This window comes from Liolophura sinensis, chromosome 13 (assembly GCF_032854445.1).
Source record: "Liolophura sinensis isolate JHLJ2023 chromosome 13, CUHK_Ljap_v2, whole genome shotgun sequence".
Lineage (NCBI taxonomy): Eukaryota > Metazoa > Mollusca > Polyplacophora > Chitonida > Chitonidae > Liolophura > Liolophura sinensis.
Window position 1 is genome coordinate 19825800 of NC_088307.1, and position 144179 is coordinate 19969978.

Here is a 144179-nt window from a genome sequence, read left to right on the forward strand (position 1 = left end):
AGCTTGCTTTGCTGGCCATGCGACTAACTTCATTTATTGCCATACACAATTTTTTATTTTCTGACGTATATATGACAATAATCAGAGTGGTATATAACTAGAGTGTTATAACGGATCTTATTAGCTATCGGTACCTGACAAACTGAAATTATGAAATTGTGTTTTATTACTTAGTCCTTCTTGTTTGCATTGGAACAGTAAATACTGTAGATTTTAAATTTGGCAACATTAAAAAAAAAATGAAATACACCAAATAAATTCAAATTCTGGCCGAACGAAAGTGTTGGATGAGTGTTTTAAAGATTGTTATACATCTTTATTTTTGAGAGAGCATTTCAAAACGGCTCTTTCATTCTTAACCTTTATGTCACTAAGAAATAAAAGAAAATCGTATACCATTAACTAAGTTTCATAACCAAATATTTATTTCACTGACATCATGATGGCTGACATGCTCAACTCTCGTCAAACAAAACCTTGAAGATGCGCTTGCAGTTTGTCAGGAGCCTTCACTCTGGCAGTGGCCTGAAAATAACAAAGTGACAATTAAAATTAAAATATGTTTAATTGTTTGTTTTGGACTCAGTTCTACTTTCAACATTAGAACTGCAATTATTTAACAACAGTGTTAAATCTTGTACCGGAGAGATCTCGGTGCCAAAATATGTATAGTGCTACCCCACAGTAAGACCATGCCAAAGACACTCCGTTCACACCTCACTACACCAGTAAGTAGTTGGCCTAGCTAAGTTGCTAAGTGCCTAGCAATAGAAATATCGATTTAAGTTCTCAGGTATGACTTGACTTGGGATTCAGCCCCAGGCCCAGGGATCACAAAGCGATCTTAGGCTTAAGTCAAAGTTTGAATCATTAAATTTGGTATTTTCCTTTCTGTTATTTTGTCTGAAATTTGTTTTACAATAGCTTACCCAGAAATTACGTTGTTAAGAAATATTTTGACATTGTTACATAAGAAATAACAATTTTAAAGTGATGTGAAATTTTGACTTAAGTGTAAGATTGCTTTGTGATGCCGGGGCCACGTGTCTTGCTTGTAAAGTACCACTTCTTACATTGCGCTCATATTTATCAAGCAAATCAATACTTTAGTGATAAATTTCAAGTGCTTAAAAAGACAAATTAACAACAGGAAGAATTCAAACTGTGGTGGGTACATTATTCTGCCAGCAGTAAAGAATCGGTGTACAAATATTAGACTTCCTAAAGCAAAGCATTTTAACTGTAGCCATGTTTCAGTATTTCACTTACAATAAGTCTTAAGATGCTTGATAAATATGGGTTCTGTAGTATTTAGCTCATCCATCCTTCAGGATTTGTTTCTTTAAAGGTTATTTTCCTTTATACTGGCAGGAATGATTTTCTTTGGATTAAGCTTTTTCTGCTGAGCTAATAAAATTATCACAGTTATGAAATACATGAGAAATTTCATACCTCATCAAACCTGTTTTCCAGAAGTGCTGCTAAAACTCTGGTAACATTTAGTACACATCCATGGACCTAGAAAGAATGAAAAAAAAAATCTAACCATTGTTCATTTATAAGGGAATAACACATTGCAGCCTATTCACGTGCCTGACTTCCATAATGGTAGGAGATAGTCCCCCACTAACCTAATTTTCACACCCTGTGATCGTTCAACAACAGCAGGAAATAATCCTTATTCCTTCTCTATTCAACCTATTAAATCTTCACACCCAGTAATTGTTCACACCCAGTGATTGTTTACACCCAGTGATTGTTTACACCCAGTGATTGTTTACACGAAGTGATTGTTTACACCCAGTGATTGTTCAACAACAGCAGGAAATAATCCTTATTCCTTCTCTATTCAACCTATTAAATCTTCACACCCAGTAATTGTTCACACCCAGTGATTGTTCACACCCATTGATTGTTTACGCCCAGTGGTTGTTCACACCCAGTGATTGTTCAAACCCAATAGGTGGTACTTCTTGGTATTATATTTATTTTTTGTTTGGAGTTTAACTCTCCTGTCATGTATTTTTCTGGATCTTTACTGCCTGTTTATATATAGACAACGAAAACCATATCTGTACCATCATTCAGTCATTCAACTAAAGAATTCATGCTCTTCCACTACCAAAGTTATTTTGAAAGTTATCAACAGTTTTAACAATTCTAACACTCAGATAAATAAACCAGAGCCACATTGAGCTCACAACTTCAAAATCCAAGGCCAGTGCCAGTGAGCCATGGCGTTCTCAGCAAACTGTTGTCTTTCCAGTTTTGTGTGAGGAATTTCTGGCCAACCTTAAGCTGCGGATTTATTTATATCTTTGATTGGAGTTTCACGTCTTGCTTAAAAATATTCCACTTAAACAATATGGGCGAGTATTATGGTGGCAGGAAACCGAGTATAGCCTGGGGAAAACCACGCCCATCTGCTGGTTTCAACTTCAAAGTGAATACATGTAGGCCTACACAAAACAACACAGGCATGTCATACAATCCTCACCATGTCTTAACTCAACCTTTTCCCTTCACCTTTCAGGTCATTTTGGTTTGGTATATTCTTTCTCCAAACCTTTCATAATGCTACTTAACCAGTTACAATTGGTTGACATCAAATTACTTCATCAAGGGGTGTAAAAGAGAACCAGCAACTTTCACACTTCATTTGAACCTTGTGATCAGAGACATCAAATCAAGATTCCATTTTGTTCTCACCATAGCCATATGTGTGGGGCCTCCTGATTGGTCCACGGTGTGGATGTTGAGTCTACGGCTGGTGAAGTCACCAAGAACAGACACATGGCCTATCTGCACAGTGAAAAACAGTAGAGAAAATAGCTGTATTTATATTGATCCAGGTGTACAAGTTATATGTACAAAAACTTTTCATACATTTCATTAGTCACAAAGTTTCTTTAAAGTTCTTGTATCTATGCTTGTATGCTTTTTTCAAGGTCATATGTCAACAATATTTCAGCCATATGATGATGATGAGTCATTTGGTGTGTGGTTATATACTGTTATGTTGTTGTGGTAAGTCATGTCCATTCCACCAAAGTGCGGCCGCCACTGAAGTATCATGCTGAAGACACCACGCATGACACCACATCCACTTACATTATACTGACACCTGGTCAACCGGTCTTGTTTGTTTTCTTTAATTTCTCAGCTCTGCACGTCAAGTTAAAAATTTCTTTTGGACACGTACTGATGAACAAAAGTGCTGTAATTTTTTCTAAAATTCAATTAATGGACTTTATGATAGCCAGGTGGGGGAGGGGAGGCACTCCCTTTTTCAGAGGATCTGATCAAACCCTAATAAAAATGGCCGAAGCTAAAAAACTTCAGCAAAATGGCAGGGAGTTGGATTTGAACTCTGACGTGCATGTAACACTAACCTGTATATACTGTTGGAAAGGCTCTGACCACATCTGTACTTCACTTCTGTACGCTTCTCCCAGATGCAGTTCTGAGGCTGGAATCCGAACTAGCCTGTCGAGAAACACATTTCAAACTGACAACATCAAGACAATTAAATGTAATTAATTCTTCTCTCTTTTTTGCATATGCAGTTTAACAGCTGCTGATGAGTGTTTCATTCTTTTCATATATATGTAAATTTGCATGTATGCTGCAAGTCACTGACAGTGTTGAACATCTGCTATAATTCTGCAACACTACCATTCATTAACTGTAATCCTTCACCTGTTGTACAATTATTGTAATCGTCTGACTCAGCTCTACATTTACCTATTTTTGTCAACACTGCTGTATGTACATTCACTGTATCAATTCAGTATTGTTGTACATTTCCTTAACTTGCCAATCATTTTTTTTTACATTTATTTAATTTGTCATTGATGTTGTACATATATTTAAATTGCCACTAATGTACATTTATTGTAATTCTTCTACAATGTTCATATTTACTATAACTTTTCAACACTGCTGTATATTTACAATAATTCAATAATGTATCCTTCACTAGCTATTGCATTTCTGGAATTCTTCTATCTTTGATTTGACTTTACCGTTTACAGCACTAAATAACATCCCATTTCATCTCACCTCACAGGTAACTGTAGTTCACTGCACATTTCCATGGCAACCTTCTCTAACTGACCTCTGGCCTCCTCACAATCGCCAATCGCCTGGCAACCCATGAAAGCGTGTGCCTAGGGTAATAAAATGAGAAACTAACTTGTCATAATGAAGCACGGAACTATAAGAAGGCAGAAGACCCAGCAATGATTTATTTATTTATTTATTTGATTGTTGTTTTACGCCGCACTCAAGAATATTTCTCTTATACCAGGGTGTCCAGCATTATGGTGAGTGGAACCCGGGCAGAACTCGAGGAAAACCCACATCCATCTGCAGGTTGCTGGCAGACCCTCCTACGTTTGACATTTGTCACAATGCAGAGAATGTCATCTAAACTGATGATTACGCAGTCAGATATGCTACGAAAACTGTACTTTAAAGCCATTTTTACACCTCAAGAAGAAAGTTGATAAGCCTTTTCCTAGCTTTATGAGTTTGGTTGCATAATATACCATGTTTTAAGAAATAAAAACCAAGTGTTTTACGAATCCTTTAACAGGGATGAGACAGACACTAGGATGAAAGAGAGGAAGTTATACAGCACAACCATAAGTTTGTCATTTTTAGCATTTCTGAATTAAATTCTGAACATTTTTCTGATGCATGTTTTGTGTAAATAAAGATGAATTCCTCCAAAAAGAGGACAGATCTCATGCCTGTTTAAGTGGTATCTGTTCCTATTCCAGCATATCTCAGTTTAAAGAATGGAACCCACAACACTGGCACAGCAATCTTTCATGATTGTTAGTGTTCTAGATTACCTGTATGGTCTGGGTAGCTCTGTACAACCCTGTCTGATAGTTAATACCTGAGGATAAAACCACGTAGAAATGTAATCTACTTGTGTAAGATAACAGTTTGTTTTATTTCACTCTATGCCATGTCCAAGAGTTCATTACTTAGTTCAAGGGAATTTGTAACGTAATGTTTACCAGCAAGACAAACCTGGAGCAGAGTTTATTTATTCATTTGATTGGTGTTTTACCCCGTACTCAAGAATATTTCAATTATACAATGTTTTGGCGAAGCATTCCAGGAGAGCAAGCTGCTAAAGTGAAATTGATTTTTTTCCATTGTTACACTGAAGTATGTTATGATTTTCAATAAACATCTAGAGACATGTTTACATGGGTTGAAATTTACCCTATCAAAAATTTTTGTATTTAATTTAGAAAACATTCAGTACTTTTGACCCCACAAATAATCTCTGATATGTTTTTTTTCTCGAAGAAGAATGCTTCTTATTTCATGAAATGTTTTGCTACAAGTGTAAGAGGAAAATTAATAAGATGTTCAAAATGGCATAAGAATTTAAGCAGGGCCTTAAATTTAGTCCAGAGAAAAAAGCCAATTTAATGACTTTTGATAGTGGAATTAAAATATAAACCTTTCAATACACACCTGGTCCCATAATACACACCTCGTGCCACAATACACACCAGGTTCCACAATACACACCTGGTCCCACAATACACACCTGGTCTCACAATACACACCACATTCCACAATACACACCACAATACACACCTGGTCCCGCAATACACACCTGGTCCCGCAATACACACCTGGTCGCACAATACACACCTGGTCCCACAATACACACCAGGTCCCACAATACACACCAGGTTCCACAATACACACCTGGTCCCGCAACACACAACTGGTCCTGCAATACACACCTGGTCCCATAATACACACCTGGTCCCACAATACACAACTTGTCCTGCAATACACGCCTGGTCCCACAATACACACCTGGTCCCACAATACACAACTGGTCCCACAATACACACCTGGTCCCACAATACACATCTGGTCCCACAATAACAACTACTATAATTAGTATTTTTTTTTGCTTCAGTTGAACTTACAAAATAACATGTTTTACTGCTCTGACTTACCTTTTGGGGAATAACTTCGACCAATGGAAAAATAGCGCAGTGGTAGAGATGAAGAGTCTGTGAATGTTTTAGTTAGGAAAGCTGGAATATCAGAAAGTTAACACAGATGTATACAAATACAGACTCTCCATGTAGTATGGGTGTACATTAGTGGTACTACCTCGTTAAAGCATCATAATTCTAAAGACACCAGATATGACACCAAATTACTCACAAGAACCGACACCTGACCAACACCCAAACTTTCACCAAACATTGCAAAAACGACACCCTATCAGAAATGACATACCAATTCACCAGACACGTTCACATGACGTTCCAATTTGAAACCGGCCATTATATCTGAATAGATACAAGATATGATTCTCCCAGACACCAGATATATCTCCAAAAACAGACACCAGATATATCTCCAAAACAGACACCAGATATATCTCCCAAAATAGACACCAGATATATCCCCCAAAACAGACACCAGATATATCTCCAAAAACAGACACCAGATCTATCTCCCAAAACAGACACCAGATATATCTCCAAAAACAGACACCACATATATCTCCAAAAACAGACACCAGAAATGCGACGTAATCGAGATACCAGAAATGAGATCTTGGGTCAACACCAGACACTACCAGACATGACTCGACAGCTCGTCAAAGTTCAAAATATTATCAAAATGTCCTGTTGATTGGCAAAGAAATTTGGATGCTTAATAATGAAATAGACTCGCAATTTTATAACATTTACAATTCCAATAGATCCTGTAAAATTAACCTCCTCCTTTCTGAGGACGGTGGTGTGCTACCTGTCAGCTTTACCTGAGAATGATGAGGGTGATACACCCTCCAGGTGATAACTGTTTGCAATCTTAGGGTGTTGCTTCTCATCCTTGGGGTGGTAGGACAGTGTGTACACCTGGAAAATACAGTGTGAGAACTGTTAGCAATCTTAGGGTGTGGTTTCTCATCCTTGGGGTGGTAGGACAGTGTGTATACCTGGAAAAAGCAGGGTGAGAACAGTTAACAATCTTAGGATGTGGCTTCTCATCTTGGGGTGGTAGGACAGTGTGTATACCTGGAAAAAGCAGGGTGAGAACAGTTCACAATCTTAGAATGTGTGGCTTCTCATCCTTGGGGTGGTAGGCCATCGTGTATACCTGGAAAATGCAGTTTGAGAACTGTCAGCAATCTTAGGGTGTGGCTTCTTATCCTTGGGGTGGTAGGACAGTGTGTATACCTGGAAAATGCATGTATTGTTAATACAGGGCCTCTGGAAAGAGCAAATTATTTAATTTGACAGACCTATCGTCTTCATCCGAGCAGTAGTCAGGAGAAAGCAGCTGTCTGCTGCACATTAAGCGACGAATGATATAATACTAAAATCTTTACAAATAGCCTAAATGGGAGATTGATATATATACAGTATAAGTCCATATACTGTAAAATACTTATTATCCACTGGACTTTGTGTCATTCATTCTCTGTCAAGCAACACGATTAGTTCTGCATTGTGTTTGGTTTTGTCATTGCATTGTTGTACACACTTCACAGTTTGTTAGAAGCTCACTCATTGGTCCACAGGAGAGACACAGCCAATGGAATAACGTGTATCATAGTGACATTCATTGGAAGCCAGCAGGGGCCTCCATGGCTCAGTGGGTTAGCGCGCTAGCGCAGCGTAATGACCCAGGAGCCTCTCACTAATGCGGTCGCTGTGAGTTCAAGTCCAGCTCATGCTGGCTTCCTCTCCGGCCATAAGTGGGAAGGTCTTCCAGCAACCTGCGGATGGTCGTGGGTTTCCCCCGGGCTGTGCCTGGTTTCCACCCACCATAATGCTGGCTGCCGTCGTATAAGTGAAATATTCTTGAGTACGGCGTAAAACACCAATCAAATAAATAAATAAATTTCTTTCACCATACCGACATACCAAAGATACCGAAGCCTAATTTTCCCTCCCTGCTGTTTAAATTTAGCTGGCTTGCCAGGCTTTCTTGTCGCAACTCCTTTCAGCCTATACTCCTATACTACTGTCTATAGTACATGATTCAATATTGTAACTATTTTTCGCTGTAAATTTTTGACTGCGAAATCTGACAAAATTAAGTACGTCACAATAACTATAATTTATTCATGTCAAAAATAATAGAAGTGACAGACTAAGCGTAAGTAGTAAAAGTGAAAATGCTCCCACCTCCTCTGCACTGTGAACATCAGCTCCACTTGCTTCCTGAAACAGTAAGAATTGAAACTTGTCAAAATATGTTAATGGCTACAGAAATCAATTAATACAGAATCTAGATGTGATACTGAAGGTCCACAAAACACTTAACATAGATGGAATTAGAAATTTTACTTTCAACTCCTAAACAGCAAGCATTACGATCTTTGAGCATCAGCAAACATTGAATACACCAGGCCAGATCGATGCATTAAAAATGGGACATGTTTGCATGCGTTGAACGCGCAGCGTTTGTGAAAACTTTTCCCGTGTATTGATGCGATTCCCGTTCTTGGAAATCATTGGACAATCAGTCGCAAACGCAATCGCATGCCCATGGAAACACAGCTTCATAAAGGCTTGACTCGACCTAGGACTGAACCCCGGCTCTATTATGAGGCAGATGCTCTATCCACTACGCCATCATGTTTGTAACCATGATGTATTCAACCAGATGTTGTTCTGAAATGTTGTATAAAGCTGAAAGATGTGCTACTGTAATTTTTCAACCTATTTGCATGTTGGCAAGGAGTTTAATCAAACATATTCTTAAGGCCTTACTCTGTGCAGGCTTACATTAAGATTATACTTTATGTGAAGCTCTGAAATTGGCCAAACCAACAAATGTAGTTTTGTCTCCAAAATCTAACTATAAACGTGTATAAATTGCACTGAAAGTTGATCTTTCATACGTGAAAAGGTTGAGAAATTAGGGTGCTTACCATGACGGCCGTTCTGAACATCTCTGGACAGGAGAGCTGAACAAAACCCCTGTCATGGAGATTCTGTGTGACATAAGACTGCACGGCCTGTTCTAACGATGCTAACTCCCCCAGGAGGTAATACGCAGTGGGACCCACATTGCTGTAACAGGAATCCTGGATGTCACACGGTCTGTGTGGAGGTGAGTGGGCGGGTGAGATTGTGGGTGGAAGGTGAGTGGGTAAGCGGGGTTCGGTGGGTGGGGTGAGTTACAAGATTTCCTTGTATATTCCATTTACACATAAATGTATATAACATGGCAGTCAGTTATATGAATGGAAGAAACCTGAGTGTTGGGAGAAAACCACAGGCCTTCGGTATGTTAGTCAATAACTTTCCCACTTGGGACATACAACAAGCTTTTAAATTAAGAGAAATTGAATGAATGAATGAATGAATAAATGTCAAGAGAAATTGAGGACAAAGTACTGGAACTAGCCTTGAACTTGTTCACGACGGCAAAATCTCACTTAAAAACGATACCAACATACCTGAATTTAATGAGACCATGTTTTTTCCCCAATTTTACATGGCTTGTGCTTTGACAATCATTTTCTGAAATAGAAAATAAAATGCATCAGAACAATTCTTTTATTTCCTGACATGATAACAGCACAACATGTACATGATCGTGATATTATAAAATGTATTGTATTTGGTTATGTGTAGTAAAAACAAACATTTCTTTTATTTTTTTTTTTTAAGACAAGATACAAAATTATGGATAGATAGGTGGATGATGCTGACACAACTGACAAAATTTATTTATTTATTTATTTGACTGGTGTTTTACGCCGTACTGAAGAACATTTCACTTACACGATGGCGGCCAGCATTATGGTGGGAGGAAACCAGGCAAAGCCTGGAGGAAACTCATGACCATCCGCAAGTTGCTGGTAGTCCTTCCCACTTACGCCCAACTGACAATATAAGCGTTCAAATGCGCAAGATAACGTTAAGAAAGGACTTATATGTTGCTTCACTGAGACACCTTACTAAAGACAAATAAGCTGCCCCGCCCGAGCCATTATACTGATACGGGTCAACCAGTCATTGCACTATCCCCTTCATGCTGAACGGCAAGCGACATTTCTTGTAATAATGGCTGTGCAACATTCAGACATGCATGAGAAAATTCATGTAGGGATGACGGTGTCATCATTTTGGCTAGAATGGTGGCCTAAAGGCTTGACAGAGTAGCCTCTTTGGTCTGATTTTAATGTTTTTTCTCCTACAGAGACTTTGCACATAAAGTTTTAGTCTCAGAGGAAACATTTTTGTAGCATTTTTCAGCAAGTTGTGGCAAACTTCTATTCCAGAGTTCTCAAAAATGAGCATCTCCTCTACAGGTCCAACGTAAAAACAGACAAAATTTTGAAATTTTGAACTTAAATATGACCCTAATTGTTCATTTTTTCTTTCCTGTGGACACATTTTTTTTTCTTTGCAAGATCTCCTTTCTTACCGAATGATGTTTCTTTTACAACATGTGGAGTATCACCCATGGGCTGCAACATCAAAAGAGAAAATATTACCGTTACTGTGGCATTACCGAGCCAAGATGAGGCTCTTACAGCTTTACCCTTAACCATATCATTAAATCTTAACTTAGATTTGGTAGCAAGAGCTCTCCTGTGCGAGACACATGAATGCAAAACTTCAGCTCGATTTATCAAGTATTGAAGTTGTGAATAATTAATATGCACACTGAGCTTTAGTGGTGTGATCATTGTGCTTTATTCCTGTGTGCATGTAATACCTCGGCACAATACATGTAGCACTGTTTGAGTGAGTGAGTGAGTGAGTGAGTGAGTGCTTGGGGTTTAAGGTCTTACTTAACAATTTTTCAGTCATATGACGACGAAAGAATCCTTAGAGTGCATGTAATGTGCCTCCTTGTTGCAGGACGGATTTCCACCACTCTTTTATCTAGTGCTGCCTCACTGAGATGCCTTACGGAAGGCAAGTCAGCCTTCCCACCTGAGCCACTGATACGGGTCAACCAGTCATTGCACTATCCACTTCATGCTGCACGCCAAGTAAAGAAGTTACAACTTCCTCTTTAAGGTCTTAGGTGTGACTCAACCCAGGATCGACCCTGGATCTACCGCTCCCGAAGCGGACGCTCTACCAACTGTGCTATCGGGGCCGGTGTAAATCACAGTAATTCATATGTTCACAGCTTATCAATTCTATGACATCCCTCTTGTTTACTGTGTTCCACATGTATACAAAACCAAAGCTCAATATATATAGTTTCTTTTGAGACAATCCCCCTAACATTTACTTTAACATTTCTTTCACTGTTACTGGTCACTGACATTGATGCATGAGTGGTAACGTAAGCTATGCATATACTTTGCACAGGCGGGTTAAAAATCAGGTTCTCATACAATACTGAAATTTTATCTTCATTTACATCTTTGTTTATGTATAAATTATTTCACAAAAACTGTAAAATCTCACTGAAAGTTCCCAGATATAAACGCAAAAAAAAAAAAAAAAAAAAAAATGTAGCCCTTTTCTGTTTACTCTGTTCAGGTTTGAACCGTAACCATGCAAACGTTGCCCAAATCGTTCTAATGTGTTAACAAGTGAATGACTGACTGATGGGCTACTTTAAGTCTCTTATTGCTTTTTCAAAGTCACAAAAACATAACAAACATAAAAAAAAAGAAAAAATCAAAAATGATGTTCTTGGTAAAATGGAGAATTCTGACAACGGCTTTGTGGTGACATAAATCACTGTATTTCACCTAAAAATGGACTCTCAGAAGATTATAAAGGCCTTAAAATGATAGTTTTGATGCTAACACTAAAAGTTTTTCTGGTGAGAAATTAAAATCAAACATCACAAAAAATACTTTATTAGGTGGAATAGTTAACCAGAATCAAACAAAATGCATCCCTTGAAATATGCTAAACTTTGAGTGAAGTGTAGTAAAACTTAACAGTTGCTATAGGCATTTAAGGGGGGATAACTCTTGCTAGAAACACACAATACCGTGTCTGGATGCAACTGGTTGGGTAGTCTCAAGGCTGTCAACATTACCCGCTCTTCTAACTCCAAGTACTGAGGCTGTGAAAACAAAAACATTTACACTGATTCATTGTAGTTGACTTGTTTTGGGGATATTTACACAAATTTAAACAGGCTATATCGGTGAATTTGGGAAAAATCCACACATTGCATTCACCTAGAAAAAATGAAGTGTCAGTATTTACCAAGTTTAGCTCAAATTTTTGCCTTTTAGTAAATATTTGACAATACCTGCTTATGATCCTAAAATTATAAGTCAATCCACTTCATAAATATAATTTACTTATACTGTACATATTTAATTAGATTGTATTCATGTATAAAACAACATTCTGCTGGTGGACTGAGCATCCCTGTGGCCTGGTCCCTTCACATTGTTTCAATGTTACTGTATGTTAAATGTGATGCATTTTGAGTAATTCTTCAATAGCAACATCTAATAAATTGCAAGTAACATCAGTACATTTTATATTTGCCCATTTCTGCTTCAGCCATGGTGCTATTTTACATCAACAGACAGAATAAAACCCTGGCTTGTATTTCACTGGTTTCGTGCGCGTATTTGCCAGCTATCACACTGTTGTCGCTGCTCTGGTTTTACTCTTTATGCAGTAAGACTTTAGTTATACTGCTAGGTACCTGTCAGGAGTTTGCTCCTGTCACTCTGGTTTTACTCTTTGTGCAGTAAGACTGTAGTCATATTGTCAGGTACCTGTCAGGAGTTTGCTCCTATCACTCTGGTTTTACTCTCACTGCAGTAAGACTGTAGTTATATTCTCAGGTGCCTGTCAATATTTTGCTCCTGTCACTCTGGTTTTACTCTTTATGCAGTAAGACTGTAGTTATATTGTCAGGTACCTGTCAGTATTTTGCTCCTATCACTCTGGTTTTACTCTTTGTGCAGTAAGACTGTGGTTATATTGTCAGGTACCTCTCAATATTTTGCTCCTGTCACTCTGGTTTTACTCTTTATGCAGTAAGACTGTAGTTATATTGTCAGGTACCTGTCAATAGTTTTCCTCAGGATTCCTCTGGTTTCCTCCACCGATAAACCTGACCCACTGCCACATAAGGGAAAAATTCTTGAGCATGACATCAAGCACTACTCATTCAATCCATCAATCAACTGCTTAGAGCCACCAAATCATGATGTTCCACTGCAACACGAAACCCTGTCTTTCACCTCAAATTTGCATGTGAAAAGCTCTTTATGAAGAAACATGAAGACTTTAACATGAAACTTTTCATGCCAATACTTAAGTTGTTTTTAAGACATTAATCAAGCTTCATATGAGCACAGCGTAAAACACCAATCAAAAAAATAAATCAATTAATCAACCGTCACCAAAAAAAAAAAAAATCTTAAGTGGTCCTATAAGGTGGATGAATCAATCAGAATCAAACAAAACGTGTCACTTGAAAAATACTGAACTTAAATTACAGAGGTTTAACTGTACTGATTGAATCATGAACTTTTATGTGACAGTGTGTTAATTTCTGTTGCACTTAACAGACCAGAGATATTCACTTGATGACTCACTAAACTGACTGAAGCAGAGGGCGCACATAATCATTACAAGGGGGACAACTCCAGTCCAAAAATATATGTGATTTAGCAAGGTTTAGCAACACCCGTTGCCAGATCGCAAATTGCTGAACCTCAGGTGATGTGGTGTGATCAGTCTTCTCTCTTGGTTGTGCCCACTTACCATAAGAGCTTTCAGAGTCTCTCTCACTTCTTTTCCCCTGGATATCAACACTTCTTTTGATCGCTGAACATCGTCTGATTTAACCTTCAAAAAATACACATGGGACCAGTCAATCAGTAATAACCCAAAACTTTTGCCTTTCAAATCTCAAAAGGTTTGAAAATCCGTTTAGGGTCCAAATCAATTTTCAGGTGCGACAACATTATCAGTGGGTTGTTTCTGGGACTAACATGGCAGATATCTGTTATGCTAGTCCCTGAACTTCAACAATTAAATTTTAATAACATTTGATTTTTTCTTTTCAATTTGAAATGTTAAATATCCCTCCTCCCCCTATGCCTTAGAAGAAGATACCAATAACCAAATTTTCACCAACAATATTAATTGAATAAAATGGCTGATTTTATATTTATGTATGTTTATAGTTATCCGTTGTATAAAAACCACACATCAAATGCTACGATGACGATGAATAAGCACCCAACCTGTGCCTTGACAAGTGTTTTCATCATCCCAGCTATTGAATCTCTTTGTTCTTCCAGAGTTGTCTTCCTTGAATCCAGCATCTTCAGTTGTTTGAAGTCCTCTACCTTCAGTCATGATACAACAAAGCTTGAACAATACTTGCATTTTTAAGAAATTCAATTTGAGCGACACCAATTTTATTTTGCGTTTTAAAGGCGAGCCAACACTATAAATCCAAAATATGGAATGCAAATTAAACTTAAAATCCACGTTTTCATTTTTTTTTTTCACATTTTATGAAGTTTTTCAAGACTTTCTGATCAAGTGAAGGTATGTCCTCAACAGGACAAATTGCTGCTATGGTCCAAGCATTCCATGAATCAGATGATTTTCAATTTTATTTTTATACAGTCCTCCAACATTAAAAAAAGATTTGTCTTACCCCTAAAACAACTATTCATACTGCTTTGGCCCAAAAGATGAAGAAAAAACTATGCCTTATGATTTGTTAGTTTACGGTTTGTTGTTAGAAAATGGCCACAATAGGGAAGGTTGAGTAAATCATACACAACATTTGTCTGACAAATTGCGAGTAAAACCATTTACATTACCCAAATGACAAGACGACATGATCATTGACTGACTGATTGGTGTTTACAAATAACCAAGCACTGAAGGACCAACTGATACAGTGTATATCAGCAACCTCAAAGGTTGGTCCCATTGGCCAGTGGCTTTTCATGGTTAATTCAGACTGCTGAATTAGAATCACATACCAGTTTTTGCAAGTCGATGGTGTTGCCACGACGATGTATGTTATCTCTCAGGACGTCAAACTCGTGGATTAAGCGTTTTTCAAGGTCAAGGTCAACTTGAACAGGAGAGGTGTGTTGTGCGACTGCATTACTGATGAACAGCGCAGAGCTCTGTGTCCGGGTGCTCCGGAGACGAACTGTCCATAAGCGATGAACTTGACAGCATTTTACCAGAACTATCTTCCTAAGTTTGGCGTCCAGTGCTTTCTGCAGGGGTTTAAAGGCAGCCATATTGCACTATTTCTAAAGTTTGAACAAACTAGTTAGATCTCTTGGGCCCTGGGATCTGTTCAGTAGGCCAGCAAATTACAATGAGCCATCTGGAAACAGTTCATTTAATAAAGTTTTGAAAGATCCAGTCAACATGGTCAAACATTGTTACTGTTTTTAACACTGTGGGCATATTGGATCAGTGTCCTGTGTCATAGTCATCAATTTTGATGTTCCTACAACAATAAATGTCACAAAGATAAATGTCACAACAATAAATGTCACAAAGATAAATGTCACAAAGATAATAATATGATGATGGGAATATTTAAACCAGGATGAAATAAAACTCTCTGCCATAGGAAGTTTCCAAAATATAGAGGAGCAGAAAAAGTTTCGAATTATATCACAGCAAAGGGGCAATGGACTTTTTGGGGGGGGGGGGGGAAGATGGGGTGTGGGGTAAGGGCGTGGTGAAGAGGATTTGACCCACAAGGTAAATGTCAGAATGTTAAATAAGGAAGCAGGTGATTTAGCTCGCTGAATTTGGGTGAGGGTCCATGGACTGCAGTTGGCCTTGATAGTTGATCTCTTCTATCCATAAATAATGAACTGATATTTGACTCTCACAATTATCTGATCGGCAAATTTATATCAACATTTATAATTTAATTTAACTAATTCTGGTACGCCAAAAATCTAGGCTAGGCAGTTGTACATTGATGATTTTAGCGCTGTAATTGTTTGTCATGTATGCCCGCTTTCTTACTTGCCAAAACGCTATCACGTGGACAAAACGGCACAATTAACTTTACAACTCCCCTGGTCTGTTGTAATCTTTGGGGAGATACCGGTCGGCCTAAAAGCCTACCAGAACCACAGAAACAGGAAGCGCTGACACGAAGCCTTGCTGCACTGTGTGCATGTTATTATTGTTATAAATCTTGATATCCGCTTAAATGCTGACATTGCATTTATCACCGTCACACAAGATGAAATTACCAATCAGCTATCACTTCATGTTGAAGTTGAACATTTCCCCGGCACTTGACATTTCTCCCACGTGCTTTTTAGATGTTTAGGGTGTCTAAAAATTGCGGACCTAAACAAATATACGGTTAGGACATTCAAGCCAGTTAATTAGTTCTCTCGCACAAAATCCCGTATTCCTCTATTTCGGCATGTTTCTTTTCCCCAGATTCGAGTTTTAATGGTTTATAGAGCAGAACATTTAATTTTTTGTCATCAATTAATTAGGTCACTAAATAAACCTCCCATCCGAAAGCCAAAGTCCATTGCAATCTGAGAAGAGTATACATTTTTTTTCCTTTTCATGAAATAAACAAATGCCTTTTAAAGACGATTGTTTTAGTTTAGTGTTTGGAATCAAACACAAATTTAGTCTAATGGTGATTTATTCCCACCATCAGCCAATGCCAAAAAGCAAAAAGACAGGAAAAAACAGGTGTCATTTAATAATGCACTGCGTCTAGGAATAAGCCCTTCGTGTCTTGTATTTTCATACCTCCAAACACTAAAGAGTAGTAGGTTTGCATTTTCCATGTGCTTTCAATGTCATCATTCATAATTTAGTTTTTGGCAGGAATTATTTGAGGTTTTCAAACAATTTGCAGTCATATTCTTCTTTGACACTGCCGCCTAATAACGCGCCATCCCGCTACGGTGATAAGCATCGATTTTATACAGGATTTTGTTGATCACTGATCTTCTGTTATTCATTTTTGCGGTAGCCTAGTTGCAGGTTTCCACCCGCAGTGGCTCACCGGCAATCACAAGTGTTACTTTAGTTATAGCATGGTGTATTTGACTTATCTACGGTTCAACAGTCCAGATATCTGAACTTCGTGTAGTTGACAAATAATCGATTCAGTGAGCTCCAAAGCCTACAATGTGTCAAATTTTGCCAAAAGAGAGCTTTTTGACTGCTGCAGTTAACAGGTTAAGCAGGTAAGTTCGACAATTGGAGCACAAAGGAGGCAAGCACCATGACTGAAGCTGAAAACTGATTTAACAATGTTTTAATGTACTGAGCTGGTCAGCTTCACCCATTCCTCAGATAAGACTGACGGTGTTGGAAGCAAAGAAAAATGCTTCATTAGAGAAATTTTCGGAAATATATTGTAACAAGCGCTGACCTGGTATATTTATTTGTCTACAATGAGATCAAACCTATCTGAGTATTTCTGCACCTTTGTTTTGTAGGTTCCGGTCAATACATAAAGTAAATACTCTGAATATTTTGTGTTCGGCCTAACCGCGTAATCTCCTGTAAAGTCACATGACCTGTGCTTGCCATCATCCTTGACCTTTTTATACTCAGGGGAAGCCTAATTTTGCACACAGAACTAACCGAGGGATGAAAATGTTAATGACCGAGGTTGTAGAGTTGTACTGCTGACAGATCTATTTTTTTAACGGAGTCGTTTCATCTACAGGTTATCTTGTTCGCTATTTTCTTCAAAATTGTCTGCATTATCCGCAAAAGCATTCTCACGTGAGAATGTATATATAGTCTTGATGCGTACCTTAGTATGATTCATTTATTTGTTTGATGGGTGTTTTACACCGTACTCAAGAATATTTCACTTCTACGACGGCGGCCAGCATGATGGTGGGAGGAAAGTGGGCACAGCCCGGGGGAAACCCACGGCCATCTGCAGGTTGCTGACACTTCCCACTTATGACCGGAGAGGAAGCCTGCATGAGCTGGACTTGAACTCACAGCAACCGCAGAATATGTATGAGCCACTTCGTAAGCGACCTACTTGTTTATAGCCCAACAGCTGATCACCTATGTCACAGGAATCCCTAAGCCATGTGACAGTGAGAACTTAATTCTGCTTTAGTTCCATCTGATTTCTGCCAGGTTTAGGTGTGGCTCTGTACTGGGTGGTACATTAGTGCATCATTATATCAGTGAAATGATACACCTGCAGCTGAGAGGAAGCCACATGATGTATCTGTGAATTGTTGAAATATGTGATGTTTTGGAATGTACATTCCCTGACAACACAGCTCATATATTAGAATTGTAACTCATGCTAAACACATCAGTTGTATTTATATGATTAATTATATGAATATAATTATGTATATATAATTGTATAGATATAATTATATAGATTTAATTATAGGAATATTATTATATAAATATAATTATATAAATTAATATCATGAACACATGTTCAATTAGCTAAGTGATGCAACTTGTCCCATGTGAAATTTGCACAAGTATTTATCTTGTTGACTTAATACACCTGATATGCCTTTTTGTTATCTGAACTTTTCATTTTCTCTTACAGGTGCCTGACATTGCCAGAAATGTAGACCTGGCACAGAATCTTTCCTTTGCTACAATCTTTGCCTGCATTCGTGGGCTCCACATTTCTTTTAAATCCAACACAAGATACCAACTGCTCACAAATCATGGATCATTTAAAAGGAATAAATCTACCGTCGATCTCAAGGCTTCGCACATTCAGCACTCCCACTAGGCTGACAGTGATGGGTGTGTCTGTCGGGATTGGGCTTATTGCCCTGTTGGCTGTGCTCTTCAGGAGGAGGCGTGGCCCACGCCCAATCGAAAAAAAGACGGGGAGTTTCCGAGAACGACAAACGTACAAAACACCCTTGGCCCTTAGTCCAAATGGAGGTAAGAGAGTATCTATTGTAGGAGACCAGTTGATTTCACTCTTGATGTATTGGTACTGTTTCAGGTTGGGGCATGTTTTTCAAGCTTGTGCTGTACCCTCACTGAGTTTGGGGAACTATTTATTTATTGTCTTGTATTTATTTGATTGGTGTTTTACACTGTACTCAACAATATTTCACTTGTAAGACCAGCATTATGGTTACAGGGATCTGGGCAGAACTCGGGTGGAAACACACGACCATCTGCAATGTTTAGTGACAATAAGCAGTGTCAGTTGAAAAAATGGTAACACCAGATGGTTTCCTCCGCTAATTGAAAATGAGATGTTCACCAGCATGGCATTTAACGCATATCAACTGAATAAACAGAATGCAAAGTTGCTTTAAATATATCATAAATTTTTTTTTTCCATCAAAACTATCTTATCACTTTAGACTTTTTGCATTTTATGTGGAATTTTCATGAGGAATTTTTTTCTGAAATTCTGTCTTCATATAACTGGTGGGGGCCTCCGTGGCTTAGGTTGGTTAGCGCTCTAGCGCATCGTAATGACCCAGGAGCCTCTCACCAATACGGTCGCTGTGAGTTCAAGTCCAGCTCATGCTGGCTTCCTCTCCGGTCGTAAGTGGGAAGGTCTTGCAGCAACCTGCGGATGGTCGTGGGTTTTCCCCGGGCTCTACCCGGTTTCCTCCCACCATAATGCTGGCCGCCGTCGTGTAAGTGAAATGTTCTTGAGTACGGCATAAAACACCAATCAAATATATAAATAAAATAAATAAATCATATAACTGGCTGCAGATTAAGTGAATTCAGCCTTGTATTGCCAGCTGGAGCAGTAAAACATTGCAAAGTACTGTTACTCCAGTGAAACAAAGAATGGAAAAGCTTATTTCTTTATCGAATGAATGAATGAATGAATATGACTTAAAAAAGATACAGTAAAAGGAACTCGTATAGAAAGATAAAGATGATGATAACAAAGATGTTTCTATGCCAAATGAAAAAAGTTATGTCCCGGAATTTTTGTCAAAAGAATTTCTTTGGGGGTATTTTTATACCCATTAATTACCCCTCTATATTATGCATATTTTCCGTCAACGGCCAGATTTTTCCGAAATTATGTCATCGTTGATCTTGCTTAGGACTTGGTGAGCACCCCCGAAGTGCTTCTAGTCCAGTGAACCGTGTCGCTATAGTGTGGACAAGGTGACATGAGCAAAGATACTGCATGGCTTCTCCGTGTCAGTTTAGCGCCCCCTCTGCACCCCTACACCCACCTCCATTTGGTGTGTTTCCCACACCCCAACTCCCATTCAGCCAGACCCATTCTGTCTGTCCCCCTCAAAGTTCTTTTTAAACAGGGGTCATCATTGACATCACCGTTGCAAGTTTATTAATTTCTGGACTGAATGCTGGAGCCTTAAGAAAACTGTACTTTGAAGCTATTTTACCCCCAAATGCAAAAGTTGAAAACTTTTGTTTGTACTGTAATGTTATCACACATGATAATCTGCACATTAAGACATAAAACCAAAGGATTTCATGTATCCTTATGGTCACATAGATATATGACATGTTTCAGATCTGCCTCGATTGAGTAGGAGACCGGGAAGCCCTGGACGTTTAAGTAGGGCAGCGTTAAGACAACGGTCAATGAGTCGCACTCCGTCCATGTCCAGCGTGAGTCAAGCTTCGACAATTTCCACACTGACACAGCCAGTAGACACCTCCAGCATGCCTCCTCCTCAACTCTGTGAACTAGGTAAGTCTACTGTAAAAGAGCAATAGAATTGACGTCAGATTTCAAACAATTGTTCATTGTATTTAAACCTGTTGATAATCCCATCCACATTTTGGAATTTCTTTATTTCTTTAGGTGAAATTTGAAGATGACCCCTTAGACCCAATATGATTTGAATTTTTGTCACGATTGATGTGTTTTTAGTTTTAATTAAATTTAATTTATTAATTTAATTAAAACCTGAGCTGAAGTATATATTAAACAGACATGATGTAGTGTGTGACAAGTGAAACATCAGTAGGGGTGAGGGGGTCCTATGTGGCTGAGGTAGTTACCGTGCATGTGCGGCACAATGACCCAGGAGCCTCTAACCAATGCGGTTTCTGTAAGTTCAAGTGTGGCCATACGTGGGAAGGTCAGTCAGCAACCTGCAGATTGTCGTGGGTTTCCCGTAGGCTATGCCCGGTCTCCTCCCCCCAACAATGTTGGCCGCTGTTGTATAAGTGAAATATTCTTGAGTATGACGTAAAACACAAATCAAATAAATAAATGAACATCAGTGAAAAAGTTTTAAATGAACAGACAGCTTTAACAACTAGCTTGATGTCATTTTGCTGATTGAAAGTTTCCATGAACTCTTATTAGAGTACACTGTAGGCCAGCAAATTAATCACTCTGGTTACTAGAATATTTTTAATTTCATTTTCTTTTTTTTTTTTTAGTTTTTGCATTCCATCTTATGCTGTTTAATAGTATATAATTCTGTGCTTGACCAATTTGTAAAACCAGTTGATAAAATTCCATGTCTGATTTTGGTGCAGGCTTGGAAACATTTCATCAGGCTATAACATATTGGGAAGATGCATTGACCAAAATGAGCTACCTGGATGATGAAAACCATCTTGCTATTCCTGTAAGTTTGAAACAAAATAGGGAAATCTTACATGCCTAAAGTAAGGTATTTCATTTAAAGGAGAAGAAAACATAACAACATGACACTATAGACTGAAAAGAGCACATTTTTTTCTATCTGGTGGTGTCTGCTGCATAATTTTGTGATTTTTCTTCGCCATACACGTAAAGCCTAAAAATGGCAAAGCTGGCATAAATCGCTGAGTTCATCGCATCCTCCATCTTTAACACCCTGTAATTTATGCTGGGGGTGAGTTGCCTCCCAGCCAATGGGAGTCGTTAAAACTGCTGGCTTGTTGGTGTAAACTCGGAACCTACGTCCAACATTACGGTTTCCTGATCGTCAAGCGGAAAATGAACTGTACTGTTCCGTACCTTCTGAGAAAGAAGAGTTCTACTGGAAATGTGCGAACTGCACTTTGGCGGTTTCCGACGGCAATTCTCCTCGTAACACAGAAGACTTCAGGACTAGTTCTTCGGCAAAATGGAGTCGCCCACAGCGGATGTTGGCGCTGACTTTATTTATAACTTATCAACTTGAGGTACATATTAGAATTTTTTTATGCCATGCACCTGCGAGGTAATGCATACTCTTTTACTCTTTTGGCATTTGATTGATATTAGATTTTCTTCTCATTGAAAGTTTGGTGTGAAAAAATGCACTTTCAGAAGAACATAAAGGCCTTAAAATAATACTTTGAAACGATCTCTTAGATTTTTCTGATGAGAAGTGGATCAAACTTCACAAAAATACATTTTATATTTATCTATTTATTTATGAATGCATTTGAAAATGTTTCTTCTCCTTTGCACAGGATGCTGACACAAGTTCTCTTCAGCATCAGATAGAATATCTGCTGGATGCATCGTATCGAATACAGGATGAATATGAGCGCAGATGTTGTCGTCATGCCGACCAGTTGGCCCTAGATACGGCAATGACTGCCATAACTGAAATGGACGGACTTTATGATCGTTCTCACATGGATGCAGAGTCTATGAGTGATCAGGAGTCATTTGTGTCTGCGAGAGACGTAAGTTGTTTATGTCTGCGAGGGACGTAAGTCGTTTGTGTCTGCGAGAGACGTAAGTCATTTGTGTCTGCGAGAGATGTAAGTTGTTTGTGTCTGTGAGGGATGTAAGTCGTCTGTGTCTGCGAGACACGTAAATCGTTTGTGTCTTTGAGAGATGTAACTTAGTAGTGTCTATGATAAAAGTAAGTTTTAGTGTGTGTGCTGGAGGCGTAAGTTATTTTCGTGTGTCAGAGACATAAAGTTGTTTGGGTGTACCAAAGACGTAAGTATGCTTGTAACATGGACAGAAGCTGTCGTGAGATTTAGTATCTCTTCTGAATATCTTGTTAACAGTTGGCGGACCTGTCAGATCTAGAGAGTCACAGAGAACTGTTTCAGCATCTGGCGCTGTACGAGGCAGGACTCATGGAGCTCAAACACGGGAACATACCTTGCAGGACTCTGAGGTTAGGATATTACAGACCTGTTTACTCTTAAGAATGTAGCGTAATTCTTACGATTTTTTATCATAAATTACGCCCCTACATCATCGCAGAAATAATTACAAATATTGCACTTTTTGTCTAATGGTTTGTAAGTAAAAATTGGTCTTGGTCTCCTGATTTTATTTTCATTGGCTTTCCAAAAGACCTTGGGAGTATATAGACACCTTAGCTATCTGATAGTCAGCAATAAGTTGTTGTGCTCAAAAACTACTAATTTTTGTCTCAGATTTCTAATTTTTGTTACTTTGATTACTCCAAGTAGAAGTTTGAGGTAATCAGGTCTGATATTATGGAGTCTTTGCTGGCAATCAAGTGTCACTGAAATATGAGACTGATTCCACAAAACCAGCCCTGGCTTCACAAATCCATGAGAAAGTAACAATAAAACGAAGAATATGATCTTAAAGGAAAGAAAGATATGACAAGATAGTGCATAAAGAAAGATATGCAGAGATAGTGCATAAAGAAAGATATGCCGAGATAGTGCATAAAGAAAGACATGCCGAGATAGTGAAATAAAAGATATGTTTATATCCCCTCTATTTAATGTATATTTTCTGTCATTGGTGGGAAGTTGGAAAACATTTGGAGTGAGTGAGTGAGTGCTTGGGGTTTAACGTCGTACTCAACAATTTTTCAGTCATATGACAACGAAGGAATCCTTAGGATGCATGTACGTGTAATATGCCTCCTTGTTGCAGGACAGATTTCCACCGCTCTTCTATTTAGTGCTGCTTCACTGAGACGACTCACCAAAGGCAAGTAAGCCGCCCCGCCCGAGCCATTATACTGATACGGGTCAACCAGTCGTTGCACTATCCCCTTCATGCTGAACGCCAAGCGTGGAAGTTACAACTTCCTCTTTTGAAGTCTTAGGTGTGACTTTATCAAGGATTGATCCTGGATCCACCAGTCCTGAGGAAACATTTGGAAGTGACTTTCTCAATCAACATGCAACTAATAGGAAACCAGCTTAGTGCTCCCCTTTTACAGTTCTTCCTCAAGTTGTGTTGACAACTATCACCATTAATTTCACTACTCCAGGCTACTTATTTTTTTATCATTTTTTTTGGCATATCTTCCTTCATGTTCCTTAAAACTGTGCTCCTTGTTTTATTGTACCTTGTCATGTATCTGCGGTGGAAATCCGTCCTGCAACAAGGAGGTACATTACATGCTCTTTAAGGACTCCTGCATTGTTGTATGACTGAAAAATTGTCAAGTACGACATTAAACCTCAAGCACTCACTCACTCTCGTGTATCCTTTAACTTAACAAATTGTCAAATTTTGTTTTTAATACCAAAATATCAGTACTTCACCCAGGGCACTCCTGTTTCCTCCGCCCATTAAATTAGTCCCCATTGTATAAGTGAATAAACGTAAAACACCAATCAAATATATAAAATAAATAAATATAAGTGAAAAATCTTGCAATTCAGATAAATAAATAATTCTGGGTCTTCCTCTTCAAATACACTATAGGGACAAAAGTTACAAACTCAAAGTTTTAAGAGGCGTGTTATTGTCCAAGCGGAATATTAGTTTCCTCAGCACTACACACTGGTAAAAATAAATAAATAAATAAATAAATAAATGTATGTCTGATCTCATTTTTCAGGCCAGATATGGCTGACTGCCTGTCAGACACCGAGTTTTTAGCCAAATTACATTGTATTCGGTTAGCCTTGGAAGTGAGTATGTACATGTATGTAATTGTGGTCAATACCTCTATTCGCTGTGAGTTCAAGTCCAGGTCATGCTGGTTTCCTCTCCGACCGCACGTGGAAAGGCCTGCCAGCAACCTGCGGGCTTTGCCTGGTTTCCTCCCACCATAATGCTGGCAGTTGTCATATAAGTAAATATTCTTAAGTACCACATAAAACACCAATCAAATAAATAAATAAATCATTATCTTTGGAGATTTAAGGTCTTCGAATTTGAGGCATCACTCCTGAGACAAAGTCTAAATGTGACAGTTAGACAGCACTTGACAAAATCCAATATCTGTGGAGAAATGAATTTAGGTATGCTAATGACACTCTTGCTCGTGTGCAAGGGGTGTGATAATGAAACACCTATTCAAAAACAAAGATTTAGGCCTGAGATTGGCTGTTGTCATATGTGCATGTAGGAGTGTCTGCCAGCAACCTGCAAATGGTCATGAATTGCCTCCAGGTTCTGTCTGATTTACGCAGTACGGCATTAAACATCCCTCAGATAAATAAATAAATATTGTCTGTCTATCAGTCCATAAGTCTGTCTATCCATCCATAAATCTGTCTATCCATCCATGAGTCTGTCTATCCATCCATGAGTCTGTCTATCCAGCCATAAGTCTGTCTATCCAGCCATGAGTCTGTCTATCCATCCATGAGTCTGCCTATCCATCCATAAGTCTTTCCATCTGTCCGTAAACTTTTTGACGTTGCCACTTTATGTACAGAACTGCTTCACTTGTGGTTTTAAATTTTATTCAATTTTTGTTTCTAACACCAGAGCCAAAACCTATTAAAAAGGAGTTACATGTACGCTGATTTAAATTTTACACATTTCGGCCACTTTTTGTGATGAATAGGTTCATTATATCAGAACTGTATTTGAAGAGCTACTTCATTTAAACACTTTGAAAGAGAATGATTCTTTGCATGTCAATCATGAAGACCAAGCCTTATGGAATTGCCTTTTATTAACCCTGAAGTGTGTATTCAAGGATTTGACAATCTTATTTTATGAAAGAAAAAATGATTAGTATAAAATAATGTAATGTTTGTCTTTGTCCGAAAAGATTTTATAATTTTGAAAATAATGAAGGTACTGGTGATCGGACAAAAAGCAAAACAAAGTCTTGCAATATTGTTTTTAATCTGCAGGCCAGGCATCCAAAGAGGAGCCACAAAATCAGTTTGTTCTGTTAAAGCTCCTGCATGCCCATCTTACATGTAGTACTTGATACGCTACTGGTTATCCCCATTGTTGCCAGTTTACATTATCACTTCATCATTGCTTTTTTTCTCTGTCTTCTACGATAAGTTTTTCCCGTGCATTTTTCCAACATTACGTTTACCTGTACTGCTATTGCATTGCATTTGAACTCCACCTGCATAGAATTTCATCTACATGCCGTCACATTTGCAGAGCTCTTGCTGGCTAAGTTTTCTAATGGGTTCTCCCAGAGAGCCAATTTCTTGAGATTGGTTTTAATACTCCACCTGATTTCCTCCACCTATAATCCTGGTTTCCTCTGAAAATACACCTATTTTTCTCTTGAAAGTAAACCTGATTTCCTCTGTTTGTAAACTTGGGTTCTTCTGCCCATAAACATGGTTTCTTCTACCCATGAACCTGGTCCTCTCTAACAGTAAACTTGGTTTCCTCTGACTGTAAACTTGGTTTCTGCTGCCCACAAACATGGTTTCTTCTACCCATGAACCTGGTCCTCTCTAACAGTAAACTTGTTTTCTGCTGCCCATAAACATGGTTTCTTCTACCCATGAACCTGGTCCTCTCTACCAGTAAACTTGGTTTCCTCTGACTGTAAACTTGGTTTCTTCTGCTTATACCCTTGTTCTTCTAATTTTAAGGACATATGTAAGTAGTGCTGAAAGCAAAGAATTACATTTCTCTCTCAGTTTTTTGGGAATGTAAAGATATGAATATGTTGGTTGTTAGAAGTTTGATGTCCTAACCATGTGAAAAAAAGGAACTCAATGTTCCTGCTACAGTTACATGTACATGTATATAGGTTAAAACGAACAGACCAGGTGTCCCAAAAATTAGAAGAATTAGGGTAAGTATGGTTTCCTCTGGCCATAAACTTGACTGTCACTATAGAAATGAAATATTCGAATGCATACATGTAGAAGAACAATCCAGTGTAAAGTGTGTAAGCATTTTGAGTTCTGTCATTTTCAGATGTTACTCAAAGATGGAACTGTCAGAGAGCTTTTCAGTGACATGGGCAGAGATCTGATATCTGATTTGCTCGTTAAAGGCAACAGGGTGAGTGACAGGCTTTATTCTTACTATTTTGTGATAAGGGCATTATTAAAAAAAATTAAAAACAATGATTTTTTGGCCAATAATAAATTTTATTTGCTTGGGTTTGGTTTAGCTTTTTGTAAAACCTTCAAGTTTTTAAAAACAGGCAGAAAAAAGATATACAGTGTTTTACATGTAGAACACATTTCTCTCAGCAAATGAATGAAATGAACGTAAATTCAGAAATCTGTTTGCCTTTGTAGGATCCAGATGAGTTCAGGGTGGCGTACGATGCCATGATGGATTACGTCAACAACCATGAGAACTGGGAAGAGATGGAGGAGGAGCTTAGAGGTCGTGGGGTCAGTACAATAAGGGACCATCTTCAGTTTACACTGCATTTTCATTGATAGGCCTGCTTTGGCGCTTCTTCCAACATGTACATGCACCATGTTTTTAGTGATTGGGACAGATTTTCAAAAATCAAATTAGATTATGATGAGAGTTTGATATTTGTCAAGAATTCACTGATAAATTTGAAGGCAAATGTTCTTCATTATTGCATTAAACACTAATTGTTTTTTTAGCACCTTCCTCAAGCAGTGAACAATTCTGCAAGATTTTCTGGCATATATCTGTTGAGACATTTTTTTTTTTTTTTGAGACTGCAAAAATCAAACCTGTTACTGTATTACTTAATCATTTAATTAATCAACCTGTTCTTGAGTTTGTCTTTTTGATTATGCTGTTTTATCTACCACAGGTGAAATGTTTGTCATTTTACGATGTAGCCTTGGATTTTATCTTGATGGATGCGTTTGATGATTTGGAAACTCCTCCGTCATCTGTGTTAGCAGTTGTACAGAATAGGTGGCTATCTAATGGTTTTAAAGAAACTGTGAGTACATTTAACAAGACAGTTGATGTTTAAGTAAAGAGACACTGTTCAAATCCAACCGTGGACAGGGAAGGGGCCTCCTTGGCTCAGTTGGTTAGCGGGCTAGCGCAGCGTAATGACCCAGGAGTCTCTCACCAATGCGGTCGCTATGAGTTCAAGTACAGCTCATGCTGGCTTCCTCTCCGGCCGTAAGTGGGAAGGTCTGCCAGCAACCTGCGGGTGGTCGTGGGTTTCCCCCACGCTCTGCCCGGTTTCCACTCACCATAATGCTGACCGCCGTCGTATAAGTGAAATATTCTTGAGTGCGGCGTAAAACACCAATCAAATAAATAAATAAATTGGACAGGGAATTTGTATATGAATGTGCCATCATATAAGTGAAAAATTCTTGAATCTAGTGTTAAGCAGCAAGCAAATAAGTAAATCAACAAATAACGATACATATGGGGTCCTATAAAGTTTGTATGGGAATCTGGCCTTTCGTCGTGTGGTTAATTCAATTTTTGTATTGTTTCAAACAACTTTGTCAACAATTTAAACACAGTTTAGGAACCTAGACCCCTAAGCTCCTGTTCAGATTACATAGTTGTGTTGGACTTTAGCATATTTTGCCTTTGTCTCTGTCATACCATTAGACCAGGAAACTATGTCTAAGGCATTATTCCACAGGTTGTACCCAAAAATCTCAGTTTTTGATATCATAATTATAAGAATTTTGGTGATTTCTGTTATTTCTCCAATCTTCATTGATTAATTATACATGTGTCTGAATGTTGCTGCTGTTTTGTCCCCCAGGCTTTATCCACGGCAGTGTGGTCTGTGTTAAAAGCCAAGCGGAGACTACTCCGGGTAGGTGTTGATATCCCATCTTCCGTGTCCATGTTAAAGGAGAAGAAAACATAAAAAATGGTGCCAAAATCACAAAGAGAGTAAAAACTTATTTGCAGATATGGTCTTTAATATTTTTTGTGATTTTTCTTTTCAGGAGAAAAGGGTATTTGAAAAATATTTGAAAAAAAAAAATGTTGAAAACCGCTTTTACAACTAACTTTTCACACTCATTTGTCCGAACTTGATATAATTTATGTTTTCTCCACCTTAAAGTTTTAAACCCTGTCTAGCTGCTAAACAACCGACTCAGAAATATCAACATTTTTGTGCAGTCTTTCTTAGATTGTTTTTGTAGTTCTGTTATCACAATGTGGTTATTTTACAGGGTCCGATTGTTCAAAAGTGTATTAGACATTTTAAGTAAGACTTGAATCTTAAGGTCTCCACTCCTGCTCAGCTGTACGTGGGATCTTCTGCCGGCAACCTGCGGGTGATCATGGGTTCCCCCAGGCACTGCCCTCTTTCCTCCCATCATAATGCTGGTCGCTGTTGTATAAGGCAAATATTCTTGAGTATGGTGTAAAAGACCAGTCAAATAAATAAAAAAAAATATGTAAATCTTAATATCTCTGAAAAAAAAAAACTAATGAGACTAACGATTATAGGGCTAGTGACAAGGTCATGAGGCACGTACAAGTAACGCTACGTACACGTAATTACCATGGCGACATAATACCTGCAGTCCTGGTTGCCATGGAAGTTAAGTGCACTTAACGTTTTTGTGCACTTTGTGAAATGGTGTCAAGAATCACACTTAGCTAAGTAAGCCTTTGACTACAATAACAAAGTATTCATTGTATTATAAAGATACAACATGCACTTAGCTAAGGGCTACTTAACACAAAGTATGTTGCCCAGGCTGTGGCTTACTTACCCATATATAATCAGTCTAAGATACTTTGATTCTGCCTTATTCATGTATTATGTCTTTGTGCGCGTATCCACTAATATTTTATATCCGTGCGCAAGCGCCAGAACACTTTTGGTTCGCTGGACATTCCATATCAGATGTAACATTAGATTATCAAGGTCACGCACTCTCTGCGCCAGAAAAATCTTCATTTACAGGTGTGTGATTGGTGTTTGTAAGTTTTGTTTTTTGTTTGCCTATTTTCCAGTTTCCCAATGGATTTATTTCCCATTTCTACGTCATCTCAGAACATGTGTCACCAGTTTTAGCTTGGGGATTCCTTGGCCCAGAATGTGAGCTGAAAGACATCTGTTTCTTTTTCAAGGTGAGTTTATGGTCAGCATGGATAGTGATTGCAAACTCGGCCTCATATCAAAAATATGGAGCGAGAGGTCTAACCTTGAATTTCTAGGATACTTGAGAAGCGGGTTCAAACCCAGCTTGGACAGAGAATTTGTGAATTACGACCCTTTCACAGCTGGTTGGTCCTCAGTGTCAATAAACGATCGCCATTTGTACAGTTGAATGTTTATTCCACCAGTATGCTTTGGGAAGGTCTGTCAGCAACTTGCGGATGGTTGTGGGTTTCCTCCGGGGTTAGCCCGGTTTCCTCCCACCATAATGCTGGCCACCGTCGTAATAAATCAAATATCAATAATCAAATAAATAAATAAACCAATATGGTGTGCATTATGTCTAAATGACAAGAGGGAAAGTTCGTCAGTAACTTGCCAAAGGTCAATGGTTTATCCTGGACATCCTGTCTTCCCCTACCCATGAAAGCGGACTGTCATTGTACAAGGGAAAACACATCTTGAGTATGGCATTAAACCAAGATCACATAAATGAAAAACTAAATTGTAGCAAAAATGCTGACAATCTTAATAAGAGTGTATAACTTTGATTTGAGATTGACACAGTCTTCATCCTTTGTGAGTTTTAAAGTTATCTATGTCCATTTAACTATGCCATCTTGCAGAGCCATAAAGCTTAAACATTATAGATCACGGCATGTTTTTATGTACAAACATCAGTTTTCTTTCTGACGAGGCCTGTGTTATAGTTTCAACCAAGGGAGATAATCTACTGTAGGTTTTTAGGTGCAGTTTTGCATAGTGGGTTGGCCGGTCAAATTGTTGCAGAGCCATTCTGGTGCACACACACTTTAGGCTAAACTTGCTAATATGTGACATGGGTACATAGTATGTACTAACGGTTATTATATAAAGATATGTTAAGCTTCTTGGGCAATTCAAAGGCCACGCAGTACAGTTCAGTGTAAAAACAAACTGTTCAGTCATTTCCGTACAAATTCCTGGTGTGACGTCATATTACCCCATTAAACGCTACTATGACTTCACCATACTCCAGTTGACGTCTCCTGCTCAGAAGACCACATCATCTGTTAATGGGCTTTAGTGTAGATTACCTCACTCCAGGAAAAATGACGTCATTCCAGGAAAAATGATGTTGTTCCAGGAAAAATGATGTTGTTCCAGGAAAAATGACGTCATTCCAGGAAAAATGATGTTGTTCCAGGAAAAATGACATCATTCCAGGAAAAATGACGTCATTCCAGGAAAAATGTTGTTGTTCCAGGATAATGATATCACTCAAGGAATGTGTACGGAAATGGCCGAAAATTTTGTTTTGGTAAGCACTCTGTATTAGTCGGATTATTTGAAGATCTGAGAAAATTCATACATAATACATGTATATGAATGAACGCATGTTGTGCTGGACAGGACACCTTTCTTCTTCCATTCATCAATAAAAGAATCTTGGCTCAAATGGCTCTTTAAATTCATGCACGAGATTTACCAGAAAATGTACCACTACTTGCCTGCATTTGGTTTTTATGTCATACGTAAACATCGTTTTCATTATTGAATTTCAGGATCTGGTCCTCAGCTTTATCCGAGACATTTTCAGTTTTGAGAAATGTCGCTACACGACGCTAGAGGAATTATCTGCTGATATCCTGCGAGTGGCTAAGGAGAAGAATTTACTGGGCACAGAAAAACTGTCATCATGAATATTGTTAATATGTTAGGATTTTAAAATTTAATTTGTCTAAAGTTATGATATTATAATAATAATAATAGCCCATAATATTAATGATAATATTTATTATTATGATAATTCAGCATTGTACATGAAGAGATGTTGTATCAGTTGACAGTGTTCATTGTATTAAAATGTTGACATTTGATACATGTAGCCTGTTGTTAGCCATGTTGACTGGTGCAAAATGTCAACGGGGCTAACGATGGGTGGCCCTTATATTCATGCTGTATTTAAAGGGATACAGAATCAGTTCTGATTAGCTGCTGTGAGAGACAGGCCAGTCCAGGCTTACTGTAGCCTGAGCAGAAGTTTAGTTATGACAGATTTATTCAAACCAAGATTTATTTATTGACCAAGGCTACAAGCACCCAGCAAACCCTATCTCCATTCTCGGCCAACCAGCGTTGATTTTGTATCCCGTTAAGGGTATGAAATGACTGTTATGATGCTCATGAATATGTACAGTGAACAAATAGCATGAGCATATGGAATGATATTGACTTGAGGTTCTAGAGGGACCTCTGTCACTGATGTTAAATATGACAATGCCACTTAATATTCTTACCCCAAAATCTGTATAAAAAAATTTGTCTGCATTTTACCCAGAATTGTATTCAGGGGCCAAACAGTGGCGCATAACATATGCATAATAATTGGTTGTCCCAAACTTGTCCCGGAAATCCATAGTTAGTTTTTGTTTAACAAGTATGGTATGAAAGAGAGAAGTTGAAATGTGAAATATGTATATCCCAGATTGTTCCTTTAGCTAAAATTTAACATCATATTGTTAGTGTCTTTTCGATGTCTGGGAGGGAATGTAGGTTTTCATGTCGTCTGTTTTGTCAATCTGTCCTGAAACAGTTTTCCAGACTATTTTTTTGTTTTCATAAACATTGTTCATGGTATTTAATTGAAACTTAATATGTGACTTCAGATCAAGTTCCATTTTCAAGTTATTTCGTCCATATTCCTAAAAAAAAATTGACCGATTTTATCCATACATGTACGTGTATATTTGGATGAGACAAACCTGTAATATTTACATGTATTTCAAGAATGTGTGGTGTTACAACTTGTCTTGATTTGTTAGTACAAGTATCTTGATTTTTTATTACAAGTAAGTATCTTTATTTTTTATTACAAGCATCTTCATTTTTTATTACAGGTGTCTGGATTTTTTATTACAGTACCATGTCTGACTTTTCTTTTTGCCCCAAACAAGACATCATCATCTGACTAAAAAATTGTTCAGCACAATGTTACATCGCAAGCATTCGTTCATTCATTCTAAACAAAGCAAACATCTGTTCAGTAGAAATGATTTTCCCCAACCTATATTATGCTAGAATCTTAAGTTTGTAAATTTAAAGACTACTTATGGTTCAGTAAATAACATTGTTTTATTGTTGTTATTTGATGTTCATTGGAGATCACTTTAGTCCCACAAAAATATGGCAAAGCCTACACATTCAGCTCTGACTGAAACCATGTGTTACACGTGGGAAAGTTTGTTACTGATTTGCAAAAGTTCATGGTTTTATCCAGGCACTCCATGTGAGAAATTCTGGATTTCATCATTAAACAATAATCAGTAAATAAATAAATAAATAAATAAATAAAGATGTAAAGTGAATTTAATGTACAGGCTTTACAGCTAGCCTTATATACAAGACAAATATTTGTAAAAATCTATGAAAATTTGGCATCACATCACATTGCAATTGTTTCCATTTTTTGTGAGTTAATTTTGGTTTCATTTAAGGTATAAAGGTAATGTTTGACTAGAATCATGATACATGTAGTAAAAATTATAATTCAGTTGAAATACATAACTTCTTTGTAAACTCTTGTAGTCTTTCAGTCTTAAGGGCTCACAATTCCAGGGAGTTATTTGCTCAGGTTCGGTTTTGCAAAAATGAATTTGAATAGATTTCATAAAGGCTTGTGTGGCGATAAATTTATTTGATAATTTTAATTAATGTTATGATTTTAATCCATTGTTTTTTAGAGAGACTGTTTTCTTGTACACAAACAGGTAACTGACTATTGTTATATCAAACATGCAAGATTTTCCACCTGGTAATTAGTGTATTTTTTAAAGCAGGAGTATTGAAAGTATAAGTATTGATGAAAACGAAATTGTGATTTTATTTTATAGAACCTATCTTGGCATTTTTAAAAATTTTTTTGAAAATCCAAATTTTCAAGTGTATTTCTGTATGTGTGTATGTTTTTTTTATGTCCCTTCTTAATTCTATTCAGGAAAGCACTTTCATAATGTCCAGAATAGGGGAGGGTTGAGTTTTAAACTCTTTCTGTGTTACAGGTAAAAGCAATCCTACTGTATCGTGTGATTTATAAAAAATGTCAACCAGCTTTAAAAGTGCCGATGTCTTGTCCCATTGTGTTCCAGAGGTACAAGTGACACACTTAGTCGCCACGATATGGCTGAAATATTGCCGATGTGGCGGTTAAGATAATCATTCATTCTTTCATTTAGAAACCACTCAAAGTTCACCTGTGTTCAGCTCCAGAATTTTCTCTATCATTCATGTCTAAATGACTTTTTTGGAAGCTTTTATAGTAGCCAGTGTTATAGTAAATGTGATCAAAAACAGTTTCCTAACATTTTTGACAGGTCAGGACTTGTTTTTTTTTTTGTACATTTAGTGATAAAAGCTTGCGAATTAGAAACTTCCCTAGTCTTTATCCCATTGGTTAGTAATTTCAGGAGTATCAGTGTTTTAGGTTGTTACATCTACAACTCAAACCACCCGTGACTCAAAGGACTTCAATTTAAGCGGGGCCTCCGTGGCTCAGTAGGTTAAAGCGCTAGCGCAGCGTAATGACCCAGGAGTCTCTCACCAATGCGGTCCGCTGTGAGTTCAAGTCCAGCTCATGCTGGCTTCCTCTCCGGCCGTACGTGAGAAGGTCTTCCAGCAACCTGCGGATGGTCGTGGGTTTCCCCCGGGCTCTGCCTGGTTTCCACCCACCATAATGCTGGCCACCGTCGTATAAGTGAAATATTCTTGAGTACGGCGTAAAAACACCAATCAAAAAAAAAAAAAAAAAACAAATCAATCAATTTAAGCCGTCAGAAGCACAATGTGTCAAGAGCACAAATGACTAGACTTTTGGAACTGTGGTGAATAACCTAACATTTCAAATGACCAAAAATTTCACCCGTGATGATTCTTGCCTATTCTTATACCACTTAGAAAGTTGCCTTGAGATATGTCTGGAAAGTAGGGTGATATCCTTCAGAAAAAATGTAAGTTTCATCTTGTATAACATTTATTTGCTTTCTTGAGGCAAAATTTTAGGTTGTTCACAGTAAATGCTGTGAGCTGTACCTGACCTTGTATGCCTAAAAGTTAAGCTTAATTACCAGTGATTATCATCATAATATTTTTATTTCCTTTGTTTCCAGCATAATATGGCTAAATGGGTTTTTTTTGTTTTTTTTTTCAGAATGCCAGTGAGCACTTATTATATTTCTGTATATGTTTATTTATGCAGTATACCCATGTAGATCTGTGTATATTTCTGTGTGGAATGCCAGTGTGTATGACAGACATCTATTTTATGTGTGATGTGAATGATCAAAAACAGATGTACTTGATTGTAGAGCAAGACACATTGTCAATACAGTTTCTGTATGCAAGACTCTGAATTCCTGTAGTTTGTCCTCTGTCCTGTAAGGATCATATGTTGTTGTTTGAAAGAAAAAGACAATGAAAAATATAGCTTTGGCAATTACGGAATAACCCCATGTTGTTTCTTTCTGGTATCGAAGCTGGAAATGTGATTTAAAAAAGGAAAGAAAAAAGAGCCATCATGTACACAAAAAATTTAGCCAACTGCTGTATTTACTATCTTTTGTATGATTGTAAATGTTGTTAATAGTTCTTTTGTATATTGATTTACCGTACTAGAAAGACTTCACGCCATTCTATAGTCTAGCACAGTAATACACCAGAGAAAGATAAGACAACACGTCTTCATCGTTGAAGGCCCCAAGCCGCACTGCTTTATTCAGAGAAGACCGCATGGCATGTACATCAGTATGCAAAGTGATACCTCACTGATACGTCACAAGACGTGATATATTACACTCCTCCCTTTTTAGATACGAAGTAACCTTGAGAACATTAACAAAGTTTCAATTAACTTTTAACTTCTTTAAACCTTGTAACATTTTGTTTCTTACAACAATGTTTCATTTTACTTAGATACATTTTATGACACCAACATTAAAACAATGTCACAAGTTTGCTCTAAAAAAAACAGTCAACAACCAAGACATAAAATCTGAGTACATATGTATCTAGAACTTTAGAACAGCTGCAGCACTGAATACATATTACAAATCAAGTCTTCGTGGAGGTCTACTTACTCTACCAGACCTTCGAGGAATAAACACAGGAGAATCACATGACACAGTGTCATCAGGTTTACAATCTTGATCAAAAACTTTCGGTGTACATTTAGTAGATTCAGGTAAAGCTACTGCTTCCTTTATTGGACTTGGCACATTAGTTTGTACACTCGGATCATTTACATGTGGATTTCTGACAATGCTTGGATTATTTGGTGCAACACATGTATCCTTCCCTAGTAATACGTCATTTGGATTTTGATCAGATTTAACATTTACAGAGTCATCACAAATAAGATGATCAGCATGAACATAGCGTTTGTTATTACCTGGAACTCGCACAATATAAGTGTGAGGACCTTTAATTGCAACAATGGTACCGGGGATCCATTTTACCTTTCCTCCCCTGATATTTCTTACCCGTACATGCTGATACAAATCAAATTTACGTACAGTGGGATTCAAACCATCGTGATGAAATTTGCCAGCTGTCTGTTTTCTTTCTACCTTTCTTTGTAAGTTAGGCTTTAACAAAGACAACCTAGTTCGCGGCGTTCGCTTCAGAAACAACTCAGCTGGCGTAATACCAGTCGTAGTGTGAGGAGTATTTCTGTAACATGACAGAACATGGGCTATTCTACTTTGAATACTCTCAGACTTTTCACACTTTTTGAACATTCTCTTAAAGCTCTGAACATTTTTCTCAGCTAACCCATTACTTGCAGGATGGTAAGGGGGACACAAAGTATGATCAATATCATTACATTTCAAAAAATCAGAAAACAAATCAGCAATGAACTGGGGTCCATTGTCTGAAACAATTTGTTGCGGTAAACCATACCTTGCGAACAAAGACCGAAGAACAGTAATAGTAGCACTTGCTGTGGTACTTGACATTGGAAAACATTCTAACCACTTAGAATAACTGTCGACTACAATAAAAAATTGCTGACCATCGATTTCAGCAAAATCAACATGAATTCTCTGCCATGGCTCTGTAGCCCAAGGCCACAATAACAAAGGTACAGACTTAGGCACTTTTTGTGATTCTACACAACTCGGACATGTTCTGACTAAGTCTTCTATATCTTGATCTAATCCAGGCCACCAGACGAAAGATCTAGCCAAAGCTTTCATCCTACACATGCCGGGATGACCATCATGTAATTCATTTAACAACACTTCTTGAAGTTTAGTTGGTACAACTACTCTCCTACCCCATAATATACAACCATCATCAATTGACAATTCATCTCGTTTTGACCAATAGGGTTGCAAAGTCATATCAGTACAATAATTTGGCCAACCTGAAGATGTAAAATCTAACACTTTACATAATGTAGCATCTTTACATGAAAAATCAGCTATCTGTTTAGCTGTCACAGGTAGATCGCTTAATACTGTACTACAAATATACATTTCATCAGGATCTGCAGTGTGAGAATCATCCACTGGTAATCTACTTAACATATCTGCATTTGCATTATTTTCTGAAGATCTGTATACAATATCATACGAATATCCACTAAGCAACAATGCCCAGCGCTGCATCCTAGCTGCTGCTAATGCAGGAATACCAGATTTGGAACCAAAAATTCTTGTTAGGGGTTGATGATCAGTTACAAGGGTAAATTTCCTACCAAACAAGTACAAATGGAATTTCTTAATTCCATACACAATTGCCAATGCTTCTTTCTCTATTTGTGCATAGTTCTTCTCTGCACAACTTAATGTACGTGATGCATAAGCTACAGGTCTTTCTGAACCATCATTCAACTTATGGCTTAACACAGCTCCTAATCCATAAGGACTTGCATCTACACTTAATACTAAACGCATCTTAGGATTATAGTGCATAAGCACGCTATCACCTGTTAAAACAGTCTTAGCATATTGAAAAGAAGTTTCACACTCTTTAGTCCATTTCCACATTACTGACTTGTTAAGTAACGAATACAAAGCATGTAATTTTGATGACAGATTTGGTACAAATTTACCATAGTAATTCAACATTCCAAGAAATGACTTAAGTTCTGACACATTCTGTGGTCTAGGTGCATTTCTAATTGCATCTGTCTTGCTTTGCAATGGTTTTATACCCTCAGCACACAGCTTATGACCCAAAAATGTCACACTTTCTTTGAAAAATTCACATTTTTCTCCATTTAACTTGACATTGTGTTTCCTCAATCTAGAAAATACTTTCTCTAACACAACAAAATGCTCTTTCTCAGTTTCAGTTGCTACAAATATATCATCCATGTAACATAGCACGTGATCAATATTTGACAATATTTTATCCATAGTAGCCTGAAAAATGGAAGGCGCTGTTTTGACACCAAAACATAACCGTTTAGTTGCTAACAATCCTTTGTGAGTATTTAACACAAGCAACTTAGCAGATTCATCATCTAAATAAAGCTGATTAAATGCACTAGTCAAATCTAGTTTTGAAAACACTTTTGGCTGTGAACCATACTGGGATATCTTAGCAAACAGATCTTGAGTATTTGGTAATTTATATCCATCATCTTTAATCAATTCATTAACTGCTTTATAATCACCACACACTCTAATAGACTTATTAGGTTTCACAACATGGACTGTCGGTGAAGCCCATTCACAACTGTCAACTGGATACAAAATCTCTGATTCAATCAATCGGTCATATTCTTTTTCAACATCTCCAAGCAAAGAATATGGTACAGGTCTAGCCTTCTGATATACTGGTTTAACATTATCTTTCAATGCCAATGATGCTTTAAAACCTTTAATACCATTACCTTCATACGTAAACAGTACACTGTTCTGTCGTAACAGCTCATTGAAACAATCAGAAAAATCATCAGACTGCGGTACATGTTTAGGTAACTTCTTTGTTAGACCAACTTCATTTACAGTGAAAATACTTTGCCAATCCAATTTGATATGTTTTAACCAATCTCTACCCAATAAACATGGTTTCTGACCTTTTACAACAATCAAGTCAAGTTCTACAAGTGGGTTTTCCTCGTACTTTACAGGCACTCTAATTTCTCCCAAAATAGGTACAGGTTCATTTGTATAACTACGCAATGTGATGTTTACATTTCTGAGCGGGAACATTGTTAAACAACTTTTATACAATGTTTCAGATACAGTCGAGCGTGAGGCTCCTGTATCAAGCTCCATTTGTATGTTAGAATGTCCTACAGTAATATCTACTTTAATAGGTTTCATGCTTTGAGTTTGATTTACATTATAATTACCGTAGAGTCCAAATTCATCATGATCAAATTCAGAATTACTGTCTCTTGACTCTTCAGCATCATTTGAAATGTCCACGTATTTCGCTGAATTTCTTGATTTGAACTTACTTTGTGAATGTCCACGACCGCCTCTTGTACCTCTGCTGCCGGTATTTCCACCACTGTTAGAATTTGTGTTATCACTTTTCGGACACATGGCCTTGATATGTCCTCGCTGTCTACACCCATAACACTCAGCATCTCTCAGTCGACATTCTCCAGTACTATGGTTTCTCCCACCACAGCATTTGCAGCCATCGCCGGATGTACTACGGTGTGCTTGGTCACGACCGCGTCCTCTGCCTCGACGTCCGCCTCTCCTCCCGGGGAACAGTCGGTTCATCTCCGCCGTGCCGTCGTTCATGCTCTCTCGATTAGCGGCATTCGCTAATTCGTCCGCTAGGCATTTCCTTCTTGCTTCGTCAAATGTAAGATTTCGCACAGATAGTAGATGTGTCTGAGTACGTGACATCTTCTGATTCAGTCCCGAAACTAGCTTGTCTCGTAAGGCATCGCCTAGAAAATTGCCGTAATCACAAGTAGAAGCCAATTTCTTCAGACGGACAATAAAGTCTGCCACTGATTCCTTGTCACCTTGTTTCGACACTCTGTCAAACCGAAATCTTTCTGCCATTACATTTGGAGTGGGCGCATAATGTTCTTTCAAGAGGTCCTTCAGTTCCTGATACGTTTTCGTTCTAGGGGCGTCTGGACTACACAAGTTTTTGAGAAGTTTGTATGCTTCTGGACCGATGAGCGATAGGAATAAATTTGCCTTCCTCTCGTTTTCGATGGCGTTCGCTGCCATAAAAGCGTCGCATCTGTCCGTGTAATCTTCAAAAAGTTCAACACTCTCATCAAAAACTCCTAGATTCCCGAAAACTGCCATTTTCCCTTATACGTAGGTACGTTTCGTCTCGTCGCCAGTTTTGTATATTGATTTACCGTACTAGAAAGACTTCACGCCATTCTATAGTCTAGCACAGTAATACACCAGAGAAAGATAAGACAACACGTCTTCATCGTTGAAGGCCCCAAGCCGCACTGCTTTATTCAGAGAAGACCGCGTGGCATGTACATCAGTATGCAAAGTGATACGTCACTGATACGTCACAAGACGTGATATATTACAAGTTCCAAAACATTAGACCTGAAATATGCTTATTCCTCTGATCTCCTTGGGGCTGCCATTAGTATAGTGATAAAAAACGCAAGTCTGACCACTTGCGTGACTATGTGCAAAGTGTAACATTCAGTCGCTGTGATACACAAGTGCGGGTGCTGTGCAGACAGGGAATTTGTAGATTCCCGCGCAACCACTGCTTCCATTTGACCTTGGTGACAATATTAGCGTTCACCGATGCACGTGTGACTGTTCATGCAGTCTTGTTAAAGCTTGCTGAACACCACCGATATGCTGGGCATAGCCTGTATGAACGTCATGCGTTGGCTAGTTTGTCAGTGACTTGTCAAAGCTCCATGCTTTATGGCAAGCTCTCCAGTGTCATCCACCTATTTAGTGATGGTTATCTTGAAGTGAAAAATTCTTAAATGTGGTCTTTTGTATCAATGAACGGAATTATTAAAATAAACATCACTGTAAACAATAAATAAACCCAGGCCTCAATACCTAATAATTTTTATGAGCTTTATAGTGCAAATGAGTTTAGTGACGGTTTTTACTGTGTTTCAAAACCTGTGCTCAAAATTTATTCTCTGTGTTGTGTTACCAAGATTCATCCTAAACCTATACCAACGTACGTATGGCGTCGGCCAAATGAAGGATTTTTTCTTTTTTGAACTATATTGAACGGTTACATTACCTCCCTTAGCGTAACTCTCCTATGGGAGAAGGCGGGAAAAGTAAGGTTTGACAGATGTCAGTGACTTCATTCCACGTCGGCTGCTTGTCATCAAAATTTATCCTCAAATTATTCAAAATAATGGCGTGATCTAAGCGATTCCTTTTCAAAAGGCGACATTCGGAGAACTAAATGACAGGAGATGGGACAACAAACTAGTTCAATTTCGACTGTTCCGACGGAACATACCCAAGATGACGGAGTGACATGGTGGTGCAAATTTTTGGCTCGCGGCATCGCTGTTGTTGCAGGGCTGGGTAAGAAAAACATTGAACTTTTGGGAGGCAAAACTATACATTTTGAGGTCTTTGTATTGAGGTTTGTACCTGTGTATATTTTTTTCCTAGACCATAGTGTTAAGGGGCGACATATTATGATAATCATTGTATGTCCTATCTATATAGGTATATAAGTATTGAAATTTAGCTTTAATATAGCAGCAAGATCCTGACACTGATCAGTCAGGTATAGGCGTAATTGACGGTGCAGGTTTGTGGCCTTTAAAACCTTTTCTTGGAAAATTCCTTTTTTCTGTTGTAATCGCATGGAATCGAAATAAAACAAAGTGTTGAAGTTCTTTCATCTATACTATTTTAAAGGTGGCAGCTTTCCAGTACTTACATTAGTAGCAGCATGTGAAAAGTTAGCTTTAGTTGGTAGAGTACTGGACTTGATCTGTGGAGATCCAAGTTCAAATCTCAGTGTGAGCTATACAGTAAATTCACAGACCATTACAACTATAACTGCAGACAATTTTCATAATTCAAAACTGGAGTCCAACATCAACATGTCTTATTTTATAATTCCCATGCTAATCTCCAGATTGAGTTCATGGGCACCACTCCATGATGCATTGAGTCCAAAGAAATAAGACTGACTGGATGGTCATTATGAGGAGGTCTTTGGTTAAATATCTGAACAATTGTAGATAATGAAAATTGAGGCCCGCATGTGGATTTAAGAAAATAAACAGATTCTCAGGCCCATGTAATGAGGTTTAGCAAAAGACTGAAGGAATAGGGTAACCATAGCTTTATTTTGAATTCTATATATTTACTAAATAGAAGAGAAACTCAGAATTTATTTTTCTGAAGCCAAACTTCTGTACACTGAATTATATCAACACCAGTGTGTCAGAAAGACTCATAGCATTGATAATGATACTGATATTCAAAGATTGTGTGTGTCTGAACTGAAATAGTGAGATTCCTGACTATGACATTGTGTATTACACCAATAAAATTGAAACTGGGGGTCCTTATTTAAAAGAAACATATCCATAAGACATAAATCATAGAACACCAGTTTTGTGCTGAAAATGATCAAATCAGTGGTTTGCTTTCATTTCAGTGAAATATTAATAGAGAAGTAAGCTTTGCATAGAGGTAGACTAATACTACACTATTTTAATCTTCACATTAAGTTATTGGGTCCTTATTTTTCCTGGTCTTGTATTTTCAGTTGCTATGTGCCTGGGAATATTTGTCTGTATGACGTTTCATCCTGAGTGCCTGATAGCAGGTATATGGCAGATGTAAGTATTTATATGATAAACAAAACCAGAAGTCCATTACCAAGCAGTATGCATTTCCTATAGCTAGTCTCCATGGCAATTTACACTTTTTTTCCATCTCTTAACACATTATGTGATGTATCTGCACATTCACAGTATTTTTTTTCTCTCTATTTTGCATCTAACATTTGAGAAATGGCTGATGCATGGTGGGATCCAAACTAGGTTGTGTTGAAAGACTTTAAAAAAAAGAGTTGCTTGGAAACATAAAAATAGTCAATGGGTTTATAGCTACATACCAGCAATGATTATTGAAATCATAGCTATTAAGTACGGAGTTTCAGTTTTAGTGTGTGGCCAATTCTTGTAGCAGCCTTTTACAATTAGATTTCCCATGATTCAGTTCCCAAGAGGTTGATATATTACGCCGCCAGGTGACACAAGCTTCTGCAGACGACGTAAGGTGTGTGTACTGTGCCATGGAAACTACCTACAGGGAAGTTGCATACTTCTAGGTAATGACAATGTGTCAAGGCTTAACATACTTAGTCATATTTTACTTGGGCAGCACTTGTATGCCTTCCCCCAGCTATTTGTGCATGTACTATCTAGTGTGCTATGTCTTTTGCTTCTGTTGTAATGCTCTAAGTGCCCCATATCCTAAACATTTGCTGGCGAATACATATTTTTAGAGGTAAATGAAAATCACAGAATATTACCTTTATGATTGTGGATTTGAGAAATATGTACATGTATGAAGAAATTTGAAAATACAGTCTCCATGCTTTGGAGGTGAGTGAGTGAGTGCTTCGTATTTAACGTCGTACTTAACAATTTTTCAGTTATATGACAACATAGGAGTCCTTAGAGTGCATGTAATGTGCCTCCTTATTGCAGGACAGATTTCTGTTGCTCTTTTATCTAGTGTTGCGTCACTAAGAAGACTAACCGAAGACAAGTAAGCCTCTCCATCCGAGCCATTGTACTGATACGGGTCAACCAGTCATTGCACTATCCCCTTATTGCTAAATGCCAAGCGAGGAAGCTACAGCTTCCTCTTTTAAAGTCTTAGGTGTGACTCGACCCAGGATTGACCCTGGATCGTCCATCTCCAAAGTGGATGCTCTGTCAGCTGAGGGGGGGGGGGGCCTCCATGGCTCAGTTGGTTACCCTGCTAGTGCAGCCTAATGACCCAGAGGCCTCTTACCAATGTGGTTGCTGTGAATTCAAGTCCAGCTCAAGTGGGAAGGTTTGCCAGCAACTTGCAGATGGTCGTGGGTTTCCCCCCGGGCTCTTCCCAGTTTCCTCCCATCATAATGCTGGCTGCTGTCGTATGAGTGAAATATTCTTAAGTACGGCATAAACATCAATGAAATAAATAAATAAATAAATCTATCAGCTGAGCTATTGGGGCAGGTGGCAGAAGTTTGTACCATCATTATAATACTGTATTTCACTTAAAAGTTTGACCGGTAGAGCGTCCGCTTCAGGACCGGTAGATCCAGGATCAATCCTTGATCGAGTCACACCTAAGACTTTAAAAGAGGAAGTTGTAACTTCCTCGCTTGGCGTTCAGCATGAAGAGGATAGTGCAATGACTGGTTGACCCGTATCAGTATAATGGCTCGGGCGGGGCGGCTTGCTTGCCTTCGGTAAGTCGTCTCAGTGAGGCAGCACTAAATAAAAGAGCGGTGGAAATCCGTCCTGCAACAAGGAGGCACATTACACGTACATGCACCCTAATGATTCCTTCGTCGTCATATGACTGAAAAATTGTTGAGAACGACGTTAAACCCCAAGCACTCACTCACTCACTCACTTAAAAGTTTAGTTTGTAATACATTGATTCATCCATCTTTAGAGTTTTTTGTGAAGTTTGATTCATGACTTGCCATCAAAAGTACCATTTTTAAGCCTTTATGTGCTTCTGAAAGTGCATTGTTACATACAAAACTTAAGATGAAATACAGTGATTATCATATAAGGCTTCATAGGGTTAGCCAGATGCCCGTCCACCCGTCAAAGCGGATGGGTAAAACAGAAAACTGGTGCTATTGGGAGACCCTGTTTTCAGGGCTTATAACATGGGAGAGATAGGACAAAAATGAATTCTGGACACCTTGCTATAACAAAATGGCTCCAGAAAGGTATGTGTGAACACCCTCTTTTACATTTCTGGCTACACGAGTAATTATTACACCTGATTTTCTGTGTTTCAGTCTGGCAGGTTTTTTCTTGGTGCTGTTTGAGGCTCCTTGTTGCTGTGTTTTTCTGGATTTTATCAAACAAGTGGAGGACTTTTCTAAAAGAAGACCATACTGGCAAAAAGGATTGGCCTATTTGCTGTGAGTATAGAGGAGGACTTCTTCATTCTTTGCAAGGTATAAAAAGTTCCCATAAAAAAAGTTTTCACTGTCACGTAAACAAAATAATTTTGGGAATGGAATAGGATTTATATATATGTTCCTCTGAACATTCGCACCTGCTGAATTACTTTCACATTGAGTGATCCCTGGCTGGGAAAGCCCTGTCTTTCTAAACAGGAATTTCCATGCAGTGGTGACCTACTTACATGAACATGCGATTTACTGTCCTTAAACACTTGGGAAAAGTTTAATTTTCTGCACTGTCTGCATGCCATTATCAAAGGCAAACTGTGTATAATAATTGTTAAATGCGTCGTCTTCTTGTGTTGTCTGCTTCGTGATTTTTTTGCATGACTATATTCCATTCCGTGGTGCATACACCTGTCATTTCAGGCCAGATTTACTGTTCAAACCATCTGCACATTTAGTGTTATCGCCATTTTACCTCGGTATTAACTACAGGAGAAAAGCTTCCAGTAGTGTGTTGTTTAAATGTCAGGAAAGTCCATAACTCCATAATCCATAATGAAGACTTTGGGTAAAAAGTCTAACTTACCTGGCTGTTCAACGAACCATAGTGCTAGTAAAACCGTGTGTACCCTACTCCTGGATGCTGGTACAGCAGCTTACTGGTCACAAAAATTTTGCAAGAATCAAAAATCCAGTACTTCTCCATTGGAGAGCGATGCATTTTTTTCACAAAATTTCACACACAGTGTGCACCATGACACTTGCACATGCACAACTGTTGAGATTTTCCCTGATGCATCCTTCTCAAACTGCATATTCCACTTGAATTTCTGTCAGATTTTCGATAGCCATTAATTTTCATGATGAACTTTCCTATGCAGAGACTTCAGAAGTTATGAAAGACTTTCTGTCATCTGTGCCGGTTTGCAACTTTCTAATTTTGTACATGTTTTGTAAGTTACATGTACATGTCAGTTTTTTTTGGGGGGTGGGGGGGGCACATTCAAGCCTGGACTATTCTTTATTTCAAAGTATACCAGGGGGCCTCCGTGGCTCAGTTGGTTAGCGTGCTAGCACAGCGTAATGACCCAGGAGTCTCTCACCAATGCGGTCGCTGTGAGTTCAAGTCCAGCTCATGCTGGCTTCCTCTCCGTCCATAAGTGGGAAGGTCTTCCAGCAACCTGCGGACGGTTGTGGGTTGCCCCGGGCTCTGCCTGGTTTCCTCCCACCATAATCGTTGTCGTATAAGTGAAATATTCTTGAGTACGGCGTAAAACATCAATCAAATAAATAAATAAATAAATAAATCAAAGTATACCACTTCACACGAATGGTCAATCCCAATGCAGATGAAGTTTAGATTTCTTGTTTTTAAAAAACTGACCACATGTTGAAAGAAAAACTTTTTAAAAGCACAGTTACACATACAGTGTTTTATAAATTACATTTTCATCATTTTACACTTTGCGTTTGTTATTTTTGTCTCTTTCTGTTTTTTTTTTCCTTATAAACTGCAGATGTGAACTATTGAAATCCACTATAGCAGACACTGTGCAAAGCAATAGAGTAAGAGGTACCTACCTGGATTAAATGTCGCAAAATATCTTTTGTAGCAGGTATATATTTCGCTTTCGGCAGTTGCGTTGCTCCGTCCATACTGCAACACAACCTCAGAGAACACAAGCAATACAATGATGCAGATCAGCACAGTGTACTGATATCTCTATTTATCTACTGGCCTACTGGAAAACTTTCTGGCCATATGTGGAAAGGTCTTCCAGCAACCTGCGGATGGTCGGGGTTTTCCCCCGGGCTCTAGCTGCCTGGTTTAAACTCCCCATGATACTGTCTGCTGTCATATAAGTGGAATATTCTTGAGTGCAGCATAAAATTCCAATCAATCAATCAGATAAATAAATCAAATGCTTTACTTAAGGAAGATGCGATATATACACACGGGGACCTACTATACACGTTCCCTTCTAGAAAAGCCTGCATGAACATCAGTGGGTGACATAAGTTCAGCAGGACAATACCCGAACTTACAGAACATGCATAAACGCTAGTAGGATCAAGTTCAATAGAATACACAAAGCTTGTTAGAAGAATAAAATTGAAGGAATTACTAAATAAATAAATGATTATGAACTGTTGAATGTATTATTGCCCCTGTGTTTCAGAATGGCTGTATTACCAATGGCCCTGTGTCTGGAGACCAGTACCCTGGTGGGGAGTGGTCTCATATTTGCCTCGGGTACTGTCTACGGTCTAATGGCGTTGGGCAAAAAGTAGGTACCGTAAGGCAACACCAAATTACGTTTTTGTTTTATGTGCAGAGTGAATCTTGTTTTAGTGTCAGAGGAGGGTATGAAAAGTGTAAATAAATGGAAATAAGAAAGTATCTGAAACATTAAGATTAGACAGAATATGAAGATGAATTTTCAGTTTTATTTTCATTCCCTTTTTGGATTTTTTAGTGTTGACATGCTCTTACAAAATAAAACATTTCTTGGTTCAAATCCATTCTCATTGAAATTCTTCTTATAATTTAGGATGAGAAAGGTTATATTCTGTAATGGGCCTAAAAATTTCCAGAAAAAAAAACAGTTTTAGAGGCAAATGGATGCCAAAATGTTGTTTCTGGTGCTGAAAGTAACATTTTACCGGTCTGAGTAGGATATCATCCTACCTTACAAACAAACCTGAAAACATCTAGCTAAGGTCAATAGGACGTTCATAGTCAGGCAAAATGAGCGGCTTATTCATGGGCGAAATTTGAGGTCTTTTTAATACAGTAATCAACAATTTATTTGACAACTCTTGTTTTTCTGCTTCTAGGGCTGATAGAGAGGAGATGCTTGTAAAAGCCAGAGGAGAAGACATCGAAATGAATGCTGGACTTGTAGCCAATGAAGATATAACAGGCACGCATTAGCTATGACTACTCACTCTTGTGTTCACACTTTCCGGTTTAATCGAACATCAGATTTTTTCCAGTATTACGGAATGTGTTTCTTAGAGTAATGTCCCTTTAGACTGTCCCACTTTCCAGTATGATAACCCCATACTGTTGAACTTCAGATTATTTCCAGTAGTACAGAATGTGTTTTTTTTTTAGTTATGTCCCTTAAGACTTTCCCACTTTCCGGTATGATAACCCCATACCATTGAATCTCAGATTATTTCCACTATTACAGAATGTGTTTTTTTGAGTTATGTCCCTTGAGACTTTCCCACTTTCCAGTATGATAACCCCATACTATTGAACCTCAGATTATTTCCACTATTACATTGTGTCTTTTTTTGAGTTATGTCCCTTGAGACCTTCCCACTTTCCGGTATGATAACCCCATACCATTGAACCTCAGATTATTTCCACTATTACAGAATGTGTTTTTTTGAGTTATGTCCCTTGAGACTTTCCCACTTTCTGGTATGATAACCCCATACCATTGAACCTCAGATTATTTCCACTATTACAGAATGTGTTTTTTTGAGTTATGTCCCTTGAGACTTTCCCACTTTCTGGTATGATAACCCCATACCATTGAACCTCAGATTATTTCCACTATTACAGAATGTGTTTTTTTTTAGTTATGTCCCTTGAGACACCTACTTTATAATAGTCTGGTGTCAACAGGGACAAGATGTATTGGAAACTCATAGAACAGAGGGACAGCCTGACATTTCGCACTACCTATTCACTATTGTGCTACATGGAAAGAGACAACTTATACATTTTAGGGGTAACATGTTTCTAAAACATGGATCGTGGTATCAGCCCTTTGTGGAATGAAGCCTATATCAGGTATTGTGTTAGCCAGTATATTCTACAATTATTCACATTAATAGTGATTTAAGTCAGTGAGCTGAAGGGGCTGATCTTGATCAAAATATGACCAATGTTCCTGTAGTATATGACGTATAGTATAAATGTCTTCTAGCATAGCCGTTCACTAATGTATGTATGCTTATTTTATTATATCGTATGTAAGTGTTTCAGCCATATGATGACGAGGGGTCATTTGGTGTGTGTACCGGTTTTCTTGTGGCTGGGCGAGTCCTTGCTGTCAAAAGTGCTGCTGCCACTGAAATATCGCGCCATGGACACCAGATATGACACCATACCCAGTCACATTGTACTGACACCTGGCCAACCAGTATTTTTTTTTCGTCACTTCAACCCTTGACTGATAAGGTCAGAGGTTCATATCTTCTCTGTCACTGCTTTGACTGCAGCTTCAAGTGAGGACATTTTTACACGTACATATTCTACTTACTTTGCCACACTCATCCGTCATACAAGTGAAAAACCCTTCAAAATGGTATAAAGCATAGATCAAATGAATATGTAACAGGGCCTAAAACAAAGACAGTTTGGCTCCCCTTACAGACTCCTAAAGTACAACATTTACCCTAATAAAGCCCAAATTAGGGGGAAATGTGGAGGATACATTTAATTAGCCTGAATGCTTTTAAAAATTCCTTACAGTCATGTCAACTGAAAAACTTATATGCAGTTATACTGGCACTACGGATGGTTGCGGGTTTCCCTGGGTTCTGGTTTCCTCCCACCATAATGCTGGCCTCCATTGTTTAAATGAAATATTTTTGAGTATGGCATAAAACTCCAATCAGATAAATAAATTTAAAAATATTTTAGCCAAATTTGCCTGCAAAAAGGATTCCAATATTAAAAAAGCTGTACTTGGGCCAGCTGTAAGTAGTTCTCCTGATCTCACATATACGTGTAACATTTACATTCTTAATTGGCCTTGGATGTTATAAAATGCATAAGTTTTGTGACATATAACATGCAGTGTTTGAAGACAAGTGATTTGCCCAAATGCTCGGCCTGGCCATTGGAAATTCCATCCAAAATGGGTAGCAATGTTTTGGTCAACAAACCTACACTGATGCTTAATTGTGATCGAGACTCTTGTTTGTTTTTTGTTTTTTTCCTTTTTTTTTTCAACATGTACCATTTTTAGCCTTGTGATTTTATGCAGATGACTTCAGTTTGTGATCATTTTATAAATGTGGCTTGAACGTGTTTATATACTCACAATGCACATGGAGTCAAAATTAAATGTATACATATATACTTATGACTTACTACATTATCAGATTTAACTGTAACCATTAACCTCATGTACTAAACTGTTTAGTCAGATGTTAGTCATTTACTCACTTTACATATAAATGCTAATTGTAATGTTAATATATGATATATTATATACTACTAAATATACTATATTATATAGTGTGTAATTTCAAAGTTTAGGTTATTTCAAGTGAAACATTTTGCTTGATTTTTTGTTCATTCATGCACTTTATAGGCGCACTTAAAAATTTTTTTTTTTTTTGTGAAGTTTGAATAATTTCTTATCAGAACAGCTTAAGTACGTGTTGGCATCAAAGATATAATATTGAGGCTTTTATGTTTCTTCTTAATGTGCAATGTTCTGTACCAAAGTTCAGGTGAAATACAGTTCAACGAATTGTCATAAACAGGTTTGGACACTGTTTACATATTTAATACGTACTGTAATTCTTCAACCTTTTGGCATGTTTGCAAGGTGTTTATTTAAGCATATCTTGAAGGCATTATTTTGTGTACACTTATAAAATTATACTTGTTGTGAAGCTCTGAAATTGGCCAATCCAACCAATGTAGATTTGTCTTCAAAATCAAATTAAAAGGGTGAAGGACCATTGAAAGTGTTTTTCTCTGACAATCATTTTAATGGGACCAAAATGTTTTTTTTTTATATATATTTTTTTTTTCAATGAATGTTGATGTTTCAAATGTGTTAATTATTTCTTCTTAAGTATGTCCGTGTAGATAGGCTAAAACAGACTTCATGTGTTGTAAACTCAAGTTTGCATGACATTAATATTGAAATAACAATTTGCCTTTTTTGGGGGGATTTTGCTGCTCTAAAAGATGAACCGTAAAAGGTTTTTACTTTTCAAAATAATATAACAAAGTCCATTGAATGTGAGTATGATAGTGAAAAATTTTGCAGTTCACCCTCAATTTTCATATCATTGTGGTATATTGGCAATTTGTCTATATTCCTGTCATGCGTTTATCGTCCAAGAGCTCTTGCCCTATGTGGTCTCTGTCTCTGACAGCATTATATGTATGCATGCTTAAATTAATGATAAACATATATACGCATATTTATTTTTAAAAAACTGTTTATTTTTATCTTCAATTTCCCAACTTTTACCAGCATACTCATCAGATGTACTTGCCAAATGCTGAATTTCACATCTTTTTAATTTATGTCGAAATGTTGCTGATTAAACATGTATACTCTGTTATGTGGTTTGTACATGAGTATTTAAAGTAAAAGAAAGCTAATAATATGAAGTAAGGTTCATCATACAGACAACTGGAATCTATGTGTAAAAATACTTCCATGTAGTTGTTTAGATTTTTTTAAGAGTGTTCAAAGGCATTGAAAGATTTGAATTCTATGGTGGGGGCTTTTGTAAGGCATGCTGATGGTATTTAAGAACTCCAACATCACATCACCTTTTTTCCTGATGTTCAACAGAAGGAAAGAATTTTGGGGGCCATTAATTATTTCAGAGCTCCTAAACTATGATAGTATGGTCCATAAAGCCCACCTTAGAATTCAAAGGTTTAAACAGCTTTAACTCTCTTCACAAAAATCTTCAAAAAAATAAATGACATTATATTTATGCATAGTTTTAGATGTATGTCACCTTTGTAATGAAAGGTACATGTAGGCCTAATTACATGCCTTCTCAATTTCTGCATTATACATAGTGATATTTAGTTAAGTCACGCAAGAGTATACATGTAGTGAACTGATAGTCATGTTTGTTTTGAAAATTCATGTTTGTCTGCCAATCTTCTGTTCATCAAACTCTACATTTTCTTTCATTGTTTTATTGACGCATGTATTTATATCATAACTATTACCTTGCACTGCTATGTGAGACTTGATGTGCACAGCCATTAGGGGCAGACAGCGAGGAGAAAAATAAATGGAAATGAAAAGATGGTCAAAATTTTACATGTGTGATGTATAGTTCAAGGAGTAGAAATTGTAATACTGATATGTGAGAAAGCAGATCAAACGTGGCCCGTAATTGACTTAAAATTTTACCCATGACAAAGTTGCACATTTTCCCTGATCCTCAGAGCTCTGTAGATCTTTAAGAAAGGTGATTTGGGTTTCTTGGGGAAGGTTGGGGGATGTCTTGTTGTAAAAATGTACCAGTAAGTTTCAGCACAAAATATTAATTCATGACATTTATCTCTGAAAATACTCTTTTCTTGCCAAAATATTGGGTCATTTGTGTACTCTACAGATTTTCATTGGAATGGTCAGCGAAGTATTGTTTTGATTTTACAGTGCTGTGACGTAGATTTGTGTGCGAATAGTCACATTGATACCCACTTCACGCTAATTGCTAACAGATAGGAGATTATGTTATTAGCTTTTGGCTATGGTAGAATTGGAGAGCACATGGGATTTATTACTATTGTGTTACTTATCTCTTCTTCATTTTTTTATTTTCAAACTAACATCTTCTACATTCTCATCCTATTAATGTACACTGCTTGAAGATGTACTTGAGGCGAAGACTTTCTTTTGGAGACCTGTGTTGTCCATTCATGCATGGAAAATATCATCAAAGTGAAGATGAAATATATTTTTATTGCAACTCGAAAGTAACCTGTGTCTGGAGTAACTAGAGAACTGGAATATTGAGCTGTTAATTGCAACAAGCCCATGAATATACTGTGTATAGATTGCCCTGTCAGTAAATCTGTCAAATTTGTGACACTCTTATCCTTATCTTAACATGGGTCATTCATTTTAATGTAGTTTGGCTTGTTGAGTGCAAAACTACGAAGACTTTCTTCAGAATGCTTCATTAGCTTTTGCGATGATTTTTGTTTGTTATGCATGCGAGCATTTAATATTGGACTGAGTAGTTCTCCATTTAGCATGCGGCGTATACCACTGCAGAATTTTTCAAGCTTGTTTTCATGTCCCATTTAAATCACGCGATCATAACAAAGCCATACCTAAGAGCATGAAGAATGACAGAAAACTCAAATACATCATAACAATACTTGACAGCATAATTGCATAGCTTTAGTTTAGTATGTGGACCGTCCATGTTGTATCGATCAAATCTAGTTTGAGAATTAGAAGGCATTTGAAGTACTGATTTTGAGAGTTTTTAATTCATCTCAGAATGATGTTTTAAGAGTTATTGTTAAAATAGGGTGATATCCTGAAAAATGCACCAAAAATAATACCATATTTTATGGCCTTTATTTGTGTCTAAAATGCGCTTTGTTGGGGGGAGAATATTGAGGGCAAATACAGTATCTTAAATTGTAGACACAGACCTATAGTTGTACAAGCTATAGTGTATTGGTTAGCCCAGTGACATATGAAACTGTGACATCTAGCCTTGAGTATAAATACGTTTAGTATTGGCCTTTCAGAGCTATTCAATCGATATATCTTTGTGTGTACCTTAAGGTAAAACACATTTAGGCCCTACATGTGTACATGTTCTATCACTGGGTATGGAAGGATAGCCTGCCTTCTTGTCCAAAGACAATCTGCATGTATAGATATATATATTAATTAATCTAACAAAGGAACTAGCTGGCCAAGGTGTCTGAGGTGAAGTGGTTTCCTCTGGGCTCTGATCGGTTTCCTGGCTGGTTTCCTTCTCTCATGTATTCACATGTGAAAGATTGTCTGGTGCACATACATGAATATGTACGTCATCATTTGGCGTGGAGCTTGGCTAAAATCATTCCTTCCAAAGAGTTTCATACACTTTTGCATGTGACGTCAAGTCTGCAAATTTATGGTGCTGGCAAGGTAGTGCTTTCATTGGGCTAAAAGTAGCAGGCATGGACGTTTCATAATACTCACCGAATGTATGCGGAGACTGTGTTAGACAGAAGGATGCACATACTCTAGCTGGGAGAGTGTTATAGCATTACTGATAACACAAAATGTATATGTATTATAAAGTTAGTGAACAGATGACTTACGAACATGTTAGATGTCTAACAAAAACATTTCATGGTCCATTGGACATAGTGTAAGACTCCTGCAGAAACCATGAAATTCTTTGGTGAGAGATCCAACTTAGCTGCGAATGTAAGGCATTGTTATTTGATAAGCAGTTAGAGGTTGCTGGAAAATGTATAAACTAGGTTTAGTTCCATACACTTAATTACCTGCATATATTGCTACTAATAAAGTTTGTGGGAAGGGGCGTCCTGGCCGAGGTGGTTAGTGTGTCAGCGTTGTGCAATAACACAGGTATCTCTCACCAATGCCGTCGTTGTGTAAGTGAAATATTCTAGAGTACGACGTAAAACACCATTAAATGAATAAATATAAGTAAAGTTTGTGGGACAATGGATGTTTATTTACGGTTAGTTCACAGGTATATGAGGCATGTGTTGTAGAAACTTAATTGCCAGGTTAAAAGATCCAGCAATTGGCTTTGAATGCAAGGCATTGTTATTTGGTAAGCAATTTGAGGCTGCTTGAAAATGTTTAAACTAGGTTTAGTTTCAGACTCTTGGTTACCTGCAGATATTGATGTTGGTAAAGTTTGTGGGGCTGTGGATGTTTATTAACCGTTAGTTCACAAGTATATGAAGCATTGTATATTGTAGAAACATGCCAAAAGCACATGTATTTCCTCTGTTATAGGGGTAACTTCTTGCAGTGTCAAATAAAACCAACAATTTTTTAGATAATTTGACATATAATATTGTCATTCATGTATATTGATCTAACAGGCATTGATCTGTTTAGGTATAGGGTAATTTAAAATATACCTGTATGTTCTTAAATTTGTTCTTGTTTTTCTTTTTTCTTTGGGCAAGGGGGAAAGTTACTGGGATCATTTATTTTTTAGTTTAAAATTATAAAATTGACTTTAGTCCTGTTAGTTTTTTTTAGCATAAAGTGTAAGTGTTGGGAAGACCATGACTTATCCATTTAGTTTTTGTAGTGTTAATTGTAAATCCTGGACTTGGATCCATTCAGGATAACATTATTATAGTGTATTAAAGTGATGTTACAATTGATCAGTACTGCTGTGAGTTAACATGTCAGCATTTTATTGTGCACAGTTTTACTACACATACATGTACGTGTGCGCTGATTCTTGGCCAGTCACAGTGTTGAATAAACTGCCGTGTTATTTTTCAAAATCTCTGGTCATATTTGTGTTTCAAATAATGATGTAGGTGTTTAAATAATGCCACCTTATAAATCGTGATTGGCGAAGATTTCATTTCAGGTCATTGTGAATTCAGTAGAATTTGATTTTTGTTTGATTCTTGCTTAACACACTCAAGACTTTTTCACTTAAATAGTTAATGTCAGTCAGTTTTATGGGTGGATGAAACAGGTGTTGCTGAGCAATTTAAATAACACGTATTGACCTTCGGAAAGCTACTGATCATTAAAGATAAACCCCACCATATTGGTGAAAGACAGCTTTGCCATCAGTGAAGGTTTGACTGCATGCTCAACGGCCATCAAATTCATTGTCACCAAGGCCCCGCAAAGGTTGTGAGCAGGGGAATATTACGAACAAATTCCCTGTCCAAGATTGGGTTTGAACCTGTACCTCATGTCCTAGTGACTGAAAGACAAGGCAGCACCTTATTTAACTACCGAGCCATAGCCCACTCCTGACTGCAATTGATGAACCTCAATCTTCGGTGTTGTGTATCTGAAATGGAAGGCACCCAGGCCCATGGGACACTGTTCACCAGATGTGTAGAACAGAAATGATCCGATGCAGTATCATCAGTGTGCATATCTGAACAAATGAGGCACACTAGGCTTGGGTTCAATTCCACCTTTGAACAGGAAGATATTTTTTTGAATCCCCACTCTCACAGTTGGTGACTTTTGTAACAGTATTTATTTATTTTCTTAGGCTTGACAAGTGCTTGGTTCCTCCCTCCATAATGCTTGTCACCGTTGTATTAGTGAAATATTCATTAGTAAAGCACTGACCAAATAAATAAATTTATCTGACATGGTGTTTATGGTTCCTATTGCTCATGAAATAGAGTGTCTGATTCAGTCTCACAGTTGGTGACTTTTGTAACAGTATTTATTTATTTTCTTATGCTTGACAAGTGCTTGGTTCCTCCCTCCATAATGCTTGTCACCGTTGTATTAGTGAAATATTCATTAGTAAAGCACTGACCAAATAAATAAATTTATCTGACATGGTGTTTATGGTTCCTATTGCTCATGAAATAGAGTGTCTGATTCAGTCCATCACTTGACAAACCTGAAGTAATGCCAAATCAGCAGGAGCTGAATTTAAACCTTCAACCTCATGATCTCAATTGAGATTTAACACGTCTATGAAAAGAATAATCCCACTGCAACCATTTGTTACAATACAAAGCGTGCAGCAAAGAATTCAGAACAACAGCTTAGGGTAGAGTTAGACTTGTTTTATACAAAGGCATACATTTAGATTGTCAGCAACTTGCCATATTACATATGAAACAGTATGAACAAGACAAAGGAGTCGTGAAATTGACACATTTAAAAGCAAACATTAATGACAAAAGACCTGAGTGTGAAGCATAATCTTTGAGAATAGTGGATTAGTAATATACAACAAATACAAGTGATGTGGTTGGAAATCAAAACTGACAGCTATTCTTTCAAAAAAATACAATCTACAGCAGGAACATATTTGTACTTTGTACTTTGATGATCACATTTCTGCAGAAAAGAACAGCAGGAATACAACTGCATGTTAAAGAATTCCATAAGTTAGCTATTATAAACTTAAAATTCAAGTCAAAAACATCATTTGTCAACTGAACATTACATTTACATATGTACATGTAGAAATGTATAAAGTATCCCGATCTGTATCACTTGTAAGGTGTTGTACTGGTAGAGGAATGGAACAGTATTAAGTACAGAATGACCTTATTAACAGTATCACAGGTATCCTACATGTATCACATACATGAAAGTGTATCACACATATAAACATGGCAATGTACCACATGCATGACTGTATCACATAAATGTATATGTACCTGATCATGAAACTGTACCAACACAAGATTAATTTTAAATTAAACATTGTGGGGACCACATACAAGAGAAAAAACAACAACTGAGTGGAGGTATCTTGCTTCGTAAACAACACACATGCAGTGGCCTTGGTAATGAAGATAAAATGTAAGTCCTTCATTTTGGTGTGCTTCTCCAGCAACTGTCTGCAATTCATAAATAACATAAATAACACAAATAACAAACTCTCAACTCACATGTCTTCAGCATTTACCTACAAGCACAATAAGCTACCAATACATTTTTCTATCAGCCAATTCTGAATCTATAAATTGTGGAATATTTAATACATTAAAGTGCCCACAGGCCTTTCCATATACCTACCAAAAATCAGTCAAGCAGAACCCAGAATACCAACTGCAGTAATACCAGGTGTTGCATTTTAAACATGTTCATATCAATGTAATACATGTATATGTCAATACAATAAAACAGTTATCTTAGTGCAATATATATTTACATATATATGCTTAATTCCATTTACCTGTATACAAGCGTATAAAAAAATAAACCATCTTCATTCTTCAACTGGTTATGTACGATAAATTTTTACAAAAAGCATCTTTGGATGAAATTTATCCCGGCAATAATTTTTTCCTTTATTACATGTACCTCGCACAAACCGACAGCTTTCTGATAATCATAACGTAGGCAAACAAAAAATTCTTATTGCAAAGAAAAGACTGGTTTCCCAATCCATGATTAATGGCTCACAGCAATTTCAAGAATACAGCTGTTTAAATGTACTTCATACTATTGCTTTTTGGTCATTTGAATATTATAATGAGACGAATGTATAAATACCCCGTTCACATCATCCTTGTATAAACATGAGGAAAGTTTCAGGAATTATTCTACGTATAATATAACAATGTGTTCCCGACATAATATTGTGATATTAATGGCACGGCTGATTCCGTAACAAAAAAATAAATGCTTATAAATGTTTAAACAAAATAAAACTACTTTAGTCGTTGTAAGATATAAAATGGATGGAATACATGAAGTATCACAAAATACTAATGTTACATAAGTTTACAACGGCAACAAAATCACACCTATCACCATGATATCATCATATAATAGATACCGTATCTCCATCCACATTTCTGTTGATATCTTGAAGGTATATCACTAGAAACATTCAAATGCGTCGCTGCTGTTTTGTGTGGTGATATTTGTGTTGATTGTACTGTCCATGCTCACAGTAACACCGAACACATCCCCGTGTCACCACAGTTGTGTGTAGTGATATTTGCGTTGACTGTACTGTCATGCTGATATCCTGAAGGTATAACATCAAACACATCCCCATGTCACCACAGTTGTGTGTAGTGATATTTGTGTTGACTGTACTGTCTATCCTGATATCCTGAAGATATAACATCAAACACATCCCCCTGCGTCACCACAGTTTTGTGTGGTGATATTTGTGTTGACTGTACTGTCTTTGCTGATATCCTGAAGGCATAAACCAAACACATCCACCTGTGTCACCACAGTTTTGTGTGGTGATATTTGTGTTGACTGTACTGTCTTTGCTGATATCCTGAAGGCATAACACCGAACACATCCCCCTGCATCACCACAGTTTTGTGTGATGATATTTGTGTTGACTGTACTGTCTATGTTGATATCCTGAAGGTATAATACCAAACACTGTCCATGTTGTATTTGATGTCAAATTTCTGGCTAAACTGTCTGCTTTTGACATGGCACTGGTTGGCTCTTTACAGGTTGCTTGGTGAGTGTTCACACTTGGAAGACTGAAATCATATAACAAAGAAGAAGAAAAACCTTAGGTTTTTCTAATTCAAAGTCAGAAGAACTTGACAAAATTCACATAACAACCGAGGGAATGCATACACTTTATTGAAGTTATACAATCAAGACATCCCGGAGATTCTACAATGATAGCAAAAGTTGGGTATAGAAATAGTTTCTAGAGATGGGGGATGTGGGGGGTGGGGGGGTGGGGGTGGGGGGGGGGGGATCATGGGTTAATGTTAAGTATATTTAAATGATGACCCATGTGAGTATTATAAAAAGTTACGTAAATGTTGTAAAGATAAATAATGTGGACTTATTGCCTATGAATTTAATACAGTGAGCGTATTTTCATAGGTAATATAGGTTGCAAAAAGGACAAACATGACAAACAGGATCTGTGAATGACATTAAATTAACAGAATGTTTTCTTTTGTAAGAGTTTGAACTCAAAATGTACACATACACTAAGGCTGCACACACAATAATCTGTTAGGTAGACCATAGCAATTTGAATCTTCACACTCCTGGTGTGCAGTGTACTATAAATTGTACATACCTTGGGACTGTTGCATTTGGTGCCAGTTTCAAGTGCCCTCCTCTCGTCATGTAGTCATGGTGATTGACAGGTGTCACTTCCCGACGTAGTAACGGGGGAGTGGTTTCTGAGAATACAAGAACAGTATGGTACGAAAGTGAACGAGGAGTGAATGAATGAATGAATGAATGGGGTTCAACACAACGACTGAATAATAAGCTGAGGTAGAGAATTCTTAACTATGTATATCACAGTACGGAAAGCTTGGCATACACATGCGCTTAATACGCAACTCAAATCAACTCAACTGGTCTTTTGAAGCTAGTCCCAGTGGCTGATAGTCATACAGCTTTATTAGTCACATGGTTATCCTGATGCCTCACTCAATGAGGATTATTGACACCATATGTTTACATATACTATCACTGAGTAACATTGTAACGAATTTATCCTGCACCAATCAATTCAGTGCAGAAGACTGACGTATAGGTTAATCTCTTCAGCGATGTGACGATGGTATTCACAACCCAACAAAGGGAGATAACCTACTCAGCTGACACATTTGACGTTATCTGCAGGATTCAAGAATATATCTCTACCCCACATGACCGCTGTTGTCCAGTAAAAAGCAGAGTATTTTGTCCTGGCATATATGTAAAAGACTGGACAGCCACTCCAGTTGAATCATGTCATTAATTAACATACAGAAGCACCTAAGACTCGATGCAGCAGTCGGGTTGAGTACAGCTGGGTCTTAAGCTCCTGTGTATACCGAGCTTTAGATTACTAAGTTACCAAAGAAGTCTTGGGGAAAAGTCTTCCCATCCTCAGTTTGTCACAATCAACAGATCTGCACACTGATAATCCTATTATGCTGACTGGCACCAAGAAAGTATAGTAAATGTCCTCAACTTTCACCCAAGAAGTATAAATAAATAAATATCAATAAATACCCACTAGAGGTACGGCAAAAGAATTCTATCCAGTCATGCCAGTAGGATATGATCTGAAACTTCAAAACACCTTCCCCAGATCAACAAAAGTTAACTTTCCAAATTATTTCAGGCAAAATGAGTGACTTAGTCATACACCAAATTTTAGGTTATGTACCAAGATTATTAGATAGTAAAGCCTTATCAGGCTTAACCCAAAATGGAATCATGCTTGCAGATATAATAAAAAGTGAACGTGCTAAAAAAGTTGGACCATATCTTGTTTATCAGATCTTGTTTATGAGATCTTGTATATGAGATCTTGTATATGAGATCTTGTTTATGAGATCTTGTTTTTCAGATCTTGTTTATAAGATATTGTTTATGAGATCTTGTTTTTCAGATCTTGTTTATGAGATCTTGTTTATGAGATCTTGTTTTTCAGATCTTGTTTATGAGATCTTGTTTATGAGATCTTGTTTATGAGATCTTGTTTTTCAGATCTTGTTTATGAGATCTTGTTTATGAGATCTTGTTTTTCAGATCTTGTTTATGAGATCTTGTTTATGAGATCTTGTTTTTCAGATCTTGATATTCTTAAACCTGAATGTACAAGTTTACCCTAATTCTTCTAAAATTTGGGACAGATATTAGTAGTGTTGAAAATAGAATATAACATTTCTTTACCAGCCTTTTGGTAAAGTAAAGATATGAGTATGTTGTTCATTAGATGGTTTTGCCATGTAAGAAAAAGGAAACTCAATATTCCTGTTAGAATTACATATCTACTGGCTAAAATAGGTGACCAGGTGTCCCAAATTTTAAAAGATTTTAGTTTATTTATTCGATTTTTGTTTCCACACACATTCAGCAATTTTCCCCTGACACAATGGCAGCCAGGTTTATAAATTGTAGATGGAGGAAAATGGGATTGACTCATTTCATATCTCAAATAAAATGAACTATACCATGTTCATATTGTAATCAAAGAAATTATTATCACCTTGAAGATCATACCTCGTTTTGTCATTCCAATATTTCCATTCACATCTGGGGCTGCAATGACTGCATTATTTGAGATCATAACATCCCTCTGTCTCTGCTGTGTGGCACTATTTTGTCTGGACCGGTTTGCACTGTTTTGCCGAGGAGGAGGAGTTGCACTACTTCTGCCATGTCGGCTATACCGACTGACCCCTGCAGTCATGCCTGACTGACTACCAGGTCGTCGTGTCAAACCGTTCAGATTTAGATGTAAAGATCTGTGAAATACAACATGGTCGAATACTTCATGAAAATGCTGTAGCTCAATTCTTTTTGTGTATAAATCAATTATACCAAACTCTCTAGAGTTCTGCTGCAGCTTTAAGTCAGGAGATTTGTCACATACCTGGTGGGGGGACATGGAGGGGGGCCGTGGGGGCGACGGGAGGGGGGACGTGGAGGGAGGAGGAGGGGCCCTCCACTGATAAACCTGTAGACTTGGCTGTTGTGTTTAAAGTAAAACATACTTGAGTAAGGGCGAGATATCTCCACAAAATAAATTTATTCATTTATTTATTTGACTGGTGTTTTACGTGCTACTCAAGAATATTTTACTTATATGACGGCAGCCAGCATTATGGTGGGAGGAAACCGGGTAGAAACCCGTAGAAACCCACGACCATACGTAGATTGCTGAAACAAAATAAATAAAATACAGCCTGCACAAATTATATGTTTCGATAGACTTCTTCAATATCAGGGGTGTGAATAAACATTTTCTTTGGTAATCCACAGTATTTCTTGCAAATCTGAACCAAGCTAACTATAACATTATATATGATAGCTTTCTATACGTCTTCTCACATGTATCCGGCTACACAAAGCAGAGATGCTCCCTTGAAACTGAATTTACATAGCCTCTAGATGAACATGTTTAATGTTCTTCATTCATTTCGACCCATGCCTAACTGTAATTCAAATCTTTGAATAGGTATGTACAAAAGGACAAGTTTGGACAAAGCTGAAGATTCTGATATTACTAAATTAAAATTAAGCAACTGTTATAACAATTACAAAAAGGTAAGAGATCATTTCCTTACTCAAGTGGAGGTGTTTTCCTGCATAGGTCAGATTGGACGTGTGTCTTTGTTTCTACCTCCATGGGTAATGGTCTCACACAGACATCTTTCAAAGCAGACTTCTGTATAAAAAAAAAAAATAAAAAAAATATAAAATTTCAAGTTTTACAGGAAGTGTTTCTCACCCACATTTACATTCTTCATCATTCACATTTTCACCAATGGTATATCGTCTCCAAAATCAAATTTAAAAGTTGCATAAATTTACAACAAAAAATTTATGTTTAAACAACAAACCTCTTGTTCTATTTTGATAGTGGCTGAACTCTGTCTCCTGCCAGAGGGCGGTCGTGTGGAGGGCGGGTGGTACGTCCGTCTGCCGAAGCGGTCAATCTGATCATGGCCTCCTCTACTGTGAACATCTGAAATATGAAGAAATAACTGACTAACTCACTGACTGATTTACTGATTGTTTCAAATCAATGCAGCTACGATATGAAATTCTGGCCGTAAAATTTGCTCAGGTACATGTACATTTTCTGGTTCAAGAGAATATTTCAACACAATTCAACAATTTTTAGTTCGATGTCATTTATTTATTTATTTACCCATTCATTTATTTATTTGCTTGGAGTTTTATGGTGTACTCAAGAATAAGTATTTCACTGATACGACATCGGGCCAGCATTATGGTGGGAGGACACCGGACAGAGCCCAGGGGAAACCCATGACCATCCGCAGGATGCTGACAGCTATCAGTGTCATCATTACCCGATTCATCCTTCCCCAACCTAACATCTATCCTCAAAGCTCAAATATGTCAGCGCAAATCTGTGCAATATAAATCTTAAAGTAAGAAATGTAGAATTTAATTTCCTTCAACCCAAACGGGGTTTGAAGGTGTGTTTGGATAACACTGCTGTATTAACTGACCAAGGGGATACAGAAAACTGATGATTTTCCAAATTATTTCCCACCTGAAGAAGGAAATATTGCCTCAATTACATTTTGTGGGGTTGTCATGGTTGTGTTGCCCATTATGTTCATGTAAGCCTACATATCCGTCATATATGTCAAAACTAGAAGAGATTCCCTCGCTGTGAAAACAAGACGCACTATCCTAGCACGTGTCATTTTATAGCACAGTAATGCTTCTGACGGGAGAATTCTTAAGCGACTGCGCTCTCCCTAGCAGTCTAGAATTTTAAATGTAGTCCCACTGCCTAGAGAATATCTCAGCTTTTGAAATAGTGGCCAGTTAATCAGTGGAGAGAATGTAACAAGGGTCTAGGTACTGGACTAACATGTACAAACCTGGTCTCCTGTAAGGGAAAACGGGGGGTCTGCCTGCAGAACCTGTCCTCCCACCACGACCCAGCATGTCTGCCAACAGATATGATACATTTATTTACAACCAGGAGCCGCAAGGTCATTCCAATGTTAAAAGAAAATACAATACATCTATGCCTGTATCAAAAAACAATTCTGCATACATTAACACTAAAGTTCACAATCCAAAACAATTGCATGTCACAAAGTATCAAGATAAACTGTGTGAAATCCAAAATATTGGAAATACACTAAAACAGCCACAGGTAAATGAACAACGATTGAAGGTATTGGGAAATGAAAAACAATGGAAGGTATATGGAAATGAAAAACAATGGAAGGTATAGGGAACTAACAACAATGGAAGGTAGAGAGAAATGAACTACAATGGAAGGTATAAGGAAATGACCAATAGTGGAAGGTATAGGGAAATGAACAACAATGCAGAGTATATGGAAATGTACAGCAATGGAAGGTATATGGAAATGAACAACAATGGAAGGTATAGGGAGATGAACAACAATGGAAGGTACATGGAAATGAACACCAATGAACGTGGGGGAAATGAAGAACAACTGAAGATATTCTCCGAGTTTTGCCTTATGATATCCAGAAAAAAATCAGCTTAGCTCTAATTTAAATTGTGACCATCGACAAAATGCAGTTCTGTATTAATTTCCATGTTATTGAGACACTATTTTTAACGCTGTGTGTATACGGGCATAGGTTTGGCCATGTTATCCATTGGAAGCGCCTTTAAGACACCCTATTCTATGATATTAGAACATTGGAGGCGTCATAGAGAAAATATAAGTCTGATTCGCTAATGTCAGAGTCTGGCAAACATCTATATCATGTATGTGATAGGAGGAAATTACACTGGGGAAAGCACTGCTTTTGCCAGGTACATATACTTCTGACCATGGCCAGGCTTGCAAAAACAAGATTTAAACCTGCAACTTAAATATCCAAGACATACATGTAGTAGACTTTTGACAGAAATGCACTTTAATAAAGCATATTTATAAGTTACAAAATAATCCAAATAAATGAGGATCTTTTACTTAAATTAAAGTCACTGCCATTTCTACTTTCTCTTCTACTTTCTACACGGTGATGACAAGACCATTGGAGCTAATTTTCTTTCCAGTTTTAATTTAAACTGAAACACTAATGAATCACAGGTGATTCTGCTGGTTCAGTGGACACTTTCAGTGTATTCTAATGAGGAAGTCTTTAAAGTCACCTGTTCTCTCTTTGAAGAAGCCATCAAAGACTACAAAATTGTTGACTTGTGGAACAACAACCTTAAGTCCATAGTGCTTCTGTAAAAACCCAGTGAACATGGCAGAGGGCCTGTCTATAGCCAAATGTTGGGCTTTCACTGACTCACTCTGCAAACAAAAGATATATACATTCAAATCAGAGATCTCAATGCCTTCTTAAACTGGAGATATATTGTAGGTATTTTAACCTCCAAAATGATAAAATTTTATTCGACTTGTATTTATTTATTTATTTATTTATTGATGGTTAACAGCATATTCACATGTATGTTGGATTTCAGTTTTATGAGTCTTTTATAAGTAACCAAAGTGCTCAGGGTTTTTATTTATTGATTTATTCATTTATTTATTTATTTCAATGATTGTTGCTTAACGCCATACTTAAGGAATTTTCACTAAGTGGCCAGTTTTATGGGTGAAGGAAACTAAGGCGCCTCGGTTAAACCAAAGACCTTTAGCAATTAAGTTACTGTGGGACTATGATACTTCATGAGTGACGTACATAGGTGGGTTTCAACACAAGTTAAAGCAAAGATAACCAAATAAAGAGCAACTGTCATTCAGAAATCTACAAATTCCCTGTCTAAGGCTGGGTTTGAACCTGCACCTTTTGTGTCCAAGCTACTGAAATGCAAGGACACTTAATCACTATGCCAATGTGTTTCAAACTGTAAGTATTACCTGAAGCATATGCTGAAACAATCGTCTGCCACACCCCCTTCTCTGCCGGGACTCATGAACGTAAAAGTCGAGGACGCACAGCGGGTTCATCTCGTGCTGCACACCGTTGTTATCATACACGAATAACTTCTTACGACCAACTTTTATAAACCCAATCACCACACCAGAGCTACTGAACAACAGGAAAAGCAAACCAACACTATTAGTAAACATTTTGAACATCATTTCATTTATTTTTGTTTCATGTAAACAGTTACTAGTTTGTAAGACCTTTGTGATGCAAGAAAGTGTTTAGACTGATTACTTTATAGCCTATCAGTATAACCTTAAATACTTCAACCTTTTCAACCGCCTCTGCAACCAATGTTTTAAAACATTGTCAAATAACTATGGGGTGTAGAAAAATAATTTGTACAGTTTTAGGTGGCTTGCATCTTTATTGACACAAACAAATCATTTTTGGTGTCATTTACATAATAACTGTAGGCAAGAATACCACTGAAAAAAGTGCTTCAGAGGTTGAAAAGGTTGAAGAATTACAGTATATATTTATATATCTTTTTCATGTGACTGCAGTATGGCGTCACTTCCTGTACACCGGCATTTCAGGTACAAACCACTCTTCTCTTGCAATTCAGGAGTAATCAGTTTGGTAGTTCTAATTTTCTGACTATAAAGATCGTCAATGAAGATGCCGCCTTCATAAAAATGCAAATTATTTCTCTTTACCCCATAGTTCTCTCAAAATATTTCGAAATATTGGCTACGAAGGCTGAACAATTAGGGTACTACCTCTATATGCGCATGAACTACTTACGTCACACGCATCATACACATAGGTGTACATGTAGAAACTCTTACTCACTCTAAACAGAGCCAATTCTGACCAGAACTGTGGCATGCCATTATCATGCTTATCCCACATGCCATTATCATGCTTATCCCACATGCAATATCTGCTATAAGTTTTAGTCAGAAAATTCAGTTTGCCAACAAAACCTCATGTCAGGGCAGGAAAGAATGGCAGACTTTACAGCTTTGGCCAAATTTACTTCAGGTAGGAAATACACCTGTTGTGTGCATCTCACAGAAGCCTGAAAGAATATCATAACTAATCTACAGATCCATACAACTTCATCTGTGAAAGGCTGTAATGATGAAGTGCTGAAAATCTACATGACAGTGATAATCATGACAATATGGGTCAAGTTTGGCAAATCTTGTGTATTTATCTTTTGCTTAGAGCTGTTCGTCTTACAACTAACAAGCTATGATGATGTAGATAATTGTTTATATCATACCCATTTTTATCCGGGTCCTTCATGATATACAAGTGATGATCTGACAACTCCAGTTTTCTGCCTGATGTTATTGGTCCATGTAATCCTTGAGCCTGCAACATCATTTTATTTATTTCAGTTATTTATTTTATTTATTTCATTGGTGTTTTAGGCCGCACTCAAGAATATTTCACTTATATGATGGTAGCCAGCATTATGGTAGGAGGAAACACCGGGTGCCCGAGGGAAACCCACAGCCATCTGCAGGTTGCTGAAAGACCTTCCCACTTATGGTCGGAGAGGAAGCCAGCATGAGCTGGATTTGAACTCACAGCAACCACATTGGTGAGAGGCTGCTGGGTATTCATTTATGTATTTATTTCCATGGTGATGTGTTTTAGGTTGTGCTCAAGAAGTTTTTACTGATAACATGTGGGTGTGTCACTAGCATTCAAAGTTGCTTTTCACATACACGGCAATGGTTTATAAAGCAAGAGAAAAATCTACAAAAGGAGCTTCAACAGACATGAATTAAACAGATAGATAATTTAGGGATGTATTTCAAATCGTTGGTGAAACTATCATTTCTTCATAATATAACAGTATAAAAATTCTAATTTTAATACCCCCCCCCCCCCCCCACCCCCGCTCCTACCCCACACACAATACTTCACTTACTCACCTTGGCAGAAGCCTCTCCCATCCTATCAAGCACTTTCATCATAAGGCTGCGATGTTCTTTAAATCTTTGAAAAGAAAAACACAAACCGCTGCATTTACTTGGGCCTGACAGACATACAGGGAGATCAAATGTAGAGTGTTTTCACATTAACAGAACAATAGTTTAATTTTAAGACATATTTTGAGCAATATTAACATGAACTGGCTAAACAGCTTTTCTCCAAAAGTAGGTCATGGAAGCCTCCATGGCAGAGGTGGTTAGAAAGCCAGTGCGGCACAATGACCCAGGAGCCTCTCATCAATGCAGTCACTCTGAATTAAAGCCCAGCTCAAGCTGGCTTCCTCTCTGGCCATACGTGAGCAACCTGCGGATGGTTGTGGGTTTCTCCCCGGGCTCTGCCTGGTTTCCTCCCATCATAACGCTGGTCGTCTTCGTATAAGTGAAATATTCTTTAGTATGGAGTAAAACACAAATCAAAAATAAATAAAAAAATAAATAAAAGTAGGTCATTCTCTTCACAATTTCACAATTCTTGCAAAACATTTGTGTAATAACCATCTATAGGCACATTTTAGGAACAGCAATTGTCATGGAAATTTTGAGCTGCACACTATAAAAGATTTTGGGCAAAAACTGCCAATTATTTGTATTAATGACCAGTTTTTTTGTTTGTTTTTAGTTTATTTTATATTTTTGCTTGTTATCGTGCTCACCCTGCCTCCTTCACCTTTTGCCATTCAGAACTGCACATAGTAGTTCGGACATAGACTTAAATGAGATGGTCATTCCTACTATTTCTGCATCACCATTTTCCAGCACATTAGTATATTTTAAGGCAGAAAATAAACTTTGATGGCCATTCATGATTTTGTTGAGGTCAACTATCTGCTTCAATAGCAGTTTTGAAAGATGACAGGCACATTTATAGTTAATTTTAAAGAATCAATTTCTGTCATGTGGTAGCAATGAAGAATCTTCTTCTCACAATGAAAATTCCAGACTGCATACACTTTTTTAAGGAGTAGTAAACCGATACAATCGCAAACAGCAGTCATCTGCCATGGTTTGACGTATGTCTCAGATGCTCTGTACACAAAGAACTTTTGGTCCAGTACACATTTGCAAGGTGAAGCACATCGCTAAAATGACATACATTACACGCAGAAATGGAGAGGGACTACAGACAAACACGTCATATTGCGGACAACAACAGTACGTGGAGGACAGTAGGCCTACACTGAGAGCTGAGGAGTGCAGGGTAAGTCAGTGTTTCTTCATATACATAGCTCTAGCTCCAGGTAGCTACTTCAACTCATCTCTTTATACTGGGCCGGCGGAGTATCATAGCCACAGGGGCAACCAATGATAAACCAATTACGCCGATTCATGCCATGTCCGATAAGTCCTCTCTATCAACTTTGGCTCTTATGTCTTAGCTTGCTGGCACACACAATATCCCCAGTATATTCCATTCGGTAATGTCATACCAGCCCTATATTCACGACACAGTAAACCATTTCTACACAAGGCAGCCATTAGGGTCGTCTTTTCAGGTTTAACTCACATGCGCCGTCCAGAAACGATAACTTTTTCAAGATCCATAACTGTGGTGAAGGCAAAATGGCTGCTGATGACTGTGAGGTGAGTTTGGGTCTCGTGTGTCCTTACCAAATGGAATATACGTGAGATATTGTGTGTGCACTTGAGCTGAGCGGTAAGAGCCAAAGTTGACACCATTTGTGGACTGTAGCCATTCTTTAGAGAGGACGTATCAGACATGGCGTTAATTAGTGTATGATTTACCACTGGTTGTCCCTGTGGCTTCGATATTCCGTCAGCCCAGTATAAAGAGAGGAGTTGAAGTAGCCATCTGGGGCTAACATATCCCCCCATACGATAGAGCTGTGAAGGCATACTTACAGGTCAGCCGATCGATTAAACGGCATCACTCTATGGTCGACTTTGCTTACGACATCGCCAAAAAGCATATTGATGTTAAAATCAAACTCCATGGTAAAAATATTTTCTTTAACTAAATCAATAAATAAAGTTTTATGTTAAACTGTTACTGTCAAGTAGTTTGATTCGCCATGTTGTTGTATTTCTGCCAAGGAACGAGAATCCCGCACTAAATAGAAGTAAAATATATATAAATGGGTAAAAAAAAAATAGCGTGTTAATTTAATGTGGTGTAGAATTAATTTCTTTTAAAATTTGTAAGAGTGATATTTTATGTAGTTTCGTCCACTCAGATATTTTCCCATTTTTAACCCGCAGCAACAAAGATGGCCGCGTCCATGAAATGTCAAACTCTTTGAAATGTCAAATATTTTAATCGTGCAGTTTATGTTTTAAAATCCACGCGTACGAGTCTGCAAATATGCCACGAGGGAAGCCATTTAGTACTAAACAAAAAAAGAAGCAGCTCCAGGAAAGACGTGAGCGAAAACGCCAAGAGAATGGAGGTACATGTAGATGGGCTGATATTGGAGGCGAGATTTGGATTTTTTTTTTTTCTACAGGCCTCATACTCTTAGCAAACAGTTTCACGTGAACATGTATTCACCAGTAGTGGAAATTGAGTTGACGTTGCTGTCAGGTAGTGAAATGACGTCAATTCGTTGAAGAACTAGCTTTTCACAATAACCGAAATTGAAGTTGACGTCAGCTGGTAGATCTCCAGTTCTACGTCAGTTCATTGAAGAATCTGTTTTTCACAACGAACATCTGAGAAGCAGGTCACTCAACCAACAATTGCATCAACTGTTTCTTTACAACAATCTTTAATCTCTAACTTGCTAACACTAGCATTCAGCTAGGGCAAGGGAGTGATAATGAAAGATTTCAAAACTTGAGGATAACTGAAAATAACTAACACAGGGCAGACAACAAGATTGGGTGTTCATATTCAGACTGAGTGCTGATAAGTGTAGAATTGAATAGAGAAAAGGGGGCCTCCGTGGCTCAGTTGGTTAGCGGGTTAGCGCAGTGTAATGGCCCAGGAATCTCTCACCAATGCGGTCGCTGTGAGTTCAAGTCCAGTTCATGCTGGCTTCCTCTCCGGCCATACATGGGAAGGCCTGTCAGCAGCCTGTGGATGGTCATGGGTTTCCCCCGGGCTCTGCCCGGTTTCCACCCACCATAATGCTGGCTGCCGTTGTATAAGTGAAATATTCTTGAGTACGGCATAAAACATCAATCAAATAAATAAATCAAATAACAGAGAAAAGGTGAAGTTAGGAACATATCATTATAAGTGAAGTCTGTGCCATCTGGAAACTGGGTGTTCTGCTTCAAAATTCTGACTTTTATCTTTGCACTGGGGATACAATATTCATTTATTTATTTGTTTGGTATTTTACGCTGTACTGAAGACTACTTCGTTTATACAACAGTTACCAGCATTATGGTGGGAGGAAACTAGACAGAGCCTGCCATGACCATCCGTAGGTTGCTGATAGGGATGCAATATATGAGAGATAGGATTAGGAAGTGCCTTGATATTGTGTTCTAGGCTATAATTGTGAATTGCACAGTTTGCATTGATATTTTAAACGTAATATAAATATTTGTGAAATAAAAGAAATGAAGTTACAGGTATGAGCTGGTGTAATTTGTCGGTCTCTGACGGATCTCTGACAGCACCTGACTAATGTTCATGTTCACTGAAAGACTACGATTCAAAGTACCTTAAATCAGCCTTAAATATCTTAATATCATAATATGTAGACTTTAGCAATGAAGGACCAAGTGATAAATATTGTTTTCTCAGAAATTGGACGAATATTTCTTCCACTGCTTGAATTGTTGATACAGCAGGCCAACTGTATCATTTACAAGAAACTCCATCCACCCTGTTTCAATAGCCTAGCTGCAGATGCACGGCCAGGGTGTACCTGGTTCAGGTCGTAGCCTCCAAAGGGGTTGTGCTGGTGATTACAATAGATTCAACAAGATTCATGCTCATTTCTGAAACAAATGGAAATATATCTAATCACCACAGAGGCTGATCTAGACATTTGACTGTTGCTGGATTTTGTGCTTCAGTTTTGTAGTGGTGGCTTGTAAGATGAAAGGAGTGCTGACCTAGTTATTGTGGACGTCAGAGAAAGCACCTGTATTGGAACATGGCATTTCTATAATTTCACTATATTTTATGAAAGAAACCAGGGGAAGAAAAACACCCATTGTATGCGGGAAAGAGAAAGGCAAAAAACTTAAATTCTTTGGTTGTAATAAATTCAGAATGATACAAACCTGGCCCTTAACACTATGTGAAATGTAACTAAATCATTGTAAACAGTCTCAAAATGATGTATTATGCCATAGTTCTGTGTTATCATGTGTCACTTCATGGAGTGAATGGATAAAGGCTACGTCACAGCTTAGGCAGCGAAATCTGATAGCAATGTGTTTGATTGGATAAAATTCTCAAGGTGCCTTGCTCAACTCACACCAGCCATTTGTGCAGTATTGTCATTTTGTTCTGCATGTAATCTCATGACAATAATAAAGTATGGTACTTTTTAGAAAGCTTGATTATCCTGCTTACAATTGAAAAATGTTTTAGCCAGATACAAGTGAGGTCATCCTTAAAAATTTATTTATTTTATTGGTGATTTACACCATGTATCTACATATTTGACTTACATGACAGTGGCCAGCATTATGGTGAGAGGAAACCAGGGCCATCTGCAGGTTGCTGGAAGATCTTCCCTCTTATGACCAGAGAGAAGGCCAGTGTGAGCTGGACTTGAACTCTGAATAACTGCATTGTTAACTTTAAAACCCTGCAATTTCTAAAACATTGAGTAAATTTTTTGATGTTGTGTTATTAAACCGTGTGAAAGTAATAAAGCTATTAGTCTCCAATTCATGAATTAGTCTGCAGTTGAGAGTATTTAAACATTTTTCTAAATGACTTTTTTTTTTCTCGTTTTCTTCAGAACACTTTGGCTGTCAATCATCTGATGATGATGCTGATGTGGAATCAGAGGCGGGACCTGATATTAGAGTTGACAAACTCAACCACCAACCAGAGCTCTCGTTGGACCCAGCATATCTAGATCTCAATAGGTTAGTTTTGAGATATAATCACAATTTAGCATATGTGTACATGTAATAAGTTTAAATACTTTAAATTGCACTTAAATGCTTAGGTAGTCTAATGGTTTTTGGTGGTCTGATGGCCTTTGATGGTCTAATGATGTTGGTGGTCTGATGGTCTTTGGTGGTCTGGTGGCCTTTGCTGGTCTAATGGGCTTTGGTGTCTAATGGTCTCTGGTGGTCTGATGGTCTTTGGTGGTCTAATGGCCTTTGGTGGTCTTATGATCTTTGGTGGTCTGATGGTCTTTGGTGTCTAATGGGCTTTGGTGGTCTAATGGGCTTTGGTGTCTAATGGTCTTTGGTGGTCTGATGGCCTTTGGTGTCTAATGCCCTTTGGTGTCTAATGGCCTTTGGTGGTCTGATGGTCTTTGGTGGTCTGATGGCCTTTGGTGGTCTTATGATCTTTGGTGATCTGATGGTCTTTGGTGTCTAATGGGCTTTGGTGGTCTAATGGGCTTTGGTGTCTAATGGTCTTTGGTGGTCTGATGGTCTTTGGTGTCTAATGGCCTTTGATGTCTAATGGCCTTTGGTGGTCCAGTGGGCTTTGGTGTCTGATGGTCTTTGGTGGTCTGATGGCCTTTCTAATGACTCATTGTCGTGCTGTGAGTGAAAAATTGTTAAGTACAACATAAAATCTCACGCATATAAATACGTATTTAAATTGCACTTTACCTGGCAAACTTATTTTTTTTGTTGTTTGTTTTTTTTTTCTACCATGATCTGCTAGTTTGTTGCACCCATGTAATGTGATCAACACTGTATACATGCATGAATAGCATTGTTCTTGAGTACAACCTAAAAGCCGAGTCAATAAGTTGGTGATAAATGGACTAAATCTTATATAGAATTATTTGAACCCCAAAATTCTCCAAAAACCATGAAATTAATTATACTGGTAACTAAGTAACTGTATTAAGAAGTTGAAAAGATCCATGAAACATGTACTTTGGACTTGGTTTTGGATACACGCTAATGTGTATAAGTCAGCCTTTTCACTCTCCATCATATTGGGTAAAAATGACTTTTTTTTCAAGCAATCAGTGTGAGAATTTATGTGCGATATAGAGGCCCACTAAATTTATCCTCGCATCTGACATCACTTTTGAAAAATCTAGAGTGCTCCTTGAAAATATGGATAAACAGGCATTCTAATCATAAGGCTGCACATGTATAGCCTCGAACTGTAACCTGTCGTAAGTGGGAAGGTCTGCCAGCAACCTGCGGATGGTCGTGGGTTTCGTCGGTTTCCTCCCACCATAACGCTGGTCGCCGTTGTATAAGTGAAATATTCTTGAGTACGGCATAAAACACCAATCAAATAAATAAATACACTAAAAAACTCAAACTGTAAAACAGCTTCATTTCTGTATTTATTGCATAAAAATATTGAAGATCACAGTTGTATGTCTGGAATCAAGTATAAAACATGCTACTTTACTACAAACTGTCTATTCAAGGTTTAGTGATTATGATAACATTTTTAATGAACAGTCGGTGATTTAAATGCACATGTTTATGACTTTGTTTCAGGTACCGATTACATTTCTATCAAGAGAGCAATGATGAAATTCACAAGAGAAAGGAACTGTCCAGGCAACCTTACCAAATGGTTGAAGAGGTAAGATATCACAGGTAGACCTGGAAATAGTATACGCTGGGATGAACAAGAATTTGATCTGAAATTGAGGTCAGGCAATCATTATTTCCAGACAAGATTAATTTTTTTTTTTTTTTAATTTATAGACAAACATAAACTACTAGAAGTGATAAATATTTAGCTCTATGTTCACCTGACTCGATCAATTGTTTTTATTCTATAGACAAACATGAACTAACGGAACTGATGCATATAAAATGTTGTCCACTCTTTTTTTAGCAAGATTCAGAATGCTGCTTATCACAAAGCCATTTGTTTCATTCAACACATCAGTCAGGCACACGGTTTGCGCATATACCTGCATTTCACATCCAAGCTTGTGGACATTGTCATTCTTGTCTGTTTCCATGGTTTCTAATTCCTGTGTAAAAGCATGTTAAATACAAATGTTGGCATTGTCAGTAATGATGGACTGCTTTATGGCATGACGTCTTCTGCCGTCCTGGTAATGATGGACTGCATTATGGCATGACATCTTCTGTCCCCCTAGTAATGATGGACTGCATTATGACATGACATCTTCTGCCCTCCTAGTAATGATGGACTGCATTATGACATGACGTCTTCTGCCCCACTAGTAATGATGGACTGCATTATGGCATGACGTCTTCTGCCCCACTAGTAATGATGGACTGCATTATGGCATGACGTCTTCTGCCCCCCTAGTAATGATGGACTGCATTATGACATGACGTCTTCTGCCCCCCTAGTAATGATGGACTGCATTATGACATGACGTCTTCTGCCCTCCTAGTAATGATGGACTGCATTATGACATAACGTCTTCTGCCCCCCTAGTAATGATGGACTGCATTATGGCATGATGTCTTCTGTCCCCCTGGTAATGATGGACTGCATTATGGCATGACGTCTTCTGCCCCCCTAGTAATGATGGACTGCATTATGACATGACGTCTTCTGCCCTCCTTACCGGCCCGGATAGCGCAGTTGGTAGAGCGTCCGCTTCGGGACCGGTAGATCCAGGATCAATCCTTGATCGAGCCACACCTAAGACTTTAAAAGAGGAAGTTGTCACTTCCTCGCTTGGCGTTCAGCATGAAGGGGATAGTGCAACGACTGGTTGACCCGTATCAGTATAATGGCTCGGGCGGGGCGGCTTACTTGCCTTCGGTAAGTCGTCTCAGTGAAGCAGCACTAGATAAAAGAGCGGTGGAAATCCGTCCTGCTACAAGGAGGCACATTACACGTACATGCACCCTAAGGATTCCTTCGTCGTCATATGACTGAAAAATTGTTGAGTACGACGTTAAACCCCAAGCACTCACTCACTCACTCTGCCCTCCTAGTAATGATGGACTGCATTATGACATGACGTCTTCTGCCCCACTAGTCCATCATTACTAGGGGGGCAGAAGACGTCTTCTGCCCTTCTAGTAATGATGGACTGCATTATGACATGATGTCTTCTACCCCCCTAGTAATGATGGACTGCATTATGACATGACGTCTTCTGCCCCACTTGTAATGATGGACTGCATTATGGCATGACGTCTTCTGCCCCCCTAGTAATGATGGACTGCATTATGGCATGACGTCTTCTGCCCTCCTAGTAATGATGGACTGCATTATGACATGACGTCTTCTGGCGCCCTAGTAATGATGGACTGCATTATGGCATGACGTCTTCTGCCCTTCTAGTAATGATGGACTGCATTATGGCATGACGTCTTCTGCCCCCTAGTAATGATGGACTGCATTATGGCAAGACGTCTTCTGCCCTTCTAGTAATGATGGACTGCATTATGGCATGACGTCTTCTGCCCCCTAGTAATGATGGACTGCATTATGGCATGACGTCTTCTGCCCCACTAGTAATGATGGACTGCATTATGGCAAGACGTCTTCTGCCCCCCTAGTAATGATGGACTGCATTATGACATGACGTCTTCTGCCCCACTAGTAATGATGGACTGCATTATGGCATGACGTCTTCTGCCCTTCTAGTAATGATGGACTGCATTATGGCATGACGTCTTCTGCCCCCTAGTAATGATGGACTGCATTATGGCAAGACGTCTTCTGCCCCCCTAGTAATGATGGACTGCATTATGGCATGACGTCTTCTGCCCTTCTAGTAATGATGGACTGCATTATGACATGATGTCTCCTGCCCCCCTGGTAATGATGGACTGCATTATGACATGACGTCATCTGCCCCCCTAGTAATGATGGACTGCATTATGGCATGACGTCTTCTGCCCTCCTAGTAATGATGGACTGCATTATGGCATGACGTCTTCTGCCCTTCTAGTAATGATGGACTGCATGACATCTTCTGCCCTCCTATGACGTCCTCTGCCCCCCTAGTAATGATGGACTGCATTATGGCAAGACGTCTTCTGCCCCCCTAGTAATGATGGACTGCATTATGACATGACGTCTTCTGCCCTTCTAGTAATGATGGACTGCATTATGACATGACGTCTTCTTTCCCCCCTGGTAATGATGGACTGCATTATGGCATGACGTCTTCTGCCCTTCTTATAATGATGGACTGCATTATGACATGACGTCTTTTGCCCCACTAGTAATGATGGACTGCATTATGACATGACGTCTTCTGCCGCCCTAGTAATGATGGACTGAATTATGACATGACGTCTTCTTTCCCTCCTAGTAATGATGGACTACATTATGGCATGATGTCTTCTGCCCCCTAGTAATGATGGACTGCATTATGGCATGATGTCTTCTGACCCCTAGTAATGATGGACAGCATTATGGCATGATGTCTTCTGACCCCTAGTAATGATGGACTGCATTATGGCATGACGTCTTCTGCCCCACTTGTAATGATGGACTGCTTTATGGCATGACATCTTCTGCCCCCCTAGTAATGATGGACTGCATTATGGCATGACATCTTCTGTCCCCCTAGTAATGATGGACTGCATTATGGCATGACGTCTTCTGCCCCACTAGTAATGATGGACTGCATTATGGCATGACGTCTTCTGCCCCCGTAGTAATGATGGACTGCATTATGGCATGACGTCTTCTGCCCCCCAGTAATGATGGACTGCATTATGACATGATGTCTCCTGCCCCCCTAGTAATGATGGACTGCATTATGGCATGACATCTTCTGTCCTCCTAGTAATGATGGACTGCATTATGGCATGATGTCTTCTGCCCCCTAGTAATGATGGACTGCATTATGGCATGATGTCTTCTGCCCCCGTAGTAATGATGGACTGCATTATGGCATGACGTCTTCTGCCCCCCTATTAATGATGGACTGCATTATGGCATGATGTCTTCTGCCCCCCTAGTAATGATGGACTGCATTATGGCATGATGTCTTCTGACTCCTAGTAATGATGGACTGCATTATGGCATGACATCTTCTGTCCCCCTAGTAATGATGGACTGCATTATGGCATGACGTCTTCTGCCCCCCTAGTAATGATGGACTGCATTATGGCATGACGTCTTCTGCCCCCGTAGTAATGATGGACTGCATTATGGCATGATGTCTTCTGCCCCACTAGTAATGATGGACTGCATTATGGCAAGACGTCTTCTGCCCCACTAGTAATGATGGACTGCATTATGGCATGACACCTTCTGCCTTCCCAGTGTTCTTGAGTGTGCTGCAAAAACTTAAAGCTGGGGACACACTACGCAAATGTTTTTTGTTTTTAAGGGCAAACTTAATCGCCCACGAAATACACTGGTGATTCGCAGCCTAAACGCAGACACACTAGGCAGATTTTTCCGTTGATAGTGGTCAGTAGGTTAATAAGTGGTGTGACCTAGTAAACCATGTGGTACAAACAAAAGGTCACAGATCAGCACAGTTCCGTGTTGGTCAGCTTAATCATCTTGTTTGCAGAAATTACACTATGAGCTCAAAGTGAAATCTCTAGCATTTTTCTTCTCTAGTACATGAGATGTTTCACACAAGCGAATTTTAGAGTGGTCAAGATGGCCTTCAAAATACTCCATTGCCAGCAAGCACATAGGTGGATTTTCAGAAATTCACAAAATACACCTGTAAGAAGGAAAAAATTTGTCTAGGGTATCCCAGGCCTTACACATCAGATGAAACACCATTGCAAACTGAACGTCTAAAACTGCCTTTACGTTTTGTTTTTTTTTTTACATTATTTCACTGAGCGAAATTCATTCAAAAGTTTTTACTATATACTTACGAATATTAGAATATTGAACTTGGCATAATGCTGCAATGCTGTCGTTATACTATCGTGCCATAATTATGTATGGTTATTTAATAACTGTTACCACCAAATAAGACTTTTAAACCTCTAAATTATTGAATAAAGAGAACTGCTGAGCAATGTTATCAGAGTTGTCCCCCCTGTCTTGTTCCAGACAGCACTGGAGATGGACATTGAGTGTATCTATCAGACAGGTTCTGTACTGGACATGCCTAAACGACCCCCATGGGACTACAACCAGAAAAAGGCACAGGTAGAGGCCAGAGAGGAACGCTTTTTCAAGGTATGCATTGTATTGTTTTCAAAGACTTCAACATCAACACAGGAGTGGTAGATCCAGGGTCAATCCTGGGTCGAGACACACCTAAGACCTGAAAAGAAGAAGTTGTAACTCCCTCGCTTGGTGTTCAGTATGAATGGGATAGTGCAAGGACTGGTTGACCCGTATCAGTATAATGGCTCGGGCAGGGAGCCTTACTTGCTTTCGGTAAGGCATCTCAGTGAAGCAGCACTAGATAAAAGAGTGGTGGAAGTCCGCCCTGCAACAAAGAGGCACATCACATGCACTCTAGGATGCCTTCGTCGTCATAGGACTGAAAAATTGTTAAGTACGACGTTAAACCCAAAGCACTCACTTACTCACTCAAAATCAATGAAAAACACAGGGAAGATTTGCTACATAAATTTCCTTGGCCAACATATCAGTTTTCCTTTAGTACCCATTATCCAGAAAGGTTCACAGGTACATGTGTAATGTGTACATGCAATTCTGATCATTTACTTAATTATACACGTGTATTTATTTGATTGGTGTTTTATGCTGTACACTGGGGTCCCGAGTGGTTTAGCATGCTATCACAGCACAGTGACCCAGGCGCCTCTCACCCATGATGATGAAGTGAGTTCATGTCCAGCACATGTTGGCGACCTCTCTGGACATAAGTGGGAAGGTCTGTCAGCAACCTGCGGATGGTCGTGGGCTTCCCCTGGGCTCTGCCCTGTTTCCTCCCACCTTATGTTAGCCGTCGTTGTATAAGTAAAGTATTCTTGAGTACGGTGTGAAATACCAATCAAATAAATAAATAGATAAAACTGCAAAGCTGATATAGTATCACTGACCTTTGACCTATAATGTGAATATAGGATTATCATGTATAAGATGCAGATATCCGGCTTTAAAGAGTTATGTTTTCAACATGTGTAGGAATACCTGAAGCGGATCTACGATGACTATGACCTCAGTGACCTAAGCTATTTTGAGCTGAACCTGGAGACCTGGCGTCAACTGTGGCGTGTTTTGGAAATGTCAGACATTTTGCTCATCATCACAGACATCAGATATCCCGTGAGTTCTGACCTCTTTGACCTTGAGAGCAAGGTCAGATTTTAAAAGGGTAATATTTTGGCTGTGGAACAAGTTTTTCTCTTTGAATGAAAAATAAATTGCAATGTGAGAAAACTGTACAGTTAAATTTAGTGAAATGGGGCACTTTTAGATTCAGCATTCACAAAACTGTGCACACAGCGTGTGAACTGTTGTTGTTATTCATCGTCCTGTGCAGAAAGGCTGTGGGTTAACTGTGTTCGGGTGAAATTTTTGTGGAAGATTTATCTGGAGATCTTTTCTTCAGTGTTTGTTTTGGTGTAGTTAAATCAAAGTTTTAGATACGATTTTCATTAAAAGCAAAATATGAGGAACTTAATGAAGTGAAAGGGATGTATGGGACATGGGACATTCTCTTGACTTGGCCAAGACAAAACTCCATGTTGCTGACTTTTTGTGAGATCCTGCAACTGTAGGGAATTTTTTTTCCTTCTGATGAACTCAATGCAACATGATACAGTGGAATGCATAGGTGTACTTCGTCGTTTTGTTTTTATGTAAATTGTTAGCTCATATATAGTTCTGCCTTAGCTTAATAATTTAGGATGAAAGAAAATTCCTGAAATATGTGTTAGTTTTAAAAATCTACCTTGCATCTTCAGGCTTTACATTTCCCTCCTGCACTCTACAACTATGTGACTAAAGAACTGAAGAAGAAGGTCATTCTGACCCTAAACAAAATCGACCTTGTTCCACCAGCTGTTGTTGTTGCATGGAAACACTATTTCCATGAGCATTACCCAGACCTGGAGATTGTCTGCTTTACCTCATTCCCAAGGGACTTCAAAGACTCCCATGATGCTCAGAGCAAGAGACAGGAGGATCCCAGTAGAGGTAGGACAGAGAAAAAAAGTCTCCAATTTTAGAAGGAAAAGAAAAAGAGAATTTTTTTGTAATTGTACAGATTTTTTAGAACAAAAAGTGGAAATACGGAATGCTTTTCGTTTTGTTTTCTTTTTCTTAAAAGTTTGAAATATGGATAGTCAAATCCATGTGTGAAAACCATTATCTTCGATCCGGGAGCAATTTTTTTTTTATTATGCTCCACGCCGCCCACCCCCCTCCACCACCAACTCCCACCCCCCACGCCTGTATTTTCATCAGAATCAAATTAGTGGTTTCAACATAACATTGAACAGGCCTTCAGGGATATCCTACACAAATTTGGAACATAGCTTTATGTTGTGGTATACTACGTTTCCAATTGATATGGTTTCATTAAAATCAAACTAGTGGTATTTACAGCAGTATAATAACACCAAATAATGAGCAGGGTCCAAAGTCAAACTTTTTTGTCACTAAAGGTAAAAGAAGTCTTTCTTGATAAGGTGTTACTTGTCAAATGTATTTGGTAACTTGTTCATTTTAATGTACCAATCACTGTGTGTTCAGAAGGCAAAGATGACAAGCGTTTCTTTCAGGAACTTCATTATTTCACGAATGCTCAGTTCCCGCAACTTTCGTCATTGTTAGTTTTTTCTGAATTACTGTTTGCGAAACTTTGTTATACTCCCATGTTGTACATAGGTAGTATAGGTAATCAGAAATTAGTGCCGAACATTTCTGATAGTTCACTTGGCAGAGTACAACTTATTTGCCTTATTTAGCAATAAAAGAGATCTAACTTGAAACTCCTCTCTTCGTTTGTGTTAGAGATGTTTCATTTCAGCATAACATCCCATAAGTCTTCCTGCATATACTGCCGGTGGAATGAAGTATGTTAACGCACCTGATCACTTCCTGTTCTGTGTTGACAGTGGTTCACAAACGGCGTCAACTTGGCCGCATGGCTGCTGTGGGCCAGAAGGAACTGTTAGAAACATGTGAGAAGATAACCCAAGGCAGGGGTGAGTACATTACAGAAGAGTGTCTAGTCAGATGAGATTCAGGTCCAAGCTGTGTAGTCCAGCAGAAGAAGCTGTTAGAATCATGTGAGGCGTTAACCCAAGGTAGGGGTGAGTACAACAGTACATTAAGTGTCCAGTCTGATGAGATTCCAGTCCAAGCTGTTTAGTCTAGCTGAAGGAGCTGTTAGAAACATGCGAGAAGATAACCCAAGGCCAGGGTGAGTACATGAAAGTGTACAGTCTGATGTGATCCAGGTCCAAGCTGTGCAGTCTAGCAGAGGGAGCTCTTTGAAACATGCGAGAAGGTAACTCAAGGCAGGGGTGAGTACATGAGTACTTGAAAGCATCACGTTTGATGAGATTCAGGTCCAAGCTGTGTAGCTGAAAAGAAGTGAGCATCATATGAAACATTCTGATTGAACAAAATAAAAGGGTGGATTTTCAACTCTATTTTCATTCCATTGTGTTTTTTTTGTTAATGTCAGCTCGCCCGTAAGACACTAAAATAAAGTGTCATCTTATAATTGCAAACAAATCTCAAAACGCCTTTTTAAGATCATAGAACTTTCAGAATTAGGCAGTATTTACATAGTCATTGTTGAAATTATAGGTGATACACGGTAAATAAAACTACAAAATTGTCATGTGTTGTAGTGGATTTATCGGGCTGGCAGGACAAGGTACGACTGATGCTGGAGGGGGTGGAGACAGGTCAGGACACGGTGGTGATGGATGGCTTTACAGAGGAGGCCAGGGATAATCCTGTACCCCCAGGGCTGTATAAGGATGGTGTTCTCACTATAGGATGTGTGGGTAAGTAACATCATGCTTGTGTCAGCATGCCCTAAGCTGTACGATGTCAGCCAACATTATGGTTGAAGGAACTGAGCAGAGCCTGAGGGAAACCCCAAGGCCATTAGCAGGTTGCTGGGAGACCTTTCCACGCTCGACCGGAGAGGGAGCTAGCATGAGCTGAACTTGAACTCACACCAGTCGCATTGGTGGGTGGTTCCTGGTTTATTATGCTGCTTTAGCACACCAACCACTTGGCCACAGAGGGACCCCTCTGCTGTTTGTGTGAAAAACTTATTTTCAGAGGTACCATTCACCTAAAGTTTGGCCTTTTCCCTTTCAGAAGAACATTAAAACCTTAAAATCAGTCTTTTGATGAAACTCTTACAAGGAATAAGCTGACTTCACAACAAAATCAGCAGAAATACGGTAGCCTGTCAGGAAGTGCAATAATAATGACTTTGACAGGTAGGTAGTTCAGAGAACTCATACTCATGTGATGACAAGATAAAGTAAATGTTGCAGCACATCTTTTATAAAACTCATGCAGTTTTCTCCCTTTCTTTTGTAGGATATCCTAATGTAGGAAAATCATCACTTCTGAATGGTCTAGTGGGAAAGAAAGTAAGTTTCCTCTCACAAGGTATCTGAGAAACTTATACACTTTACATGTATTTCACCAGATGTTTGGCCTGAAAAAAGGCAATTTCAGAAGCTGATAAATGTAGTATAAAGATTTGCAGCATAGAAAGTAAAACCAGAGCAGTTGCGACGGTGAGATTCGTGTAGTCAGCACATGGGCACATGTAACCGGTGACCTGGCTGTAACACAATGCTTATGATGCCCTTTTTTTAAGTTTGGCATTCTCCCCCACAGGTTGTGAGTGTGTCCAAAACTCCAGGCCACACCAAACACTTCCAGACCATCTTCCTGACCCCTACAGTCAAACTGTGTGACTGTCCAGGCCTCGTGTTCCCGTCTCTGGTGCAGAAACCTCTACAGGTAGCTCTCCGTTTGTGTTCTATCAGTGGTATAGTCTGTGCCTTTCTGTGGTTTGTCTGTACTGGCTTATGGTAAATCACTTAAAATTTCTTCCATGAATTGCCCATTTCGCCTGAGTCTCAAAGCTCTATTGATTTTGGAAAGTAGAATGATATTCTAGTGATGAAATTAAGATTCAGCACCAAGAGGGTTATTTTTAGACATTTATTTGCCTTTAAAAATGAACCTTTTAGGGAGAAACTTAAAGGTCATTTACTGTAATTCAGTTTAAACATAGTTTTTCTTTTGAAGTCCATGGTGTTTTTGCCTCTCTTCAAACTGCTGCACATTCCACTCACAAATATTCATGCATATCCTATCAGGACTTTAAGCCGTGGCGGTAACTGCCCTCTGTGTGGAGAGTGAAACCAAAAGTAGTAATGGCGGCATGCTTCATCTGCAGGAAGAGCAGCTGCGGGTGATCGTGGCTTTCCTTGGGGTCAGATGGTTTCCTCCTGCCATAATGCTGGCAGCCATTGTATAAGTGAAATATTCTTGAGTACGGTGTAAAACACCAATCAAATAAACAAAATACATAAAACAAATATGAAGATGTATGCATAAATCTGCTATCAGCAACACCCTTGTATCAGCAGTTGTTTCCCTTGTCCACGGGATACACCTTGTCATGTTTGAATGGGAAAATGTTTGCTGGGTGTGGCTGTTTCAAATTTGTGTGGGGATAGGTCATTTGCAGAAAGCAATCAAAAACGCTCATAGGGCCATGTAGTATGTGTTACATGAAGTGCATGAAGCCAATATGGCGCACACATTTATCCTGTCTAGAGGTGAAAATTTGATTGTCGAGTGCATGAACATTAGTTAATTAATACAGCTACAAGTTTTTCTAGGAACTTCGGTTTCTTCTGTGAATACTCTGAGAATTGAAATATTCTTATGAAGGTCAGCATTAACCACCGTTCATTTAAATCCAATCTACATGTATATACCAAGCTCATTTTTTGTTCATTTACCCTACTGGCACCTCACAAGTTGTCTCCCTTCATGAGTTGTCTCCCTTCATGAGTTGTCTCCCATTTTCAGATTGTAGCAGGTATCTACCCTATTGCTCAAGTGCGAGAGCCTTACACAGCTGTGGGGTTTATCGCTGAGCGGCTCAACCTGCCAAGCCTATTACACCTTACCCACCCAGAGGCCAATGGCGGTGGATCTGAAGAGGCGGGGGAGCTAAAATGGAGCGCATTCCTCATCTGCCACGGTATGTGTTACATATTGGGGCCGGGTCATACCAAAAACTTTAAAAATGGTACTTATTGCTTCCTTGCCTTGGCACTCAGCACTGAGAGGCTAGGGTAAGGAGGCGTGACTGGTTGACATGGTTGGCACAGTGTCAGCATAATGTGATGGTGTGGGGTGTCATGTCTGGGGTCTTCGGCTTGATACTTTAGTGGCGAGAGCACTTTGGAGGGATGGACTAACCCTGCTGCAAGAAGACACAGTACATGTACACAAACTTAATGACCCATCATTGCCATATGACTGAAAAATTGTTAGAGAGACTGTTAAATATGACATAAACATAGTCGGCCTCATAAAAAAAATATTCCTTATTTCCAAATTGCTTCTTGGTTTCAAGGCAAATATTTAGAAAAATATGTGTGAAAAAAAACAGAATGAATCTGCTATGTTGTAGTGTATAGGCATAAATTGCTATGCGTTTATGTTTCTCCTCAGCATTACCCATTCTGCGCATGTGGACTGATATTCACTGAAAACAGCTGTCTACCCTAAATGTACAGGGTATCTTTTATTTCCACATAACTCTGCCTACTACATCACTAATAGCAAAACAGTATCATAAGCTTTTCCTGATTGTTGAACTCTGGTAATGTAAGGAAAGTGTTTTGAGATTTGTTGGGAAGGAGGATGATATTTTTCTGGAAAAGTGCAAGTTTCAGCACCAAAAATGAAATTTTATAATGTATATTTGCCTCCAAAATTTGCTCGTTATTCTGCATATTTTTTGGTTATTTACAGTATGTTTTTTTTTTGTCATTTTTTCACTGTTCCAGCCTGGGCTGAGAAGCGAGGGTTTATGACGGCCAAGGCAGCACGCCCTGACGTGTACAGGGCTGCTAATAACATCCTGAGGATGACACTGGAAGGGGTGCTGTGTCTCTACTTCAGACCCCCGGGCTACACAGCCAAGAAAGGTGAGGAGTAGTGTAATATGTGGCTTGTGATCTTAAAAATCAGAAAAAATATGGCTCTTGATTTCCTTGAGAATCAAGCAAGTTGAGAGTTTGATTTATTTATTCATTTGTTTGATTGTTTGGGAGTTTGATTTATTTATTCATTTGTTTGATTGTTTGGGAGTTTGATTTATTTATCCATTTGTTTGAGTGTTGTGTAACACTGTACTCAAATATTTGCTACTTACACAATGAATGGTGATTAGTTTTATGGGTGAAGGAAGCAGCAGTGCCCATTGCAAACCGCAGACCTTTGGTAAGTTATTGATGATCTGTCCCACATTTGACACACAGATATGCACACATGTGGTTACTAATGGTTAGTCAAACATTGTCGACCCTCTTATTATGTCGACCCTGAACCAAAAAATTCTCTGTCTAGGGCTGGATTTGAACCCACACTTTGTGTCCTGTACAGATTAAATTTATTTATTTATTTGATTGGTGTTTTACACTGTACTCAAGAATATTTCACTTATACGACGACCGCCAGCATTATGTTGGGTGGAAACCGGGCACAGCCCGGGGGAAACCCACGACCATCCGCAGGCTGCTGACAGACCTTCCCACTTACGGCCGGAGAGGAAGGCAGCATGAGCTGGACTTGAACTCACAGCGACCGCATTGGTGAGAGGCTCCTGGGTCATTAGGCTGCGCTAGCGCGCTAACCGACTGAGCCAAGGAGGCCCCTGTAGAGATTAAAAGACAACTGCTTCTGCCTTAACCCACTCCCAAAAGAGATCTTGACTGGTATAAATTAGTTTTACACTGCTGCAGTATAAGTGTAAAATGAGGGTGTGGCTTTAAACAGCAATTCCAGTAGTCTGTTTTACAGCAGAGAAGACCAGTTTATTTGAGTACAACACATAGCCTAACAGTTCACTTAAGGTTTTTTCACCTGAAGTTTTGGCCTGTAAAAATATTCTTCCAGAAGCCTTGAAATGATAATTTGATTAATCAAAGTTCATTAAAAACTCTTAACATGCAAGTGGCCCAATAAGGTGAATGACTCAGTGAGAATGAAGGAAAGAGTGTCGCTTAGGTGAAACTCCAGATGAAATAAAGTATGTGTAATTCTTCTTTACTTGTGCAATTCTTCTTTACTTGTGCAACTCTTCTTTATTTGTGCAATTCTTCTTTACTTGTGCAAGTCTTCTTTACTTGTGCTATTCTGATAGGGGCTATGCTGCGCTCTCAGGACAATTTGAATTTAAGGTATAAAATGACGTTTCTTGTTTACAGTCTCTCTCTGTGCTAATCTTTGCCATTGACAAACAATACAATGTTGCAGATTACTGGCAGTCCAGTCCTGAGACAGACGCTTTGTCCAAACTACAGGAACACCATTACTGTCAGAGGAAGGTGGTGGAGACTTCAGACGACCAGCTGGCCAGCAGTGAGGACGAAGTTGAGGATAGCATGGAGGGGATGTCGCCGTGCGACAAGTCTAAGGCTTTTATATTCAAGGCACATAAAAGGGAGGGTCACAAGAGTGGGGGTATAGCCATGAGAAATGTTTTCGAATTGCTTAGCGATGATTGAAGGGTTTGCTGGAAATTGTTGGAAAGTAGTTTTGAAAGCATGATGAAAACAGTTAGTTCTTGAGTTTATACCTGTATACATGTATCTGAGAGGTCAGCACTGTGTCTCGTTTTTGGAGGGTAAAGAATGAAGCATTTTTTGAAATGTTTTCTACTGTTTTTGAATGTTTTTGATATCGTTTTTTGAATGTTTTGCATTTCATGTTATAATGTTCTGCATTTCGTTTTTGAAGGTTAAGGGCTGAAGCATTTTGGAAATTGATGCCCACGATTATTTGTGAATGATGTCCTGTGACTGTTGATAGGAAACCAGGGTAGGCATTTGGAAATGTTTAGTGACAAACAAGTGTGTTGACCACTAGTCTACTGCTACTTGGGTCAGTACTCTTAGAAGCATATTTACCTGGTGAATAAACTGGTCTTTTCTGTTGTAATGCAAATTCCTGGAAAATCATGGGATTTTGTTCTCAATTTTCCAAGCCCAGAAAGTTGTGGACTTTCCTGTATATTCCTAACGTTTTGTCAGCCGTCATAAAAAATGTCACTTGTTAAATTCAGTTAGACAATAACAACTTGACAGTAGTAAGTAGAAGTCAGTGGTGTCACTTATCTCACCTGAACTAGCCGTGGAGTCATAAAAGTTCTACACGAACATGAAGTTTCTCATCATTCCATTTAGTTTCCAAATTATACTGTGTTCAGGTGTGCTGGTATTTATAGACCACAGATTCCAAACTAGCAGAAGATTGTTAGGATGTCATTGTGGCAGTGAGTTTGCGGCTGGTGTTTTGACTGACAAATTTATGAAATTAAAGATGGACTTGGGTGATTTGGAATGGGGGCGGGGGTCTAAAACATCATGGAAATTAGCCATGAAGCATACTGTAAAAGCATGGAATTTTGCCAAGAATATGCTGGAAAATCGTGGAATTTATCCATGAAGCATACTGTAAAAGCATGGAATTTTGCCAAGAAGATGCTGTAAAAGCATGGAATTTTGCCATGAAGTATACTGGAAAAATCTTGGAATTTAGCCATGAAATATCCAAGCCATTAATTATGGAGTTTAACATTGATTTGCTCTGTAAAATCATGGAACTTTACCCGTAAGTATACCCAGTGTTATAGAAAATCTTGGAATTTAACCATAATAGGTTGTTCCATGCAGTTTTTGTATAGTATTACCAACCTACTTTCAGTTCTGTTCAGGCACACTGAATTAACCTAGTATCTAGCTATCAAATGAAACACATACATGTAAGGAGTTCAAATCCAGTTCCTGCTCTAATCCTTTGTATAAAGTTTGTCAGGTGCTTTTTAGTGATCTTGACTCATATTTAATATAAAGTTATATTATCTTTAAACATGGCATAAAACATAAACATACCAAATATTCTGAAGTTGTTCTCTTGAGTTTTACAAATGACCGGAAGATAGGGTGTTTTATTGGATTTATGGTAAAAGTAGTTATCTTTTGCCAGGGCAGAAAATAATGCATGTAAATGGTAACTGTCATCAAAATTTAAGAATTCACAATTATTTTCTGCAGGTGAAGACTTTAGTCTCATAATTAAGCAAAACATTCATGCACAGGCTAAATTGGCAGTAACAGTTTGAAGCTAGAGGAATCGTGTAGTGTGAATGTACAAGATTTTATTGACATTCTCATATTCCAATAAGTCACAATAGTGTATCCATAAATACATCTTTAATATCTTGCAAGTGTAAAACTTTTCCGTCATAATTCATCATAGGCAATATTCATGTACTGATTTCCTGTGTAAACTGCAAGCTAAATTGGTAGTCACTTAGTAGTGGGAAGTTTAATAAGCTTTTCAGAATATGAAATTATCTTTTTTCCAATTGAGTTATGCCCCTTGGAACACAGTTACAGACCTAGGGTTCTGTATTTTAATGATTACATGTCTTTTGTGCATAATTGTCTGATTCAGCTAAAGGCCTATGTAATTAGGCTTTTTTGAGAAAAACAAGAAAGGGCATTTAAGTGCACAATTTTTATAATACTCAGATCATTTTTCATTCGATAAAAAATTTGGTGCAATAAAATGGAAAGAACTCTGAAAGAATGACAGTATTATAGGTCTGGATTTGAAATGTACACCTTTAAAAAAAACTGTTACTGTTGCTCAAGGTTTAGAAATTTTGAAATACCAATAAGTATTTTTTCAAATTATAATCAAAATTGAGTCATTTATATCTTCTGCCAATATGTGGAGAATGTACTTTTTTTATCTGATACATACAGATTTGTGAATAGATACAGCCTCTGAAATCAATCAGGTGACCTCTTTTTGAAGTTTTTGTGCTCTCAAAACAGTTACAGAATTTGTAAAAATAAAACTTATATTCCTGCTGCAAAGTGTATGTAGATGTAGTTACAGTTCATACAAATAGTGTAATTTTCTGAACCTGTTTTAATAAATAAGGAAGTGTTTCTTCTACATTTCACAGCTTCAGAAAAGGTTTTATTAAGGTATAAAATGTATATCTGTAGTGTATATTGAATTGAGATAAGCAATATGATGAAAACGTAAAAAAAAAAAAGGGATAAATGTCTTGCCGTATAAAAGTTTTGTTTTAAATAAATCTATAGCGGTAAACCGTACTAAATGTCATGAATATTTATAACATACTGCTTGTAAATCTCATGAATATTCATAAAGATATGATGTCAAGACATGTTGATGTCACACAAGCTGCTGTCCAATCAAATGTATCCTGTTTGTGGATGTATATTAACTTTAGCTTCTATGTAATTCTCAGGTAACACTTGTCATCTCTAGAAAAAAAAGAAATCTCCAAAAAGTGTTCTAAAACGTATATGTTATTTGGTAAATTGTTGGTAGATCTATAGATGATAGAAAGAAAGTCATAGTTCAACTCTGTCTTCATGACACAAATTTGGTGCACTTTCTCACTGGGAAGAAAGGGACTGTTACTAATTTATGTCGATTTTATTTTAAATATTTATGAGTAAAGTTTACGCAGATAAAACGATAGTATAGTGATGGTAGATGTTTAAACTCTATATTCACTCAGCAAATTTGAATTTCTTACTGATGAAATCAAATTAAGTTAAACTTTTTGATTTCTGGGAAAACAAAGAATGGAAGGAATCAGTCATATTATTTTCAGTAAACTTTTCTTAGTAAAACATTTCTTGAAAAACATGTTAGAGAATAGACCAAATTTCAGTTCTAAAATGATCCAGAACAGAAGATCTTAAACATTAATAGCAATGAGTAGTCTGTTTTACAATGCTTCAAAGTTTTTTGTTCTGGTTTAAGGAGGGTTTAAGTTCAGTTTCTGTAGGCCTACTTATATACCACATCTCTAGAAACTGGTACTTAAATATTGTCACTGGATAAATGGCTTTCAGTAGTTCACTGGCATTTTATAATTGTCTGGCGCGCCACATAATAAAAATTACACTTGAATGTTTTTGTCCTAATTGATTTATTTATTTATTTGATTGGTGTTTTACGCTGTACTCAAGAATATTTCACTTATACAACAGCGGCCAGCATTATGGTGGGTGGAAACCGGGCAGAGCCCGGGCGAAACCCCACGACCATCCGCTGTCAGACCTTCCCACGTACGGCCGTGTCCTAATTGAGAAGTAAGATGAATTGCAGACATGTAGATGGCAGACATTTGATAAGTCCTTATTCTCGGTCAGTTTCAGTACATTACATAAGATGTTTTTCTGAAACAAGCTAATCACACAGATAAAAATGTAACAAAATATATCAGTGTGTTATATATATAAACCATGTGGATATCTGATTAGAAAATATCAGTGTGCCATTTTTGGCCAGAATTAGGAAGTTGAATCATGGGGAGAGTGTAGATCTTTTCTTAGAGTGTAGCATTAAAATGGCCCCTGCTTATCTCATTGTGTCTATTCTGAGAATACTGAGGCAGCACCATGAATTCACTGTGCACTGTAACCTATGGTGATCTTTCGACCTATAATGTCTTTAAATCGTTTCTGAATGTTGCCAGACTGATGAGTATGTAAATTCTGACAACTCAGCATTGAATGGTATCAGATCCTCTGCATATGTCTCTTCTGAGAACATAGCACTGAATGGCGCCTAATAAACAGTATATATGTCCATTCTGAGAACTTTGTGATGGATGGCGCCAACTTGTTTCTAAATATCTCTTCAAAGAACATAGCATTGAAATGGCACAGAGCCCTCAGTATATACCTCTTTGAAAACAAAACGCTGAATTGTATCAAATCTGTTACATATGAATTTCCTAAGAAATAGCATTGAAGTGCTCCAAATTGTCTGTTGAGATAAAGCAAATAGCATCAAATGGTGCCAAATACTTGGCATAAATGTACATGTCTCTTATTAGGCGAAGACAGTCTTGGATGGTGTTAAATCTGTTGAATATCTTTCTTCTGAGAATATAATCATGGTGAATAGTGCTGAATAACAGAAAATTGTCACCGGACGGAATGGTATCAATCTTTAGTTTTCTGTCCTGACATGTCTGAGAACATGTGGTATAATGTATGTTGAGGTGCCAAATGTTATGTAGGCCTCCGTGTCACTTTTATGAAAAGACTGGATCAGCGCCACCATAGCCTCTGTATTGATTTGACGAGAACATAATACTGACTGGCACCTAATATGTATATTTTGAGAACCTAGCAATGAATGGTGTCATCGTTACAGGGTTGAGCCTCGCCAACCTGAAATACCGGTACCTACAAAGTACAAGTATCTGAAAATGGTGACTCTTGTTGGCAATTTGTGTTGAATTTGTTTAAACCGGTGTTATAGTTATAATGCAGTTGAAAACTATAGATTTATAGTTATTATCTTGAAGTCACTCACAGTTTTGTGTTTTGTAAATATATTCCACTGATACGATTATGCTTGTTCTCGGTATTGAATTCTACACAAAGGGAGATAATTCATTCTGACATGTATTTGGTTAATGATAGAAAATTGACTTTCGAGCCTGTAGGATGAAAATTATCGTGTCTTTGAGGTTTACAGATTCACCGAAGAAACACAAGTACATGTTTGTACATTTACTGTGTCTGTATTTGCTTGGGATGCGCACTGTTTTTCTAGTTATGGAAATTACGGTACTTATTTCAATTCCATGGATTTCGATGTGAATTGTTTTGTTGTTTAGTCAGGGATTATTATGTACAGGGGTATGTATCAGGCCAGTCCTCTTTGGTAAGCCGCCTCTCTCGCTCTAGACAGTTTCAAGCACATGGTATTAAACTAATCGTTTTGGACAGATGATTCCTTTCAAAATCATCATCTGAAAATTTAAAAAAGACAAACTTACAAGAGCATATTCGCAGTGGTTACAACATGTCGCAAAAAGTTGATGTCATCTTGTCCTCAAGACAGATTTTTTGACGGACTGACCAACAACCCAACCAACCATCCCATCGACCAACTGATCGAAGCACCATCTGATTCACCGACAAACCAGACTATAGACTTGCCAGAATTGTGTAATAAAGAAAATAAAGAAATTTTCAAAAACTACTAAACACGGAAAAGATGTTCTTCAGGGAATTATCCTAGGACGCCATTATTTTTATCGCGACGGCCGGTCACGTGATATGATGCGCACAGTTCGCGCCTGGTCCATGTCCCTGTACGTCTTACAGTCACTTAAAACAGCGTGGTCATTCTGTGTAGTTCTCAATGTAGAAGATGATTAAGTTTGAGATTAACCAAACTTTGGACCCTGGTGATTTGTTCCTTCCTAAATTATAGACTTGTAGTTTGTGTAAGTTTAAGTAGGTTAGGGGACCTAATTTTTGACGAACTATGGATCAATAATTTAAAATCATTAAGCGTTATTTTACGGAAGTTGTGTATTATTCTTTCTTAACAATGCGTTTACATCCCATATTTTTACATCAGAGGAACTTATTTTTTTCTGTGTGAACCAGAAGTTCTGATTTTTATATTCCGGTTCGTAGGCCAGTAGTTACTACTGATATAGCATTAACACTGTACGTTTTTCTTTACCTTCCATGCGTGTAATCAACGTCGTATCTTTTATTCTTACTCTTTCCATTGATAAGGTTAATCAAATGTTATTGTTGTTTAGCCACTGCTGTGCATTTGTTTTGTTGTTGTTATTTTTTTAACCTAACACCGAGTTCTGTCCATGTTATTGAATTATTTTTGTAGACTTTTGCTCATTTTTGTGTAGAAGATTCCCGGTAATACCACTTCAGCGATGTTCTCGTTGAATTTGGCGGATCATAATTTTGCGTCATTCTTATAACTGTTAAATTCCAGTAGATACTTAAGTATCCTTTCAGTCAAGTACCGGTAGTGTTAAAATAGGATTACTACAGTGCACACATACTTGTAGTTCTAGAGATTTGAAATGGGGAAACCTTTCTAGGCTTCAGTAATTCGGGCCAAAGCTTTAATGGCGTATAATGAAAGACGTACAGTACAGAGGGTAAGACTAGAGCAGCAGTACCTGGCAAATGGTATCACTTAACTGGTGAAATACGCCCTCCTGTCAGTTTACCTCAGTCAGGGTGTTTTGTTCGTTCCTGTCGTTGCGATGACGATTTGTAATTCACTTTGTTGTATGCCAGAGGAGATCCGCCAGTGGCCATTTGGCTTTGGGTCATCCTTATCAAATAAATAAGGAATTAATTAAATCAAATAAAGATTTCAATTAAAGAGATACAAGCACTTCCGGTTTGGAGAACATCGTTTCTGGTTGAAAAAATGTTGTCGATTATTGGTCTGTGGTGACATAGTACTCGTATATTACAAGAAGACAGTAGTCAGACTGGCTTGGAACCGAGGCGCTATTACATTGATTAGGGTACCCCATTGGCTGTAGTGTTGCATGGATGATTGGCCCAGACAGATATAAAAAGGCCTATTGCATTGATGATAAAACGTAAAAACCCAAGAAGTTTATTTGTGTTATGAAGACGGTCTTAGCAGGTCTGAATAGTCGTAGAAGAATAGAACCTGATGTTGTATGAAATTGTGTTACTGTAACCATGGCTTTGTTACCGTCCTAACCAAATGCCCCGAAGGAAATGGAATGTTGTAGTTGTTGTTGTTGTAATGGAAGTCAAGTGATATGTTTTTGGATTACGTAATGAATGACCTTGGTTGGACTAAGGAACCAGTTTGGATTAAAAATTCTTTCAATGTAGACTTACACTTACGTTCTGTACGTAAAACATGAACACTAAAGCTCCGACACGTCTCGTGACAGGCTTTCGAACTGTCACTCACACTTATGACCAGTAGTGTTCGATATTGTTTACGTGGTTACGTGCATGCGAGTTGTCTGACGTCATGACGTCAGAAGCAAGTTTATCAAGAATGGAATGATGAAGTGCTGTTGACTTCGAAAAGGAGTGTTGGGATATCGGGAGTTCGGGATACATCCACTGGGGGATTGAAGTGGGAGCCAATTAAGATAAAAGGTTTCCCTTTCCCAGAATTCCATGCAGCTTATGGCTGCATGTACTCATGTACTCAGAAGTTTTAGGCCCTATGTTTAAAGTTAAATAAAATGCCTGTTTGTTGGATTTAACTGATGTTTGTAATAACCCAGTACAGTAGTCCTCAGATTTTCAGTCCCTAAATTAAGCCATTCATTTGAATTAATACCAGTTTTTAGCTGTAAAACAGATCGTTAATGTTATAAATATTTACATATGTAGCATAATGGTTACAGTATGGCTTGATTGTAATGAAATGGTGTTTTATACAGTCAAGTTTCTTAAGATATTTGTAGACAAAATATTAGGACAAAAAGTTTGCTGATAGTGAACCAGTTGTTTACTGATGGTGAACCACTGGCTTGCTGATGGTTTATCAGTGGGTCGCCGGTTTTGAGCCACCGTTTTACCAATGGTTTGTGGGGGGTAAGACAGAGGGTTACCGATTGTGAAGCACTGTGCCGGTTTCATGGAGCTCACATAGCTAAGTTTTCCCTTAACTACCATGACGAGGTTTGTTGTAGAGATATAAAGTGCATTTAGCTAAGGGCTACTTAACACTAACTTTGCTTCACCAAACCGGCCCCTGGTTTGCTGATGTTTGCCTGGGAGCTGCCGGTGTTGAGCTACTGTTTTACCTATAGTTTGCCGGTGTTGAGACAGTGGTTTGTCGGTATTGATCCAGTGGTTCGCCAGTGTTGGGCCAGTGGTTTGCCGGTATTGAGCCTGTAGTGAGCCAGTGATTTATTGGTAGTGAGCCATTGGTTGGCCGGTGTAGAGCCTGTGCTGAGCCATTGGTTTACCGGTGGTGAACCAAGGTTTGAGGGTGGTGAGCCCGTAGTGAGCCAGTGATTTAGCGGTGGTGAACCTGTGGTTTGCCAGTAGTGAAGCAGTGGTTTGACGGTGGTGAACCTGTAGTGAGCCAGTGGTTTACCGGTGGTGTGCCAGTGGTTTTGCTAGTGTTGAGCATGTGCTGAGCATTGGGCTACCGCTGGTGAGCTATTGGCTGACCGGTGTTGAGCCTGTGCTGAGCCATTGATTTAATGGTGGTGAGCCTGTGGTTTGCCAGTAGTGAACTATTGGTTTGACCATGGTGAGCTAGTGGTTTATCGATGGCGAGCCAGTGCTTTTTTCTTGGTGAGCTGTATGGAATAGCAGTTTGCTGGTTATAATATCAACAAAACACTGGAGTAACTGTACATCTTTGACAGGGAAAGACCGTGGAAGAAACCCGCTAGAGGTGGGCTATAGTAACGAGATTCTTTAGCCAACTTGATTCCGTAAATAGTAAAAGAAAGATTAGAGAAGTCAACTTTCACCCCACGGTGTATATATATATTACCTTACTCTTCATCCATGAATGTAATGAAAGACCCTTATTTAAAAAAGTGCAATGATTAGTGTATTTGTGGTATTTTGCTGTGAACAGTGTTATCATATACTTGTGGAAGCTGTTGTGTTAATCGTTAAGTGGGTTACTTCTAATTTCTGTGATGGACAGTTTAACCAAATCTTGCCAGTAATGTTTACCGCTATTTTTTTTTTATTTGACATTTATTTGATGAGATTTTGTATGATTTTGTTTTGCATGAATGTGATTTCCAGTTGTGTTACAATCGATTTTTAAGTACGGAAAGGCGAGCCCGTACGTTCCGTTACAGAGATAAAGCTACTGCCTTGTTTTTGTTAATTGTGGTTACATTCCCAGACCAAAACTTTTTTGGAGCATGGCGATATGATATTTTACGTTTTAGTCATGTAATCGAGTTTAGTAAGCGCTGAAATGTGCACACGAGGACAGTGTTTTTCTGAAGCATTGCTTTGTTGTTTTCCTTATTCTTCCATGCGTGATTGTTGAGTTGATCTATTGCATTTTATATAGAAACAGAACTGATCATATGCGTGTTTAACAGCACACACGCGGATGTTCAGGGCTATAAACTTTTATTGGACATATATCAAAGATTTAAATCTCAGACTGTAACGGAAATTTCGTGATTTCCCTTTCATTTGCCACTCCACTGTTTAAAGGACATTCGTGGCAGTAGGCTGTCGACAACGATCGGAAGGCGATTGAGGGTAGGCTTACACGGAGTCCGTGGGATAACTTGCCTCCGCCAATGTATATGTATATATGGTTGTCTCGAAGGCTAGTATGTACTCCTCACTAATCATTCATTGAATGAGGACCTTTCTCGCCTAAAGTAACTCCCAAAGCTGTGTAGTTGTTTATTTCTACCTTTGCGGTGACGATTTCGAGGCAAACAGGTAACATAGTATTCCCTCATTACTATGAAGAATGAGTAAAGAGAAGAATGGTAAATATACCGTTCCGAACCGTCAATCAAGAACAAGGAACTGACCAGTCGTAAGCAGTATTGTTGCAAATCGGTCAATCGGGTGTCCCACGTATTGGTTAAAAATGTTCAATCTTTCTGTGAGGTGATGACGTCACAGTTGCTTTCACCGAGAATGGAATGAAAAGTATCGTCACGAGAAGGGGCGGTGAGACATCGGATGTGTTGGATCCATTTAGCTTGGACCCGATTGGCCATTGCGCGGGAAAATGTATCTCATTGATGATAAAGATGTTATTTTGGTTTACCTCACCCATGCGCGACACTGACCGTTGCCATGCAAGCGGAATATTCTTATGACTTATGCAGGGTTGAGGAACGGGACGGTCATGCTCTAGTCAAACGTGGAACACTGATATCTACTATGACTATTTCACTTAATGGCGTCTTTCAAACGCACAATATATATGCTAATGCAAGTCTTGTTTTACGAAAATGCTCAGCAATAGAACTATACATGTAACACTATTAATAGAACACCAATGTTATTGACTTTGCATGCATGTTTTTATTTTTCTGATTTTTCAAGGGCACGCGAGTACAGGTGTTGTGTTTGGTTTTATCGCTTGTTTTATCTCATTTTGCTTACTGAAGACACGTTTATTTGTATTGCTTGAGTATTATCTGTGTACCTACATGTCTGCACTTGTGGACAACTTTGTACTTAGTGCTCGGATTTTCTACCAAGATGATTTTGCTGACTGTCAAATGTATACGCTGTGATCATGATTTCATTTTTTTTTAACTTTTAAGTATTTCTGAATCAAGTTTTGTTGAAGCCTACAATAAACCATTGTTGTGTTGTAATAAGTTTTCTTTTTTATTGTTTCTTTTAATTCGTTTATTCTTTGCCTTTCGCATTTTACTGTGGAAAGTCTTACTAAATTACATTACTTGTGTCACCCTGAGACATGAAACAAGTCATAGGCATTGCAGTCTCGCATAATCTTATCCTGCCTCGATTTTTCCGTCGTGCTGCGGTTAGTCTGGTAGTAGAACTGTTAGCCTTGGAAGCCGTTCCTTTCCAGTGGCTTAAAGCATGCCGTCACGTACGTATTCGTGTGATTAGCATTTGACAAAGTTCTCAAGCGTTCATTGCTAAAATCAGATGACAGGCACACTAATTAGTGATCTAATGAGCCAAGCCATTAGAAAGGAATGACTCCCTTAAAATTTTAATAATGCAGCGATAAAACGCTGCGGTGCAATACAGTTCTGTTGTGGGTTACGGTTGGTTGTTAGTTTTTTTTCCACACATGACCTTCCATATAGCCAAAGTGAAGTGGCTATATGAGCCAATCAGAGTCCAGTTCAGCACTCGCTAGGCTGACACACTCTGTGTTGTTGTATTTAAACTGTTACATGAGCAGTCCCTTTAAAGGACCATCAGGATTCGAACACGTGACATCCTTGGCCATTGGCTCCTCGCCTTCGGGAATAGCCAATGATAGACGGTCTGGCTAGAGAGCGCACCAATCAGAGATTGGAAACAGGGCATTCCAGGTCGTCATTCGCAAGAAGCATTTCCAAAACAAGTTCCGAAATGAAAACGCAAAAAAAAAAAAAATAAAAAAAAAAATACAAATGTATACTTTAAACTATAAAATAGGGTGTTTTAACTCAAATCACAATTAATTGGTACTTCATATGAGGCATGCTCGTTAAAACTCTAGATAAAAGCTTACATTGTAATATCGAATACGAAAGGCGTGCGTGTGAGCAGCGCTTTAATCGGCTATAAAGTTTGTTCACAGTGATGATCAAAGTTTGACGGGGCCTCCGTGGCTCAGTCGGTTAAAGCGCTAGCGCAGCGTAATGACCCAGGAGTCTCGTAAAACACCAATCAAAAATAAAAAAAATAAAAAAATCAAAGTTTGAAGAAACTTCTTTGTTGACTTTTTATAGAAAATACAAAAGTGGTGATAAGTTTTAATTACCGTTATAGATACCGTTTGAAACTTTCGGTATCAGGAATTATTGCAAAAATCAAAAACGTTGGAATTAATGGATAAATGGAACTACACTGAGAAGACTTTCATAGAACACTAACTGTAAGCCTACTAGTATATAAAAAGTAGGTTCACAGAAATTGTGAACTGGGTTTATCATATGTTTTGAATCAGCGTTCCGTTGGTCTTGCCGGAATTCGCCCAAAGACAAAAGAACAAAAGGTAGCAGTAATCAAGATATTCTTCAACAGACAGATGCCATAAATCAGTCGATGCAGAACGGATAGTTTTGCAAAATGGCACAGCGACGGCTTTGACTTTTAGCGATGAATATTTCATTGGGTAGCCCGAAGAAAGGATGGGTGTCAATTTCAGCTGTAGTACTGCTGCCTCATTTGTGGGTAAATTATTCACGGGAAATGATTTTACCGACAATTCATAGCGTCGATAAACGTTTAACTTAACAGAGGCTCGTGTCGGATTACTTCCACTAAATCTGGGTGGCAGACGACGACCGCATTGTCTGGTCACGTGATGAAGTTCGTCTCGAGATTCAATATGGCGTCCTAATGGCATCCTGGAGCACCGATGTTAAACTTTTACTTACTATTTGATAGGGAGTCTAAATAATCATGACATTCTTTTGTCTCAACCGCCATTGTCCTCTCGTTCGATGAAGTCTCTGGTGGATGCATGTTCATTAAATTTTAACAGTGCGTTTCTTACTATATGGTCGTTGTTTTTCCGCCAAAACGCACAGCTTTAGTTTTTGACAACCTTATAGCTTTCGTATAAAGAGAGGGTTAGCACGCCAGCGCGGCCCAATGACCCATGAGCCTCTCGCCAATGGGACCGCTATGAGTTTACGTCCAGCTAATGCTGGCTTCCTCACTGACCGTACGTGGAAAGGTCTGCTAACAACCTGCGGATGGTCGTGAGTTTCCCCTGGGCTCTGTCCGGTTTCCGCCCTCAGTCGTACTGGTCGACGCCGTGTAAGTGAAATATTCTTGAGTACAGCGTAAAACACCTTTCAAATAAATAAATAAATAAATAAATAAATAAATAAATATAAAGAGAAACATGTAGGGCTATGTGGAAGTGAAGTAAGCCAAAACGCAGGCAAGCTGTATGGTATTTGGTGATTTGGTCACACAAAACCGGGTACGACGTCAAACCCCCAAGCACTCACTCACGCACGAAACCTGTGCACTATTTACGATCACTTGACATATTTCTTTTTACTTCTATAAGGATTTCTTCGATCTGTTCTTAACATGACGTTAAATATAAATCAATCAGTTAGGCAATCAATCGCGCGAGTAAACTTAATGTTTATATTATAAAAGCTATCGTCATCTTAAGAATGTATGCCAGAGAGTGTTAATCAAGGTAAGCAAACGAGCAAATAAATGTAGGCCTATACTCGATCTCGCTTTTCCAAAGATTTTCATAAAAGCAATACACTTCAATTTTGGACCACCTTAAAATACTATTGAAATAAGTAATTAAATGCAAACAAGACCCGAATTATCAATAAAAACATGCATGTATTCAAATAACCAACTTGCTTCATTCGTACCATGAACATAAGCTTAGTAACAGAGCGTTTTTTTTATCGCACAATGTGTGTACATGTTAAAACCAGGAGAAGACTCGGTGGATCAATAAATAGCATTCATTTGTACATCTACTCTTCAAAAATCTAATCTTAAATTTAAAAGAAAGTCTGTTTTCTAAGTGATGAATTTTGCTAAATTAATTCTGCTATTGTAGCAGACTGTTCTAATAAATAGAACACACACATTGAATTAATTCAAAATAAACTTTGTGTTACACTAACATGATATTGTGTTGAGTATGAGTCGGCATTATGTCATAGAAACAATACATCATAGCATTCAGACAACAGGCTTTCTGTTAAAATCAATAGATTAATTTTTGTAGTGCACCTTAATTCTTAAACCCTTTCAACCGCTTCTGCCACCAATATTTTGAAACATTCTGAGAGAATCATGGGATGTAGAGAAATGCTTTGCACAGTATTATGAAGCTTGCATCTTTACTGACACTAACAAATCATTTTAACATCATTTTGATAATAACTATATGCTAAATTCCACTGAAAAAGCGCTTGTGTAGCGATTGAAAAGGTTGAGGATTTACAGCAACTGCTCCGTTTTCCGAAAGGTAAAGATATTATATACTCCGTTTATATTCCGTGCAGCCCTAATAATTGCACAAAAATTTCAGTCCTTAAAAGAAACGCTCATTATCATATGCGCCATGCGCCATGTGTTTGTCAAACATGTCTTGTTCAGAAGGAATGGAATATAATTTGATCAATGCGTTATTTCTAGAAGATGTTTCCCATTAGTTTAATTGTTTAATGTCTTGTTTAGTTTTAGTTTTTTTTTATGCTGCATGTACTCGAGATTATTTCGGCATTTTTGAGTATTTCTGGGCCAGTGACGTCTAATGAATTGTAATCAACATCAATGTAGGTAAACTGACAAGAGGCCGTATTTCACCGTTTTCGAGTGACCTTTTGCTATTTATCACACTGTCGTCGCCGTTCTTAAGAAGAATATGTAGGAGTTCCTGTTTTAAAACCATGTTTTTCTCAAAATTTAAGAAATCATGAATTTTCTCATCTTCGTTTTCAAGTTCAGACAATGGAATCTTAGATTTACAGAGGCTTAAGCGGTCAAGTTTAAGTTAATGCTAAGATTACTTCAAACAAAAAACACTTGAATTGTATGAAAACAAACTTGTGTTCTTTCCCCACAAGTTTTGAGTCATATTTGAACAACTCTACCTTGTGCTGAACGAACACAAATCTTGTGTTGAAAGAATTAAACACAAGATGTGTTGGATGTCATACACAATACTTGTGTTGTATATCGAAGACACGTCTGCAATTCCACGCGCTGTGAACTGCGCATGGTATGCATAAACTGCACACAAAAAATTAACCTTTAATTTTAAAATTAATTTCAACAGAAAGCCTGCTGTCTAAGTGATGCTATAACGTATTCTGTTATTGTAACATAATAATGTGTCATGTTCAACATGATATCCTGTTTGTCTAATACAATCTTTATGTTGAATTAATAGAATATGTGTTACATGTAACAGAATAATCTGCTGTAATAACAGAAGAGATTCAAGGATCGCTCAGACAACAGAATTTCTGTTAAAACGAACAGATTAATTTTTTTAAGTGTGCCTCATTTTGGTTCAACCCATGTTTGTTGTTTATCATTTTGTAACACAAACGTGTGTACTTCACATTTATTCAACACGTTTCTGTTGGGGTAACGCGTTTCTGTGTTGAATGAAAACAACACAAGTTGTTGTGTTAGATTTCAACACAGGTGTTTTTTGTCTTCCAGCTTCCGGAGAAAAACTATGGGCATATGAAGACATGGCCAGTTTTGTGACTTAAAACTGAAACCGAAACAACAACACGCGGGTTGGAACGCGCGACCCCACATGACAAGCTCTATCCAGGGAAATTACGACAACAACTATTGTAAAACAGATCTACATCCACAGCCCTCAGCTAAGGCCTCATCTTTGAACTTATTTGAAAATTGAGGTTTCAGAATACAATGACTTTTACAGAAATATAGCAAGAAGAAATAAACATGAAAGACTACAAATAATATAAAAGCACTTTCTTGATATTTCACTGTGCATTATTGAAGACTACAATGTAATTCCGATAAAAATAACACATGAAACTTCAATCCTGAGATCATTCAAAAATTCACACTTCTAAGCAAACATACGGCCTACCTGGAGCCGGTTGGTTGAAAGATTTACTTATTTATTTGATTGGTTTTTTACGCCGTACTCAAGAATATTTTACTTATACGACGGCGGCCAGCAATATGGTGGGAGGAAACCCGGCAGAGCCCGGGGAAAACCCACGACCATCTGCAGGTTGCTGTCAGACCTTACCACTTACGGCGGTTGAAAGAGTATTAAATATTAAACCAGGTTTGAATCTGAATATCAACCTCATTTGCACGTATTTGCACAACTGGAAATATTCCACACTAAAGTTAATACCAGTTTAGAGTCTTAATACACTTTGAAACAACGAATATGTAAACACCGTTTGTTTTCCTTGGAAAATAATGTTAAGGGTACTTCAAAAATTATCACTCGAAATAAACCCGAGAGGAAAAAGAAATTCCCGAATGGGTAGAGTAAAAAACAAATTCTATTCATCACAGCAACTCACAGTCATATTTTTCAGTGGGTACGTAATAAATTAGTTAACCCATGTTTTGTTCTTGGAGTCAGTTCAGAGGTGATTTGTTTCTAAGTGCCGCCTTAGGTCCACTTTTCGTTGAAACGATCGTCCACAGTCGTCACAGACGAACGGTTTGAATCCCGTGTGTTTCCGGCTGTGTGTGATGAGGTTCGATGATTGGCTGAACGCTTTGCCGCAGACGACGCATTTGTGTGGTTTTTCGCCTGGATTGAGAAATTTATGAGTCAATTATTAAAAATATGTGAATATATAAAGTTATAAAGTCATATATTATTGTTATCCTGAACTTTTCTTGTATTCTGTACGTGTACTCCCCCTGCCATAGTCTTTTGCTAACTCCACCAACAAACCTCACTTCCGTGGCATATGAACAAACATTTTAAGTATATACATAAATCAATGCATCTTAAGCAAAAACCATATACATAAATCAATGCATCTTAAGTAAAAACCATGCAGTTAACCCACACCCTCCCGTCTGTCGCTCGATCGGGCGGTCAATTTTTTTGTGATTCTACCGTACGCATGGACCATTGCCCTAAAGAAGCGGCTAGACGACATCAACTCTTTATGGGCTGTCACAGATGTTGCGAATTTGCCTTTGTTTCTTGTACCTGCAAGTCATGTTTTTTTCGGACCGTCTTTCTGTCCGTCGGTGGGTCAAATTTTTCACAACCTGTTTTTAACATGTATGCGAGATTACAACCTGTTTTTTTGCGGGATGTCGCGCATATTGCGGATTGTAGCTTGTTTCATAGCTGTGACAAATCATCTTTGTAAGTCGGTTGTTCTGTCTGTCTGTCCGTTTGTCGTCTGTCGGTCTCTCGATCCTCTACTTTAAGCTGGACCTCTTATCTGTCTGTTCCTCTCCGATCGTATGTTGGAGTATCTGCAGAAATCTGCGGATGGTCATGGGTTCCCCCAGCCAGTGCCCGGTTACCTCCCACCATAATGTTGGCCCCAGTTGTATAAGTGATATATTCTTGAGTGCCGCGTAAAGGACCAATCTAACAAAAAATATCTTCAGAACGACTGCCGTGTCGATACTCCATTAATGAGTTCTGACGTTTCTTATACCTGGTCACGAAGTTGAAGAAGAGAACACCAACCAAATAAATAAATACTATCTTTTAAATTGTTTCATTCGTATATTGTTTTCACTAACTCACCTGTGTGTATATAGGTGTGTTTCTTCATGTCTGACTTCTGATGAAACCTCTTTCCGCAGTACTGGCAGGGGTAAGGCCTAGTGTCGCTGTGGATGAGGAGGTGGGTGGACAGGGTAGAGGACCGTTTGAAAGCTTTCCCGCATTGTTTACAAGGGAAAAGTCTCTCTGAGTGGTTATTTGTCGACACATTGCTGCCCACCTTAGCAGCAGATTCCAAAGCTCCCATTCTGTTCGAAATAAAATCGTTCTTTTTCTTCTCAGGCTTTGGCCATTTGATTGTGCCGTGAAAGCTTTTGTAGGAAAGAGGCTTGGAGGAAATACCGCCATTTTGTTCTTGCGCAGCACCACCTGTGGGAAATCTAGGAGACACGGGACTGGGAATTGGGCATTCTAGCTGGGTGGAGTAACTCCGATAATCCATGAAGGAAAGATATTCCTCGTAAAACTTGACAAATTTTGCACGGATATCATCTTCTTGCGAAAGATGTGCGAGGTGGTCTACAAAACAGAACGAAATATATATTTGTTTCATACCAGTAAAACAAAAAGTATTGAAAGCGATGTCAAAATGAAAAAATTACACAGATTAAAGTTAAATTTTTATTCCCCGATATATCGGTTCTGAACGAATATAACTTGTGGAACTCTAAAGGACCAGATAACGATGTTTTTTTCTTTTTCTTGTTCATTTTGTCCTTTCAGACGGTCTCTGTATACATAATACAAACCACTGTCTAGACTCACACTGAAAGATTAAATCTTTCCTTTACGAGTTCTGTATTGTACTGTTGTTAATCTTGATTCTCAGACTAATTCAGATTGTTGGCAGGCTTTGCAGAAGTCAAATCAAAACGTCAAGAGAGCTGTTCTCTCAGTTCTATGAGAGAGGCTTTACAGAAGCCAAATCAAAACGCCTAGGGAGTTGTTCGCTATTCTGTGAGAGAAAGTACAGGCTCAAAACCTGTTTCCTTTCGGTTCTTACAATGCGCGGAGTAGTTCTTCACGATTGAATTCGATTTTAGTTTGGAGTGTGTGTTTGAGCCGACACACAATCCCCAGATCGTGTCAACTACTTGATAATCGGGACGCCTTTACGGGTTTTTAGCGGTTGAGGAGCCGACTAACTAGCCGTATGTTCATTCGGGGTGCGCCAAATTATGCTTAATTCATTGAGCCAGATGTTTTCCATAAAGGCAATCTTTGGATCAATGCGTATGAAGCCGATCTCAAGGGTCGATCTCAATCATTACATATCCTTGCTATGCATGAAGCGGTTCTAGCTCCACTGCTAAATTAATCTTTAATCCAATTTTATGTCACTCCGCGCAATGCAACAATTTTCGGCCGATGCGAGATTGGGCCATTAAAAATAAATCAAGATAATTACAGGGGGAGCTCCCGACAATTATCAGCTTCCGGAACAGAGAGGCAGTCGAGCGACTTCGCTGATTTCATTGGATAAAAATGAGGACCGTGGCAGGACAGTGGATGCCCGGATGACTCTCCAGTGTCTTGAGCAACTTTTGTGATGCAGATATGAAAATATTTGGTCTGAATATTTGAATTCATATGCTTCTTGGTCGTGTGTAGGACAATAAGATAAAAGTCATTTGTGGGCACCTCGTAGGAAATAAGATTGAAATGAGTCGATGAGTTGGCGAGCCGTTAGTACAGTGGATGTGTCTTTGCGATGGACGGCTGATGACGCTTCCCAGAGGGGCAGTTTATCACGGATACGGTATGCAACACAAATGAAATCTCGGTGCTAATCGTTCGTCGGACGAGAAAGTCCGATGCTTCCACGCGACGCCATGATTGCCGCACGTGCGACTGTGGGTCGTTGGGCAAATCACAAAGCAGTGATCGTCGGCCATTAGAGAAGGCCCGGTCAATCTAGACGGTGTATGGGGAGAGCCTTCTACTTGACGCTCGGAAATATCAATTAGCGGGACTAAGATTTTCACCGGCACGACACAGCGATTAGGGGGCTCAGCGCAGCTAACCCGTCTGATGGCTGTGGTCTTTCGCAAGCCTAGACCTGCTCCCAACTTCCTCCTACACAGCTAAACTAGCTTTGTATCAGGTTAACGATTAACCATTCAAAAACCTTTTCAGAAAAACGTAACAAATCCATCTGTATTACGCGCTAGAATAACAAATAACGCTAACTTTGACTATCAGAAATAAACACAAGAAAAAAGAAATAAGACAAAACAAAATAAGCAAACAATGACTTTACAAAACAAAATTTTTCATTAGCAGTCAACTTTAAAGGTTGTTAAAGGTTTTTATCTTCTCCATTAGATTTTTTTTGGCTTTAACTCAAGCTGGGATTTGATGGTATACAATTTCGACATTTATTAACAATTTTGGCATTTATTACCAGGAATTAATCCCTCCACAAACGTTGCGGATGACCTTGACGCAACTGACTGACGCCTATCCTCATTATGAAAAATGAAAAATTAAATTACATGTTAAAAACGATTTTTCTTGTACCAAACCAGTGGTATGCTATATTATTGGACACCATTACAGCGTCTTAAAATCGCGAGTACGGAAGGTTCCCACAGAACCGCGACAAGCGTGTAAAAGATAGCAAATGTTCACGTGTAACCGAAAAAATCCGGCATTTCACTTAGATTTTTATAACTGTTTTCATTAATTGCTTTTTTAATGCTTAAATAGCAACTTATGCACCCTAGCACCGTTGCTTAAGCAGAATTAAGTCATGAGAAATACAGTTAAGATGTTAATCTGAATTTATTAAGCGCCACTGGTATAGAATTACTCAAAATTCTATCATATGAAAACATATGGTAACTGGTCTTTTGATCGCTGATCCGAGGTAACCGTGCATTATCCCTTGGTAACCTCTGGTAAGGATGGAAAAAATGGCTTCAGCAAATCTAGGCATCAAAACAGACATTCGTCTACCAGCCGTCCATCAAAACAGACATTCGTATACCAGCCGTCCATCAAAAACAGACATTCGTATACCAGCCGTCCATCAAAACCGACATTCGTATACCAGCCGTCCATCAAAACAGACATTCGTATACCAGCCGTCCATCAAAACAGAGATTCGTATACCAGCCGTCCATCAAAACAGACATTCGTATACCAGCCGTCCATCAATACGGCTATTTCCAATCACTCGCAAAGCATCTTTAAATGTGTGTCACACAAGTATAAGAGGTGTTTAAATTGCTGATAATCAAAACATGTATCTCTGTTGCACTTTGATTGCAATTGTTGCAACTGATTTAATTCAACACGATGAATATACAGCCCTTAACCGCTGCTTAAGCGGAGTTAAACAGTTATGAAGCAGAGTGCCAAAGATCATGAAGAACTCTTGAATGCTATTATAGTTAAATCGAGAAATGGGGTCAAATACGCATCATGATGAATTCTTGAGTGCCACCAGCTAAGATAAACAAATGAGGTTGGTTACGCATTATGGTGAGTTCTTTTGCCATCAGTTAAGCCGAGAAAATTGTTAGTTACGCGTCATGATGAATTCTTAAATGAAACCAGTTAGGCTGAGAAATAGGTTTTGCTGCGCATCATGAGGAAATCTTGAAAGACACCATAAGCCGAGAAATGGTTTTGTTACGCATCATGAGGAAGTCTTGAAAGACACCATAAGCCGAGGAATGGTTTTGTTACGCATCATGAGGAAGTCTTGAAAGACACCATAAGCCGAGGAATGGTTTTGTTACGCATCATGAGGAAGTCTTGAAAGACACCATAAGCCGAGAAATGGTTTTGTTACGCTTGGCTAGGAAATCTTGAATGACACCATAAGCCGAGAAATGGTTTTGTTACGCATCACGACGAAATCTTGAGAGCCGCCATAGCCGAGAAATGGTTTTATTACGCATCACGAGGAAGACTTGAAAGACACCATAAGCCGAGAAATGGTTTTGTTACGCATCATGAGGAAGTTTTGAAAGACACCATAAGCCGAGAAATGGTTTTATTACGCATCACGAGGAAATCTTGAAAGACACCATAAGCCGAGAAATGGTTTTGTTACGCATCATGAGGAAGTCTTGAAAGACACCATAAGCCGAGAAATGGTTTTGTTACGCATCATGATGAGTTTTTAAATGCCACCGGCTAAGCCGATGAATGGGGTTGTTCACGCATGGGGTTGTTCACGCATGGGGTTGTTCACGCTGAGGAATTCCTGAATGACACTGGTAAAGCCGTGAAAAGGCGTTGTTTTTGCATCATGGTGAAGTTTTGAAGGCCGCCGGTGTGTGCGGAAATGAACAGTTGATGCAGTTAAAGCACAGTATCATGATGTGCCTACCTTTGTTAGTATCTGTAAAATATATAAGTCCAGCTCATGCCCGCTTCCTCTTCCGGCCGTAAGTGTGAAGGCCTGCCAGCAACCTGCGGATGACGGTGGGTTTCCCCGGGCTCTGCCCGGTTTCCTCCCACCGTAACGCTGGCCGCCGTCTTATAAGTGAAATATTCTTGAGTGCGGCATACAGCACCAATCCAACAAGAAAATACTATCTTCAGAGCGACTGCTGGCGTAAAACACCAATCAAATAAATAAATAAATTAAATTGCTGTACAAAGAAAGTGTACAATCACCATTACCTTACAGTGTGCCTGTACATCAACAGTAGTATTTAACTTGCTTATAACATTATATAAGCATAATGTTCAATAACATCTCGACGGCATTTCGAGAAATTGTAGACCAGCTACTTCTTATATATTGTACTGGACATCACTGCACATTTGTTTACTTATTTCTATTTAAACCGCAGTGCTAGGGGACGTGTGATCTTCTACTAGTTTCACAGTTACATGAACAGTTAGAAAGAAACATTAACTGAGGTAAATGTAAATTGACAGGGACCTTATTGCACATTGTTGTCGCTGATTTGGTTTTATACCCTATGTTGTAAGTCTTTTACATTTATGATGGCTTGAAGTAAAACAAAAATAACAAAAATATCAGAAAACTTGTTGCCAAGTATACTATATAGGAAAGTCCATACAGAGTATCATGATGTGTCTACCTTTATTAGTGTCGCTAAAATATTTACCCTTCTTGTAATCAGAAAATAATTATCGATTCGAATAGTCGTTCTCAGTGATTAGTTCTCTCGCATATACGATCCGTATAATTCGAATTTTCCTGTTTTGAACAACCACAACTGCAGGATAGGGATTAGAACCATAACGGCGATGACAGTGTGGTTTTGGGAAATGGTCAAACGGAAGGGGTGAAATACGATCGCTTGTCAATTTACCCCAGCGTTATATTCTAACGGTTCACGTAAAGAATTATAAAGTGAAAACTTAGACAGCCCCTAACACCATGCCTTGAACAATATTAGGGAAACTAATAATGGGATGTTATTAGCAAATTTATTACACGTTAATGGTCTAGAAATATTCCAAATGTTATGCTGTGCAGGAGGCATTTTCCCTGAAAAAAGAACAAACAAAACACTTACCTCTCTTGGGGTCGACTATATCGAAGGCTGATTCTGGAAAGCTAGACAAGTGACCAAAATTTGGGTAATCTGTCGGACAGTCGAAAGACGATGGTGTCAGGCGATTATCAGAAACCGTATCAGTGTTAGTATTTGAAGAAATCCTTTCGGAGAAGATCTCGTTTTCTGAAATAAATGGTGTATTTAAAATTAAATGTGACAGCGTATTTATTTATTCATTGATTAGTTAAATGATTGATTTACTTACTTATTTCATTGGTGTTTTGTGTCGTATTCAAGAATGTCTGACTTTCAACTAAAACAATGAATTTACAATCAAAAAGTGTTCATTCATAATTATTTACTTATAAATTTTTGGTCAAATTTTTGGTTTGACGGAGGCCTTGTGCCGTATTCAAGAATATCTGATTTACATGGCGCTGGTCAACTGTATGAATTTTTTGAGCGGCGTAGTTCCAAAGATAACTGTCGCGCAATTGGCCAAGGAAATGACAAATTCCCTGACATAAGGTAACACACTATCGGATGGGGTCCGCATTTGACCTCGAAACTTCGTTGATCAAAGACCACTGGTCCGGGCTCAGGTATTGTTGATCGTTCGTTGCGCAGGGGTCCTAACCACATTGTTCCATATATACTATCATTCGGATTTTCCGACGCCTTTAATTATATTGTTCACTAACTGACTCTTTTGTTCAGCCGTATGAATCTGCAATATGTTACAGCCATATGAATCCAAACTCAGTTGGTTAGAGCCACATGAATCGATACTCAGTTGGTTAGAGCCACATGAATCAATACTCATTTGGTTAGAGCCACATGAATCCATACTCGGTTGGTTAGAGCCACATAAATCCATACGCAACTGGTTAGAGCCACATTAACCCATACTCAACCGATCTAAGTCATGCATGTGGAATCATACTGTTAGAGCCACATGAATCCATACGCAGTTGGTTAGAGCCACATGAATCCATTTGCAACTGGTTAGAGCCACATAAGTCAAGCATGTGGAATCATACTGTTAGAGCCATGAATCCATATTCAGCTGGTTAGAGCCACATGAATCCATACTTAAGAGACCAAAACCATGCATATGGATTCGCACTGTTAAAGACTCCTCAACATGTTATAGCCATGTGAATCCTTGATATTTAATATTTATTTTGTCGACCTGGTAAAATGCATTTGAAACTTTGTACTCTGTGACGTCACAGCAGCTTTTTGCCACTTGACACCCATAGATTGCTATGTTTTATCACTCAGAATATACATGTATCTACATTTAGAACTATGAATGCATTCACCAAATAAGTACAAACTATTTCAAGCCAAAAGTTTTACTGATCCACTCTGGGTTCCAACAGGCCACCATAGAATAATATGTTTCAAATACATTTTACTTGGTAAGAGAAATTTTTAAAAAAGAAAATCAACCTATTTTCTCGGACTCGTTAATTGTCTTTCATCCCATTTGTATCACGGAAGTGTGTCCATCCAGAATCTCTGGCGCTCTGCTTCACGACTGTGTCCAATTCCCCTTTACCTCGGGGCTATAAGGTCTGTATATTCATCGTGTTGAATTAGATCGCCAAATTGGATGTATGATCAGCAACAATCAGTGCGGAACTGAGATACATATTTTGTTACCGACAACTGATATTCTAACATGTACACGATTTGAATACTGATTTCTTTCTGTCGTACTATATTATATCTTGCGTCTTTACAACATTACTGAAAACTGTTGACTGCGTCCTATTTTCGTTCTTTATATACGTTCTTAGTTCTTTGGTGGTTTGTGTTATACGTCGTTTTGGGAATTGGCCTTGCGATTATTGACCGGGAACGTTCATTTTAGTTGACGGCTGTTTCGACCCATAGATTAATTTGAGTATCTTGGGCCGTGAACAATATAATGCATCAACAATTTTAATTTTTACCTACATTTTACGCCAAAATTGCTTTCTGGAATAGGCCAGTCTACTATATACTCTTTGTGAATGAAAAACATATATGGTCCGCACATGATCACCAAAATATATAGCTTAAGCAAACATTCGGAAAGTGATAAAGATGCCTGCCTATATAATCAACACACCACGTATGCAAAAAACATTGACATTTAGACATTTTAGTGGGCCTGCTGTGGCGTTAAGCCATAATCATTCATTAATTCATTAATTCATGCATTCATTCATTCATTCACTCATTCAATGGGTTTGATCGGCAATCAAATCCCCATAGCGGCGTCGGGTCATGCATGACCACCCTTTCAGCCTGCATCATTTGCTATAACTGTGCTGTTCTTTCTGAGATAACAACACTTTATGTTTCATTACTCATCTATAATTCACTTAAATCCAGGTTTGTGGGATTATATAGTTCGTGATTGCGCCTGAGTCTCCAGGGGTATTTGGATTGTAATAAGATTTTTGTTAACTTATATGTGTAAAGGTATTAATTTCTGATTTTCCTCATTCACACCATAGACTCCATTTTGCCATAGAGCTGCCATACTGATAGACCAGAAGCTGTAGCAAACACCCACATTATGAAAGATTAATTGTCGATAGGGCGAAAACGTAATGAAGCAAAAATGGTATACCGATTTGATTTGAACGCGAACTCTCCATTTTACCATAAAAGCTGCCTTAATGATGTCGATAGAGAAAAAAATATAAGGAAGCAAAAAATGTCACGGAGGACTGATTTGATTTAATCGAGAATGCTTTCGCACGTGGCACACTGGTGATCACATGTACAGAGTGAATCTAATGTCAAAGCCGTATTGGTGGAAGAAAATTAAGTGATATTACACGAACTTCATATAAGACTAAGTAAACAGTTTCATGGGCAAAGTTACCACCATATTACCACCATGTCATCATCAGGCCCCAGTTGTTTACTTTATTAGTAAAAGTAAACTAAAAGTGCCATTAGTTTTGTATGACACCAAAACTGATATTATGATTTAAGACCGTCTTAACTTTTAATACACTTTTAAAAAAACCGGCGCCATATTATCACCGTGGACACGAGATGAGTGGAGGCGAGAGAGTCTCAAAAATCGTAAGCCCAAGGCTGGGACTGACACAAGCCCATGAGTATCTGAGCCGCCAAGGCCTAGAAAGACATTCGTCTTGACTGAGCGGTCACTGTCTCTGTTTTCTTTGAGATATAGCTGTACCAAAACCTTTGCGCCTTAACTATCAATAAAAACTCTTGTATTTATTTATTTAATTATTTATTTATTTATTTATCTGATTGGGCCTATAGGCCCTCATCAGTTAAGAAATTTCAATTAGGTAGGACGGCGGTCAGACGTATGGATGGAGGATACCGTGTTGGTGGAAGACTCGTCGTCTACAACGAACGTTAGACTATGCAAACTACTATACACGAGCATCGTCGATCGCTTGGATTTATTTATTTATTTACTTGATTAGTGTTTTACGCCGTACTCAACAATATTTCACTTCTACGACAACGGCCAACGTTATGGTCGAAGGAAACAGGACAGAGCCTTGGGGAAACCCACATCTATCCACAACTATTGCTGACAGACCTTCCACATACAGCCGGGATCGCTTTGATATTGTCACGAAGGCTCCACGAACAGTAAGAGAGGGATAATCAATTGTCGAAGGCCGGGATTGAACCTGCATCTTATGTGTCATCCAGTGATTGACAGACAAGCGTCTTAACAACGCAACCACAGCCCTCTTCCAGCTGAGTACACTCTGAGACATTAGTCTGTTAAATTTAACAGAAAGTCTGTTGTCTGAGTGATGCTAGGATGTATTCTGTTATTATAACACAATATTGTGCCATATTCAACATAATATTCTGTTTGTCTAACAGAATCTTTATGTTGAATCAACAGAATATGTGTGTTATATTTAACAGAATACTCTGCTGTAATAACAGAATGTATTCTAGCATCACCCCGATTACAGGCTTTCTGTTAAATTTAATTGATTAGTTGTTTGAGTGTATATACACTCAGGTAACAACGAAAAACACCCTGTCTCAATTAAAAGCATGCATGGTTAAGTCTGAAAATCTGCTTGCTGGAAGTTCTGCACTCCCAACTTTATACAATGTATTCTTTTTTAGGCTTTGTTTGATTGGTGTTTTCAGCACCATACTCAAGAATATTTCACTTATACAACGGCGACCAGGATTGTGGTAGGAGGAATCATACAGACTAGACATACAACTGCGAATCTTAACAGCGATTTGACAACCCGAATTAAACGTTATTAACAGAGTTTCTTGAAAATAATATTTCATATGCATTCCAGATGAAATTCTAAGCTATAACTGAGTGACAAATCAATGGAATCCGTCGCCATCAAAGTTGATAGTTGAGACAAACACGATGGTGTTGAGAACTAGAGGATCAACAATAATTTGACTAATTATAATGATGAAGATCACATAATTATGTAAAAAAGTAATGTGTGAAACATTTTGAAAGATATATATTGCCTACATTTTGAATAATATACGTAGAAAATCGGAAGTTTGTCATTAAAGTCTAGACGGGCTACATCTTTTCACATTATTGACGAACATGGTATAAAATCAACTGAAAGGGTATAAAAGTGGGCGTGATTTGAATTGTATGAATTTTGAACAAACATTGTATAGACATGCGTTTAGGAATATGCCAAATGATTAAACATGCCAAGGAGTACAATGTATTAAGGATCTAAAATTAACGTGTAAAAAATAATGGATAATATATGCGCCTTGATTTTACGTTTAGGCTCTAAACGCCGTTTTTTTGCAGTGCAACAAAAATTTAAGGATTATAGACCTGTTCAACTTAAATTGTATTCAGTTAACTTAAATTGTATTCCGTTAACTTAAATTGTATTCAGTTGACTTAAATTGTATTCAGTTAACTTAAATTGTATTCAGTTGACTTAAATTGTATTCAGTTAACTTAAATTGTATTCAGTTGACTTAAATTGTATTCAGTTAACTCAAATTGTATTCAGTTAACTCAAATTATATGAACATTGTATAATATTTAACAGCATGGATTCTGTCCTATTTAACAATGTATGAATTTTGTCTTACTGAATTCAGTTCGTGTGAATTTTTGTCCTGTATATTTAACTCAAATTGTATAAAAAATTGTTCAACATTTATCATACACAGTAGATATGATTATTGTTTCATGCAACATTATTGAATCAAGATTACCCAGTTTCACCAAGTCTTCTTATCAATATAGTCATATTGAAGTGAAAATGTATCAATATTTACCTGTTTTACTGACAGCGCTATAGATTTGGTCGACACATTCAAGCTATATGGGATATAGTTCATAGCCAATGGTTATTTTCGATACTCTACGCAGTAAAGTATGCGTATCAGATTACAATGCTAGGGTCAAGCGGGATGATATGCAAATTTTGTAAAAAGTCCTTTCTCGATTTCTCGAAGAAAAAAAATAATAATCAAAAGGCAATGTGCAAAAAGCTAGTTCTATCGAAGGCAATGGCAAGGAATTCTTTCAGAGAAAATTTTAAGATTTATATCTAAATGGGTTTTTTGCGAGTTACTCTCAAACTGGTAAAGCGGTTTTCAGTGTGCAAATGAATATTAGCAAAATAAAGGGTTTCAGACCACCACGTATATTAAATTTATTTATTTATTTATTTGATTGGTGTTTTACGCCGTACTCAAGAATATTTCACTTATACGACGGCGGCCAGCATTACGGTGGGAGGAAACGGGCAGAGCCCGAGGGAAACCCACGACCATCCGCAGGTTATTGGCAGACCTTCCCACGTACGGCCGGAGAGAAAGCCAGCATGAGCTGGACTTGAACTCACAGCCACCGCATTGGTGAGAGACTCCTGGGTGTTTACGCTGCGCTAGCGCGCTAACCGACTAAGCCACGGAGGCCCCGTATATTAAATAGGCATGTGTATAACTATAGCTGATGTATGATACAAAAAGCAACAATCATTAATAATGATTTATTTGATTAGTGTTTTACGCCCTACTCAAGAATATTTCGCTTATACGACGGTGGCCAGCATTATAGAGGGAGGAAACCGGCCAGGGAAAAACCCATGGCCACCCGCAGGTTGCTGCAGGCCTTCCCACGTACGAGGAAGCAATAACCATATTAACTATACAATAATTCACAATGTTTTAAAGTTTAAGTTTAAACGATATTTAATGGATATTACAAGCCCTTCATAAAGATTTGGCCACAATAGATGAAACAGTATTCATTCAGCAACAAATTTAAAGTTTACTGTATGAAATTTAAAATTTCAAGGACCGTATATATAGGTATTTTAAATAACTATTTTTAATTCATAAATATTTACTTTTTCGCGAAATTGTGAAACTATATGGCTCCTGATATTCAATACGATCGTATCGATAGCTCTTGTCATCTGTTTAATATCATCAGAGGAGCCAGTCATGGCCGTGGGGTTATAAGATGGCACTAGGATATACACACGGTGAGCATTCAATCCCACTCTCTCTGTGCGTGGGGTTTTGGTGTCAATAAGTGGACGACACTGGCGGGACCGTGTGCGCAGTCTAACGCTTGTGTTGCCGTGTGAGCAGTCAAACCCTCGTGTGACCGTGAGCGCAGTATAACGTTCATGTGACCTTGTGCGCAGTCTAACAATCGTGTGACCGTGTGCGCAGTCTAACGCTCGTGTGACCGTGTGCGTAGTCTAACGCTCGTGTGACGTGTGCGCGGTTTAACGCTTGGTGGAGACCACTCATCCTCCAGCAGTATGGCGTGGAATTTTGTACGTCGCACGTGGGAAAGTTCGTCAGTAACTCGCCAAAGATCGATGGTTTTGCTCTGAGCAATCTGGCTCCCCCCTCTGTCTATGCACAAAACCCTTAGTTCTCGAGTAGGACATTGAAGAACAATCAAATAAATGCTTAAGTGAATAAAATCGATGAATTAATATCGGGCTGCAACAAATGAAGTTTATATAATGATGGAGAATCCTCTACCAGTATAGCATATTTATTAAAATACTTCCAGAATTTATACTTGAGTAGCTGATAAACATTAAAAACGAAACCGACCAGACTTGAGGTTTATAGTGATATAGTATCGGCCGGTTGCTGATCGATGTACCTCAATTACGATTGGGCAACCTGCAGATGGCCGTGGGTTTCCCCCGGGCTCTGCCCGGTTTCCACCCACCATAATGCTGGCCGCCGTCGCATAAGTGAAATATTCTTGACTACGGCGTAAAACAACAATCAAAAAAAAAAAAAAATTACGATTGGAAGCGCCCAAGTGCTATTGTTTCCTTCTAGTGCATTGGTTCGGTTTCCTCAACAATCACCGACACCCTGCACCTTGTCTACATGAGTGAAATAATCTTGAGAGGGGTTTATAACAACAAAGAAAAGAAAAGAAATAAGTTTAGCGTATCGTTTTAGTCTATAATTGTATATTTTTAAAAATATATATATAGTTATAATATGCTATAATTTTGTTAATGAAATGGGTTTTCTCGAATTTGACTTTGGACATAGATATGTTTGGTTATGTCGTGAATTTGGTTTCATTCTTTTTACAGGAAAGATAAGTAGAGTGGGTTGAGACTTTTTTCTGTGATTTGTTTTCTAAACTCAACTATATATACCTACATAAAATTCTCCAAAATCAAACAAGTATCACGCTGACGAATGGTAGAAGTTTTTTTCCTTATTCGGCGCCCATTTTTTGGTCCTTTGTAACTTTGAGCTTCTGTGATTAAATCAATAAATTTAACAAGTCAACTGGTTATATATGACAATAACGTCAGTCATGTACAATCACATAAATCATACATATATATATATATATATATATATATATATATATATATATATATATATATATATATATATATATATATATATATATATATATATATATATATATATATCACATAATACAAAATATATATCACATAAATCACATATTCATAAAAATAAATCACAGAATATAAATAAAATATCGGTCATACAAAACAAAACAAAAAAAACCACAAAAAACAACAAACAAACAAACAAAAAAAAACACTTACCACGTTCATTTCCGCTAATGAGCTTGTCAGCAGAATGCTTCAGAATTGGCGAAATTTCTTCGCCACCAAATTTCAAAAATGGGGAAACTTTTCCATTCTTGAATGGCCAGGAATTTCCGTTCTTCACGGTTGACAAATTTCCGTTTTTGACAGGCGACGAATTCCCTTTGGTGATTTTGGGCCTCTTTCTCCAGCACTTCACCAAGAACGCTTTCGGCATTTTTGATCGTAATTATCTTTAGAGTACTGAATAGTCGTGTTCAATATAACTGTGCTTCAATCTATTAAACTCAAAGAGCTTCCGAAGTCGATGAGTAGAGGACTGCACAGAAACCGGCTGGACTGACAGCTGTTGCCAGGAACCAAAGTTTATAGTCTGACGTTTTGGAAGCGCGCAGCGGAAGTGCGTGGCTGGAAGCCGCTAGCTAGGTTTACTCCCTTCTTCTCCTCCTATAGCTCACCCTCGGGCGCGTACTACGGCACTTCACTGGCTAACTGTCCCCCGCGCAGGTGCTCGCGTCTCGCCCGAATCTCACATCGGCCCGTCCTCCGTCCGTCCTATCAGGAAACGGTCCCGTTTAAATCTCTCTCGACAATGATTTACGCCTCATGCATATTCATTACCCATGTGTGCATTCGCTCAGACAATGGAGTCAATGACTCGAGTGGAACATTAGACTTACAATCATTTTGCGGCGTAACGCTTGTCCTTCCAATCCCAATAGCCCGGCAAAATCAAGAAAATTATATGGTGTTTGTCAGTGCTATATTATATCTAAGGTACATATATATTTACTGTATTGATAAAATTAAAGTAAAGTTACAAGTACAACGGGATATCCAGGCTTACCCAGATCAAACAAAAAGAAAAACAAAGAGATGTTAATTGTACCTGTACATGTAGTAGGGAATTCCATCCTGCATGAACCAGTTACAAGTTATCCACTTAATGTGATTTATATGTTCTTTGTATACGGTGCTATGCATTGAAATATAATCTAATATAACTCAATTCTAATTATGCTGTTAATGTTAAATAATGGAAACCCAACATATACATAACATGAACCAATTTTATTTATTTATTTTATTTTTTAATTGATTGATGTTTTACGCCTTTCCCTAGAATATTTCACTTATACGACGGCAGCCAGCATTATGGTTGAAGGAAAGCGGGGAGAGTGTGAACCACTTATATACGTTGTCCACTATTTCTGATATATGACATATGTATATATGTTCTTTACACTCGGTGCCGGGCATTCCATTATCCAGTATACTTTAATTTTAGCTATACAGTTTTAAACTGTTAAATTTGGCAGATATACAGGCTGATAATGTATGCGTAAGTCCTGTATACCAGAATTTAAAAGAATAATGAATATTTATGTAGGGCTTAGGCAACCAGTGGTACGGAGTGGTATGTATTGATTACTAAATATTGTGTTGTAAATGGGACGTACAGACCTACATTTATAGACCAAAAATGATCAACATATTGAAATAGCAGTTATCCCTTTAAACACAGAACCGTGTCTTATACTTATAGGTTTGGACAGGAAAAGGGTTCTTTCGTTCACATACACCATCTACGGTCATATGATAGTTTTTGCTGAAGTGATTTCAACCAAGCGTAAGTGACTTCTTTCAGAATATAATAACCTACAGTTATGTGACAGAAATTTTCTTGAACTTTGTGAAGACATAGACTATTTGAGATTATAATTAGCTCCAGTGTTCTTGACTGTACATTACGGCTGTGTTAGGAGGCCACCTATATAGATGACTTCCACTAGCGGCCATCTTGGATCTCTAATTTAATGGTCAAGCGTACGTAGTGAAAGACAATGAAATTCTGTAATAAAAGATCCACGATGGCCGCAGGTTTATGTCACGTGTAGAATTGTAGGTTTATACGAGATGCCCACGTTCACGTCAAATTGGGTGATGCGAAATAAAATAATACAGCACGGAGAGAAAACCAGAGTAGTGATGACGGTGTGATAGGCACACGGCGGTGACATACGGCATATTGTCAACTGACCTCAGTCAGAGTTTTATTCTATATATGCTTAAAAAGCAGCAACGTACCCTGCACCCCATCCCCACCCCCACCCTTCGCCGCCCCCTACAGCACAATGGCTTAAGCAGGATTACGGAATAATTGTAGTGATGTTATAGTTGCATTTTATTACATATCACTTTCGAAATTGAAGTAACTGTTTTGCCTGACGTCTAGTACTATAGAAGAAGGAACGACTTTACTCATCAGGCCACTAACATCGCGACTATCCGTTGCTTGAGTTGCAGTTTGTGAAACACATTTATTTTGATACAAGGTTAAAAATGAAATGGTGATGACCAGCCTGAATGAATATTCATAACAGATTTTCTAAATTGGCTTCTGTGACCACAAGGCCTACAGCTTCTCGTATACCAGATCGAGGTCATTCTGGTTTTCCTATCCGGTCGTACGTGGGAAGGTCTGTCAGCAACCTGTGGATGATCGTAGGTATGGGGTACGATTGCGCTATGCACGATACTATACTCCTGACCGCCGTCGTATAACTGAAATATTCTGGCACAAAACACTAATCAAATAAATAAGTATTTATAAGCTATTCCATCTGCTGAACTAAACAGCGTTGGTATTGGCGCAGCAGATCAATCCCTGACCAATGGGGGTCACAAGTTCGAATCCATTTCTCACTCTTTCAGCGGCGTCTTAAAGTCAAGGGGGTTGTAAGCCTGGCGAAGTGCGACGGTATACCGATGGGCACTTTGGAGTTTACCCACATGTGGAATAAATTGATGAATGAATGATTGGATGAATCAACCAATCAATCAATATAAGCTATTTGTTAATCACAAGAGGACACACGTTCGTCCAGGATGCACCTGAAATCTAAATAATGCAATAATTATAGGCAGCATTCTGCATAGTAACAAATGAAACTTTGTCTCCTACCTAATTATTTATGTTACTTTAGTTAACCTATATCTACTGTGGAGTACGGCATATGATGAAAGACCGCTTGTGATCTATTATAGTGCCATCGCTGGATAAGTTTTTGTTCTTATTTCATAAATTCTGACATTTTGAATTTCTCACTGCGTGAACTGGTTAAATATTTATTTATTTATTTCTTTGATTGGTGTTTCACGCCATACTCAAGAATATTTCACTTATACGACGGCGGCCAGCATTATGGTGAAAGAAAACCGGGCAGAGTCCGGGGGAAACTAATGACCATCCACAGGTTGCTGACTGATCTTCCAACTTACGGCCGGAGAGGACTGGCTAAATATGAGATCGTATTAATCTAATTATGTTACATATCTATGTACTTTAAATTATAAGGCAGACTTTAATAATACGTAGAAATTCACTTACATATATGCCCTTCCTTTTTGGAATTATTATTCCAAATTATTATTTATTTATTTGATTGGGATTTACACCGTGTTCATGAAAATTTCACCAATACGAGGGCGGAGAGCATTATTGTGTTAGGTAACCCACGACCATACGCAGATTGCTGGAAGACCATCCGACGTACGGTTGGAGAGTGAGGGAGTGAGTGTTTGGGGTTTAACCATAAACTTAAGAATTTTTTCAGTCATATGGCGACGACTACTTTATCTAGTGATGCTTCACTGAGACGACTTATCGAAGGCAAGCAAGCCGACACATCAGATCCATTATACTGATACGAGTTAACCAGTCATTGCACTATCCCCTTGACGCTGAACTTCCTCTTTTTAAGGTCTCAGACGTGACCAGATCCAGGATTGACCCAGGATCTACCGCCCCGATGAGAACGCTCTTCCAGCTGAGCCAGTTCGGTCGGAGAGGAAGCTACCATGCACAAAGCCTACGTATACTACCAGACCATTTGGTATGACCTATATACAGCATTGGTTTCGGGCTGTGACTCGATAAAGCCAGTACAGCAGCAGGGCTTCACAACACGAGGTGACCTTCTGGATTGCTTTCGAGGGTCCCGTCCCAAGGGAGGCCATGAAACCCGGCCTGGAAAAATCCCAATATTTATAAATTCTAGGAAAGTGATTAGTGGCTCTGGGATCAGTGATTTCTTCAATAGATTTTGATTTCCAGCTTCTAATTCGTGGAAATCAACTTACTGTAATAGAATAGGAATCGAATTACGGGGTGGGGGCCGCAGCGTCCCGAGAGCACGCGAAGCGCTCGTTTGTTGGAATTACCACGAAAGGTGCGCGGAACAGCATTCTACAATGTCGTCACAATACCTACGAGGTAGATATCTCACGAAGCAGGCGCAACTACGGTGGTCCGTCATTACCATATCTACATTCCAACTATACCGGGCAATTTTCGAGTGTATTATTCGTCGAAACAAACACTGGTATACAAATCTCAGTCATAATGGAGGCTTTATGTCAGCAATGGGCAAAAGGTTCAACACAAACCATCTACAAATCTAGGAAAGCACCAAGCTGGTATGTCCACACCAAATTAGGCCTACATTTCGACTATATGAGGCGATTTCAAGTCTATTAATCGTCGAAACAAACATTGGTATACAAATCTCAGTCATAATGGAGGCTTTAGGTCAGCAATGGGCAAAAGGTTCAACACAAACTGTCTACAAAACTAGGAAAGCACTAAGCTGGTACGTCAACACCAAATTAGGCCTACATTTCGACTATATGAGGCGATTTCAAGTCTATTAATCGTCGAAACAAACATTGGTATACAAATCTCAGTCATAATGGAGGCTTTAGGTCAGCAATGGGCAAAAGGTTCAACACAAACCATCTACAAAACTAGGAAAGCACTAAGCTGGTACGTCCACACCAAATTAGGCCTACATTTCGACTATATGAGGCGATTTCAAGTCTATTAATCGTCGAAACAAACATTGGTATACAAATCGTCTCGATCGCAATGGAGGTTTGGATCACCAATGGCCAAGATCAATTTTCAAAACACAAGCCACTCAAACAACTAGGAAAGTACATAGCAGACGTCACTGATAAGACCAGCCTGCACCATATCTACATTCCGACCATATGGGACGATTTTCACCGACATTCGTATCCCAATCACCTGATCCATAATGGAGATTTTGGATCAGTAGTCGCCAAGACCAATTTCAAAAACATTAACGTTCAACACAAACCACCAGAAGAACTAAGAAAGTATACATAAAGCAAGAAGTCAAGACAGATTCGTGTGAAGAGAAACAGTAAACATTTTCAATGATGCCCGAAAAAAGAATGTTCAATAATGCATTAGGTCAAAGATAGGTATATATTTATTTATTTATTTCATTGGTGTTTTACGCCGTACCCAAGAATATTTCACTTATACGATGGCGGCCTACATGTATGTATAGCCACTGCCGTAGAAAATTCGATTGCGTGTATACTGGTGTCTGGAGGCTGAGATGGACGTTCAATCTGTCACAACGAGCTCATGTTGTTTAGTTTAACAATTACCGTTATTCTGGCTTCCTGACTGTTTACTTTGTCAGAAAATGAAATACGTATTGTATTAATTATCTTCCTTTAAAATAAAGCAAGTTTATCATACATGTAAATATTCACCTGTGTATTATTGTTTGTTTGTTTGTTTTCTGACCATCCTACATATGCTCGGGTTTAACCGATAATCAAATAAAAAACATATTTATTGATTTGATGGTGTTTTACGCCCTACTCAAGAATACTTCACCTAATAGACGGGGTCAGCATTATGGCGGGAGGACACCGATCAGAGCCCAGGGAAACCCACGACCATCTGCAGATTGTTGCTAGATCTTCCCACACACGACTGGAGAGGAATCCAACGTGAGCTGGACTTGAACTCACAGCGACCGCATTGATGAGAGACTCAAAACCGGTATTAAACTTGTCCCTAACAACCTTCCATATTGACTAAAAAGCAAGAATTTCCCAAAGCAACGTAATTTGTAGGTCATGAATATTTGTTAGTATTTTACATTACAAAGGCCAAGTCACAATGTTCCTTGCCAAAGGAAGTCAAGTAATTAAAGCCGAGAAAAAAATCTGATATATTCACCATTATATATGTTACATACCTTAGCAGGGTGTGGAATTGATTTTTTTTTAAGGTAAATAATGCTTTAACGCTTATGCGTGGTGTGGGCCTACATGCAAGGCAAAGGGAGAATATAGCCTCAAATCACGTATATATTGTTTTCTACTCGACATCGCGAGATTTTTCAGCTGGCTAAAATTACAGCCTTAAATATTTATGGCTGAAACTGATTAGCGATTGGGACATCTGCCGGAAGTGACGTGAGCTGCAAGAGGGGACTGATCTTCCGTTTCCATTAACGCAACAGTGCAATGACTGGATAAAAATACTGAGTGGATTCATCATTCCATGCATGTTGTTTTGAGGAGGAAAAAATAAATACAAACGGTTTTAATGTCACACTGATTTATTCCTATCTTTGTGGTCTTATGAACCGAATATATCGTAAAGCTGTGTTATAAAATTTATTCTTGATTCGGTAGGATCAAAGTTATGTTATACAATCACGTAGTATGTAACAATCTTCATGAAATTATGTATGTTGGCATGAAGAAATCGGTTGATTGCTTATTAGCCGGCATTAAAAAATCGCTCTCAGTATCACTTAAGTGTTATCGAGATGTGCTCCCCTGTTTCAGAACGATTTCTTGCTAGCCTGTTTATGCCGCCATTCGTGCTGTTCTGTTTTAGAGCAGATTTTCCACATGGATGCTGTATCAGCTTGGATGGGTGGCTGAATAGAAGGATGGATGGGTGGGTGGATTTATGGATGGAAGGATGGATGGGTGGATGGAGGGAGAGATGGATGGATGGTTGGATGGAGGCATGGATGAATGCTAGGATGGATGGATGGATAGAAGGATGGATGGGCGGGTGGATGGAGGCATGGATGGATGGGCGGGTGGATGGAGGCATGGATGGATGGATGGGTGGATGGAAGGATGGATGGGTGGATGGAGGGATGGATGGGGTGGATGGATGGGTGGCTGAATGGAGGGAGGGATGGATGGGTGGATGGAGGGATGGATGGATGGGTGGATGGAGGTTACATGGATGGATAGAAGGTTACCTGGATTGAAAGACGGGTGAACAGGTGCATGGTGAATGGATGGATAGATTGATGAATGGGTGAATCGGAGCGATAGACCAAGGCGTTAGCCTTTAATTGTGTATATGCAAACAGGGCCCCAGCGCACGCGCGGATTTCTGCCATCCTACCAATCAGGATTAACACCAGAGCAATATTGGCTGCATACCCCGTATAAATTCGTCACCTCTTGTCTTTTATATCTACATTTGAAGATATTCAACGGGCGCGCGACGCTAAATATCAACGCCAGCGAGGACAATGGCTTTTGGTTTAGCGCCATATGAATATCCAGAATATGAATTCATGCAAAATCTTCATGAAAATCATCAATGTCCTAACCGATTACCATCGGTCAGTTAATGACGGTATCAATTTCCCTAAGGCGACATGAAGAGACGTTATCAATATCAAGTATGATCTTTATACTGATGATTAGCCCTGTGCGCATGCCGAAGACACAAACTATAATGAGGAGGTGGGAAGGAAGAGGGTAGAAGGCCAGGGGAACATGTCCGTGTGTACATGGAAGGCGGAATGGGGTGGGCGTGCTAAATTATGAGCGATCACAAGACCTTATTAAATTTAATGTTAATGAGAAATGTTTAAATTGTCCGTTTTATTCTTCCTTACGGGAAATTGGCCGCCCTGCAAATCACGAGGGGCTACTAAAGTGCTTCCCTATGAAGCCCTCAAGAGGCCGTACGGAGAATACGAAAACTGTGCATGCATGCGCGGTCGCATAGATATACATGTGCGGCGCCATGCAGTTAGACATGTTGATGCCATCTGTTGAGTTGCATCGTTCTCCTGTTTTACCGACGGTGATGTGGCCAACCTTGCACTTTTCACAGATACCTTGCTTGAAGGACAATGTCAATGAATCCATATTTTGAAATTCATTGCCAACGACCTCGCATACATTGTTCGGTTTACATGTAAAGACAACTTACCCATTCGAGACCCTTAGTTAGAAGTTACCAGTTCTAACTTCAAACTACAATTAGTTCACTTATTCTAACTTGAAGTTACAAGTTACAAGTTGAACTTATAACTTCTAATTAAAGGGTCTTTATTAAGGTTTCATATACGTGTATGATCAGTACATTAAAGATTGTCAGTCAAGATTTCTCGCTTTTTTTTACTATGATGCTGCAACGGAATGAATTTGTGTGTCCTTAACTAGAACACTATATGCGTACAAGACTATATATGATTTTAAACGAACTTTGCAATTCTCATCAATGGTAGTTTCATCTCCCTTTCAAAATTAATCGTTGTGTATTGCTGCGTTTTGGGTAGCGACAAGCAACTCTTTAAGCCGATTTATCCGTCTCTCAGTCCTTCGGCGGAATTTTCAACATCGTATTCCTTCAGCATGGGCCATTCACCTAAGGGTAAGAATATAGGGTTTCTTTGAGGGATGTCGGAGTAAATGTGAATTTGCGATGGTCTTTGCCTGCTCTATCAAAGTATGTGTCTGTATGACCACCGTGACGATATGGTATGTATAATGTTTAAAACTGCACACTTTGTGGAGCAAAAGAGACCAAGGCGGCCAATGTATAGGGGTACGTTTTATGACCCTTATATAATAAAGGTACATGATACATACAATTAATTCTACCAAAATATACAACGTGCAGAGACAAATGGGGAAATATTGCACAATACAAAGATAACGTTAACATTACGAATTCTAGATCACAATTTTTAAAGGGATCATGTAGTCGAAAGAAACAAAATAAAAAAAAAAAAACAAAAATCGTGCGCTGAAACAGCTATTGTCAGGGAAATTCTCCAGGGGAATACTGATTCCGAGCTGAGAATGAAACGGCAGAAACTGACTTATATAGCATGCATAAATATGCAACAATGAATTTGTAAATCGCTATTAATCCGCCGGGAATTGGCCGTTTGTTGCTGTTTCTTTCACTAGCCGTGAATGAATAATTGAATTACTTCAATGAGTTGTCTTTGTTTAATAATTCTCCCTCATTTTCCGAGTAAATCAAATATGATGAAAGCACGGCGTTCCGTCATCCGGGTCTCTCGGGACCTCATGGCAGTGATTAGTAATCCCGCAGTCAGCAAAGCATGCTGGGTAGTGGCATCAGTCTTGCTGGCTATCGTCTGCAGTAGTTCGATGAGAGCTCCGAATCCTGTACCGAGGAAAGAACCGCGAAAATTTTTGTCTGACGAGATAATGGAAGGTCCCCATGAGAAGAGAGGGGTCAAAATTTAGAACAATGCTCTGGATCAAGTTGTCATAACAAGCAATTATTTCACGCGTGAGCTCATAACCTGAGTCGCCGGTCTCCCCCGTTTGGGAAATCATGGTGGTCGAGTCAGTGCGGCGCTCAGCGACTTGATTCTCTTAATTGGGTTTACAGGCGTTGTTTGAATCCATAATCGAGTCGTAATCGGTCAGATATCCAACGAGACGAATCTTTCATGGAATCTTTAGGAATCGGTTTTCGGCCCTGATTGAATAATAGTCTCTGAGACGGGAAACCCTACCCCTGTGCTATGCCTCCCGGCCGGCGGGAAGAGGCCACGGGTCGGCAATGAAAACTTAGGGATGGTACATCCTGACGCCTCGTCCGCTATAACTCTGACCACAGCCGCACGCGAGCTTCGGGAGTTTGATAGAGAGAGTTTGTAAATGACGACGAAGAAATCAGCTGCAAGTACGGACGGAGTCCGACCTCTTGCCACACTCTAAGCAGAATACGTTGATTAATATCTATAGATTACCTGCTTTCCATACACCCCGTGCGTGCCGTGTTTGGTGATGAATTACCTCCCGTGACGATGGAATTTGTATATGATTGTTAATAATGATAAATCACCGTACACTTCTTCTTATTAAAAGTAAATTAGGTCTGTAGTAAAAATTTACACTCGAAAAATTAATCTGTTCAGCAACCTGCGGATGGTCGTGGGTTTCTCCCGGGGCTCTGCCCGGTTTCCTCATACCATAATGCTGGCCACCGTCGTATAAGTGAAATATTCTTGAGTACGGCGTAAAATACCAGTCAGACAAACAGATAATTAAAGATTCTATTAGACTAACAGGGTATGAGACAGTATTATGTTATAATACCAGAATACTTTCTAGAATCACCCAGACAACAAACAGACTTTCTGTTAAAATTAACATATTAATTTTTTTTTGAGTGTATGACTTGCATTGATTAGCCTATACAGTTTTATTACGAGTGCACATTTATAGCCAAGCACCAGCTCCAAATTGTATTTATATTTATATCTATATTCAAGATCCATTATATACTTTTTACATGCTTGTCACTTGTTTATTTCGACAATGAAGACGTTTTCACTTATATACGATGTTTGGCTCTGGATGAATGAATTAATGTTAGCAAAAGATGCCTTACAGTTTTGGCAAGTCACATGATACAGTAGTAGGAGTGTTTTTACCTTTAGCGACAAAAGAGTTCGAACTCCAAACTCCCTTGGTATAGGTGTTGAACAGTTGGTAAGTTACAGAAAGAGCAAATGATTTAACTGCACAAGTAAAAACAAAAGACATTGGCTTAAACAGGTATACCGTTCTCAATACACCACGCAGAGGTGACAAGGCCCATGCCTTCATACCTTTAGCGTTGACTTCATTGACTTCGTTGACTTTAGCGTTTAGCGTTGACTGAACCCTTCGAGTTCAGTTGAAATACATGTACAGCACCTCTACCTTTAAACCAATGACGTGCAATAGAACAGAGGATCTGTAATCAATCAGATTGTCCGTCTTAAGTGTAAACCGCAGGGCTGAATTTACATGGTCGTACAGCATGGATTTCAATAAAGCAACATCATGTAACATGACGGCATCTCGCCCGAGCCCCGAGGCACGAGGAGACGCAGCAAATCGTGCGCGAATGGTGGCCATCCCCGTGCCGTGTGTCTCGACCCGTCCTCGCGAGCAGCTTCCATATCTAACCGAGATTTCATTCGATGACCTACAGTTATGATAACTTGTAAATTTGTAATTTGGTGGAACTACATGTACTTGCATTGTTCAATTCAATCAACCGTCCTACTGCAGCGAATGAATAAAATGGTATATGCCATTCTGTACTTCAGCAAAGTGAAAATGAACCGTTGAGACGATGAAGATATGGAATGCATACGATGTTGGAAATGACTCATTTCATATATAACGCCCCATGCAACTGGCCGATTTAATCAGACGTGATTTTCAATAACCAATGAGGCCGTGTGTTTCAACTGGTTGGGCTGCGGCATTGCATTAGGTGGTTTGTCAGGTATATACCTGGCTACAGGCGGTGGTTTCGTTCGGCCTCATGCTTCTCTTTACAAGAATTACGCCTGAGTTATTATTTTGTAAATATTCTTTGCTTTTTGGAACGTTGTTTTGAAAAGTTTATTCGATTATTCATTCGGGACGTCCACTGATTTGGTTGACGGCTTTTATATGAATGTTGCGACGCCTGGATTCAGACAGGTTTCATCTGTGAACCTATTATAAAAACACAATGACCCAGGAGTCTCCCACCATTGCGGTCACTGTGAGTTTAAGTCCAGCTCATGCTGGCTTCATCTCCTACGTGGGAAGTCTTGCATTAGCCTGCAGATAGTCGAGGGTTTCCCCCCAAGTTCTGCTTGGTTTCCACCCACCATAATGTTGGCCGCCGGCGTATAGGTGAAATCTTCTTGAGTACGGTGTAAACACGAATGAAATAAATAGATAAATATTATAAAACGTGACCGAAACACCAATAGAATTTACCTATTTATTTCATTGGTGTTTTTTATTTCACTTATACGAAGGCGGCCAGTATTATGGTGGGAGGAAACCGGGCAGAGCCTGAGGGAACACACGAAAATCCGCAGGTTGCTGAGAGGCCTTCCATCGTACAGTCGGATTTGAACTCTCAGCGACCGTATTGGTGAGACTCCTGGGTCATTACGCTGCGCTTGCGCGCTAAACCAACTGAGCCACGGCTGTGACAGTTGTGATTATGGATTGTCGATGTCAACCAGAGAACAAGCTTTTCAAATGAAAGGGCAGATAACCCATGTGTCTTTCAACACAGCATCGTTGGTCAAGAACTTTAGATTCCAGTCATGTGTAGCAGTATAACACTGTAAATTCGCGACAGTCCGACAGCATGTATGCCCTGAGAATACGTTGTAGAACATAATGGACTATCGACGTGGAATACTATTTTAATTTCATAATCATATAATCTCCCCTCAACGAACACTGGGGGCCTCCCTGGCTAAGCTGGCTCAGCTGGTTAGCGCGCTAGTGCAGCGTAATGACCCAGGAGTCTCTCACCAATGCGATCGCTGTGAGTTCAAGTCCAGCTCATGCTGACTTCCTCTTCAGCCGTACGTGGGAAGGTCTGTCACTAACCCGCGGATGGTCGTGGGTTTCCCCCGGGCTGTGCCCGGTTTCCACCCACCAAAATGCTGGCCGCCGTCGTATAAGTGAAATATTCTTGAGTACGGCGTAAAACACCAATCAAATAAATAAATAAATCAACGAACACTGAAGCCGGGGCACTACATCCAACGTCTTACATTACATTGATATGTTATAATTCGTAGATGTAAACACTCCACTGCTTAGCAAAGTATAAGGTCTATACGAAATGGGAACTCAAATTCGACAACCTCACAACTAACCGCTAGTAAAATATGAAACATTCCTAAATCCCAACCGAAAAGCTTTTCAATAGTTTAGTGCACGATAAGTCTTGGAACGGGAGATCACAGGCTATACAATATTGTCGGGAGACTTGCGATGAAGCCCGTTGGGTCATACCACATACACGCAGGAAACCCGACAAAGCCGGGTGTGTGGACCATCAGAAATATATGAACTGGGAAGAGAACTTCAATAAGTATCTTGTTTGATGCGTCGACAGAAAAGTTAATCCTATTTGCATTTTTAAAAATTTAACTAAATGAGAAATTTTAGAAACCGTAACTTTATAAAATAGTGGTTTGGAAATGTCAATAATTATTATCTCCTTTAATATTCTCATAGGGGCCTCCGTGGCTCAGTCGGTTAGCGCGCTAGCGCAGCGTAATGACCCAGGAGCCTCTCACCAATGCAGTCGCTGTGAGTTCAAGTCCAGCTCATGCTGGCTTCCTCTCCGGCCGTAAAGGGGAAGGTCTTCCAACAACCTGCGGATGGTCGTGGGTTTCCCCCAGGCTGTTCCCGGTTTCCACCCACCATAATGCTGGCCGCCGTCGTATAAGTGAAATATTCTTGAGTACGGCGTAAAACACCAATCAAATAAATAAATAATATTGTCATTATCGACTGCCCCCCTGACTCGAGACCAGCGCTTTTGACGACTGACTCAGCGAGTGTCTCCCGATTTATAGCCTATAGGTAATTTAGTCAGGAATTGTTTGTAGCATGCTACTACATAGACAAAATCATGACATGCCCAGAGGAAAACGGATATCTCATGATACCAAGAGGTTTGCTGCATGTTAAAATGTTTTCACATTTTTTTTTATTCTCGCTACTTGCTTTGTGACGTATAGGGTGTATCTGAAAATGTAACGTCAACAACGATTCTTCATTCATACGCTCTACTGCGCATGCTACTGTATATCCTATAGCAACGTTAGTTCTGTTTTGCTTGCAAACATTGGCATTAACTTAAAGACGTTTACGTCAAGACTACGACAGATCTATAAATTTGTAGTTTTAAAAGATAATACATGCTTAACGGTAGTTGGGTCCAGACTGGAGTCACAATATGGTTTGAAATGGGAATGGAAAAAGTAATTCCATGTATATTAATTGCAATGGGGTGGAATACAGGCACTACATGTATATACATGTATCTCCAGGTGATGGAGCGGTGATGTTGGGGGTGGAGGAAGGGGGGTGGGGGATTTCCTTTTAATCTAGCGGTAGAGGTGTGGACTCAAAACCCAGAGATCGCTGTATCTAATCCAAAGCTGGTAAGTCCCGTCATAGAATGTCTTGAACGGGAGCTGGGTAGACAAATGGCCTAGCTAACAACGGGTCATTTTGCCTAAATGAATCGTTGATATAGTCTACCCAAATGTCTTAGTGTTCATACACGTGTATGTGAAGATCTTATCACGCTCGGATAGCCGGGCAAATCTGACTATATAATTACCAATTTTGTTCTAAAAATAAATTGCATATATATTGGCGTTTTGACCTAATGACCTTGAGGTGAAGACGTTTAGTACAATGCCAGGGGCCGATTCCACGAAATCGGCTCTAGAACTAACGTTCTGTGTGTGTATACGCGCCATCACTGTGTCATGACACGAACTTTTTAAATTGTGACGTCAACAATGCTGTGCGGTGGCATACGTCCTACAGCGCATGTCACAAAAGTTCTGTTGCCTAGAGCAAAATTTTTGCTTCAAGTCGACTGCTACAGACACTAAGTCTGTAAAGCGATTAATGTCATATTTTTGAAATTTATTTATTTATTTCATTGGTGTTTTACGCCGTACTCCCAAAATATTTCACTTATACGACTGCGGCCAGCATTATGGTTGAAGGAAAGCGGGGAGGGTGTAAACCACTTATATATGTTGTCTACTCTATCTGATATATGATATATGTATATATGTTTATATGTATATACGATATATGATATATGCATATAACCGGGCAGAGCCCGGGGGAAACACACGACCATCCGCAGGTTGCTGACAAGACCTTCCCACGTACGGCCGGAGAGGAAGCAAGCATGAGCGACTGCATTGGCGAGAGGCTCCTGGGTTATTACGGTGCGCTAGCGCGCTAACCAGCTGAGCCACAGAAGCCCCCTATTTGTGAAATAATTAAGTGTCAAATGGATGCAGTGTTGGGGGAATGGGGGGGTCTATGATGTGTTTTCGTTTGCGAGTGGAAGTATAATACTGTTGTTTAAGGGCAGGTATACGTGACACTCGCGGTTGGGAGAAAGGGGTGGAGCCTGTAGGTATATTAATGTATAGTTTGTAAATCTGTTAGACCAAAGAGACTATGGCGTGGATACCCGGCGATACCCACAAGAAAGTGGTGAAAAAGGAAAAAGCTTCATGTACATTTAAACGTAAACACGACGTAAAAAGGGATAACCTTTTAGTGATAAAGGCTGAAGGATAATTCACAGAACTCTACTCAGAAAATGTGGTACAAGATGAGAACTTTGTCAGCGTAGGAAATTGATCAGGATTGTTACTGAGTTGTAGAGCATGGCTCAAAGGGAGATAACTTAGCGGTCAGGAAAACGACACAGACCCCACTTCCGTTTTTCGGTAGGACGATTGTCGTTCTGTGTATTTTAGGGTATAAAGTCTTTTTTTTGCTGAGGCCAAATAGTGATCGAAAAATTAAGCACGATATTGCAGAATCATGTTTTAAAACAAACCAATATAATGTTGTATGTACCTGGTACTGGAAATTGTACTTTTATGAGTGTGTCATGTTATATTCAGATACAAAGACTGAGATGGAAGAAAATAAGGTGAGGTTTACGAGATACTGGTTGGTGGCCCCAGGCTTAAGTGCCTAGATGGCCAGGGCTTTGGTCTGGGCTGGGCCCTGAGGGATCGGGTCTACCACCCTAAAGGTGTGCTGCCTAAATCCGTATTTACCCCAAGCCATCCAATGGGAATAAAATCTCCGGTATGTCACACCTATAATTAGTGTAAATAATTTGTCAGTAAATCATTAACCTGTAGTTTATTGAACAGGTAAAATCCGTCTTCTTATATTACATTATAAAAGTATATAGCATCTCTACATTCATTTGTATCTATGTAAATGTGCCAGGGAAGAAGAAATGTTTGTAAAATGTGGTTAAGACCAACTTTGCCTTAATTAAAAATAAAACTTCTCTCATTCAATCACGCTGGACAGCCCTATATCGTTTTATGTCTATGTGTTTATTTCTCTGCAGCTCTTCCACAAGGAACTCTTTCTCTCTCTCCGCCAGGTGGGAGAGGGGACAGACAGCAAATATGGTGAGTAAACAATTTAGGTTAGTAAGAAAAAAGGTCAAGACATCATTAACATTACTGATTAGAATATCAGGTTAATAAAAACATTGTAGGCAGCATTTCATATTTACACATGCCCTTAGCAGGCCTAATTCACGCTAGGATTATCAAGGTTTTGTATTTTCACTATGTATTGTAAGGTTTCAGATATAAACACAAACATAATATACATGCATTCTAATGTCATCAAAAACCATTGGGTTTTTGTTCGTGGAAATCTTCACAAAAAATATATCAAATTCTCCGTCACCTACATAAACCTGTGTTGTCTTAAATATGTGGTGTAATTGTCTTTTTCCTACCAGGTAAAATTCACACCTGTGCCTTTGTGGCCTGATGATGGGCATCAGCATCGCCTCAAGGTACATCCTTCATCAACTCTTGTGGTAAACTGAAGAGGTATACTTCATGTGTGTATAAACATACATCGGTGCATGTGCGCTCAATAAAAACCAAATCAACATCATCTTTACGTAATAAAATGGTAATTAAAACCGCGAATTTCAAATCTGGTTTTTATACCATGTTATTTTTTTTACAGCAGCACAGACTGAAGAATTCTTCAAATCTCGCTTCCAAGACCCAAAATAATGTCTACATTTCGCTTTTTTCTTTTTTGTTAACGCATCTTCTTGATAGCATATTGAAAAGAATAAAATTTCTTCAATAAAGGTTGTTGTTTCAGTAAAGTATACTTTGTCTGAAAATGTCTGTGTGTCATTTCACAGGGCTTCCCACTGCTAGGCCACTCGCCAGACATGCCAGGGGTTTCGGGCTGCCATTGGACCACCTTGACAGGGTGGATAGACCGGTAAGTGGTAAAATGGCTGTTCATCAAGGATTTGGAAGGGTCGCCTGTGTTTGCTTACTCTTGAGAAGCGTAGGCCTATTTTAGGCATGTACTTTGAATGAATATACTTCCTTCGTAAGACGGAAGTGATCAGTTTTTGTAAAGATGTAGTCGGTTTCAGATTAAAATAATCTAATCGGACAAATAATTTACAGTGATTCGTTTTAATGACTCGTTTATTAGTTACCTGTTAAAGTTAGCGCCAAGCCCGACATCACCGGCTGGCGGACACCACAGTTATCTCCCCTTCCCGACAGCGTCCTCAGCGGCGGGTCCAGCTTAACAAGGGGAGGTGAGCATTACTCTGTATTCATCATGTAGATGATATGCGCGGTAGAATTAAACAGACCCTAATGACAAGTCAAGGTCATGTCAAGGACTTTCCAGTATTATTTATTCTGAACTATATGTCTGAATGTGTAAAGAAAAGATTTAAGAGTCGAAAAGTATATGAAAGAAACAAATTTGTTTAACGAAAATAGTTGCATCTTTTAGTTCACCTGTTTGAAGTGATCGTGTCAACAAATCCGGTTTTAAACAATGTGGGAATTCTCCTCACATTGTCTGACAATCTTGATTTCAGCTGACTGTGTCGAAATTTTGTTCAGCAAGATATTTGAGAAAGCGCTGAGTATTCCTGTTCCGAAGCCTTTGGAGGCATGTGGGGCCCGAGCGGACATGGCCACTAAGGTGAGATGCCTTATATGGCATGATGTAGATAACGCTGGTCTGTAGTGGGATGTGGGTGGGGGCTGATGAAGAAAATTCTAGACCAAATAAATTCCCGTTAGTCAGTTACGTTTTATCCTATCGTAATCGGGAATTTGAAACCATTTTATCAGTAGTGAGGTGATGACTGGAATTACGGTATGACAAGTTCGTCACCTGCTATAAAACAGTCTCCCCTGGGGCTTTCTCCAGCGTCTCCTACATTACCTGAAAGAATGGCATTTAATATACGCATGCCATTATTTCAAGGTAAAAGGAGACTAGTATCTCACATTATTATTTTGAATGATTTGATTGGTGTTTTACGCCGTACTCGAGTATATTTCACTCATACAACGGCGACCAGCATTATGGCGGGAGAAACCCACGACCATCCGCAGGTTGTTGACAGACCTTCCCACGTACGGCCTTTCACACTATTAACCTAATAATCAACAATAATTGCCTCTTTTACTTTCTTTCGCTAACTGAAATTCAGGCATATTCAGATGTGAATTGGTATATATAAGTTTAAGAAGAGAGCAGCACTAAACACCCAACATGGCCTGCTCAGAGTTTTTTGTGGTCCTGAATGACACACTTTCTTGACCAAAGCATTGCTTGCCAATTTCAGACGGAAGAGACAGATTTACCACCGCCCGTGTCTGTTGACGACGAGGCAAAAATGTTAGGTAAATGTATGAGTCTATATATTAAAAAAATATGCCGGGAATGTCGAAGTGGACATGTCTATATGACAGTCTGTGACTTTCATATCGATCTCGTCCATATAAACGTCACTTGAGTAGGATTTATTTATTTGATTGGTGTTTTACGTCGTATACTCAAGAATATTTTCCTTAGACGACACTGGCCAGCATTATTTGGCGGGAAACCGGGCAGAGACCCGGGGAAAACTACGACCATCCGCTGGTTGCTGGAAGACCATCCCGCGTACGGCCGGAGAGGGAGCCAGCGTGAGCTGGACTTGAACTCACAACGACATTTTCTCCCATGTTTTCTAGATTTACATAACACTAGTTATTATTTACACCTAATGGAATGTCAAGAACTTGTTAAAAATCCCATATATTTTGTTTTTGAAAAACGAAACTGAAAGTTAATTAGCGAACATTTTGTCTGATATTTTTTAAATGTACATTAACCTAGATTTTATTCATACCCAGTGAAATGTCATGAACTTGGTACAAATGGTACAAATCTCCTCACCAGTTGTTCATATATAGAATATAAATGTGTGGCTTATCTGGGTGATATATATCATAGGAGATTTTTAAAATCTGAGGGTCTGTTATCAGTTCCACCCCATACACTCAAAAAATTAATTTAAATAGAAAGTTAATTTGAACAGAATGTCTGTTTTGTGAGTGATGCTAGAATGGATTCTGTTATTATAACAATATTCTCTCACATCAAATTCGCACCCTCCCCCCCCACCCCTATATACCCAGCTGCTGTGTATACAGCTTCAAAGTTTTTTTTATATACCCAGCGACTGGAATTTTTTGCTTATATACATATACCTGTGCCCAGCTGCTGTGAAAATTGTTTGCATATATCCAGTGGCTGTGGTTATAGATTCAAAAATATTTTTATATATCCAGCGCCTGTGGCTGGGGATATCGTGAAGTTTAAACTTACATACGCAAAGACACGTAGTAGGCCGTAGTATAGGGGTTAGAGAAGCTTGTCTTTCAGCTGCTACGACACAGGGTGCAGGTTCAAACCCAGGCTAGGAATAGGAACTTGCATATTCTCCTGCAGGTGTGACCATTTAAGTTATCTTAAATTTGTTGTGCATATCTGTACGTCACATATAGGAAAGTTCAAACCTATTAGTATCACCAGCCATGCCCATTTTAAGACCACTGTGAGAGGACATTAATGGACTTAATTACAAAACACAGTTCGAGATTAATAAAACACAAAAAATTAACCTAACGTCACTCAAGCCACTTTCGTCCAATGCGCAGATAATTTCCCATGCTGTCTGAATTGTAATTGCAATGAAATATGTATCAGTTAAGTCTTGAGTCTCGTTCACAAAATGATGACATCAGTACACACAGCATTATAGATCTTTGACGCCAAGCAGCATTTGCTTTTCCTGACCTCTGTTGTAGTGATAAGATGTGAAGGTAAATGTTAACATTATAATGTTCATCTGCTTTAACGTAAACTATCTAAACAATAAAAAATAATAAAACAAAAGACAACGATGAAAAAGTTACACGGAGTCAATTTTTTAACCCTCTCATGCTGTATCTCGTATTTTATTATTTTCTAGGCTGAACTGTAAATAACCTTTTTCGCACCACTCTTTACATTAAGTGTGAAAGGACGACCAGGGGCTAAACGTCTGGCTAAACATCAATTTTCGCGCCATAATAAATTTAACAGTTCAAGAGTTCGAATTTTTGTGGCAATTTTTTTTTCTTTGGAAACATATTTACCATAAGTTATGGCAGATAATATTTGGCTACTATAGCGACATCATATGTGAATCTTGGACCAGAGCACATGTGGTCCGCTAGTTATCATTAACATGGACATCTTATGCGTTGAGAAAGTATAAAGCTGAAAATTACCTTTGTAATAATTTACTTAACTGATTGGTGCATAACTGCGTGCTTAAGAATTTTTCAGAAAGTTACATTTGTAGTGCAGTGATTTTCATAACTCTACAGTGTCTAATGCCAAAAAAGAATATTTCATTGTGAATGGAGCCGGCTACAATTTTTCGGCTTTATGGCCTATACATCGTTTTAGTGCATTTTAGGAGCTTTATAAGCCGTATGCTTAACATATAACAGGAAAAGACGAGCAAAACAGAACTGAAAAAAGAAGTAATCTTACGAGTGTGTCAGCAGCTGTCACTCACAGCTGTAGTCAGTTTCGCTAGTCGAGGTCCACATTTTCTTGCACTGGGGCCGATTCCTCCGCCTTACCATACCGGGTCCTTTGCCCATTGACTGCTTAAGCGTTGACGTGAATTAACCTGGAACTGATCGTTACATCCACAACGGCTGGGTAAATAGCCCCTCCGACAAAAACAATACCACAGATTACGCAATGTGACCTGGTTTACGCTTGGGAATCCAGCCCTAGAGATTTATATTCTGAAACTATCTAATTATACCTCCACAGTTTAACAAAGAAGTTATCTACCAAGTAGAAAATGAAATAGATACCGCCACAAAAAGAATTAATATCAAAGAATAAGCTCACAGTTTCTTCTGCCTACATTTATAATTGCAACTGTTTGCACAGACAGTTTTAATGATGCTATCCGCATAGCTTCCTTGATCTGGGATTTGTTTTCATTCTTCCCAACTCAACTTTCAGAAATACAAAAAAAAAATTTTTCCTATTATCATGCAGTCATTTTGACTTCATATCACCTAGTTATTTTTCAATAATAGAGTCCACAAATGTACCTGGTTCATCGACAGAAAGCCAAACTTCGCTATAACTGCCACTTTCGATTCAAGTCGGCTGCACTCGGCATCGTCCGGAAAAGGATAGACTAGAGTTCGGCAGCGTCGGTTACATTTGTGTTAACTGCAACCTTATGTTATTTAGGGTCTTACAACAGCCTGCGGATGGTCGTGGGTTTTCGCCGGGCTCTGCCCGGTTTCCTCGCACCAAAATGCTGGATGCCGTCGTATAAGTGAAATATTCTTGAGTTCAGCGTAAAACACCAATCAAATAAATAAACAAATAAATGTTCTTTAGTATTGCCACATAATAACGAGGTGACATAAATTCAGCATCACAGAAAATGTTCATCGCGCACAGCTTTTGACACCTGAGGACAGCGCAGGTGACATGATTGAGTTCCAGTTTAGTGAATGTTACGATTCATGCTAATGTGGAAACTGAGCTGAAAACAGGGCCAAACGATCTCGGAGTTTACGAGCTAATGACAACAAGCCTTACAGAACTTTATCCAAGATTATTAGAACATTATTAGAACAAAGCTAACGTGCCCCCTGCATGAAGCAATCGATCGCCATATACACTAACATCGTTCAGGCAACATTGCATCTAAGCATTCTGTCACAGGCCCACTCCTGTATAGCCTCTAACCCAGATATGCATATCCCTGTGCCCTGAAGGCGGTGTGACCAAAGGTTCACAAATTTTTAACTTGTTTGGTATTAGTCGTTTCCACGACTGACTACGATGTAGCGTTAAGGGAGTAGAATGTGGTCTCTACCCGGGCACAGACGCCTGCCCTTGTTATGTGACGTCTTCCCTATATAGTAGCAGTGCTGTGGTAACATGATATATGTTACAATAAATGTATGACTTCTTGGACTTTAACGTCGTACTTTTTTAACGATTTTTCAGTCATATAACGAGGAGGAGTGATTATGTGTGTGTACAGTTGTACATATAATGTGTCTTTTCCTGGCAGGACGAGTCCATGCCGGCAAAGCAATGCCGCCCCTGAAGTATCATGCCCAGGACACCAGACTTGATACCCCAGCCAGTCATATCATACCGACACCGGACCAACAAGTCCCGTTTCCTTGTTCTAACCTCTTAGTGCTGAGCGCCACAGGAGACAGCAACAAGTACCATTTATAAAGTCTTTGGTATGACCCGACCTACGTTTGACCCGGGTCTCCTGACTTCGAGGATGACGCTGTAACATTAGGCCACCGAAGCGGTCCGGTACATGTTACAAGGGCAGACGCGTGTGATCCGGGTTTTAATCATGGTGTGTAGGCAACGTTGCTCTCTTCTGTACTTTTTGTCATACAGTTGTGTTTCAAACACTTTTTCGTTCCACAGCATTTGGTCTATAGGGACTGAAAGGCTGAACAAACAGTACAAGCCGTCATACGTGCTAAAATCACCAACACTCCCCCCACTCCCCATTCTCGAACCCTACACTTTACAGGTGAAAGTGCTATTATGTGGTGCTTTACATGCTATTATGAAAGTGCTTTACAGGTGAAAGTGCTATTATATTCATTGTCTGCCCGGCATCATTGAAAACTGATGACCGCTTCTCTCTTGTGTGTTACCGGCTTTATTTCGTATTTGTAAAATTTCTTACATACCTTTGTCTTTGGGAGTTAATGTTAAACGTTGTTTTGGAAATGGAAATGGAAATGGATTATCGACTTGGAACGCCCTTTACGGACTACGAATGGTATAGGAATGTCGGATTTGACGCTTATATTACATGACTTGTACTTACATTATGTGTACTTGCATTACGTGTACTTATATTACGCTATTACATTACGTGTACTTACATTACGCTCTTATATTACGTGTCACTTCACACTGTAACGGTAATCTCCCTCCCAGCTAAAGATGAGGTGAAATGGCACGAGGCTAAGCCCATTAGCTGCCCCCACGAAAATGCAGCCCAGCTTTAGGCACTTTGTCAACCCCGGAAAAGATGACTGAACCCATTCCACAAACTAACAGTGACACTTATTACAAAATGACCTTTGGTCGAGGGGTTACCACGCAAGCGCGGCGCAATGACCCTGAAAACCCCACCAATCCGGTGGCTATGAGTTTATGCTGGCTTTTTCTTCGGCCAGCAACCTGCGGATGCATGTTCGTGGGTTTCCCCGGGACTCTGTCTGGTTTCCTCCCACCTTAATGCTGGCCGCCGGCGTAAAAGTAAAATATTCTTGAGTACGGCGTAAAACACCAATCAAATCCATCAAAGAAACACAAACTGACTTCTGCTACATGTCAGGTTGCCAAGGTAGTTCGGCAGCGAACACTTGTCAAAAATGGAGTACAGAGCCTTGTGCTTAGGCAACATAGGCTGGGCGGCGTTTTCGATCCCGGAAAGGATGCGGAATGAACGACTAACCGAGAGAGATCCACATGTCACAGGAGATCTGTGTCTGTGACAGAGAGTTCTGGCTACATCGGGTCTCACCCCAAAACCACCATCGGGAAGCCAACACTCAAAACGGCCCCCGATAAAAGACGCAAGGAACGCCCATTATTCCAACGACATCCGCAGCAACAACAGAACTGTAGACGATCAGAGGGAGTTGATACGCGACTGCCAGCTGAAGGAACCACCGAAAGGCGACTCCTGGAGAGCGGTGTCTTCGGACGATATCCAATCCTACAGAGAGTAACTCAGCGGGGATTGTGCAATTACATCCCCAATTCTAAAACGGACACAACCGGAACGAAAATTACAAGCATAACATGGCGATATCCCGATCATAAAAAGTGTCCTGAGATATACATCACACTCACTTGGTGGCTACATTCGCTGACTGGGCTGAGTAAAATTAGGTATCGTGTGTGATACCTCCTTACTCCCATGGAACGCTCGTGGCAGGTCTTCCATCTGAGATAGGGTGGTGCACCCTTTAGCAGGCAGGATGTGAAGCAGGTCCACCATCTGACACTATCCAACAGCAATGAAACCCTCTCGCGGAGCATCAGCAAAGCTGGTAACCTAAAGCTAGACTTCTGGGTGGCGGTGGGTGCCAGCATATACCAATTCCACACAAGTTGCGAAGTGGTGGTAAACCTCAAACCTCGATTAGTGGTTAAAACTCCGCCAGGTACCCTGCGGATTAGAAGGCACCAGGCAACGGGAACAGGCTGTGGGCCAGATGGTAGCCCACTCTACTCTCATCACTTCGCACGAACAGGTGATCAAGTTGCCCCTTAGGGGGTTAGAGCCTTCGCCATTTTCTGAGAAGAAAATACGCCTCTTCCACAAGGTCCTGTACATTAATGATACAACACAAAATAAACTGTATAAATGGTTAAACAAGATGGAGAAACAAAACCAGAGCAGCAACGACAGTTTGATAGTTGGTAAATGATCACACATAACTGGTGAAATCGAAATTCTCAGCTTCAAGGTTTTATTCTAACTGGTTGTGTAAATGCTTATGTAGGATTAGCAACGAATCCATCTCATTTTACAACTATATTCTTACGCTGTACATTTTACACTGACAGTGGTCGAAGTACACCCTAGACCTTACTGACGGGCAGCTCGACGTAACTGGCAGTTCAACTCAACACTGGCTGTCTGCATCCGCTGACTCGGATGAGTGAAATTAGCTACAGCGTATGGTATCTCCTAGATCCACTCGCTTGCGGTTGAACCTCAGTTTGAGCAAGGTTGATGCAACCATTAGCAGCCAGGATATGAAGGAGGTCGAGGGATGCGTACACCATTCGTACACTATCAAGCAGAAAAACAGCCCTCTCAAACCCTCGTGTCAAGGTTTTGGGACATCAGCAAGTTGCTAACGCGAAGTCGCTCGTCTGGGTGGCGGTGTAGAATAGCCTTTAGCATCCACCAATGGCAAGTAAGGCCACACCAGTTCCCAAGTCGCGGCAAACCCGAATCCTCAATTAGTTGGTGAAACTCCGCTCGCTTGGCGGCGTAGACGGGTTCAGACGAAAGATATAGACCCCTAGACGAGATGGTAGCAAAGGAAGGCACCCTGCTCCTCTCTCAACATTTCCAAGGCACAGATCATCGAGTTGCTCTTTTATCTCATTCCTCAGAGGCCTTGTTTCGGACGAAACAGGGCTCACCAGAGAGGGCCATTCTTCCGTGAATGCCAACAAACCGTCGATGACCTAGCAGGATCAACAGGTGAGGCTAAGGCTAAAAAAACTACAACTTTGTACTTGACGATACAGGTATGTGTACTAACACTGATTAAAGGCCAACGACCTCTGGGACCCTTTCTCTATATTCTGGGACGAGATAGGCCTCGTCCATCAGGTTCTTGATATCTATAAAACAAACCGATTATATGTATATAAGTAAGAGAACAGCATCCAGGAAGAGTAATCCCAGAGCAGTGGCCTAAAAGTGATAGTTGGGAAATGGTTAAAACATAACTGGTGAAATCGAAATCCTCGGCTTACCTCATTTAAGGTTTTGTTGT

At 38.8% G+C, this 144179-nt stretch overlaps 7 protein-coding genes and 1 long non-coding RNA gene across 8 annotated transcripts; 3 read left to right on the top strand and 5 right to left on the bottom strand.

The window, feature by feature from the left end:
* Positions 1-2655: 2655 nt before the first annotated feature.
* On the bottom strand, positions 2656-4165 carry LOC135480956 (serine--tRNA ligase-like). The gene is made up of 3 exons (XM_064760887.1): positions 4063-4165; positions 3393-3486; positions 2656-2802 (listed from the first exon to the last, which is right to left on the bottom strand). The coding sequence occupies exons 1-3, from the start codon at positions 4155-4157 to the stop codon at positions 2656-2658; spliced, it is 336 nt and encodes a 111-aa protein (XP_064616957.1). The 5' UTR covers positions 4158-4165.
* Positions 4166-8946: 4781 nt separating this feature from the next.
* On the bottom strand, positions 8947-10490 carry LOC135480134 (uncharacterized). Its single transcript, XR_010445903.1, has 3 exons — positions 10447-10490; positions 9473-9536; positions 8947-9083 (listed from the first exon to the last, which is right to left on the bottom strand). It is a non-coding gene; the product is annotated as an uncharacterized LOC135480134 (long non-coding RNA).
* Positions 10491-11928: 1438 nt separating this feature from the next.
* Positions 11929-16297, bottom strand: LOC135480957 (serine--tRNA ligase, mitochondrial-like). Its single transcript, XM_064760888.1, has 5 exons — positions 16223-16297; positions 14972-15456; positions 14216-14320; positions 13731-13814; positions 11929-12060 (listed from the first exon to the last, which is right to left on the bottom strand). Exons 2-5 carry the CDS (start codon positions 15239-15241, stop codon positions 11929-11931), a joined length of 591 nt encoding a protein of 196 aa, XP_064616958.1. The 5' UTR covers positions 15242-15456; positions 16223-16297.
* Positions 16298-16867: 570 nt separating this feature from the next.
* LOC135480592 (mitoguardin-like) lies at positions 16868-33158 on the top strand. Its single transcript, XM_064760465.1, has 13 exons — positions 16868-17188; positions 18544-18893; positions 20476-20655; positions 21456-21547; positions 22362-22580; positions 22914-23026; positions 24686-24758; positions 26980-27066; positions 27309-27407; positions 27809-27943; positions 28739-28792; positions 29953-30069; positions 31642-33158. Exons 2-13 carry the CDS (start codon positions 18668-18670, stop codon positions 31777-31779), a joined length of 1533 nt encoding a protein of 510 aa, XP_064616535.1. The 5' UTR covers positions 16868-17188; positions 18544-18667; the 3' UTR covers positions 31780-33158.
* Positions 33159-41396: 8238 nt separating this feature from the next.
* LOC135480629 (calcium channel flower homolog) lies at positions 41397-49117 on the top strand. The gene is made up of 5 exons (XM_064760518.1): positions 41397-41595; positions 42800-42872; positions 45071-45196; positions 47368-47475; positions 48026-49117. The coding sequence occupies exons 1-5, from the start codon at positions 41481-41483 to the stop codon at positions 48120-48122; spliced, it is 519 nt and encodes a 172-aa protein (XP_064616588.1). The 5' UTR covers positions 41397-41480; the 3' UTR covers positions 48123-49117.
* Positions 49118-58875: 9758 nt separating this feature from the next.
* Positions 58876-69984, bottom strand: LOC135480633 (alpha-tubulin N-acetyltransferase 1-like). Its single transcript, XM_064760521.1, has 11 exons — positions 69821-69984; positions 67901-67964; positions 67240-67331; positions 65939-66110; positions 65218-65365; positions 63957-64025; positions 62940-63064; positions 62664-62764; positions 61597-61841; positions 59669-59774; positions 58876-59108 (listed from the first exon to the last, which is right to left on the bottom strand). Exons 1-11 carry the CDS (start codon positions 69910-69912, stop codon positions 58925-58927), a joined length of 1398 nt encoding a protein of 465 aa, XP_064616591.1. The 5' UTR covers positions 69913-69984; the 3' UTR covers positions 58876-58924.
* Positions 69985-70280: 296 nt separating this feature from the next.
* Positions 70281-92142, top strand: LOC135480958 (guanine nucleotide-binding protein-like 1). Its single transcript, XM_064760889.1, has 13 exons — positions 70281-70365; positions 72847-72976; positions 74537-74624; positions 79020-79148; positions 80070-80210; positions 80852-81083; positions 82007-82096; positions 82751-82909; positions 83460-83512; positions 83766-83891; positions 84975-85149; positions 85964-86104; positions 87435-92142. The coding sequence occupies exons 1-13, from the start codon at positions 70281-70283 to the stop codon at positions 87683-87685; spliced, it is 1800 nt and encodes a 599-aa protein (XP_064616959.1). The 3' UTR covers positions 87686-92142.
* An 11661-nt stretch (positions 92143-103803) lies between these two features.
* Positions 103804-118729, bottom strand: LOC135480960 (zinc finger protein 16-like). The gene is made up of 4 exons (XM_064760890.1): positions 118510-118729; positions 110429-110593; positions 104943-105440; positions 103804-103976 (listed from the first exon to the last, which is right to left on the bottom strand). The coding sequence occupies exons 1-4, from the start codon at positions 118727-118729 to the stop codon at positions 103804-103806; spliced, it is 1056 nt and encodes a 351-aa protein (XP_064616960.1).
* Positions 118730-144179: the final 25450 nt, after the last annotated feature.

Excerpts from the sequence above, each read along its gene's own strand:
- LOC135480956 (XM_064760887.1), bottom strand. The coding sequence starts at position 4,157 with ATGGGTTGCCAGGCGATTGGCGATTGTGAGGAGGCCAGAGGTCAGTTA. Across the intron at positions 3,487-4,062 it reads GAACTACAGTTACCTGTGAG|GCTAGTTCGGATTCCAGCCT; the intron begins GTGAGATGAAAT and ends GTTTCTCGACAG. Across the intron at positions 2,803-3,392 it reads CTTTCCAACAGTATATACAG|ATAGGCCATGTGTCTGTTCT; the intron begins GTTAGTGTTACA and ends TTCACTGTGCAG.
- LOC135480957 (XM_064760888.1), bottom strand. The coding sequence starts at position 15,241 with ATGGCTGCCTTTAAACCCCTGCAGAAAGCACTGGACGCCAAACTTAGG. Across the intron at positions 14,321-14,971 it reads CCATCGACTTGCAAAAACTG|GTAGAGGACTTCAAACAACT; the intron begins GTATGTGATTCT and ends TCATGACTGAAG. Across the intron at positions 13,815-14,215 it reads AAACACTTGTCAAGGCACAG|GTTAAATCAGACGATGTTCA; the intron begins GTTGGGTGCTTA and ends TATTTTTTGAAG.
- LOC135480592 (XM_064760465.1), top strand. The coding sequence starts at position 18,668 with ATGGATCATTTAAAAGGAATAAATCTACCGTCGATCTCAAGGCTTCGC. Across the intron at positions 23,027-24,685 it reads ATACCTTGCAGGACTCTGAG|GCCAGATATGGCTGACTGCC; the intron begins GTTAGGATATTA and ends CTCATTTTTCAG. Across the intron at positions 30,070-31,641 it reads ACATCTGTTTCTTTTTCAAG|GATCTGGTCCTCAGCTTTAT; the intron begins GTGAGTTTATGG and ends ATTGAATTTCAG.
- LOC135480629 (XM_064760518.1), top strand. The coding sequence starts at position 41,481 with ATGGGACAACAAACTAGTTCAATTTCGACTGTTCCGACGGAACATACC. Across the intron at positions 41,596-42,799 it reads CGCTGTTGTTGCAGGGCTGG|TTGCTATGTGCCTGGGAATA; the intron begins GTAAGAAAAACA and ends TTGTATTTTCAG. Across the intron at positions 42,873-45,070 it reads ATAGCAGGTATATGGCAGAT|TCTGGCAGGTTTTTTCTTGG; the intron begins GTAAGTATTTAT and ends TCTGTGTTTCAG.
- LOC135480633 (XM_064760521.1), bottom strand. The coding sequence starts at position 69,912 with ATGGAGTTTGATTTTAACATCAATATGCTTTTTGGCGATGTCGTAAGC. Across the intron at positions 63,065-63,956 it reads TTTCCCTTACAGGAGACCAG|ATGTTCACAGTAGAGGAGGC; the intron begins GTTTGTACATGT and ends TTCATATTTCAG. Across the intron at positions 59,109-59,668 it reads CCAAATGCAACAGTCCCAAG|TCTTCCAAGTGTGAACACTC; the intron begins GTATGTACAATT and ends ATATGATTTCAG.
- LOC135480958 (XM_064760889.1), top strand. The coding sequence starts at position 70,281 with ATGCCACGAGGGAAGCCATTTAGTACTAAACAAAAAAAGAAGCAGCTC. Across the intron at positions 74,625-79,019 it reads CTTACCAAATGGTTGAAGAG|ACAGCACTGGAGATGGACAT; the intron begins GTAAGATATCAC and ends GTCTTGTTCCAG. Across the intron at positions 80,211-80,851 it reads TCACAGACATCAGATATCCC|GCTTTACATTTCCCTCCTGC; the intron begins GTGAGTTCTGAC and ends TTGCATCTTCAG.
- LOC135480960 (XM_064760890.1), bottom strand. The coding sequence starts at position 118,729 with ATGCCGAAAGCGTTCTTGGTGAAGTGCTGGAGAAAGAGGCCCAAAATC. Across the intron at positions 110,594-118,509 it reads CATTAGCGGAAATGAACGTG|AAAACGAGATCTTCTCCGAA; the intron begins GTAAGTGTTTTT and ends CATTTATTTCAG. Across the intron at positions 105,441-110,428 it reads TATAGTCGACCCCAAGAGAG|ACCACCTCGCACATCTTTCG; the intron begins GTAAGTGTTTTG and ends TCTGTTTTGTAG.